The sequence below is a fragment of the Rhinoderma darwinii genome, chromosome 12, assembly GCF_050947455.1.
Source record: "Rhinoderma darwinii isolate aRhiDar2 chromosome 12, aRhiDar2.hap1, whole genome shotgun sequence".
Taxonomy (NCBI): domain Eukaryota; kingdom Metazoa; phylum Chordata; class Amphibia; order Anura; family Rhinodermatidae; genus Rhinoderma; species Rhinoderma darwinii.
Window position 1 is genome coordinate 61,139,838 of NC_134698.1, and position 144,179 is coordinate 61,284,016.

At 42.0% G+C, this 144,179-nt stretch overlaps 3 protein-coding genes across 3 annotated transcripts in view; all 3 read left to right on the forward strand.

Moving 5' to 3' along the window:
• Positions 1-16,003: 16,003 nt before the first annotated feature.
• Positions 16,004-49,322, forward strand: LOC142664439 (cytosolic phospholipase A2 delta-like). The gene is made up of 20 exons (XM_075843504.1): positions 16,004-16,036; positions 16,104-16,173; positions 20,835-20,971; positions 23,674-23,805; positions 24,965-25,005; positions 26,644-26,686; positions 27,497-27,557; positions 30,942-31,126; positions 31,766-31,867; positions 32,337-32,374; positions 34,977-35,112; positions 38,200-38,336; positions 38,685-38,907; positions 40,465-40,582; positions 41,523-41,660; positions 43,009-43,116; positions 43,248-43,442; positions 43,545-43,711; positions 46,425-46,611; positions 48,624-49,322. Exons 1-20 carry the CDS (start codon positions 16,004-16,006, stop codon positions 48,869-48,871), a joined length of 2,499 nt encoding a protein of 832 aa, XP_075699619.1. The 3' UTR covers positions 48,872-49,322.
• A 5,058-nt stretch (positions 49,323-54,380) lies between these two features.
• Positions 54,381-100,801, forward strand: EHD4 (EH domain containing 4). Its single transcript, XM_075844797.1, has 6 exons — positions 54,381-54,862; positions 64,940-65,116; positions 79,859-79,956; positions 85,074-85,486; positions 95,160-95,324; positions 95,843-100,801. Exons 1-6 carry the CDS (start codon positions 54,633-54,635, stop codon positions 96,377-96,379), a joined length of 1,620 nt encoding a protein of 539 aa, XP_075700912.1. The 5' UTR covers positions 54,381-54,632; the 3' UTR covers positions 96,380-100,801.
• A 27,696-nt stretch (positions 100,802-128,497) lies between these two features.
• Positions 128,498-144,179, forward strand: part of SPTBN5 (spectrin beta, non-erythrocytic 5) — a 191,191-nt gene continuing 175,509 nt past the window's right edge. Inside the window, exon 1 of the mRNA XM_075843505.1 lies at positions 128,498-129,339. Within this exon, the coding sequence (XP_075699620.1) occupies positions 128,498-129,339 (842 nt within the window). The remainder of the gene's footprint in view (positions 129,340-144,179) is intronic.

A 144,179-nucleotide genomic window follows, 5' to 3' on the forward strand; every position in this document is an offset into this window, starting at 1 on the left:
GTAGCGCTGGTCCTTCTGCCTGCAGACAGTTAATCTACGTGTGCTCCTAACAGAGCTTACAAGCATTCCCTGCAGCCCGGCATCTCCCAGTATAGGCTGCTACTAGCAGCCTTAGTACTGGGGGAAAACATTGGGTCGGATCACAGCGGTGATCCCCGCCGAATAAGCCCTTAAATGTGGCGGTCAATAGCGATAACCACATTTAAGTTGTTATAACAACATCGGCACCACGCAGCGCGATTGCAGGGGCTGATAGTTGCTATGGCAACCAGAAGCCTAACAAAGGCGTCCAGTCTGCCATCTATGGAGGGTGATTAGGTCCTGCATAGGGCAGGACCTAATATGCCCCCTGTCAGTGTGAAACTGACAGGTATAATACCCTGCAATACATAAGTATTGCAGGGTATTATAACAACGATTCAATAATTGGATCTTCAAGTCTCTAGAGGGACTAAAAAAAAAAAAAGAAGCTACAAAAAGTTACAAAAGATTGTTCAAAGGTGAAAAAGTCACATTTCAAAATAATAAAATAAAAAATCGCCCCTTTTCCCTTATAAAGTCCTTTATTATTAGAAAAAAAAAAAAAATATACATAAACTATGCATAATTGGTATTGCCATGTGTATAGTGGCCTGAACTATAAAAAATATCATGTCCTTTATCCCGCATGGTGTCGGCCATGAAAAAAATAATAAAAAAACGATACCAGAATCGCTATTTTTAGTCACTTCAGCTCCCAAAAATTTTATAAAGAGGGATCAAAAAGTCGCATGTACTCAAAACTGGTACCAATAAAAACTAGTTTGTTCCGCAAAAAACAAGCCCTCACACAACTTTCTTGATGGAAAAATAAAAAAGTTGTGGCTCTTAGAATATGGCGACACAGAAACAAAATCATTTTTTTAAAACCGTGATTTTATCGTGCAAACACAATAAAGCATAACAAACCTATATACGTATGGTATCGCTGTAATCGCATCCACCCACAGAATAAATTAATTATGTAATTTATAATGCACGGCGAATGTCGTAAAAAAAAAAAAAGAATAAAATCAATAGAAGAAGTTTTCACGGCCTAATTACACTAAATTCAGCAAAACACCTATGGGATCAAAATGCTCAGTATACCTCTAGATAAATTCTTTTTAGGGCTGTAGTTTCCTAAATGGGGTCACTTCTGGGGGGTATCCACTGTTTTGGTCCCTCAGGGGCTTTGCAAATGCGACATGACACCCGAAAACCATTCCAGCAAACTTGAGCTCCAAAAGCCAAATAGTGCTCCTTCTCTTCTGAGCCCTGCCGTGTGTCTATTACAACACATGGGGTATTGCCGTAATCAGGAGAAACTGCTTTACAAATCTTGGGGTGCTTTTTCTTCTTTATTCCTTCTAAAAATTTATAATTTTCATTTTTACAGACTAATTCCACAAAATTCAGCAAAAAACCTGTGGTGTTAAAATGCTCACTATACCCCTTGATAAATTCCTTGTGGGTGGAGTTTGCCAAATGGTGTCTTTTTTGGGGGTGTTTCCACTGCTTTGGCCCCACATGACCGCTTCAAACCTGACATGGTGCCTAAAATATATTCTAATAAAAAGGAGGCCCCAAAATCCACTGGGTGCTGCTTTGCTTCTGAGGCCGGTGCTTCACTCCTTTGCCACACTAGGGCCACATGTGGGATGTTTCTAAAAACTGCAGAACCTGGGCAATAAATATTGAGTTGCGTTTCTCTGTTAAAACCTTCTGTTTTTTTGGATTTTTTTTTGAAAATGTGAGAAATTGCTGCTAAAGTTCTAAGCCTAGTAAAGTCCTAGAAAAAAAAAGGATGCTCAAAAAACTATGCCAACATAAAGTAGACATATGGGAAATGTTAACTAGTAACTATTTTGTGTGGTATTGCTATCTGTTTTACAAGCAGATACATTTAAATTTAGAAAATGCTAATTTTGGTGTTTTTCACAAACCAATTTATTGATCAAATTTTTTCACTAACATAAAGTACAATATGTCACGAAAAAACAATCTCAGAATCGCTTGGATAGGTAAAATCATTCCCAAGTTATTACCACATAAAGTGGCAATTGTCAGATTTGAAAAAATCGGCTGCGTCCACAAGGCCAAAACAGGCTCAGTCCTGAAGGGGTTAAAGGGGCTTCCATTTTTGCATGTCAATCTGATATAAATATCCAATCTGTAGAGGCCACACTGCTGGGTAACATTTTCTCTTATACAGGTATAAATGACAAAATTCTGACCTCCTGCAGCCACCACCAGGGGGAGCTTACTTCATACGGTTTATATATTGAACTCAATAATACCACTGTCTGCAATCATCAGTGAAGTTCCACCTAGTGGTGGCTGCAAGTTCATGGATTCCGGAGGTATGTGATTTTCAAACTATCTATCTATCTATCTATCTATCTATCTATCTATCTATCTATCTATCTATCTATCTATCTATCTATCTATCTATCTATCTATCTATCTATCTATCTATCTAATCATTACTGCACATTTTATGTATCTTATGCCTATAGTGTTAATTTCTTCTTGATGAATAAAATCGGTTGGGGGGGGGGGGGGGGTGAATAGTGAATTAGCTTGTCTGTATCTTTCTTTCTCTGCTCTTTCACCGGCTGGCCAGCAAACCCTTCGTCTCTGTCCACTATTTCTACAGACAGACTGATTCAGCATTCCCCACTAACACACAGCATTACCTGCATGTGACTAAGGCCTCATTTACACGAGCGTGTGCGTTTTGCGCGCGCAAAAAACGCAGCGTTTTGCGGGCGCAAAAGGCACTTGACAGCTCCGTGTGTCATCCGTGTATGATGCGCGGCTGCGTGATTTTCGCGCAGCCGCCATCATAGAGATGAGGCTAGCCGACGTCAGTCACTGTCCATGGTGCTGAAAGAGTTAACTGATCGGCAGTAACTCTTTCAGCACCCTCGACAGTGCATTCCGATCACCATATCGAGTAACCTGTTTAAAAAAAAAGAGGTTCATACTTACCGAGAACTTCCCGGCCGTTGCCTTGGTGACGCGTCCTTGGTGACGCGACCTTGATGACGCGCCTCTCTTGACATCTGGCCCCACCTCCCTGGATGACGCGGCAGTCCATGTGACCGCTGCAGCCTGTGCTTGGCTTGTGATTGCAGCTGTCACTTGGACTGAATTGTCATCCCGGGAGGTCAGACTGGAGGAAGAAGCCGGGAGTAATCGGTAAGTCAGAACTTTTTTTTTTCTTACACGTTCACGTATATTGAAATCGGAAGTCACTGTCCAGGGTGCTGAACCAGTTTAACTCTTTCAGCACCCTGCACAGTGACTGTCTCCTGCCGGGTTCGGCCAAAACGAGTTCGGCCGAACCCGGTAAAGTTCGGTTCGGTCATCTGTAAGACACTCCGTTCGGATGTTTGTAAACAGAAAAGCACGTGGTGCTTTTCTGTTTACATTCAGTTTGACAGCTCTTGCGCGAATCACGCAGTTCGCACAGAAGTGCTTCCGTGCGACCTTCGTGGTTTTCACGCACCCATTGACTTCAATGGGTGCGTGATGCGCGGAAAACGCAGATTTATAGAACATGTCGTGAGTTTTTTTCAGCGCACTCACGCTGAGCAAAACTCACGGACTGTCTGCATGCCCCCATAGAGTAATATAGGTGCGTACGACACGCGTGAAAAGCACGCGCGTCGCACGCGCGTATATTACGCTCGTGTAAATGAGGCCTAAACCTGAATAGAGGGTGTGCTGGGTTTATATAGGATGCACTTGATTGATGCCAGGTGAGGCAGAGCTGCAGCCACACAAAGTATATGTAAGTTTCTTTTGTATGATTTGGTTATGTGTATAGAGATTGTAAGCTCCTTTTCATTTTAAAAGGAGACAGGCAGTATGGAATATGTATAATATATGGTTTATGTATAATATTTATGTTTCTGAAATGTAAACACAAATGTGAGTGTCCCTTTAAGACTGGAATTCTGGGAAATAGAATATTGTGTATTTAAAGAGGCTCTGTCACCAGTTTAATATGGCTGTGCCAGGACTGCTGCTGAGGAGGATAATCGTCCTGGCACGGCTGGAGGCGATGTCTGGTTATTCTCCCGTCGCTCCGGTGAAGAAACTGCGGGAGTAAGTGACATCACAGCGTGATCTCGCAAGATTATGCTGTACTGTGAATAAAGCTGGGCATGAATAAAGAGAAGTGCATGATGCTGATTGGTCAGCGTCATACACTTTTCTTTACAACGCCCACTTGGTTAAACGAAGAAAAAAAAAGCCCAGTTGGGCATTTAGAAAGAATTGGCATAAATCTATGATCCCTAATAAAGTTTTTTTTTAAAGAACAACAACACAGGAGTTATCAGCATCAAAGCGTTTATTAGATTAGGTAGGAGATGGAGACGTATTAAACTGGTGGCAGAGCGTCTTTAAGTGCACCCAGAGGAGGGTGGGACAGGTTCAGTTCAGAGCACAAGAGCTGAGGATTGGGGTGCTGTTTGATATGAAGGTAGCTGCAATTTAACCCCTAATGTACCTGATTTTTGTTATTTTACTTTTGTTTTGTATTTGCTCAAAATAAATATGAGCATTTATTGCCAAATCCTGAGTGAGGACTATTTATGACGGCAAGAATACCCACACCCCAACAAAATTGATTATTTTATTTTAAATTTTTATATTTCCAAATTGCCTTCGTACTTCTTGAGGAAGAGATGGAACTTTGCAATGGCTCAATGCCACTTTTACTCCCATAAGGCATCTCCACCCTTACACAGGTTATATATACATAATATAAGCTCTAGTGTTCCTTCCTTGTGTGGCCTCACAGGTTTGGAATGACTTGGGTGTCATCGCTGACACAAGGAAGATGGGACTAACTGAAACAATTATGATGGGAGGGAACACTGTGTATTTGTGTAAATTGACATTCAGTTAAGAGACAAGAAGACAGTCGGAGACACAGATTCCTGACGTGTATGGGACGTGAGCTACCTCAGGATGAATACGATATCTCCGTCAACATTCTACAAGGTAATCAACATTTCTACATAGTTCTTATCATCCATGACAGAATAGAAACATATGGGTAAAACTGGAATTTCACCTCCGTACATCTTCAAATATGCCACATGGACATGTTGGAAGATGGCATCAGTGGGAGTCCATGAGCCCAGATTTTCAAATGAAAGGGCCAGTGAAAATTTACTGAGCCCCTGGACCCAATTGGAGTTTGTCTGAGATTTCCCTTTAAATCTCAGAATCTATTTCCCTTTATATAACTTTTCCATGTGTTTGCTATTTCTTGAAACTTCAACTCATTAGGTTTCTATTTAACCTATTAACGCCGAAGGACGGATATATCCGTCCTCAGCAGCTGCTAGTTCGCGCAGGAGGACGGATATATCCGTCCTGTGATCGCGCGGGTACTGACAGTGTACACACGCGATCAGCGGCAGGAGCACGGCTGTTATACACAGCCTGGCTCCTGCTGCAACTGCCGGAATCTAAGTGCGCTCCGATTCCGGCAGTTTAACCCATTAAATGCCGCTGTCAATAGCGACAGCGACATCTAATGTGTTTGAGGAAGGGAGCTCCCTCTGTCACCCCATCGGCGCCCCCGCAAGGAAATCGCGGGTTGCCGTCGGCTTTCCATGGCAGCCGGGGGCCTAACAAAGACCCCCAGGTCTGTCTTCAGCAAATGCCTGTTAGGCCACGCAATAATGCTTTGGTATACTAAGTATACTAAAGCATTATATATGCGATCAGCAGATCGCATAGTGAAGTCCCCTGGTGGGACTAAAAAAATGTAAAGCAGTTAATTAAAGTTTGTGAATTTTTTTTTTTATAATTTACAGTCAAAATCAAATAAAACTACGTTTTTTTGCCCAAAAAGTGGTTTTATTTAGTAAAAGTGCCAAAACAAATAACACATACACATATATGGTATCACCGCGATCGTAACAACTTGAACAATAAAATGAACACATTAATTAAACCGCCGGATGAACGGCGTCCAAAAAAAACGCAAAAAACCATGGCAAAATTCTCTCTTTTCTCCCATTCCCCCCATAAAAAAATTAAATAAAAGTTAATCTATAAGTCCTATGTACCCCAAAATAGTACTAATGAAAACTACACATTGTCCTGCAAACATAAAGCCCACATACGGCCACATTGACGGAAAAATAAAATAATTACGTCTCTTGGAATGCGGCGATGCAAACACAAGTAATTTTTTTCTAAAAGGGTTTTTATTGTGCAAACGTAGGAAAACATATAAAACCTTTACATATTTGATATCCCCGTAATCATGCTGACCCATAGAATAAAGTTAACATATTATTTACGCTGCATAGTAAACGGCGTAAATTTATAACGTGAGAATCAATGCTGGAATAGCTGCTTATTTTCAATTCTCTCCTAAAATAAAGTTAATAAAAGTTAATCAATATATTATAAGCATCTAAAAATGGTACAATTACAAAATACAACTCGTCCCGCAAAAAACAAGCCCTTATACGGCGATGTCGACGGAATAAAAAAAAGTTACGACTCTTGGAATGCGACCGTGAAAAAACCAAAAATAATCCTTGGTCATTAACGAGCAAAATGGCCCGGTCATTAAGGGGTTAAATAAGATATAAAATATAACTATTTCCGGGCACATCTATTATTTGGTCTCTGTAGTAACAGACACAGGCCGTTGTATTTGGGAAATGCAGTTTATTTTGTATATAGAAACCTTCGCTTTACATAATACGGCTGACTGCTTACATTTTGGGGTCACACATGGATAAAATTGAAAGAATATGTGAATAATAGAATACATTTCTAAATAAAAATGGGGTACATAGCTGACAATGGAGATGAAAGTTGATCATGTAAGTAGTACAGTAGGATGAAGTAGCTTATTGTAAATGCCTCACCTATAGTTTGCACATTTAATATAATACTGTACCTATTATAGTGTGAGTCACATAGTATGGAGCAAGATGATACGATGTAAGGACAGTTTGTATAATAATATTGGAACCTGCATTACTATACTCCATGTCCTATAGCTCTTTATAGCTATCCTCATATTCTTCTGGGGTTTTCCCATGTGGGCAGCCCCTTTTCATATGTCTCAGTTGGGCATATGGATATCATACAGGAGGAACCCCGTTCTATGAGCCAGAGCTGCTAGAAAAGCGGCCCCATCACTAGGGAACTCAAGGCCATACAATAATACAAGGGGGCCATATAATAATACATTTGAGTGGCCGCACAGAGTTTCACAGAGTAATAACACCTGATCAACAGATGTTAGAATAGCTAGACCTGTGGCGACCAGGGGAATTTGCGAGATTTCTCCACGTGCTTATTTCAACAATCCAGTTTTCCTGTTTAAGTGTCGCTAAATGCAGTCCGGCGGCTTAGTTGGCAGCGTTTGGCAGACACACGAATGTCAAGTTTGGGCAGCCCCTTTTTAGATAGTGCCACAGAGCCCTCTGTAGATAATGCCACTGTGCCCTCTGTAGATAATGCCACAGTGCCCTCTGTAGATAATGCTACAGTGCCCTCTGTAGATAATGCCACACACCCCTAAATAATGCCACAGTGTCCTCTGTAGATACTGCCACACACCCACCCGTAGATAATGCCACAGTGCCCTCTGTAGATAATTCCACAGTACCCTCTGTAGATACTGCCACAGTGCCCTCTGTAGATACTGCCACAGTGCCCTCTGTAGTTGCTGCCACAGTGCCCTCTGTAGATAATGCCACACACACCCCTTGTAGATAGTGCCACACACACCCCCAGTAGATAGCTCAATTGGGGCTCCCTCTAGGAGTGGAATCCCCAGCCAGAGCATTGCCGACGCTTTGGCCGGAGATTCCTCTGCTGGAGGAGCCCCTGACATCACTGTCCATACACAGTGACGTCAGAGGATCCTCCTGGACCGGAATGTGATGTCAGGAGCACCCCAGAACTGGTGTCCCAGAGCAGAGCACTAGTATAGGCTCTGCTCTGGAACTTGGGGGAAGCCACTGACATCAGTGTCCATATATGGACAGTGATGTCAGGGGCTTGCCCAGAGCTGGAGTCCCGGAACAGGGCCGCTTCTAGCTTTCTGCCTGGGATTCCAGCTCTGCTCCTGACATCACTGTCCATATACTGTCCATCACTGTCCAGAGGCTTCCCCAGAGTCTCGGAGCAGAGCCTATACTAGCACGCTGCCCGGGACTCCAGCTCTGGGGAAGCCCTAGACATCACTGTCCTTATATGGACAGCGGTGTCAGGGGATTCCACAAAGTCCTGGAGAAGAGCCTATACTAGCGCTCTGTCTGGGACTCCGGCTCTGGGGAAGCCCCAGACATCACTGTCCATATATGGATAGCGATGTCAGGGGATTCCACAGAGTCCCGGAGCAGAGCCTTTACTAGCGCTCTGCCCGGGACTCTGGCTCTAGGGAAGCCCCAGACACTGCGTGTCCATATTAGGACAGCGATGTCAGGGGATTCCACAGAGTCCCGGAGCAGAGCCTATACTAGTGGCTCTGTGTCCTGCGGGCCATATGATTAAGACCCCTGCACTAGAGGGCTTTACAATGCAATCTTCTGATCGCAGATATAATGCTTTGGTATACTTAGTTTTACACTGACAGGCAATAATGCTTTGGTATACGGACAGGCAATCTATTAAGCCATGCCTCTGGCACGGCCTAATAGTCATATAGCCAGGGCAGGCCTGGGGGCCTTTGTTCACTTAACTACTTTGTCAAACCACTTTTATGCTGCGGTCGCTATTGACTGCGGCATTTAAGGGGTTAAATGGTCAGGATCCTAGCCATCGCAGCAGGAACCCACGGTGATCGTGCGGGCACATTTTCTGTGCCTGCATGATCACAATCATGTACACCGTGGAATGTGTGAATGATTGCCTTTCCATTCTGTGCATGTACGTAATAATGTGGCAAGAGGTTAACATATGTATATTTTTACTTACGTACTTTCTGTTGACTTTTCACATCATTTGCAATTTAATGTGTCATATGATCCTGTTTCTGTTGCCAGTGCTATCTATATTTAAGTGTGAGTATCTCTTTGGCCAAAAGTATGTCACCCCTTGTAATTAGGGGGCTTTCCCATTTTAGTCACACCCATTGCTAACAGGTGTGTAAATTCTTGCATATTGTCATACAATCCCCATGTACAAACTTTATCATATGGATTGTCCTGAAAGCTCAGTGGCTTTCAATGTGGCACTGTCACAGGAGTTTAGCCGATGTAGCGATGTAAGGGCTCATAGACTTTCAATTGAGTCCATTCACCGCTACATCGATTTCCGGAAAAAGCCAAGCAGAAATTAAGCGGCTCAGCGCTAAACACAAGTCCTTCTGCCGCCTCGTTTTAGCGATTGGTGGGGGTCTCACTGCTTTGACCCCCACCAATCAAAACTTCTGACATGTTACTATGACATGTCAGAAGTTTCTTTAAGGTTTAGTTAGGCCTCATTCACACGGCAGGGTTTACCGGCCGGGTGCCGGCCGTTCATAAATCGGCCGGCACCCGGCTGCATTAGGAATAATAGACCCCTAATGAGGCTATTCACACGACCGATTTTTTGACGGCCGGGAAAACCGCCCGTCAAAAAATAGGACATGCTCTATTTTCGCCCGGGTACCCGGCTGCCCGGCTCCCATAGAAGTCTATGGGGCCGGGTAATACCCGGCCATCACCGGGATGTGTCCCGAATGACGGCCGGGTTTTCCGGCTCTTGCGCTCTATCTCCTCCTCCTCACAGCGCAGAGTGCATGTGAGGAGGAGGAGTTGATGCCATTCTGACGAATGGCATCGCAGTACACGGTGTGGCAGGGCCGGGGTGTACAGCAGGTGGAAGGGAGCGCTGCGCTGGCTCCCTTCTCCTGCTTATTTTAAAAGCGCCCTGGCCCGGCGACACCTTTGATGGCGCCGCTAGCAGCTGCAGCAGCTGCTGCTGCTGCTACTACTGTAGCGACGCCACTATAGCAGAGCGGGGAGGTATCTCCCCGCTCTGCTATGTGCTAGCCGCACTTTAGCTCCTTGAAGGAGCGGAATCCCCGTGTGTTCGGGGATTCCGCTCCTGGACAGAGCGCTTGATGTCTCTGTCCATATCTGGGCAGTGACATCAGAGGAAACTCCTGAAGCGGAATCCCTGAACACATGGGGATTCCCCTTCAGGAGTTGCCGCTGATGTCACTGTCCGGATCTGCCCGGCCCGGCACGGATGCATAACTTTATGCAAACCGGCCGGGCAGAATGGCCGATTTTACCGGCCGGCACTCGGGCTCGGACGCGACCCGGTCGTGTGAATCCCGCCTTACCCTTTAAAGAGATACGCAATAAGAAATGGTGATGACTTAGTATAAATAAAGAACAAACAACTTACAACAACATGATGATCAGTAACCTGCAGAGCTCTAACCTCAACCTCATCGGGCACCTTTGGGATAAATTGAAACATCAGTACTGATTTCACTAAAGGTCTTGTATCTAAACTGGGAGCAACTCTATATTAATTTCTCATGGATAGGGAATAAGATATGGACGGGATGTGTGCGAGTCCAAATGCTTTCTAGTTCTCAACTGTTTATGTATTTGTTGTCCCATCAGAACAACCCTTGTCCATATGCGCTAGTAGGCTAACAAGCAGCGGCTCTCGCAGACTCTGACCACTAAAGGGGGAATCTTTGGCCAGCTGCGGTTTCAGTGGCTCCCATATTAAATGGATTGTCTGTGAGGAGACAACCACTTTAAGACACAGCATGTGTGCGATGTTCATCACGCCCTGCAATGGCCTTTCCTTTTGTTACTGAACTTATAGGCACAATACAGACACCATATATTATTATTATATATTTTTTTTTAATCATTCGTTTTTTATTATTTATCAAATAAGTCCAACAATTTACAGAAATACTAAATTTGTACACTTATAAAAGTACAAAACATTACAATAAAGGACAACGAAGGTATACAAATGAGAATCACCGTGGGGGGGGGGGTAGGGAGGGAAGGGAGTGAAAAAAGGATAAACAACAAGGAAATATCTGTACATCCAATAGCATTTTACAAAGAAAATAACAATGACAATAATAACCGGACAGGGAGGAGGACTCCCTCCCTCCTCTCGTCAAAGGCTAAAATCCCAAGCGTGAGACCTCAACAAGGGAACATATGAGTCCACATGTGCCATTGGGCTTTAAAACTACCCATCCTTTTCTGTCGGAGTGCAAAAAGTCTCTCATACATACAATGTGATGAAACTCTATCAATAACCATAACCTCCCGCAGAGAAAAAGCCATGTCAGACTTCCATTTTTTAACCAACAAAAGTTTAACCGAAAGGCAAATATGACAAACTAGAGCTTGTGAGCCAGCAAAACAGCTACCATATTTAAGGACAGAAGAGCCATAGCTGCGTTCGGTACAAACGGAATACCCAATAATCTAGAGAAGAGATCAAAGACTGAAACCCATAATGGAGCAATAACCGGGCACCATATATTATTTTTAATACATGTCATGTCAAAAGGCAGTAATCCAGTGACATCAAATTCATACCTCCCAACCATTCCGGATTCAGCGGGTCAGTCCCGGATTCCGGGTGGTGTCCTGCTGTCCCGGGTGGCCGGGGGTATGTCCTGCTGTCATCAGTTCCATCAGTTCCCTGCTTCAGAATTAGTTCAGAACGGAGGAGCAGAGGGAGCTCTTCCGCTCGCCAAGGACTCGCCGGGCACAGTGCTACTTTAAGCGCTGTGCTAAGGGGAAGCCCTTGACATCACTGTCCATTTATGGACAGCGACATCAGTGGCTACTGATTGAGCGGAATCCACGTTGCCAATCTGGCCAGGGATTCCGCTCCTAGAGGAAACCCCTGAGGTCACTGTCCATATATGGACATTGACGTCAGGGGCTCCTCCTGGAGCGGAATCCCTGGCCAGAGTCGGCAAAGGGGATTCCGCTCAAGGAGTGTCCACTGACGTCACTATCTACAGGGCCGCCGTGGCACTGTATAGGCGCACTAGCTACAGGGGACACTGTGGTGCTATCTACATGGGCAATATCTACATGGACACTATGTCACTATCTACAAGGACACTGCCACTAGGGGCAGCTAAGGGGGCATTATACTGTATAAGAGCAGCTAGGGGGCATTATACTGTATGGAGGCAGCTATGACGACATTATGCTGTATGGGGGCAGCTTTGGGGGCATTAAGCTGTATGGGGCAGCTATGGGGCATTATACAGTATGGGACAGCTATGGGGCATTATACTGTGTGGGGGCATTATACTGCATGGGGCAGCTATGGGGCATTATGCTGCATGAGGCAGCTATTGGGCATTATCCTGTATGGGGGCATCTGTGTGGGCATTATTCTGTATGGGGGCATCTGTTTTGGCTTTATACTGTATGGGTGCATCTATGGGGCAGTATAGTGTATGGTGGCAGCTATTTGGTATTATACTGTGTGGGAGGCACTATGGGAGCATGATACCGTGTGGGCTGAACCGGTTGTGCATGGGAGGGGATTGGGTGGGATTAGAGACATGGCTTAAAATAAATAAAAAATTGCACATCTTTGTGATACTTGAAAGTTGGGAGGTATCCAAATTTTCCCACAGCCAAGACTTTGATACATATTTCCCAGTGTGGCAACAATATAAGATAATTCACTCAATGTCACAATGTGCATTTCCAGATTTTTTTTTAAATTCTGCCCCCTTTGTCAAATTTCTGTGATTGTACAGATGTGTATTTTTATTACAAGTATTATTCACAGTTTGGAAGTATATTACGTACATGCTCATTATTTAAATTTATGTTTGAGTATCATCTGCAACATAGACATGTGACAAAATGCGTTCCTCCCTTCTCATGTCATAGGCCATTAAAGGAATGTGAGGAACGGCCAATGTTATTATTTTCTGCTTATAATTATAGTATTCATTCATCATTAATGTTTTACAAGACCAGACCAACTGTATGAGTCACAAACCTGTTGCTCAGCTCACTGTCATATTGCTTAAAGGGTAGAATAATGAAATAAAGAATAGATGCTGCAGATAAAAATGCACACCTGGTTATAGTTTTGAACTTGCTAGTTTCTGTTAGGGATCTGCCAGGTACTACGTCTAGGTATACTCCTGGGATTAATCAATCCACACCTGAGGCCAGACCTGTTCGACTGACACCATCTCCCACCAACCAGGGTGGCAGGCTCAGGAGTGGGAGAGCCTATCGCGGCCTGGTCAGTCGGAGTTAGCTCCGCCCCCTGTCCTTTATTACCTGCCGTGTTCTCTTCCTCAGTGCTTGTAATTCTTCTGGATTCCTGGCCCCACTGCTGCTTGCTCCAGCCTGCTTCTGCCGTGCTTCTGCCTTGCTGCAGTTCCGCTTAACCTGCTTTGCTGTGCCCCTGGCTTGCTTCCTTCTCCGTGCTCACTTTGGTATACTCCACTTCATCCTGGTCCTGACTACTCATTCACCGCTCCGTTTCCTCGCGGCGTTCCGTGGCTACTGCCCCTTCCCTTGCGTGTTCCCTGTTTGTTCTCCCGTGCACTTAGACAGCGTAGGGACCGCCGCCCAGTTGTACCCCGTCGCCTAGGGCAGGTCGTTGCAAGTAGGCAGGGACAGGGCGGTGGGTAGATTAGGGCTCACTTTCCCTTCACCTCCTTCCTGCCATTACAGTTTCCCCCTTTGAATTGTGGGGGCTGCAGATAAAATCCAAGAGATAGAGCATGTTGCAGAAAGTGCTCAAAAACACATAGGTAACATCAGATGGGTGCAGTATTATAATGTAGAAGAAGTTACCAGGCAAACTGCTCAGATACACCCAGTCATTCGGATGATGTCAACATTCCCAGCATCCATTGTAAGACTAGTGAAATGTTGAATGATGTTCACACTGAAGAAACGCTGACAGATACAGCAGAAATAATCATGAGAATAACGTGAAGTTTTTGGTCACCAAAGCAAAATGTGTATCAGGGCTTTCCAAACATCACGTGACAGACACTTTTCGTATTGTTGACCCCTTATGTGACAGAGGGGTCATGAGAGGGGTCATCAGGCCTCAGACGTCAGGCCCCAGTTGCGACTGCAACATTTCTACTCCATACTGTAATTCCCTTGACCATAAGTATACACATTTATTATACTACTTACTAAGAACCAATAAGGGAGGGGTTGTATGTGTATAAATACAAATTTTGTTAAGCATATACATAAAGTTACCATCATTCTATTAAACAGGTTTTTATACTCCCTTTAAAGTCAGTTTTTAGTCATTTCTATTGTGCAGTTATCAAATATCAATATATCAATAGATGTTTTGATTTTGGTTGCCATTGTATAATTTCTCCTCTGTCTATATTAGATATAAACATAAATCAACAGACTGTACTGTATTACATATATGTATTTTTTCCTTATAACTTTAAAAAAACAATCACAATTATAGTAGAAATATATTGATTTCCCTGGACGTTGTCATGGCAACCAGAATGAACACATACATATGTACTCATTGCTGGCTGCTCTCAGAGAAGCCCATGAACATACGTAGAAGGCTGTGTTAATACTTCACGTTCAATTTGGATTTATTGACACAAACTTAGCAAAATGGTGAGGTTATTCCGTCTATCGAGAGAAGAAGAACAACAACAGTACCCCAGGCATGAAATATGCAATAATGCTGTGGTTACACTTAATTACCTCTCATGAATTACACTGAAATATTTAACATTGAGTACAGATGTTACTAACAATAGAATCTACCTTATTATTAGGTATTTAGTTAACAATAGGTATTTCCCAATGTTCTCACTTATTCATCATTGCCTCACTGGCTGCAATTATTACAAGTGTCATAGCACTATGAAACTGAATAAAACTTACTTGTTCTCTATCTCATGTGATGAAGTATAGAATAATAATAATATGGGTACTCCATAAGGTAACAATGTCAGAACCATTGAGTAGTACAGATGGATAATATCTACTAACCTTCTATAGCACAACTCTACAGTACACTTGTGATGATAAAATACTCCATAAGGCCCCATGCACACGACCATAGAATACATCCGTAATTACGGTCCGTAATTGCAAACCCATTTATTTCTATTGCCCACGGACACCTTCCCGTATATTTATGGGACGGTGTCTGTAAAAAATAGGACATGTCCTATTTTTTGCTTTTTACCAGACCGTGCTACTTTATATGGGAGCAGGGCCCGCAAATGCAGGTGGCTGTCAGCCGCCGGCCATGCCCGTAATCACGGACCGTGATTACGGGCACGGTCATGTGCATGGGGCCTAAGAGTTGCTGCTGCCTCGTCTTGAAGCTCCACGACCATCTCTTCAATAGACCGGGAGGTGGAAGTACGGGTAGTGTAAACCTCAAAAATGCTTCTTCTCAACCGGTTGCAGCTACAACTCCAGTTGGAAAGAAGTATTGTTCACTCTCAACCCCAGTGTAGAACAATTGCGTTGCATTATTATTTGTTAAATAAACATCGTTCTGCACTTGAGTTGAGAGTGGACAATACATCTTTCTAATTGGAATTCTAGCTGCAACCGGTAGACAAGGAGTTTTATCTGCTCTTTACACTTCCCCTATGTCGAATGATGAAATTCATTGTTCCCAAGAATAATTAAAGTGACAGTTTTGGAGCCAAGTGGCTTGTTTTTTGAGGGAAAAGAATCGAGCATGTTGAAATCCAACTTGCCTAAACCTTCTTACTATGACTATTGTGCTGCCCCCATAGTTGACTATTCCTGCCAAAATCGCTGGGTCCAGCCGACCCTTATAGGGGCTGTAATAATCTACAAATTAGTTTTCACCCACCCAGGTTTCCTATACAATAAAAGACTAGTTAATACAGTTAACAATCAGACAGAAGACTATTTATATTTTTATTGCTGTTTAAGGATACTCTTTTGCACTTTGCAGTATTTTTTTAAAATCAAAAATGGTATTTGCTCGTGACAGAAATAATATACAGGTAAATGTAGAGATCCTCAAACCTTTGTTATATATTCAATACATTAAATTGATTTCACCATTTGCAGGAGGGGGCATCAAACTATGAATTAACTGTGAGGATTATAAAAGCTCAAAACATCCACGGGACAGATATTGGTAAGATGTTTCCTATTACCAAGCAAGTCTAAAAGCATTTGCTTTAAGTTATATCTAGTGTCACTCTTTTGCATGTTAAAGTGATTTTAGGCAAACGGCGGCATATGCAGGATTGTGGGGGGGGGGGGGGCATACATACACAAAAAATAAATATATATATATATACATATATATATATATATATATATATATATATATATACACAGTATAACACACATTCATTCTGCAATAAGCAGTGAGAAGGCCGTCCGTCACTGCTTGTTTTTTTACTTCTTGTAAAGGCAGCATGTGAGTAGTGAGTAGTGTGTACTAATTGCTGTTTTGGAATGGGGATCCAGGGCCCGTGCAATTGCAGAAGGTATTAATTCAGAAGAGGTGTTCCTCCCTTCTTTTCATCAAAGGACACAAACTTTTGGCAATGGTCGCAAATCCTAATATTGGAACATTCGTATTTAAACACACACACACACAAAAATATAATAGTTTAGTGCAGGGGTCTCAAACTCGGCCGGGTAAATGGGCCGCACATATAAAAAATGTGAAGTTGACGGGTTGCATCACTTTCAAATTTGATACAATACAAAATTATTGTTAATCAATTAGTTATTTGGACTACTATAATAATACTACATTACTATAATACTACATTACTATAATACTACATTACTATAACAATACTACATTACTCCAATAATATTACATTACTATTACACTACACTACTATAACAATAATACATTACTATAATACTACACTACTATAACAATAATACATTACTATAATACTACACTACTATAACAATAATACATTACTATAATACTACACTACTATAACAATACTACATTACTATAATAATAATACTACAATACTATTACATTACTATAATAATACTACATTACTATAACAATACTACACTACTATAATAATACATTACTATAATACTACATTACTATAAGAATACTACATTACTATAAGAATACTACATTACTATAATACTACATTACTATAAGAATACTACATTACTATAAGAATACTACATTACTATAAGAATACTACATTACTATAACAATACTACATTACTATAATAATAATAATACATTACTATAACAATACTACATTACTCCAATAATATTACATTACTATTACACTACACTACTATAACAATAATACATTACTATAATACTACACTACTATAACAATAATACATTACTATAATACTACACTACTATAACAATAATACATTACTATAATACTACACTACTATAACAATACTACATTACTATAATAATAATACTACAATACTATTACATTACTATAATAATACTACATTACTATAACAATACTACACTACTATAATAATACATTACTATAATAATACATTACTATAATACTACATTACTATAAGAATACTACATTACTATAAGAATACTACATTACTATAACAATACAACATTACTATAATACTACTACATTACTATAACAATACTAAATTACTCCAATAATATTACATTACTATTACACTACACTACTATAACAATACTACATTACTATAATAATAATACTACAATACTATTACATTACTATAACAATACTACATTACTATAATAATACTACATTACTATAACAAAACTACATTACTATAACAGTACTAAATTGCTATAATAATACTACATTACTATAATAATCCTACATTAATATAATAATACTACATTACTACATTACTATAATACTACACTACTATAATACTACATTACTGTAATAATACTATACTACTACAATACTACATTACTATAATAATACTACATTACTATAATAATGCTACTACATTACTATAATAATACCATAAATTTGCGCGTTTAATCCACGTGGTTATTTTAACAATCCAGTTTTCCATTTTAAAGTGACGCTAAATGCAATCTAGATGCTCAGTTGGCAGCGTTTGGCAGACACAAGAATGTCAATATTGGGCAGCCCCTTTTTAGATAGTGCCACAGTTCCCTCTGTAGATAATGCCACAGTGCCCTTTGTATATAGTGCCACATGGCCCGTAGGTAATGCCACCGTGCCCTCTGTAGATTGTGCCATACCCCACATAGATAATGCCACAGTGCCCACATGCACCCACGTGTAGATAGTGCCGCACGCACCCACGTGTAGATAGTGCCACACGCACCCACATGTAGATAGTGCCACCCGCACCCACATGTAGATAGTGCCACCCGCTCCTATAGATAGCACCATTGGGGCTCCCACTAGGAGTGGAATTCCCAGGCAGAGCGTTGCTGATGCCCTAGCCAGGGATTCCTCTACTGGAGGAGCCCCAGAAGTCTCTGTACATATATGGACAGTGACTTCAGGGGCTCCTCCAGCAGAGGAACCCCCGGCCCGAGTGTCGGCAATGCTCTGGCTGGGGATTCCACTCCAATAGGGAGCCCCAATGGAGCTAACCACAGTGAGGGGGGTGTAGCGCTTTCAACAGGGCGGAGTATATGGTGTTATATCTACAGGGGGATTACACTATCTACAGGGGACTATGTGGCCATTGCTCACCACCAACGATCCAGCATCGCGGAAAAGGGACTGCACTCCTTCATGACATCATGAAGGTGCGCCAGAGTGCTCCTCCTTCAGGCCTGCTCTCTCCTCTCTCGTGGGAGCTTCGGTGCCCTGCGGGCCACAGATGACAGCCTCAGGGGCCGCCCGCGGGCCAAATGTTTGAGACCCCTGGTTTAGTATAATGAGTATTGCAAGTGTTCCAACCATGATTTTTCCAATGACTGTGGGTCACTTTGAGGCCTTATGTCTATATGTGTGTTTCTAAATGGAGCAGCATAATGTAAGTTTTGCTACAATTCGTTTTCTTACAAAATAGTCTGTGTTTGTAGGACATAAAGCGCGGTTATTGTTTTAAGTGGACTCGGTTTTGTAATTTCTGGAGATAGAAGTAAGGGGTCTCCATGGCTTGCTAGCATACTATACACCAAATAAAATAAGGCGTTACCTAAAATAGTTAAATATACACACAACATTTAGCAAATTCTCTTTTATTATAATGTCTTATTTAATAAGAATATCAATCAGCAAGTAGAGAACACAGTTATATTTAAAAGAAGCAGAGACATGAACATTAGAGTTAGTCATAGAATCGGAGCGGAAATATTTTATAATGTTTGACCCAATTACAAGTCATACATTGTTTACTAGAAATTATTTCATAGCTTTTTTTTACATTAATTATAATAGTTAAGTAAACAGAAGTGTGTATTGTGAAATGCAGAGACACCTTAATGTGTTTGTAACTTCTCTGTCTGTACATTTATATTCTCCTTGTACTGGTAATTAAACTTGGATAAGTTTGGAACATTCTTATTTTGGCTGAAAATTAAACGTTTTTACCCAAAGGAATCTGATTAGAGATGACATTCACCGCCTTCCCCTGGATAAATTATATCTGAGAACATCGTAAGATTGCTCTGCGCACCTTGCTCCATATCCCCCGTAGTTTCCTAATGTTTAAGACTATTCTAAGATTATCCGTACCTCCATCCATTCCAGACTTTCTTATTTTCCTTTTCTTTTTAAGGCATGTAAATTATGCATACTTTTTATCTCCGTTTTGATAATGGCATTACATTATAATACCTGCACTAAATGCACATAGAACATCTCAGGACACACAAATTACTTTGAAGGTCGTTTTTGTTTCCATTGACCACTTAATGATCTTAGGCTAACAAGATCATTGGGTGGTCACTAAAAACAAGAATGATGACCTTCATAGTAATTTGTGTCCTGAGATGGTCAGTCTAAATATCAATCGACAGATCTTTTTTTTTTTTTTTGAACATTTATTTTTATTTATTTATTTTCTAAAACATTAAAGTGTAAGAAAACTTTAAAATGTAACAAACAAATTTCAGAGACTTTTTTAGAATCTGTAGTCAATTACACTTTTGTATAGGTGTAGAATTATATTTTCAAATAATCCATACCTTCCATTTGGAGAAACAAAACTTTCACAGATGTTGACAGCACTTCCGGACATGTTTTCCTATCAACTGTTATCATTGATCCCTTGAATGATTTCAGTGAGAGAGGGACATTGTTTATTTCTCCAAAACTGTAACTTCCTTCAATCCAGTTACAAATAATGTATGAAGGACCCAGGTTTGGTGGAGCCTTGGGAAATGCTCAAAGTTAACCCATTGTTACGGTGAGATCACATTTTGGGAACTGCCATCCCTCTGCCAGGAGCAGAGGCGTAGAGGCCTCACAATCTCAGTGGGCCCGGGGTCACCGCCCCCCTGCCTCCCCGCTAGCTACGCTACTGGCAATGAGTGTTCTAGTCTTTTATCGGCCTCTTTAGAGTTGGCCATTTTTAAAGGGGGTACTGACGTCTTTTGTGAGACCAGAACAAATGTTTTATGGTTAGAACTTCTAAGATATACCTTGTGCTGGCCTTTACCTAGGTCTCAAGCGTTTCTCTGAAAAGTTTCAAAGTTACCATATGTTCTCTTGTCTAGCCTCAGATGAAAGTACAGAAGATTTCATGGTAGTGAGGCTTCAGAAATTCTGATACAAGGACCTGTGTGTTGTGTTGTGTTGTCTTTGTACTGTAATGTCCATGTTCACTTCTCTCAAAAAGTTTTCTTTTTGCACATAGTGAGCAAACCGGACTGCTATGTATGCTTGCAGCTTCCAACATCTCTGGCAGATAGAAAGAGAACCAGGACTGTTTGGGACAATGCAAACCCTGTCTGGGATGAAACATTTCATTTCAGAATCCACAGCCAGGTTAAGGTAAGAAGAACGACCTTCCTACATGACTGAAATAAGATCTATATGGTTATAGTTAACCAACATTTTAACATGTTGGGTATATGATCGGTGGGTTTCGGACTCCCACCGACCATATACTGATGACCTGTCCTGTGCATATGTCATCAGTATGAAAAATCGCCCCGTGCCAGAACAACGCCCTTAATAGCAACAATTTAGATAAATGTTTATACAGGAATATTGGAATACTTCAGTGCAATTGTACAATCCTGAAAAAATATGTAAGGACTTCTTTTTAAGATGTGGTACAATTCCTGAGGATTGGGGGAAAATTTAATTTGGTATAGACATATGCAATGTTGGACTGACATATCTTGGGCCTACTTTGCTGGTATTGTTGCTCAGACAGGTTATATTTTCAAGATTGACAAATAAGTGACACAACCCCAAAAGTGATTAACCCCAGCAACTTTCTGCTCCACTGTATAGCTACAGATGAGGTGGTTTACTTCAAATACCTGTGGGACCCATAACCATGTAAAGCGGTTGCTCACTGGAGGATCTTCTGGTGGGTCAGTCCTACTATGGAAATATGGGGAATAGAGGTTGCAATCACAACCAGTTCCCGACATATAGGGGAGGGGGGCTAAATGTTCCTCTGCAACACAATGCAGCAGTGATGTAATTGTATATCTTACAGGCTTAAAGAGGCTCTGTCACCAGTTTATAACTTGCCTATCTCCTACCTAATCTAGTTATGAACATTTTTCGATTTATGCAATTTTTTTCTAAATGCCCAACTGGGCGTTTTTTTTCTATTCACCAAGTGGGCGTTGTATAGAAAAGTGTATGACGCTGACCGATCAGTGTCATACACTTCTCTTCATTCCAGCCCAGCTTAATTCACAGCACAGCGTGATCTCACGAGATCACGCTTTGACGTGACTTCCTCCCGCAAGTCCTTCATCGGAGCGAAGGAAGATTGAACAGACATCGCCTCCAGCCGCTGCAGATTCAGATAAACCTCCTGGCTTGGCTGGAGGCGATGTCTGTTCAGTCTTCAGTCGCTCCAGTGAAGGACCTGCAGGAGGAAGTCATGTCACAGCGTGATCTCGCGAGATCACGCTGTGCTGTGAATCAAGCTGGGCTGGAATGAAGAGAAGTGTATGACGCTGATTGGTCAACGTCATACACTTTTCTATACAATGCCCACTTGGTGAATAGAAAAAAAACGCCCAGTCGGGCATTTAGAAAATATTTGCATAGATCGAAAAAAAATTATAACTTGCTCAATAATAAACGTTTAAAAAAAACCAACAATAAAACAGTAGTTATATACATCAAAGCGCCTATTGGAATAGGTAGGAGATAGGCATGTTATAAACTGGTGACAGAGCCTCTTTAATGTCATATTATAATGCATACTACTATTACAATGCATTAAAAAAAAGCAATTTCGATATAAAATAAAACTTTTTATTGTTTCTGTATATATCCTACGCAGCATGATATCATATTATGTAGTGGTATGTGAGATAGTATAACTATTGCACTAGCAGCAGGGCTATATTTACTTTTTTCACACAGTAGGCACGTGCCTATAGATGGTCAACTGCTAAATGGAAATTGTATATATATATTGAACAGTGGTTATCCATATGTAGATTATGTGTATTTATATGTTAAGGAGGATGTTCTGCTATATTTTGTAAGAGCAGACCAAAATCTTACGAGACAAGGTACAGCCTAGTTGACCGGCAGAGTCTAAGGTACTAGGCAAAATGTGCCTACAGGCTCCTTAGATATAAATCTATTATTGACATCTACCCATTTTATCAAAGAATCAGTAAGACACACAGAAAAAGGCACATAAAATCAAATAAATAGTGCTGAATAATTGATTATTTTATTTCGACTTAAAGACGAGAACTCAGATACCATAATCTCTAAATTTCAATCCTGATCCAAATCTTTATCAAGTGTATTTATTAATAGATAAGTGACTGTGAGTACATAGTAGCGTATAAACAAAATGACATGAAGAAACATAAATTGAAAGCAAGTATGCATATACGTAGATCATTAAGTATGCATAGAAGATTATTATATTCAAAATGGCTACATACAGTATAACAATGTAGTACTGTTATAAAAATACAGATCGTGTAGATACAACATAATTGGTATTGTATAATGCTGTTAACCTGGCATACACCAAGATACATAGCATAAGAAAATATGAAAATAATACCATTCACAGTAATTTGGTAATACTTTGATGTTAAAATTAACGTAAGAACACAAGTTGTGATGCTATAAGTGATCTCCATGAATAAAATATTTTATTTGAATCTCTAATGTGTTTATGATAAGAAAAACCTTTGGAGACCAAGAGACCTCCCTCTTCTTTTCCTGTGGCCGCCTCTTCAATGAGACCAATTTAACAAGAGAGAAGGTTGAGACCACTCGTTCTGGAAATCAGTAAATGTCTCAGCTGTTGGACCATCACCCATTTAAATTTTATTGAATGTCAGAAAAATATAATAAGGTGCAACTTTTATAAGGATCTATTTATCCACAATACTTTCAAATACAGACATTACTCTGTAAAAAAGGATTTTTATGGACTACTCACTGTCACTTGAGTTTGATATGACTACACTTAGTCAACAACCATTCTTTATATGATTATGAAAGTTATGAATATTTTCTCGTATCCACAGAACGTCCTGGAATTGTCTGTGTATGATGAGGACGTAGGGACAGGGGATGATTATCTTTTCACAGTGAGCTATGACCTTGGAAATGTTCCACTCGATGAGAACGTGGTAGAAAACTTCACTCTTAATAAAGAGGTAATTGCAATGGCCTTTTACTTTCGCATGCTGAGATACAAAATTAACAACCAGAATGTCTCACAGGTATGGTAAATTGGCTAGGTATCACCCACACGGCGATGTATAGTACCTCCAAAAATGTCACTATAAACTAGTGAAAACTCCACAATTACATTGGAAACCATGAGGAAAAGGAGTCAAAAACTATAAGTACACAAAGAAATATAATTTTATTGTTACATACGAAATACAAAATATAAAAACACAGATACACAACGAGGTATTTAAAACTGAAAGTAAATAGGTGAATCAGGTATCAAAAACCCCCTCAACACGGGGATGCCATAAGTACAAAAACGTAAGAGGTTTTGTTGACATATAAGTACATGGGGGAGAGAAAGCACATCGCCGTCCTATACAGACTGTGCTGATTCACTGCGACGATGCCTGTGCCATCTCACCACCGAACACATGCATATCAACAATAGACGAAATAATGTCTATGCAATAGTAACAAGAGAGTTACGTCTAACTCCTCATTTGCATGGTCCCAGAGATAGAACAAGGGAAAAAGAGTCGGCCCAATATAGCCTGGTATGGAGAGAAGCCGAGGTCCACTAAACAGAACCTATAAGATAACAAAACTAAAACTGAAGGCTTACCCATGGAGGTGTTCCTAGAAGTGAAGTGATCCACCGAGTGTTGAGGCCCCTTGATTCTCAGGATCGGCAATCAGACTCCCACCAACCCATTTAGTGTATGTAATATAAACAATCCTAATGATACTTATACATTGTAACTGAATTTAGTACTTTCCAAATAATACTGCCCCTGCAATTAAAGAGATTATCCCATCAGGTCAACCCTTTTCCATAGGGCATATGGACATCAAAGAGTGGGATCCTCCGCTCAAGACCCTTCTCCATTAGCTAGAGATGCCAGGCTCTAAAAAGATCAGCACTATGCATGGCCATCCATTAATTTGAATGGATTGCGTGTAATATTACATTTGTGGCCACCATCTGCATTTTCCACCAGGCCACATCAGCTGATCACCAGAGAGGAGCTTTCTTATGAGGAGATGTTGTCCTTATGGGACATACCCTCTACATTAGTGAATTGATGTTAAAAATGTGAAATATTTGCCTTAAAAGATTGTAAAATAAATTTTTAATAGTTTCAGGAGGAGCTTCAAGTGGAGTTTAATCTGGTGATAATGTGAGTATTAAAATAACGTAAAATTGTGTTTACAAACCATAATGTGTTATTTAGTGATATTTTGGAAGAGGTCTACATAAAATTTGGTGTGAGGACACAAACACTATGGACATTTTAGAAAGTGTGCACTTAAACCTACTTTGCCATTTGCAGGATCAGATCGTTCAATAATCGGGAAAAAGATGGGGAACATCAGGGTCAGCAACTTATTGCACCGGTTCCACAGCCAGCACGTGGCACATGGTTTACTGGCACAATTCCCTCTTCTGGTGTCCAGAGCCATTGCGTGCTTGGCGGCACTGAACACGGAAAGAGATCGGAGCTTCATTTTGCGCTTGGCGTTGCTGAACACTAGAAGAGAGCACAGAGCTTCATTGTGTTTGTCGCTGATGAACACTTGGGCAATCACACCATGCAGCACCGCTCTCTCTCCTGGTGATCAGCATCTCCGAGCGCATAAGGAAGCGCTGCTGATTGACTGATTATTTTTTTTTATCGGCACCATGCACAAAAAAAAGATTGCCTACCCCTGATCTACATGAAAAATTTTACTGGCTGATTGCCGCTGTTACATTGGTCACTTGTCCAACGTTATGAATTGTTTATATAGTCTAATAAATACTTGGATTTAAAAAAAAAAAGAGTAATTGTTATTTTACTTGAGTTCAGCTCTAGGCAATGGAAAAATTTGTGAAGTAGTGCAGTAGCCAAAGTATTTTGTATTTTTTTTTTCTTACTGAGATATTTGCATTTTTCTATTTCTTTTTGGCGGCCTTTTTAAAAAAAAAAAAAAAGTGACAACAGCAAGTGCTGCCATTGTGTTTGTTACTCTGGGTTCACACAACCTATTTTCAGACGTAAACGAGGCGTATTATGCCTCGTTTTACATCTGAAAATAGGGCTACAATACGTCGGCAAACATCTGCCCATTCATCTGAATGGGTTTGCCGACGTACTGTGCTGACAACCTGTCATTTACGCGTCGTCGTTTGACAGCTGTCAAAACGACGACGCGTAAAAATACAGCCTCGTCAAAAGAAGTGCAGGAAACTTATATACATTATATGCGGGACACTTATATACATTATATGCAGGACACTTCTTTCAGACGTAATTTGAGCCGTTCTTCATTGAACTCAATGAAGCACAGCTCAAAATTTACGGCTGTCAGAGAAGCCTCGCAAAATACGAGGAGGAGGAATTACGGCTGAAACGAGGCAGCTGTTTTCTCCTGAAAACAGTCTGTCATTTCAGCCGTAAAAGCCTGCTATCGTGTGCACATACCCTTACCTTTTAATCCACTTTCCAGAGACTGGCAACCAAATTTTGTTTTGTTGCTGAAAAGCTAATTCAAAAGTGACAACCAATATGGATGCACTTTCTGTGGTCTTTTGTTAAAAAATGGCCAACACCACTAAACAGAACAATATCTTAAAACAAACATAATTGACAAGTTTTGGCTGTTGCTGTAATTTTTGATTTACTATTATATGACCATTTTTACATATTGGATAAAAATCTACTTTAAGAGGATTCTCTGGTGCCAAAAGCATCTGGACAGCATCACAGTCCTAATATATTAGTTATATTGGGAAAGACAGTTTCAAAGGGTGACTAATATATATCTTCTTTTCACAGTCCGGAATCACAAAAAAAAGTCACTACTAATGGAGTCCTGGTGGTAAGTTGAAAAAAAAAGTTATAATTGCCTTGTAGCAGATTACTGAACGATATGGAACTATATACAATTTGCAAAAGCGGCCAATCACCACTTGGCAAAACTATGCGCGTTTTACCACGAATTGGCACAGTTTTCCGATGCTATTTTTATCCTAAGGGCTTCTACAGGTGAAACAACTTGTTTCACCCGCAGACGTCGTGCTGGCAAAAACTGCATCTAAAAACCATACCAATTTGCAGTAATTGACCAGATGGCAAAAAGATGGTGAAAATTGACGCCAACACTGTAAGTATTAACACAGCCTTACAGACAAATAGATGGACAATTACCCATTAAAGGTTTTGACATTGATGTAAAATCTGAATCTATGATAAAAATAAACACATGATGTATCCGGTTTCTCTTAGGCCTCATTCACATCAGCTTCGGGTTTCATTCATGAGTTCCATTAGAACTTTTCGTTCAGGAACCCATAGACTGAAAGCCATAGTACCGTTTGCATAACCATTGATTTCAATAGTAATGCTTCTGTTGCAAATGGTTTCCACTAGTAGTCGACTATGCTATTGTTTCCGATAAAAAAAACATGGAAGCCTTACGGAACGGAAACAAACAGAAACCATATGCAACAGAACCGTTACCATTGAAATCAATGGTAATGCAAATGGAAACTATGGTTTCCATTTGGCTTTCCGTTCATTTGTTCCTCCGACGGAAAGGTCTAACGGAACCCATGAACGGAACCCGATGCTGATGTAAACGAGGCCTTAACATTTCTAAGATGAGAATGATGGTGACTATTTCTTTCAGTGTCCTGAGATGGTGGCTTTACAAGTTGAAGTACATAAAGAAAGGAAAGGAGCCTTTAAAAGTACGTAGGATGAAATAGCATACATTTTGCATAACTTTTTACTACAAAGTTTTAAGAAATGTCACAGTAAAATACCTGCTTGTATAAAATCCATAAACTTATATTCATGTTAAAGACACTAAAGATGGGTTTCATCTCCCAGTACTGGTTCATGACCCAATACTCCAACCCCTCCCCCCATCCTAAGGGCCCATTCACACGAGCGTGAATCTCATCCGTGTGCTGCGCATGGAAATCACGCACAGTACACGGACCTATTGATTTCAATGGGGCCGTTCACACATGCGTGAGTTTCACGCAGCGAAAGTCCACTGAATGTCCTATATTGGTGCGTTTGAAGACAATGGGTGCGTGAAAACCACGCACTGCACGCGGATGCACATTAATTCCGTTAAAAAAAAAAAAGTGCAAGTGCCTGAAAAACGCATGCCACTCGCAAAGCACACTGATGCATAACGCAACACACGTGCGTTTTTCACGAGTGTGAATCTGACATGCGCGTGTGAATGTAGCCTAAGGCAGGTGGGCTGGCCCATCATCATCATGAAAGATGGAACTGGTAGATAAGGGACATGTTTGAAAAAAACAACACCGAATAGCATTACATAAAGAGGCAAATTTTTATCTTTAGTTGGCTAATCGCACCATACACTCATCAGACCTAACAGTACAACCACTGACACGGAAAGTATATAATATTGATCACTCGTGAGAATAGAACCTGTCTAGGGGTGGGATATATTAGGCAGCAAGTGAACAGCCAGTTCTTGAAGTTGATGTGTTGGAAGCTGGAAAAATGGGAAAACTTAAGGATCTGAGCGACAATCACAAGGGCAAATTTGTGATGGCTAGACTACCGGCTCAAAGCATCACCAAAGTGGAGGGTCCTGTGTGTGTTCCCAGTATGCAGTGGTTTATATCTACCGAAAGTGGTCCAATGTAGGACAATTGGTGAACCGCTGACAGGGTCATGGGCACTCAAGAATCATTGATGTGCATTTGGAGCGAAGGCTAGCTTGCCTAGTCCAATGGCCAAAAAAAAGAGTTACTGTAGCACACATTGCTGAAAAAGTAAATGCTGCCAATAATAGAAAGGTATCAGAACACACAGTGCATTGCAGCTTACTCCGTTTGGGACTGCGTAGCCTCAGAGTGGTCAGAGTGCCCATGGTAAACCCTTGTCTACTGCCGAAAGTGCATGCAATGGGCACGTGAGCATCAGAACTGGACAATGGAGCCATGGAAGAAGGTGGCCTGCTCTGATAAATCATATTTTCTTTTACATCATGTGGACAGCCGGGTGTATGTGTGTTGTTAACCTGGGGAAGAGATGGCACCAGGATGCACTATGGGAAGAAGACAAGCAGGCAGTGTGATGCTCTGGGCAATGTTCTGCTCAGAAACCTTGGGTCCTGGTATTCATTTGGATGTTACCTTAACACGTACCACCTACCTAAACATTGTTGCAGACCAAGTTCATCCCTTAATGGCAACAGTATTTTCTAATGGCAGTGCCTTCTTTCAGCAGGATAATGTGCCCTCCCACACTCCAAAAATAGTTCACGAATGGTTTGAGGAACATGATTTAGAGTTTAAGGTGTTGACTCAGGATCTCAATCCATCCGAGCATATGTGGGATGTGCTGGAAAATTACGTTTGATCCATGGGCACCCCACCTCACCTCTCACAGGACTTAAAGGATCTGCTGTTAACATCTTGGTGCTAAATACCGCAGGACACCTTTAGAAGTCTTGTGAAGTCCATGCCTCAATGGGTCAGAACTGTTTTGTTGGCATGAATGTGGCCTACACAATATTAGGCAGGTAGTTTTTATTTTATGGCGGATGGGTGTAGTTTCAGCCAAAAAATGAACAAACAAAATTTCATTCAAGAATTGCCTAAAACCTGGCCGGTATGTGGACAGAAACGTCGCACTTTTAAATGAATAAATAAAGTATAACTTATTCACTGGAATTATATGGTTTTGGGATTTAGATAGCTAGATGCATTGAAATATACTGTAGATTGATAGGTACAGTATGAGCCCATAATAGACTATGCAGAGTCGTAGCTAGGTTCTCCAGCACCCGGGGCAAAGATTCAGTTTGGCATCCCCCCCAACCTTTTTCCCAACATCTCCTTCGCTCTCGCCATGTTTGTTTTCTCTACCAAGCAATGAGGTGTAATTTTTTTCTCCACACTTTTTTTATGTAACTCGAGCATAAAGCCATTTGTACATTTTACAAGCAATATAGTTCTATATACAACACCAGAACCAAGCTCATTACATATGTACAACACCAAAACCAAGCTCAGTACATATATACAACACCATAACCAAGCTCATTACATATATACAGCACCAGAACAAAGCTCATTACATATATACAGCACCAGAATAAAGCTCAGTGCACATACAGAATCAAAGCCAATCTCAGTACATATATACAGTACCAGAACCAAGCTCAGTACATATATACAACACCAGAACCAAGATCATAACATATATAGAGCACCAGAACCAAGATAAGTACATATATACAGCACCAGAACAAAGCTCAGTGCATATATGCAACACCAGAACAAAGCTCATTATATATATATATATATACAGCACCAGAACAAAGTTCATTACATATATACAGCACCAGAACAAAGCTCATTACATATATACAGCACCAGAACAAAGCTCATTACATATATACAGCACCAGAACAAAGCTCAGTGCACATACAGAATCAGAGCCAAGCTCAGTACATATATACAGTGCCAGAACCAAGATCAGTACATATATACACCACCAGAACAAAGCTCAGTACATATATACACCAGAACCAAGATCATAACATATATAGAGCACCAGAACCAAGCTCAGTGCATATATACAGCACCAGAACCAAGCTCAGTGCATATATACAGCATCAGAACCAAGATCAGTACATATATACAGTGCAAGAACAAAGAAAGGCTCCTGTGTTGAGCTGAAACGTCGTATGTATATGGACCAATAAAGCACCTTTTTCTACTTTGCTTATACCTTGGAGTGCTGCCTGATTTTTGGATTCTAGATAGATAGATAGATAGATAGATAGATAGATAGATAGATAGATAGATAGATAGATGTGAAGGAGATAGATAGATAGATATGAAGGAGATAGATAGATAGATATTAGATAGATAGATATTAGATAGATAGATATTAGATAGATAGATAGATTGATAGATAGATATGAAGGAGATAGATAGATAGATAGATATTAGATAGATAGATAGATAGATATGAGATAGATAGATAGATATGAGATAGATAGAAAGATTTGTTGTAAATACTATGATAACACTCTAATACGGTGACATATTTTATACTCTCTCATATGTCCACAGAGAAAACAGAGCTGGCTCTCTCTGTACGGGGATCCTTTGAAGATTCACACAGGATTTTACTACAATCAGACTCCGATCATGAACTCAATTTACATGAAACTGCTGTTTTCCATTTTCCAAGAGACTTTGGGACAGAAATGACAGCAACCCTGTGCCGAGTTTACTCCTCCTTCGATGTAACTTTTGTAAGTTTCCTAGCAATATCTCTCATTGTATAGTAGGCCAGAGAAAAGTGTGTTGTGTTGTCAGGTCTTTTTTAAAAGTCAGGCACAGTGGGATATCTACCATAGCGTAATGGGGCCTGACACTGATACTGTCATAGCAGCTACCCACTAAGAGGAGCTCACGTAATACAGATTTATACAGCTCCTACTGAGTTGAATACTAGCTGTATAAAGCCGTATGCAGTCAGCTCCCCCTAGTAGTACTGTCATTCATGCATTATTATTAGGGGACCTGTTACAGATTCTGCATTGGAGCCTTTGAACTTTGTGCGTTGTGTTATAGAGTAACTGCACTTTCTGCAAACTTTTGATATGTCATAAAGATATCAGGGTGCTGAGACCCCCACTGTCGCTGAAATGAAGGTGCAGAAGCGCTCAGCTGGGCGCTCTGCACCTTCGGCTGTGATCAGCCTTCCCTGTCAGACTGAAGACGGCTCACATAGATGTTCCATCACCGATCCAAACTTTTAATACGACTATGTGACATATCAAAAGTTTGCAGAAATTGAATTATGTATTTGGTTTGGTTATTTTCTATTGAACCCTGCATTTTTATGCATTTGCTACATGACTACTTATTCTCCTTTGCTTTGCTTTCAGACCAATGAAACAGAAAATGATAGTTCAAATCAAACCACCGTACCACTCAGTTTAATATCTCCTATGGAGAATTACATTAATGTCCAAATACCTGCAATAGAAGTAAGTAACGGTTTGGTTGATATCTGTAGATTTTTATTGTGTATAATAACCAAACTGGCTGACATAACAATAGAATTATCTCATGAACTATAGTAATCACAAATTACCCAACCTATGCCTAATTCATCCACACGGGCCTAACTATAGGGGGTGCAGACATAGCAGTCGCACCCGGCCTTGGTACCAGATGGAGCCCAGTGGACCCCCAATCTACCACATAGGAGGACACCTGTAATATAAATGAAATGTTATAGTTGTGGGGCTCGGTTACAGATTTTACATATGGGCCCAGCCTGCTATTGCCAGGGCATGCTGGGAGTTGTAGTTTTGAAGCAACTGGACAGCCACAAGTTAAAGACCACTTCTCTATAAGTTAGGATAAAAATAATATCCTATTATTCATGTTTTATTAATGTTGAGTACTAACAGTGACAAAACTGATCAGCATATTCTTTTGTTCTCCTTTCAGGTTAAGCCATTGGACATGCAAATCAGATTAAATGAATGGTATAGTATTTTTGCACAAGGTATCCTACATTGACAGTTTCTGTGCATGCTAGACTAGACCTAAACATTTGCTGTTCATTCAGGAACCAGATAGGGGACAGAAGACATCCTAAGGGTCTATTGCCATGGTGCAGTCAAATCACGGTTTGACCTCACCGTGTGAATAGACTGTAAAAATAATATCACGGTTCTCATCTGGTTCGTTTGTGGATCCTCTGTGTCATCCGAAAGATGGTGCTAGTAACCCAGGGCAACGCTTGGCACAACAGGTTTAGAGGCAGTCGGATGTATAGGCCAGAAGTCAGGATAGGCAGCAGACGTCGTTACGGGTATCGATAGCAATAGGTCAAGGCAGGCGGCTGGCGGATAGTCAAGTTCAGGCAGACGTCAAAAACGGGAAATTCAGACAAAGGCAGAAGGCAAGAAAACAGGGAAACTCACGGGGAACTTGGTTGAACAAGCAAGGATTGAGAGGAAGTAGGATTCTTAAATAGAAAGTACATGAATTTTGGCACGCGCTGGCCCTTTAAGAAGGAACATCATGGATGACGGCCATGGAGGGAGGTGAGAGATGCAGTTACCTGACGACGCCCAGAGCCTGCAGAGCGTCTGGATCGGATAAGTGGAGCTCGGGACGAGCACGAGGAAATGGAGGGTGCAGGAACCAGAGCAGAGACCGTGGAAGAGGCGGGGAACGGCGCGGCAGCCGTTACAAATAACACTTGTATGTGCACCATGATCTGGTTTTAAGTCCTGGTTTTAAGTCCTCTTAGGGCCCTTTTACACCGGGCAATTATTGGGCAAACTAGCGTTCACAGAATGCTTGTTCCCGATCACTGGCTCATTTTGGCCGGTACAACGATCGCCGATCAACAAGACAGCTCGTAGATCGGCGCTCATTTTCACAAAGAGCTATGTATGGGAACGTGCGCTCATTACTATGATCACTCGTCCCCATACATTTCTATCATATCGGCAGCACGTCTCAGATGTGCTGCCGATAATGATAATATTTTAGGCATTTAAAACTATACAATCAGTCGATGAACGAGCGTTTACACAGGACAATTGTTGGGAACGAGCGTTCTGTGCGTTCTGTGAAAGGGCCTTACACAGTGACAGTGATTTTTGAGCCACACCACCATCATTTATTCGTCTCATGCCTATAATTGTGTGAAGTTTAAGTCGTACAACTACCCCACTCATCTTCTGGAAGCAAGAAAATGCTTACAGGAAATAAAATTGTAACTTTCATCCATACCACTACATTATATTTTATACCTATATTGAACGCCTGATGCTGGACGACAAAATTAACCCTTGTGTGTTACACCACATCAACATTGGTTTGCACTTCCTGAATTGCCTCAGTGCTTTCAAATTTGATGTCAGACTTCATATGGCGCTTGTTGGGAAGGCAGAACTCTTTTTCAATGCACTTATTTTAGATTTAATAAATTTGATCAAAATGTCACATCAGTGGACAATTAGATTTGTAACATTTTGGGATAATAAATGCCATTCATCAGGCTGTATCACGTCGGGCACCCTGTTAGGGGACAGCGTCGGGAAAACCGGTTAATGTTTCAGCTTGCTACATATCCAGCCTACTGTCAGGACTTTAGTATAGGCTACAATGTAAAAAACGACTGTAGCATTTGCAGTATTTTAGAACATGTAGTAGGTTTTGTGTGTATGTCAGTAAAGACCTAAACCTTACAGGGTAAACTGATTCATGCTACTAAAATAACAATTAATCAGTCGCTTACATTGGTACATAATTTTGGCTATGGGACTCACTAAATTAGGGTTGTAGCATAAATGAGCAATTTTTTAGGTCTATGTAGCATTTTTTTCCAGGGAGAACTGGTGAATTATGGCACTGACAAACAGAATAAGTGATTAATCTTAGTTATAAAAATCATCTATAGAGAATAGAATAAATAGTTTTATACTTTAAATCTCCTATTTATGTTGACATTTAAATTAGCATATGAAATATAACAGATCACCACGGTAAACACAGTTGATGATCGCTAGTAGTTATTAGAGCACCATCTACTGGCAATACCATAGGAGTATCCTAAAGAATTTTATTACAAAATATAAACCTTACAGAATAGCGCCCCCTTTGGAGAATATGCTAGGAAGCTGCTTAAATAACGACTGCTTAAGAATGCTATGTCAAATATTCCATAAAATGAAAAAAGTAGCACAGTATTTACCAATATTTCGCAACTTCACTTTATTGTGAAAAAAGCCTCACGTGCAATTAGAGGCTTAGTTAGTGTTGCTGACCTTGGCCGACGGACCGTTTCACGCTACCCAAGTATCTTCAAGGTATAATATACACCAGAGGATGAAAGCGCCATTACAATCAGAGAATCAGTTGCTATTGATTAACCAATGTAAAAGTACCTGAGAAATTCTCTTATAGCACACAGACACTCTCTTATTGCACCAAACAGGGGTCTCATGATCACAGATTTACTCCACTGAAAAGGACACTGAACAGTATTATGGCGGTGTATGATCTTAAATTCTAATACTGTAAAGAGGGATGGCGTTTACACTTAATGTTTGCTTATTCATGTATTTTCAGCCCAGAAAAGCTTGATGTGAGACTGGGGTTTGACTTGTGTGATAAAGAGAAAATATTCCTGCAAAAACGCCAAAGAGTGGTAGCTCATACATTGAAAAAAGTCCTGCAATTGGAAGAGGACTTAGTGGGTGAAGAGGTAAGATGATGACGTTATTTCTCTCACATGTGGTTTACTTGCTTGTAGACTATAATCATTCTGCTCTTGCTGTGATGAAGAGCAGCCTTCTATGTGCTGACTTTACTTTTGGCTTTTGCATACACACAGCAGCAAATCTGCTGAAACAGAACTACAATGTAAATTATATTACATGTTAATAGGAAATGATAAATCAGCAGCCTGAAGGGATGAATGTCAGACTTTGTCAAACTTCTATTAGATAATGCAACTAAACTGTCTTTGATCGTCTACATTGCTATTGTGCTTGAGCAATGGTCCACGGAGTTGAGCCAACCTTCTTAACGAAAGCCACCACTGTATAAATGGTGGCCTGACTTTGTGATCGAATGGACACCATTCTTTCACTAGTAGATTGCCATTGACTGTTTGGCCAACACCGTCTTAGATCCTGGTACACCGCAAACAGCAGTTGTCTGAAACTCGTGACTCTTGACAGACTAATTAATTATACGTTCTATAATTATTAGACCTCTAGCCTAAGACACCAGAAGAGTGAATTTTCCATTAAAATAAATGTCACTAGTGACTTACTGCAGACATACCATGCAACTGCTTAGCTCACTCTCCTCCTACATCCTTCAAGTCAGGCTTCGTTCACATCTGCGTCGGGACTCCTTTCATGAATTCCTAACTCACCATAGGTTTTCGTTTGCATCACCATTGATTTCAATGGTGACGGATCCGTTTCAATGGGTTCTGTTTGTCACCGTTGCTTAAGGGTTCCAATGTTTTGACAGAATCAATGCCGTAGTTGACTGCGCTATTCATTCCGTCAAAACGACGGAACCCTTAAACAACGGTGATAAACGGAAACCATTTGCACCGGATCCGTCACCATTGAAATCAATGGTGATGCAAACAGAAACCTATGGTTTCCATTTGTTTCAGTTGGGATTCCGTACATGGATTCCCGTGACAGAAAGCTCAGACAGAATCCATTAACTGGGTTCCGACGCAGTTGCAGTCTAGAAAGGAAGACCAGAGGGATTGTCATGGGCTAGATATGAAACATGTTCTGCACCACTTTCACCTACCCGCGCTAGACCTGCCACTGCCTCCGCTGGAACATGTAGTTCAACAAGCAGTATACAATCCTACCTGACTTTATAAAGACTATAAGTAGGGGTCCATCTAGCATACCACCACATGGACCTGAACACTCGACTATTAGACTCTAGTTATGAGTTCCACTTTTTAGTTGCCCAATTTGCCCCAACCCTATTAGCGTAATCCTTTGGAAAACACAGTGATATTACAGCTTTGGAATAATAAAGCCAGAGATCTCATAGTACATGGAAATAATGCATACAATCATGTTACAGTACAGGCGTAATAAACAAAATCATGTGACAATACAAGGACAATGCATACTGAGATATCAATGAACACACAATGTTACAGTACAGGGATAATAAACACAGTGATGTCACATCACGGAAATATGCATATAGTGATGTCACACTAAAGGGATAATACAGTGATGTCTCTGTAAATACAGAATGAACAGAGTGAGGTCGCAGCAGAGGAATGATACACAGTGATGTCATTGCACAAGACTAATGTACACAGTGACATCACAGTAGAGGGCATACACAGCAAAAAGCTAATGCACAGTATTGTCACAAAACCGGGATAGTGGATACAGTAATGTCACAACACAGTGGTATTGTCCGCAGTTGTACCCCCTGCACAGGCATAATGAATGCAGTGATGAAACAGCACAGAGATAAAGCACATAATGATGTCACAGGGCAGATATAATGAACAAAATGATGGTACTAGCCAAGAAAATGCACACAGTGATGTTACTGCACATCGATAATAAATCCATTAATGGGCATAGAAGAGGAATAATTCACATAGTAAATTCACAGTAGTGGCAATATAAATATAGGGATGTGAAAGCACAGGGATGATAACCACAACAACGTCACCGGTAAGGCCTCACGCTCACGACCGTAATTTTTATCCGCAATTACATATCCGTAATTGCGGATAAAAATACTGATCCATTCATTTCTATGAGTCACAAACACCTTCCCGTATATTTACGGGTGTGTGTCTCGGCCATAGAAATGACCCGCAAGAAATAGGACATGTCCTATTTTTTGTATTTACGGACCTTGCTCCTATACTTTATAATATGAGCACGGCCCGCAAATGAGGGTGACAGTCCATGGCCCGTTCGTGCAGTATTTACTGACCATAAATACTGCATGGACGTGTGCATGAGGCCTAAAGGATAAGAAATACAGAAATCCTGCAGTGCATGGATAAGAAACACAGTGATTATCTTGATAATTATGTTCTTACGTCCTTTTTCCTATGAATTCCAACCATTATTCCTTAACTGTGAAGGGAGAAAAAAGGTACACGGCGCACATGGTGCATCACCCAAAATACTCGAACTAGAACATAGAAATGAGAGCAGTTCTAACCTGGTGGCGTTGTGCTAGGAGCACAACGTCCTTGTAGACTATGTAATGGAGAAAATCTGCAGCCTGGGATTGTTACGGTGACCCGTAGGGTTCCGTTGTTTAAATTGTAGATATATGATGGAAGTAAAGAAATCCCACTGTACGGTGCTGATCCTCCTAAGTGCAGAGTCAGAGAAAGGGCAGGCTCCTTGGATCTAGAGCCGCTGGTGGAACATCGATAAAATCCACAACTTTTGCAGGATTAGTCTTTGCTGTTTATTGCGTTTTTTGGGATAAATGATACATTTAAAAGTAACTGCTACGCGTTTTGAAACCGGACCAGTCTTTTCATCATGCTAGGAAAAAAATACAATATTGGGATTTCTTTACCTCCATCATATATCTACAACCATTATTCCTTGACGCTTGGTAGTCCTACCCTAGCTGATGTGACAATGGTCTCCTTACCTTGTTAGCCTCTGTGCAGAGGCCCAGTCGGTAAGTCTGCCCTAAGGAGGCTTGTATGATAGAAAATAGCTTTATATACTTTTTCTAGCAAAAACAGTCATCGGTGAGAACAAGTTAGCCAAAGGGAAATTGTTGAATGGTGTTGTCTTCTGTTTTGTAGATTCCAGTTGTGGCAGTCATGGCAACAGGTGGAGGAGCCCGAGCTATGGCCTGTTTGTACAGTCATTTGTGTGGCCTTCAGAACATGGGTCTGTTGGACTGTGTGACATACATAGCAAGTGCCTCTGGTTCCACATGGTAAGAAATGTTCTTTAGAGATTAAACAGGGTGATTTGCTGCCGACATGATGGAAATGCATGGGGAGGAGCAATGCATGGGGACGAATTGTAGTAACAATCGCTCGTCTCCATACATAGTTCCTTGTAAAAGAAGTAAACAAGTGCCAATCAACGAGCTGTCTCGTTGATTGGCACTCATTTTTACGGCCCTTATTGGCGAGTGTAAAAGGACACTTAGGCCGATCCGGACTTAAATTGTTGGGTTCAGACGAGGTCACTCTGATGTGTATTGGCACCTTTACCTATCACCTAAATCCTCCTGTAGCTACTTGGTCAATAGATTAATATTAACTTATGTTTTAATTAGGACCACCTGCAAACTGTTTGAGGATCCTAACTGGTCACAAAACAAACTTTCTGAGGCCATCAACAATGCAAAGAAACATGTGACGAAAAATAAGATAAGTACTTTTTCAGTGGATCGTCTAAAGTACTATCGCAAGGAGCTCCAGCAGACTGCCAAGGATGGCCAGAAACCCTCATTCACCGACCTTTGGGGACTAATGCTTGAGTCTATGTTTAATAATGGGGTAAGAAATGTGAATTCTATCAGCCAGTCAGACTTTTCTTGGACTTTTTATTCCCATACAAAATAATCACAATCTGACATACTTGATATACTTTTGATAGTCAAATAGGAAGTGAGGTTTGGACATGCTGAAATACTCCCCAGGTAAACACAACAATATGTGATTCATATATATGGACCGCCACTCCATTCAAACTCCCCCTCACCGGAGTCATGCAGTGAAGAAGATCCAGGGATTCAGAAGTAGGGCCTTCAGCGATCATACATTTATTATAGGGGATAAATGTATTTAGTGGGAAAACCCCTTTAATTTTCTGTAATTTCCAGGTTACAATTATTCATATGATTTGACCAGTGTTTGGGAAACAGGCACTTGAAATAGTTTAGGTCACACTAGCGATAAACCCAGAAGTATGCAGCTATTTATATATACCTTTTAATCAGGGATGAGTTCATGAGTTTAGCATTTAAAGGCCGGTGACAAGAAGCTTAAGCAAAAAAGCCTGGCGGTATTAAGAATTATGTTACATGTTGACTTACAGACTATAGAACATTTGTAATATTATTGTAAGTAATGTGTTAGTTACGTATCCGTTGCATATTTGCAGTGGATGTGACCCTTTATATTGCAAATCTGCAGCATAATAGTCATGCTATTGTACTGTACATCTAAACGTCATTGTGTGAGCAAGACTGAATTCAGAAACAAAGGGGGAGTTATCTATGGCTGTACATCAGGTTTATGGTGTAAAAAAAGATGCAAATCATGGTGCATGCCATATTTGCGCAACAATTTGCGGATCCTTGCGGTATTATGCCACCTTTGCCACTTTTTTAAATAGGTGGGGGTTAATAAATTCGGCACATTTTACTCTTGCACTTCTAATATTAAGATTGGCGTATGAAAGGCCAGTCTTAATAAATTTCAACTAAAGTTCTTGCAATGTTTATTAAGGCAGAGTAGTTGGAACAAGGTTGGTTGGTTGGTTGGTTGGTTGGTTGGTTGGTTGGTTGGTTAGTTGGTTGGTTGGTTAGTTGGTTGTATGGTGGACAGAACATTTGTTCTCAAAAACAGAATGCCTTGAACATGTTGTGCAATGAGTATCCTCTTTAGGGCATGTTCACACGCAGAGTTTTCAGGCGTATTTCGGGGTCTAAATGCCTAAAAATACACCTGTAAAAACGGTAGCTGCACGCCTACAATCATCCGCCCATTGAAATCAATGGGAAAAACGTTGTTATGTTTGGACGGGACATTGCTTTTTACGCCGCTGTTTTAAAAAACGGCGCACAAAGAAAAGTCCTGTTAAAAGGAGATTGTCACTTCTTGGGACGTTTTTGGAGCTGTTTTTGATTGCAACAATGGAAAAACAGCTCGAAAAACGTCTAGAAAAAACGCCTCAAAAAACGTTTTCCGCTTCATAACGGCTGAAAATAAGAGTCTGTTTTCTCTGAAAACAGCTCCGTAATTTTCAGCCGTTTTTACTTGTGCGTGCGTACATAGCCTTAAAACTATTTTTCAACAAGTTAAATACATTTCCCTATTTTGTTCTGGCAGAAAAATGAGACCCGGCTTTCTGATCAACAAGCAGCCTTGGACAATGGTCAAAACCCACTACCAATCTATCTTGCTATTAATGTGAAACAAAACACTATCAGCACCCTGGATTTTAAAGGTATCTACATTGCAGGACATCTGTCATACATCAAACATGTTGAATAACTAAAATCTACTCTGTTTGTTAGTAGTGTAAGGTAATATTCACACTTGCACTGTGGGGTTACATATCGTTACATGGTATGGTTGGGAAAAAAAATGTCCACAAAGTTCAACTACGTTTTGGCGTAAAAATACTGCAAGCTTGACAGACCCGTTATTACAGACAATCTGTCACAGTGGTCATGACTCTGTTCTAAACAGAATCCATAACATGCAAACGTCATAAAAAAAGGTATTAAATCAAATATTCAAATTATTATTAAGCAGCAATATTACAGGTCTCTGATCTTTGACTTAAAAGGGTTTTCCCATCAGAAACATTTATGTCATACCTACAGGATATGTCATAAATGTCAGATAGATGCGGGTCCCACCTCTGCGACCCACACCTATCTCTAGAACGAGGCCCCCTAAACCCCATTCTACCTCTCTGTGTTGTGGCTGAATAGTGTGAATCTCTGAGCTACGCTGTTTTCGTAACTACCATTCAGTTCTATGGGACTTACTGAAACAGCGTAGTTTAGCGAGCTGTTACAGATTTTGAATTGAGGCCCAGAAGCTTCAAGTTATCCCTCTAAGTATGCTCATACCTGTGGGAACTACAGTGCTCCTATAATATAACTTGTCACTGAACCCCATAATGGAACCATCCAGTCACACTGTCAATTTGCAGTGCTAACCATAGTGTCCCTATAAAAGTTCTAGCCAGCAACCTGTATCTATTGAAGTGCCAGACATAGATTCCCATATGTGCCATACTGCCTCAGGTCCCATATATCGGTCTTCTGTTCAGTATACTATAACAGCTCCAACTAACGGAGGCATTTATTGCTGTAAAATTAGTAATATTTATGTATGTTGAATATCCATCTATTTAATTTTGTATGTAATTTCAGAGTGGTGTGAATTTACCCCTTATGAAGTAGGACTCCTCAAATATGGTGCCTCCATCCGAACAGAGGATTTTGGAAGCGAATTCTACATGGGTCGACTGATGAAGAAACACCCAGAACCACGCACTTGCTTTCTACAGGGTAAAGCCTCATGTATAAGGCCATATTACGGCTCCATACAACCTGTGCTTTAATAGGACAAACATAAACTTCTATGGGGCCCTACAGTAACTCATGAAATTCTACATAAGTAGTTGTGGTAGTATTAAATTATTAGAACTATTATACCTGGTGTACACCATCATAGAATTATACAAATAATGTGGGAGGCATGGGGAAGAAGGAAAGCTGGAATAACACTAAACTAAAATATAACTTTTAATAAATATAAATAAAATGTGAAAGAGTAAACCGGGATAGAGTATAGCCCTAAGAATATAGGTCGGGTGTCCCCTTTATTAGCCAACCTAAAGAGAATCTTGAGATCAAGCACTTCTATTATTGTACGTGGCCCTGATGTGGATCACATAAGTGAAAAATATATTATGGGGGAGAAAACCACACAGCCGACAGAGATGTTTGCATCAGCTCAGTTCAGGCGATATATAGTGCTGCCGCGTCACTGAACTAAAGCCCCTAGAAGAAGCCGATAGACTCGGCGAAACGCGCGTTGGGACGAGCCCGGCTGTTTAGGTAGGGACAGTTTCTATTGAGGGATACCTTAGATACAGCTTTCCTCTATCCGGTCTACTGAATGCAGTGACCGTACTGACAGTGCAGCCCAGCATGGCGGCATCAATACATGCCCCTCACGCTGGACTACTAATTATTTCTGTCAGCGTCTTCCCCATTCGGTCCACTGAATCAGGGACCGGACCTAAGTTTTAGTTCAGTGAACTCTGTTTGTCAGGTGGGATATGTTTAAATACATAGGGTGTTCTTAAGGGACCGCTCATCCTATCCCTTAATGGTACATTATACCTTCTACAGTCGGGCCATCTTTTTTCTATTGATCCTACACTTCCTGCGCTTATGTGTGTGGTTTTCTCCACCCATAATACATTTTTCACTTATGTGATCCACATCTGGGCCAAGTCAAATAATAGAAGTGCTTGATCTCAAGATTCTCTTTAGGTTGGCTAATAAAGGGGACACCCAACCTATATTCTTAGGGCTATACTGTATCCCTGTTTACTCTTTCACATTTTATTTATATTTATTAAAAGTTATATTTTAGTTTAGTGTTATACCAGCTTTCCTTCTTCCCCCTGCCTCCCACATTATTTGTGAAATTCTACATACCACTAAAGTGAGCTTTTACTGTCCATATTAATGTGGAAAAGAAAGGCAAGATAAAGTTCTTGTATATAATTTGGAGATTATTTAGTAGGTCTTCTTGTCTTGTACCATCCAATCCATAATGATTCTTTGAGAATTTGGCGATAGGACCTAAAACTTACTAACGTATTTTGCGGCTTCTCTCATTTAGGTTTATGGGGAAATGTCTTCTCCTTGAATTTAGTGGACACCTGGTATTTAACAACACAACTGGATACCTTCTGGGACACTTGGGTTAAAGACAGAATAAAAGATATTGGTATATTCCTTTCTTTATTTACATCTATCTTCCACATATGTTCATAGCCTAAATTTAAGGCAACCCGTGATGCTGAAGAACGTAAGCTGTAATAGGTTTTGTGTAACTGTTGTCATTTCCTACTCCCAAAGACAAAGAAGATATCCGAGTGAGGAGAGAATCTGCACACACTAAAACGCGCCTGTTCACACCCGCTGGTGTTTTCAGTCGCATTTGGAAAGGGGTATTGACCAACAGGCCCATAGATGGGGAACAACATAATTTCTTGCGGGGACTTTACCTACACAAGGATTATCATCAGTTGCCACAGTTCACCACATGGAAAGGTAATTCACACATTCTGGTAATATAATAGGTTTGTAGATTTATAAAATGGAAATGGCTGCGAAGTGGTTGATTATTATTACTATTTTATTTTTGTCTTTCAGATTCCAATTTAGACAATTTCCCTAATAAGCTCACTCCGCTTGCTGATAATCTGTGTCTTGTGGACGCTGGCTATTTTATTAATGCCAGTTTCCCACCTTTACTCCGACAAGAGAGAAAAGTGGACGTCATTATATCTTTTGATTATACTCTAGACACCCCTCTTCTGGTAGGTAATTTTCTGTAACAGAAGAGATTGATTGCTCTCCTGACATATCTGTTTTAGTAAATACTGTATTCCCAACGAAATTATGTGAGGATCTTGTTTTTTTTTTTTACAACTCTGCGCTTCAATGTTACTCGGTTATTCCTCCTGGACATGTACTCTGTTATTCCTCCTGGAAATTGACAATTGGACATAACTATTCCCCATGTCAATGGGTTGTGTTCCTACACACTCTGACACTGTTAGCACTCATTGAGCAGTGTCAGACTGAGTAAGGACACGACCCTATTGACTTGTTGTCAATATACACTTTCAGGAGTAATAAGAATGGATTTTCCACATTTGTTATTTTATGAGACATACAAGTATTTACTAAAACAGACATGTCAGAAGAGCTCACAGGTCCTCTTTAAGTGATTCTACAGATTCTTTGTTGAACTATATTTTATTGGGAAATGTCTACATGGGTTTAGTATGAGTTCTATGGTATTTTTTTTTTATTGTTAAGTTATGTTTACCCGTTTCCAGGGTGGGGAGAGTATGGAGTGGGCTCACGGGACAAGCCCGCTCCATAAGTTAAGCGTCGGCTGTATGTTACAGCCGACACTTCAAGGCACTGTGGCATCTAAGCCAGGGGAAACAGGGGGGCGGTCTACTCTGAAGTCCCAAGTTAAAAAAACAACTTTTCCGATTTCCTCCCAAAAGCAATGTCATTTTTTTATATTCAATTAACAAAACTGGTATCGCCGCGTCTGTAAATTGCCAAATTATTACAATATAATAATATTATTTAACCCGCACGGTGAGAGCAGTAAAAAAAAAAAAAAAATGTAAACACCAGAATCGCTGTTTTTTTAGTCACCTTATCTCCCACAAAAATTTAATAAAGTGATCAAAAGCCTTCAATCAGCGAAAAACTAAAAAAGTTATGGCTCTCAGAATATGCCGACACAAAACAAATTTTATTTTTAACAGTTTTTACTTTGCAGAAGTAGTAAAACATAAAAAAAAGATATAAATTTGGCATCGTATTGACAGAATAAAGTTAACATGTCACTTTTATCACACGGTAAAAGCCGTAAAATTTAACTAAAAAAATACTGGAGAAATTACAGGTTTTTTCTCAATGCACCCCACAAAGAATTTTTTTCCAGTACATTATATGGTACGATAAATAGTGCCATAAAAAACTTAAACTCGTGCCGCAAAAAACAAGCCCTCACGCGGCTATATTGACGGTAAAATAAAAAAGTTATGGCTTTTGGAAGGTGGGAAGTAAAAAAGCAAAAATGAAAATCCGAAAAATGGCTGCGGAGGGAAGGGGTTAATATTCATCCTCCTAACATAATACTCTTGTTGCTTTCCCTAAAGTCAAATAATACAACTCCAATACCTGATAGGCGCAGTTATTACTCACAGTGGTCAAGGTCCTTACATTGGAGATATGGGAGTCACTCCAATTTTTTTTTTCCTTACTAAATTTTCTCTGTAGAGCCAGTATTTTGAACTGAGAAAAAGACATGTAATAACTGAAATGTCACTTGCCATTGCCCACATATGGTAGAAAATAAAGAGGAGAAAGTACCCACCCACAAAAAAGTGCAAAGAATTCTGAAATATATTTACTATTATAAGGCAAGGTGGCAGTGGTGTTTAACGGGGGTAGTCCATGAGTAAAAAGAAAAACTTGCAACAGGAAAAGTAAAAAACATTACTCACCTGTTAAATTTCCCGCTACTCCTTTGGCGATGCTCCGGTGGTCCCCCCTAGTGCTTGTTTACATTCCAGCAGCGATGATATGCTGTACCGGCATGTGATCGCAGCAGGAGTGATGCCAGTAAGTACGTCACATCATCACTGGTGGAATGTAAACAAAGACCAGCGCTGGGCATTGGCGCTGGAGCGGAGGGGTATTTAACAGGTGAGTTTTAATTTTTTAATTATTTTATTACTTTTTCTCCTGCCAGTTTTTATTAATTGGTAATAAGGCCCCATGCACACGAACGTAATCACGGGCCGTAATTACGGGCCCATAGACTTCTATTGGGCACGGGTACCTCCCCATATGCTTACGGGAAGGTGCCCGTGCCGTTGAAAAATATAGAACATGTCCTATTTCAGGCCGTAATTACGGCACGGGCAGGCCCATAGAAGCCTATGGGGCTCCCGTAATTACGGGTGACTACGTGTGTGCACCCGTAATTACGGGAGCGTTGCTAGGCGACGTCAGTAAATAGTCACTGTCCAGGGTGCTGAAAGAGTTAAACGATCGGCAGTAACTGTTTCAGCACCAGGGACAGTAGCTACCGATCACAATATAGATAAAGCTGTAAAAAAAAAAAAGACGTTCATACTTACCCAGAACTCCTTGCTTCTTCCTCCAGTTCGGCGTCCTGGGATGACGTTACAGCCCATGTGACCGCTGCAGCCAATCACAGGCCAATCACTGGCTGCAGCGGTCACATGGACTGCGCGTCATCCAGGGAGGTCGGACTGGATGTCAAGAGAGGGACGCGTCACCAAGACAACGGCCGGGTAAGTATGAATTTCTTTTACTTTTATTACGGAAAGGGCTGTCCCTTCTCTCTATCCTGCACTGATAGAGAGAAGGGGCTGCCGATTACTGCAAAAATACGGTCGTGTGCATGGGGCCTAAGTAAAATTGCAAATAATTGTATAGCAAGTTAATTATTCACATGCTCCTATCTGTTTGCAGTCCCTGGAACAGACTTGTAATTATTGCACTACACAAGGTATCGGATTCCCTAAGATATCGCTGAGTGAGGAGGAGAGGAAGACACACAAAGAGTGCTATGTTTTTAATGATGAAGATAATCATAATTGTCCTACAGTGCTTCATTTCCCCCTTGTGAACGACACTTTCAAAAAATTTAAGGAACCAGGTATGATCACAGTGTGATATTAGATATTCTGCTTTTACTTTGGAGCATTATTAGGGTATGTTCACACGCTTAACAAAATACGGCTGAAAATATGGAGCTGTTTTCAAAGGAAAACAGCTCCTGATTTTCAGCCGTTTTTTAATCAAACTAGCGTTTTTTACGTCCGTTTTTGGAGCTGTTTTCTATTGAGTCAATGAGAAATGCTCGTGAAATGCACGTCTTTTTACGTGCCGTTTTTTAAAAATGAGTTGTAAAAAAACGCAGGTCGGAACAGAACGCCGTATTTCCCATTGAAATCAATGGGCAGATGTTTGTAGGCGTTCTGCTTCCGATTTTTCAACCGTTTTTATGGCCCGAAAAACGGCTGAAAATAGCCCGTGTGCACGTACCCTTAACAATTTCCTAATACACTTCTATTAGCCAATTACACCCATTAGTAGCTGGAGACAGTGATTTGTGTAAGGGTATGTTCACACGGCAGCGTCCGTTACGGCTGAAATTACGGTGCTGTTTTTAGGAGAAAACAGCACCGTAATTTCAGCCGTAATGGCATGTGCAGGCGTCATTCGCTGCGTCCATTACGGACGTAATTGGAGCTGTTTTTCCATGGAGTCCATGGAAAACGGCTCCAATTACGTCTGAAGAAGTGACAGGCACTTCTTTGACGCGGGCGACTTTTTTACGCGCCACCTTTTGACAGTGGCGCGTTAAAAAAATGACCGTCGGCGCAGAACATCGTAAGACCCATTCAAATGAATGGGCAGATGTTTGCAGACACTTTTGAGCCGCATTTTCGGACGTAATTCGGGGCTAACACGCCCGAATTACGTCCGTAAATAGTGTGTGTGAACCCAGCCTTATAGAGTTTAAGGCTGTGTTCACATCTGCGTTGGAGGCTCCAGAATTGAAGAACGCAGATGTGAACAGAGCCTAAGAGAGAGCGAGCACAGGCCATCAACAGGAGATTCTTGAATTCTTCAGATGGGACTTGAGAGTCATGTTGTGCGGATCGATAATGCTTTACCTATAACATTCTTTATGCCTTTACTGCAGCGGTCTCCAACCTTTTTTGCACCAAGGACCAATTTCATGCAAGAAAATATTTCCAGGGACCGGCATTGGGGGTGTTGCAGTTGGGGGGAGTTAGGGTAGATTCACACGTTGCGAAAAATACTGCGAATTTTCCGCAATTAAATTAGTTGCGGAAAATCCGCAGCATAATACAGTAGCAGCAAAGGGAATGAGATAAAACAAAACTCATCTACACGCTGCGTAAATGATAAGCAGAAGAACCACTCAGAAATTGACATGCAGTTTTTTATTTCGCAGCAAGTCAATTATATTTGCGTAAATGCTGCTTATTTATTGCAGGTTTTCCCCACTGAATTCAATGGGGAAGTAAAACCCACAACAAATAGCAGTTGTTGCGCTTATTGCAATTCCGCCGTAAAAATTTAACTCCGGAAAAAAGAAAAACGTACCCAGAAGTCTTCCTCCTGGGACGACATTTCATCCCATGCGACTGCTGCAGCGGTGGTCACATGGGATGAAACATCAGCCCAGGAGGCCAGCCTGGATGATGTCAGAGGGCCGGCCTCCTGGGATGACGTTTTCATCCCATGTGATTGGCTGCAGCGGTCTCCTGGGATGAAACCTCATCCCAGGAGGCTGGCCTGCTAGCAGGCCGGCTAAATGTTTAGAAGTTTTCCGCAGCGGACATTCCGGGAAAAAACTGCACCACAGTTTGGTGCGGTTTTTCACCCGGAATTCCCTGCGGCCACCGGGGCGGATACCAGATACCGCGGCCCGGTACCAAATGATCCGCGGCCCGGTATTGGTACGCGGCCCGGTGGATGGGGATCACTGCTTTACTGTAGGCTTGATTTTAAGTTGAGGCACACAGTTTTTCTTTTTAAAAAGTTATGGACACGATTCATTTCTCTAAAGACCCTTTACTGACTTCACGTTCTATACCATTCCACAATAAAATAAATTTTCAATTGCCCTTTCAGGTGTGTTAAGATCTCCAGAAGAAATGTCAGATGGGAATGTGGATGTTACGGGAGCCTTTTCCCCCTATTTTCTGACGAACTTTACTTACAGTGAGCGGGACTTTGACAGGCTGATGAAATTAACACAGTATAATCTCTCGAACAACACAGAATTGATCTTAGATGCTCTGCACACTGCTGTAGAGAGGAGAAAAGCAAGGAATATTTCACATAAAATGCACCAAACTCAAGCTCAAAAGAAGACTTAACACCTGTAAAGTCAACAATAAGAAACTTGTAGCAGCATTTTCCAGTCAAAAATGTAGCATAGCCATAGAAGCCCATGCAGGAACTAAGCAAGAGTACGGGATTACTATGTATCTTACTAGAGTCCCCTTTAAGACTAGATGCATAGTAATTTTTGCACATACCATGGCTAGAAAGACATGCTTGTACCAGAATTTAAAGTGAAGGTTCAGTGTTACACTTAATATTTTTTCTTTTTTATTAGATTTTAGATTTCCAGGGCCTATAAGAGCATTAGTCTTTTTCATATTGCTCTGACTTCTACCTTTTGAAGATGGCTCATTAAAAAATTCTAAACTGGATCCCAGTGAGCGCTCCCATTTAGTGGTACGTGTCACAAATACCCGCCTCAACCCTGCTGTATGATCACGGTTTCATCACATCAGACGGCATTGTAGCATACACTACACTCTCCATCCCCCTCGCTGTGCGAGATTCTTCTCTCCCACTACTGATGTAGCCCACTCCTTCCTACTTTTAATGTCTTCTAAGACATGCCATTATTCTGAGATGGTTGTTCTCAACCACTGCAGCTTGATGTGTGACATCTGAGAGAGGAGGCCGTCGCAGGATCAATCACTTGTACTCTGTAGGACCTAAGGATAGTTTCTGCTGAACCTGACTACAGAGTAGATGGTTTGTAGTCAGAATCGACTAGTTACCCAGAAAATTCTGTACACCAGTAGTAAGTACACCCAGGATTGCAACAGGACAAAGCGGGAAATAGGTAATTAAAATATATTACAGAGTGGTGTATCTTTTATATTTTACAGCCACTAAGGACGCCCAACTTTTCTAAAGCTGAACTTTTTTACAGGTTGACATTCGGTTTAGGATGCAGCCAATCATGGAGAAACAGTTTTTAAAAGGTTTAATGGACAAACTTTGTTAAAAAAAGAGTGATTCAGATGAAAGCTACGTATATATGCACCACTATCTCCACTCTAATTAATATATTCATTCACACGTCACAACCAGGAGAAAGAGTTCAGGAAGCTGAGATATGAACAGTTTTTTTAACACGGTAAACATGATTCAGCTTTTTGTGATTTTTTTTTCCTAACAAAATAGTTGCCCTACAAGGTCAAAGAAATGCCATTTTTAGTCCTTAACCCTGCAGAGCCTTTATTTTGTTAGTCAGGAAATCGAAACCACCAGCAACCACCACAAGCCTCATATCTCAATTATTTTATCTCACTTTGTTCGTTGGTAAATGTTGATGATCGTTGTAAACATTTTCATTAAAGTAAAAATAAAATCAGAGCATAATTATACTAGAATAGTGAGAGGGATGTTCTAAAGGCACTGCCAGTTTTTGTAAATGACCTCCAAATTATTTCTAACCTTTGCCAAACTTGGCATAAGACAAGCATCAGATTTTCTGTTGCAAATTATGTTTTTGTAACCGTCACATTATGGTCCTTCTTTTCAACAAAGCTTCGCATAACACTAAAGAAAATGAAAAAAGTTCAATACAACCTAATTTATAGTACAATAACCAGGAAAAAATAAAAATTTTTCAATAACCCTGGAGGGACTGGTGAACTTCCCAGATGTCTGTATTCATAGCAGGATAGAAGCTGCGGATAGTCAATTTTCAACCACATTTCCCCACATGACCACATTCACAAACCTGGAGATCAATACTATGAGGATCTATGCAGGAACCGCATATTTAGGGTCAATGACAAGATCGGATCCCATCCTTGGCTCTAAATATATGGCTCCTGCTGTAATATGGCTGTGTGAATGAGCTCTAAAGTTTCCCATAAACACTGCGATGTTTCACCTACACCAGACGTAATCCAGATCATTGAGATGGAACATATTGGAAAATCTCTTGGAGCAATGATCATTTTAAAGCTGGCTATCCATAATCGGGCTATCAGCACAGTGGTCCCACTAGCCTGAAATATCGCACCCTGTATCTCCAACTTTGTTGAACAGGGTTTTTAGTCCAAACCTACTTTAAAAGAATGCAAAGTTGAAATCCGGTGTATTGGGGGCTGAATTGTGGTACTATTATTCATCCTGAACATAGGTTGAGAAATTATGTACAAATATAAATATGCAAAAGCAGTTATTAATGTGTTTTTTTGTGGCTTTACAAAAATTATAATAAATAATGAAACATACTGATTGTGTTTGTGGTGCTGTTGAGTGAGAAATCACTATAGTGGCAATTTCTATCTGGATAATGTAAAATTACGTTTTTTTGAAGCAGCTGCCAGCAGGTTGGTCAATGGTCTCAGGTATACTGTGAACCCTTTACAGATCCCTGTTTGTTCCCAACTTACCAGTACCTGTCTCCGCATGATTAAAGATGTTGCTTGCAGAATCAGGGTAGAATGGAAATGAAATAAAAATTCTGTCAATGACGGCTAGTAATATATCAGCCTCTATTGATCGCATTTAAAAAATATCACTTTATGAAAATGGTCGACTACGGTATTGCTACCGTCAAAACGACAGAACCCTTGCACAACGGAGACAAACGGAAACAATTTGCATCGGATCCGTCACCATTGAAATCAATAGTGATTCAAATCGAAACCTATGTTTTCCGTTTGTTTCAGTCAGGGTTCCGTTCATGGGTTCCCCTGACGGAAAGCTCAGACGTAACCCCTGAACGGAGCCCTGGCGCAGATGTGAACGAAGCCTTAAATTGGTGCAGTATTGACTAATTTGGTATAGTTGTAAGATATAGCCCAGTGGCCCTTCAGCTGATTGCAAACTACAGCTCCCAAAATAAAGGGAGTTGTAGTTTTCTCTCAGCTGGAGGGTCATGGGGCTCACACTTTCCTTGGCCTTAATCAGGGGCTTAACTAGAGGTGCAGAGGTTACATTCCAACCTGGACCATAGGGCCAGAGGGGGCTCAGTTGTCACTACCAGATAAGGAAGTGCCAGTCTTTATAACCTCTGTACTGTGATATCACTTTGTTTACTGTCCTTGTATTATGATGGTGTGTTTATTATCTCTGTGTTGTGACATAAATGTGGACCTTAGCCGTTAGCTGTGACATCACTGTCTGCAATAATATGACTTCACAGTATTTTATTATCCTTGTACTGGGACATGTGTTTCTCATTTCAGTTTTGTGACATCACTGTGTATTCCTGCACTATATCACTGTAAGGGTATGTGCACACACACTAATTACGTCCGTAATTAACGGACGTATTTCGGCCGCAAGTACCGGACCGAACACAGTGCAGGGAGCCGGGCTCCTAGCATCATAGTTATGTACGATGCTAGGAGTCCCTGCCTCTCTGCAGGACAACTGTCCCGTACTGTAATCATGTTTTCAGTACGGGACAGTAGTTCCATGGAGAGGCAGGGACTCCTAGCATCATACATAAATATGATGCTAGGAGCCCCGCTCCCTGCACTGTGTTCGGTTCGGTACTTGCGGCCAAAATACGTCCGTCAATTACGGACGTAATTAGTGTGTGTGCACATACCCTAACTATTATTCTTGTGATGTTACTTCTCTATCATCATCATCTCTGTATTGTGACATCACTGTCTTTATTATACCTGTACACAGATATCACTGTTTCTTATCTCTGCATTGTGACTTCACTGTATTCATTATATCTGTACTGTGACATCAATGTTTATTATCCCTGTACTGTGACATCACTCTGTTTATTATCTCTGTTTTGTGACATAATTGTAATGGTATTCCTGTGCAATGACATCACTGTGTGCATTTTCAGAGTCATAAGTATATGAGATGCAAATAGGGTTGACACTTTTTTCACTCAAAGATACTGGCCGGGTAAAGTTTGTGTTTACACCTGCCAGTTGTTTTTTTTTTTGCAGGGATTTTGTGCAAATCACGGAAAAAAAAAACACCACAAAACTGGCATGTGTAAATACACACCAATATGGGTAAATAGTGGGTATAATTTGGGGGACATGGCTTCATAATTAGTGTGATTTTTTTTTTTGGGAGCAGGCAGAGTATATCCGGCTTCTAAATATGTTTCTGCTGCCTTACCCACTGAAATCTTCTGCCATCGCCAATCAAAAACTTGATCTAGTCCTGATGCTGCTGACGTTCCTAGGGCTGGGCAGCCTGGCAAAGGAGTAGTATCTAATCCAAATAGGAAGTAACGTGACTGTGTACACACTGTTTTATTATGCAAAAATACCAGGACTTGCTTTTGCCTATAAATATATATTACTGTGACCAATTTCCCAGTGTAAATACTGGCTGGGCCAGTGTTATGCTGGCCTAATGGCAACCCTAGGTGCAGAGGTTGCAGTCACAGTCACTGGGAACTGGTGCCTGAGGTGGCCCAAGGGTTCTTCAGCTATATAAGAGAAAACCATATAAATTGCTTGTAAAGTTGGAGGGCCATGTCAGGGTATATTCACACCTGGCAGATTTTTTTGCAGAAATTGCTGTGATTGTCCCATTTATCTGAATAGGAGTTGCAAAAATCCACGTGCTTGCCACCAAAAAAAAACAAACATTCAGATATATGGAACAGATTTTCAGTTGCAGAAATTTCTGCAACAAATCTGCTGCATGTGAACATACTCTTGCAGATTTTGCATATGGGTGTAGGAACTTCAAGTTACGCCTCTGGCATTAATTACAATGGCGTAGCTTTACTGGTCACAGCAAACACAATTGTAACCAGGCCCCAAAGCCAGGCAGACCCATGACCCCTGTCACCACGTCCTAGTAATTTGGGTAAAACTACACGTGCCCCTGTTACTACAGTAACTCCTCCATATACTTACCCTGCTCATTCCTGTCGAATCCTTTTCAGCTTCAGGCGCAGCGCTGGGTCATGAAGCCATTCAGTGTCAGGATGATGTTTACACCAGGGCTATGAGCCACCGTGCCTATTTAGCTACCCCTGTTTAATATACACATTAGTTATTCATTACAGTGTAACTAAACCTTCAACAAACTTCTGACATGTCATAATGACATGTCAGAAGTTTTGATCGGTTGGGGATTGAGCACTGAGATCCCCACTGATCGCTAAAACGAAGCGACAGAAGCACTCGAGTGAGCGCTGAGCCGCTTCGTTTCTGATTGGCTTTTTTCGGAAAGCCAATGTCATGTTTACGGGCCCATAGACTTTCTATTGAGTCCGTACACTGCTACATCGGCTAAGCCGATCAGAAACTAAGCATGTCAGTGCTCACCCGAGCACTTCTGCCGCTTCATTTTAGCGATCGGTCGGGGCTCAGTGTGGATCCGAAACAATCAAAACTTCTGACATGTCATAAGTTTGTTGAAAGTTTAGTTACCCTTTAAGTTCACACATTTTAGGGATGAGTATTTATTAGCAATGTTTTTTTTTTCTAGGAAATCACATATAATTATTAGGGAATTAATTAAACATTTGGACAACTTCCCTGGAAGTTTTGCAATTTCACATCACGTTGCAGTGACTCACAATGGCCGCAGGAAGCGCTGGAGAGTCACTGTGGTGCTGAAAGCGCTGCACATGACGTCATGGGCTGGGGAGATGGAGGAGACTGGCGGCTGGAAGTTATCGGGGCGGTGTCGGAGCGCTGCTTAGGTGACGTGTCGCTGTCAGGCGGGCAGTAACCTCCCTGCTCGTGATAACAAGGAAGTCGCAGCTCCTCAGCCCATGCCGACAGCAGCGTTCATTGCCTGACACCTGCAGCACATAGCGCTCCCCGGCAGCCGCAGTCACAGCTTATCTGCTGGTGTAGAGGAGAAGCCGCGGACATGTTCAGCTGGCTGGGGAAGGAAAGCGGCTCTGGCCGTTCACCTCAGGATGTTCTGCAGACGGTTACCGGCGGCCTGCAGTCCCTGTACACCGGGAAGCTGCTGCCTCTGGAGGAACATTATCGCTTCCATGAGTTCCATTCCCCCGCGCTGGAGGAGGCGGACTTCAAGAACCTGCCCATGGTCCTGCTGGTGGGGCAGTACAGCACTGGCAAGACCACCTTCATCAGGTAACGACTTCTTGTGTTGTAATGTGTGCCACCTTCATGAGGTACGCAGACCACCGGTGTTATGGGGTGCCACCTTCATGAGGTACGAAGACCACCGGTGTTATGGGGTGCCACCTTCATGAGGTACGAGGACCACCGGTGTTATGGGGTGCCACCTTCATGAGGTACGAGGACCACTTGTGTTATGGGGTGCCACCTTCATGAGGTACGAGGACCACCGGTGTTATGGGGTGCCACCTTCATGAGGTACGAGGACCACCGGTGTTATGGGGTGCCACCTTCATGAGGTATGAGGACCACCGGTGTTATGGGGTGCCACATTCATGAGGTACGAGGACCACCGGTGTTATGGGGTGCCACCTTTATGAGGTACGAGGACCACCGGTGTTATGGGGTGCCACATTCATGAGGTACGAGGACCACCGGTGTTATGGGGTGCCACCTTCATGAGGTACGAGGACCACCGGTGTTATGGGGTGCCACCTTTATGAGGTACGAGGACCACCGGTGTTATGGGGTGCCACCTTCATGAGGTACGAGGACCACCGGTGTTATGGGGTGCCACCTTCATGAGGTACGAGGACCACCGGTGTTATGGGGTGCCACCTTCATGAGGTAGGAGGACCACCGGTGTTATGGGGTGCCACCTTCATGAGGTAGGAGGACCGCTTGTGTTATGGGGTGCCACCTTCATGAGAGAGAAGTGTCCTTTCCTAGGACCTGCTTTGTTAAATACTGTAAATGGACCCATATTTCTCCATCTCTGTGACCCATAGACGAAGATTAATTGTAATGAAGCCAGGAACTGAGGTACACACTTGTCTACAATATGTAACTATGTTCTAAAAACTAGACTGGTACCAACGTGTTGTCATGTACATGAGGTAAACCTTCAGTCCTTGAGCGGAGATTCCTGGGCCGGCAGTGGTATGGACGCTCAGTCTCTGAGCATTGAATTCTATGTACCCAATACCGGCACCTATATGTGTAACACGACTGCTCCAAACCACCTCCATACTGGAGATCTTAGGCCCCATGCACACGACCGTATTTTTCATCAGTAATTACAGACCCATTCATTTCTGTTGGCCACGGACACTTTTCAGTATTTTTATTTATGGGTGTCCGTTCTTAAAAAAATGATAGAACCTGTCCTGTTCTTGTCAGTAATTACGGCATAGACTCTTCCACAGAATGTGCATCCGTATACCGTCCGTATTAACGGAAGCGTTGCTATGCAACATGCTGATATCGTTTGCATCCCCCTTTTTTTTTATGGATCCGTATATACTGCTGCAATACAGACCGTATTTACGGATGCAATACGGACCCCCTTCCATATATACGGATGCCTACGGATCCGTATTTACGAGCAGTATTTCGGGATAGATGAAAATACGGTCGTGTGCATGGGGCCTAAGGCCCCATGCACACGACCGTATTTTTTTTCCCTCAGGTAAATACTGGCCGTAAATACAGGCCCGTTGTCCCACGTTTTTAACCCGTATTTACAGACCCGTGCCCGTAAATACGGGTCCGTTGTCATCTGTATTCCACCTGTATTTACGGACCCGTAAAAAAAGGGGGCTGGAAATGTCACATGATCGCTCAGACGCCATTTTCTCTGCTTCTCTTTTATTCAAAAATTGAAATCCCTCGATGTTGCCTAGCTACGCTCCCGTGATTACGGGAGCCCCATAGACTTCTATGGGCTTCCCGTGCCATAATTACGGCCTGAAATAGGACATGTTCTATATTTTTCAACGGCCCGGGCACCTTCCCGTACGCAAACTGGAAGTTACCCGTGGCCAACAGAAGTCTATGGGCCTGTAATTACGGTCGTGTGCATGGGGCCTAAGCAAGTATTTACCACATGTATTATGTGCCACTACTGGGGCTAATCTACTGAAACTGGAGAAGTGAATTATTGCAGTTCCAAATACACCATACAGTTCGGTGCCCACGATTGCTGCCCATAGCCTTGGTCACTTTTACCTCCTGGTTTTGGGAATTGGGAACCTATTTTGTAGTTGTACAATTTATTTATTTTTATATATAAGCCTTCTTGAAAATATGGCATTTAATAGTGGGTGAGGTTTATACCACATCATTTGCACTTACCCTTGGTGAACACTACACCCTGGAATTAGTCTCTTTATAGAGTTAGGCCTTGTTCACACAGTGCAGATTTTCCATGCATTTTTCAAGCCAAAACCAGAATTGGATCCAGGAGATCAGACCTATAAGGATGTCCTTTTTTTTAGATTTCTAAAGTTCAGGTTCCGTTCCTGGTTTTAACTTTAAAAAAACCCAAAAAAGAAACCATGCAAAATCTGCACTGTGTGAACAACGCAAAGGCTGAAGTCACATGTGTTCTGTGCGGATTTTCTTTTAAAGCGCTGCGGACATGCTGTGGAAGTCACCCACTGCGGATTATGTGGCAGATTTGCTGTGTTTGGGTATAAAGAACACCGTCCAGTCATACTTCTGATGCTCATGAAGCGTTGGGGTATGTTCACACAGCAACGCCAAATACGTCTGAAATAATGGAGCTGTTTTCAGGCAAAAACAGCTCCTGAATTTCAGACGTTTTACAAGTGCACGCGTTTTTCGCGGCGTCTGTTACGGACGTAATTGGAGCTTGTTTTCAGTGGAGTCAATGAAAAACTGCTCCAGTTACGTCCCAAGAAGTAACATGCACTTCTTTGAGGCGGGCGTCTTTTTACGCTCCGTTTTTTGACAGCAACGCGTAAAATGACAGCTCGTCTGCACAGAACACCGTAAGACCCATTGAATTCAATGGGCAGATGTTTGGAGCCATTTTTCGGGCGTAATTCTAGGCGTAAAACGCCTGAATTACGTCCGTAAATAGGGCGTGTGAACATACCCTAACAAGGATTAGATGGGAAGACTGGTTGGTCTGCTTCATCGTGTCGGCTCTTTCGGGTGGTGTCGCACAATAATGTCCCTTGTGTGATAGACTGTTTTGAATGAGAAAGCCATATCCAAGATGTTGTCTTTTGGTTTGCAAATTTTGCCTATGTGTAGGTGGAGGCTTTCAGATCATGCTGGGATTGCTATTTCATTTATTATACCTGCATTAGGTTTTGATGCAGGTTTTGTATGTGTTTTTTTTTTTTTGATCAAGGACAGGACACACTTTTTATGGCGCATATATTTATTGCTTAAGTTCTGTTCCTGGCTTTAAAAAAACACATGCAAAATCTGCACTGTGTGAACAAGGTCTAGCTGGGGCATATTTTGTTGCTTCGTATGCTACTTCTTCTTTTTATTGAAGGAACGTCATTGAGGCGTATAAAAAAACAAAAAAAACCCTGCATCTTATTTTGTTAAAGGTGCTGGTGTTTTTTTTTGTTTGTGTTTTAGATTTCAGTAATTTTGTGCAGTTGCTCTGTGGATTACATTTCTGACTGTTACCAAGGCAAGTTTAACGCATGGCATCTGCTACCTGCAAAATAATAAACAACCGTTCGTTCACCTGAGAAATCAATCACAGATGGTTTCACAGAAAACATTGTGTGAATATACCCTAAACATACCCTAAGGTCTCTTTCAGACCCACTGCACACAGCCGTAGCTGCGTGTACGGTCCGTGATTACGGCACAGACGGGCTGCGGACTGTCACGCGCATTTGCGGTCCGTGTTCACATTAAAAAGTATAGGAGCACGGTCCGTAATTCAAAAAATAGGACGTCCTATTTTTTGCGGGTCATTTCTACAGCCTGAACACTTACCCGTAAATATATGGGAAGGTGTCCGTGGTCCATAGAAATGAATGGATTAGTATTTTTATCTGCAGTTACGGATCCGTCGGGCCCCATGCACACGACTGTAAAATCGCTCGTAATTATGGGCTCATTCATTTCTATGGCTGACGGACACCTTCCCATATGTCTACGGACGTCCTATTTTTTTCATTTTACAGACGGTGCTCCCATACTGTCACGGTGCGGGGTGTGGACCCACTGGGCCGTAGCGGGATAGCAGCTGGCCAAACAGGTATAATGCAATGTCTATAGTTCAGAAAGGCTACTTGAGTCAATGTAGACGGTAGCGGTGGATTCAGGCTAAGATGAGGTTCCAACAGTAGACGAACACCCGGCGGGGTGCGACACAATAGATGCAGCGGCGGGTACAACACGACTTCAACTCTTGACTACACAGAGGCACGGTAGCATGGGATACAGGGTACAGGCAGCAGGAACGAGTAAGGGTATGTTCAGACGACAGCGCAAAAAACGTCTGAAAATACGGAGCTGTTTTCAAGGGAAAACAGCCCCTGATTTTCAGACGTTTTTTGAGCAACTCACGTTTTTCGCGGCCGTTTTTGGAGCTGTTTTCGTTGGAGTCTGAGAAAACGGCTCCAAAAACGTCCCAAGAAGTGTCCTGCACTTCTTTTGACGAGGTTGTAATTTTACGCGCCGTCTTTTGACAGCGACGCGTAAAATGACAGATCGTCGGCACAGTACATCGTAAAGCCCATTGAAAGTAATGGGCAAATGTTTGCCGACGTATTGGAGCCGTTTTTTCAGATGTAATTCGAGGCGTAAAACGCCTCCAATACGTCTGAAAATAGGCTGGGTTCACACGACCTAACACTGGAAACTGGAAAACACTAGGAGACCATTTGCAATGACAAACTAAAGGTAACACAATCACGCTCAGGCAAGGATCGAGAGGGCAGAGCCCATTTTATAGTCCAGCAGCATTCTGGGCTAATTGCAGTATTCTGCAACTGTGCGTGTACTGGCCCTTTAAGGCCGTGGGCGCGCGCGCCCTGTGGGAGACGGAGTCCAGACCAGGAAGTGAGTGCCGGCGTCTCCCAGGAGGGAGATGCCACCAGGAACTCGCTCGTCAATGGACGTGGCCGTCAGAGGGTAAGTCAGGACGACGGTCCGCGGCCATAGAAGTTGAACATACTTTAATTGAAGCACGGCTCGTAAAAACGGATGGCTGTCTGCGGCCGGCCGCGCCTGGAATTACAAGTCGTAATTACAAGTCGTAATTACCGGCACGATCGTGTGCATGCAGCCTAATTGTGGCTAAAAATTACAGTCTTGTGCGTGGCAGGCTTTTTTAAATCGCAGTCTGTCGATTTAGGCTGCTAAATCGTTGCGGTTTCGCCCCCCCCCCCCCATTGAATTCATTGGGGAGTTAAAAGCCGCAACAGATCGCAAATGTTTGGTTTTTTTGTGGTGGAAATGCTACGATTCCTCAAAAAATCTGATCTTAAGGCTATGTTGACACGGGGTATTTTGCCGGAGGAATATCTGCCTCAATATTCCGTTTGTAAGTTTGAGGCAGATATTCCTCTCCCTGCACGCCGTTTTTCGCCCGCGGCCATTGATCGCCGCGGGCATAAAACAGCGCGAAATACGCTTTCTCTGCCTCCCATTGAAGTCAATGGGAGGTCAGAGGCGGAAGCGCCCGAAGATAGGGCATGGCGCTTCTTTTTCCCGCGAGGCAGTTTTACTGCTCGCGGGAAAAAAACGCCGACACCTCCCATTGAAATCAATGGGAGGCGTTTTCGGGCCGTTTTTGCCGAGTTTTGCGACTCTGTTTCCGCGTCAAAAAACTCGGCAAAATACCCCGTGTGAACATAGCCTAAGGGAGAAAAAAAACTACTTTTTCAAGTTTAAATTGAAAACCAAAGTCTATATTTACCCCCCTGGCGTTGTAATATCAATGTCTCCTTGTTCCCCCAGCTGTTCTCTGTTCATCCCGGGATCACGTTTCAGCCAAACGCTTTTTAAAATACAGGCGCTTTTTACGTATTTTCGTCTTGCTTTTTTGACGCATATAACGTACAACTATGTGTGTGTTTTTTGACGCGTAACTAGGACTCCCATTGATTATGGGAATTAGGTGCTTCTTCCTTTTTTTTTTTTTTTTTTTTATGTAAAAAAAAATGTTGTATGCTCTGAGACCCGAGTTCACACAAAGCGTAAAATACTGCGTATTTTCTGCAACAAAATTTGTTGCAGAACATCGGCATTGTAATACAGTAGCAGCAATTTAGATGCGTTGTGAACAAATGTCATCCATACGCTGCTTAAGAGCAGAAAAGAACGCTCATAAATTGACCTGCGGTGCAGAGTTTTTATTCTGCAGCATGTCGATTTATTTTTGCGTAAACGCTGCTTATTTGTTGCGGGTTTTTTCCCCATTTGAATTCAATGGGGAGCTAAATCCCACAACAAATAGCAGTTGCTTTTTGTGCAGCGGGTTCGCAATGATCACTCTGCAAAAAAACAGGCTTCAGCGGTCTCCTGGGATGAAACGCCATCCCAGGAGGCCGTTCTGCTAGCAGGCCCGCTAAGCGCTGCAGTTTTCCGCAGTGGACATCCCGGGCGAAAAACTGGCTTTTCGCACGAAATTCTCTGCAGTTAACAGGATACGCTGCTTGCTTTTATACAGCGTATCTGTCTCGTGTGAACTCATCCTAAAGGTGCTTTTCCATTGATGTCAATGGGAAGCTTAAATCATGTGTTTTTTTTTTGTTTGTTTTTTTACGCATTAAATACATGCCATGTGTCGGATTTGCTGCAGAAAACTATCCCAGGTACTGCAGGGAATTTTTGGACAAAATTGCTGACGCAGACACCAGATGAGGTGAGAAAAAAAAGAAAATTTTTAGCGCCTCTGGTCTTCTATAGCGACACTTCAGTGCTGACGACCTCCTGGGATGACTTTTTTTCTTCCATGTGACAGTTGCAGCATGTGATACCAGGTGGAGGAAGAGGGACACGCCGCTATGGAAATACCAGGAGAGGTCAGTATCGTAATGTGTGGGTACATTCACAAGAGGGTCCTTGCAGCGATTTTCATAATTGGCATAAAACCGTTCCATTTTAGTAAAAGCCGCAGTGATTTTTGATGCAATTACAAAAATTGCGTAAAAAAACAGACCCAAAACGGTAAAAAAAAAAACAACCTATCTCACATAAATTATTTGCTATAAATGCAGTGTGCACACAGCCTTATAAGCTTGTGATATTTATATCCGCAGTGAATGATGATGATGTGGCTGCTATTGCGCCATTGTCGTGAGGAGGGAATGAAAAAAAACCCTGCCCCCGCCATCATGTTTTCTGTTTTCCTCCTAGAAATTAAACTGGGAAAGTCCATCTATAAGCCTCCTGCACACGACTGTAGCTATGTGCACGGCAGCAGGGTGTCATCCGTGGGCTGTCCGCAATCACGGACCGTGCACACACAAGATGTGCAGTCATTTCAATGAGCCACAATTGCGGACTGTATGACATGTCCGTTTTTTTTGCGGCTCGTACTGTGGAAACCACGGTCGTGTGCACTGGCCCATAGGATAGCATGTGTTCTATACTTTCCTCGAATACGGCTCTGCAATTGCGGATAGTATGCGGCAGCAAAACTACAGTCGTGTGCATGAAGCTTTAGTTTTATTATTGAGTGGTTTTTCGCCCTCTTGATCCAAACTCGCTGCTGCCACCAAATTGTATTCTCTGCACTATAATTAGTCATATCCTTTAGACCAGGACATTTGACTTCAGATAATGCACAAAGCTGAAGATTGACACTTCCTCGGGTATATAAAGCCAGCGTTCTCAGGACTTGTTTTTTGCTGGTGAACTTCCATGCTCCTCTAGACAGGAATAGGCATTGTTAGTGCTTGACAGAAGTGAGGGGCTTGTTTAGATTAATGGAATAAGTATTTATTATAGGAAGACTGATCTCGTGTGCTGGAGTTCAGGATCAGGACATTTTAGTTCACAGGATTCTTAACGTTTGGTGGAGGAAGGTGAACTGCTAGATATGCAGTATAAACCGTTCCCTCCCTAAAGTGCAACGTCTGCGTTTGTGGTTCTTTATTTTTTACAGTCAAAGGTTACTGGGAGTTCATTGTTGTAGAGCTTTAGCTTGGGAGTTGCTACCCTCAATCATTACTCATTTATTCCTTCATCTGTTTCTGGGTGACACCGTTATGGCCACCGATTGCTTTGTGGAACAAAATCCAGGCTCTTGAGTTACCCCAAGCGATGGCTCGAATCATGTCAGTAGATTATGGTGTACACCACAAAGAACTTGAGAGTAAGGCTATGTTCACACGGAGTATTTTTCAGGCAGAATTTCTGCCTCAAAATTCAGTTTGGAAGTTTGAGGCAGATTTTCCTCTCCCTGCACGCCGATTTTCGCTGCGTTTTTCGCCCGCGGCCATCGGGCGCTGCGGGCATAAAACGCCGCGAAATACGCTTTCTCTGCCTCTCATTGAAGTCAATGGGAGGTCAGAGGCGGAAACGCCCGAACATAGGGCATGTCGCTTCTTTCTCCCGCGAGCCGGTTGTACTGCTCACGGGAGAAAACCGCCCCCGCCTCAAATTGAAATCGACAGGAGGCATTTTCGGGCCGTTTTTGACGAGCTTTTTGGCGCGGTTTCCACGTAAAAAAAACTCTGTGTGAACTTAGCCTAATGCTGGGTTCACACTGAGTTTTTTGCAGGAGGAAAATCTGCCTCAAAATTCCGTTTTGAATTTTGAGGCAGATTTTCCCTTGCCTGCACACCGATTTTTTTTTATTTTATTTTTTATTTTATAAGAAAGCGTATTTCGCAGCGTTTTATGCCCGTGATGCTCAATGGCCACGGGCGAAAAACGCTGCGAAATACGCTTTCTCTGCCTCCCATTGATGTCAATGGGAGGTCAGAGGCGTAAACGCCCGAAGATAGGGCATGTCCCTTCTTTTTCCCGCGAGCCGATTTTTCCGCTCGCAGGAAAAAAAACGCCTCCCATTAAAATGAATGGGAGGTATTTTCACCCATTTTTTGGCGGTGTTCGCATAAAAAAAACTCAGTGTGAACTCCTCCTAAGGCTGGGTTTACATGGAATGGAAATGCTGCAGATTTTTCTTCAGACATTCAGCAACAAAATACGCATATTGAAAAGGCTGATATCCGCAGTGAACATCCAGAACAGAATGAACATGCTGCAGTTTTGAAAATCTGCAGCACGATCTGTTTTCCGTGCAGAAAATGTTCAGCAGCATGTGGATGAGATGTATTCAAATCTCTTCCAAATGGCTAGGACTGTAATACGCTGCGGATTTTCCCGTGTGAAAAATCTGCAGCATTTTCATCCTGTGTGAATCCAGTATAAGGGTATAGTCACATGTAGTTGTGCAGTTAAAAAAAACGCATCTGAAAAAACCGCAACCACAAAAAATGCACTAAATCACAGTAAAAACGTATGCCGTTTTAACCGCACCTAAATAAATGTGTGAATAATACCCTACATGTAAATGTCTATCGATCACTCGTTTTCGGGGTTCAAAACTGGGAACGGGGAATGAATCGCTGCATGCATGAGACAGACTTGTCCTTCAGCCTTCCCAAACCGCTAAATGGCGACTCCTATAAGAATTTTCACTCCTTCCCATCCCATGACGTAATATTATATCGCAACTAGCAGGTTATTCATGCGACTTCCCGCTGTAACGGCCAGAATAAGTCCGGTCCGGACAATTTAACTTTTTAGATGCCACGGTCAATAGCGACAACAACACCTAAGGACTTTAACAGAGGGAAGGGGCTCTGTCTGTTACTGCGCTGCAATCACCATCTAGAGCGGTATTTGACAAAAAATTAGAACCACAATCATAGGAAAACTGCATGTATTATCATGCAGTCTCTGCTGAGGTTGTGGTATGGCTCCCAGTGGAACCCCAATTACATTGCAGTATTTACGTGAGATGACTTCTAGCTGCGTATATATATATATATATATATATATACACCTTGCCATGGTATGTATCTGAAGACTTTTTAGATTGTCATTTGGTGAGCTGCTGGGATGGCCTGTACGTTATACTGATGCTGCGCTCTCTGGTCACAGTTGCACTGACATGATTATTTTTATGTCTTCTAATTGTGAATTTAGCACCACAATTCTATACCCGCTATTCAAGTCTTTCCACTTCCCTCGCTGGTTGCTGCACAATACCATATATGAATAGTTCTGTTATCAGGATTCCTGAGTTGTAATCATTGCATATTAATAGTTTATTGTTCTCCCCTTGTTTCCCAGATACCTGCTAGAACAAGACTTTCCAGGAATGCGGATAGGACCAGAGCCCACCACTGATTCATTCATTGCTGTGATGTACGGCGAGCAAGAAGGGAGTATACCAGGAAACGCATTGGTTGTTGACCCTAAAAAACCATTTAGAAAATTAAACAGCTTTGGAAATGCTTTCTTGAACAGGTGAGGTCTATGAATAATACATTTTATTCTTTTTCAAAGTACAGTTTCGGAAGAATTTACAAGTAGGAGCAATTTGGCTTAGGCTTTGTTCACGTTTTTGTTTCGGAAACTGTTGCAAAAAAAAAAGCGCCTGGCATGTGGAAATGAGGGCTAATAGGATAGAGCAGGTAAGGTCAATACTGTTCCCCACAGATTCTCTCCCTCTTATCAGCAGAATGCAAGTGCCACTTATTGTTAAAGGGTTATTCCCATCTCCGACATTAATGGCATATCCACAGGATTTTCTAGACTGCTGCCATAACTTACATAGAAAAGAATGGAGAGAGCCTTGACAATGAGCGCTCCCCTATCCATTTATTCTGCACCTGGATCCAGCAGCTGCCTTACCATGGTGGTCAGGGGATTTACATTCTCCACATAGGTACGGGTACCTCCTGGAACCCACACCTATTTCACATTTATGGTACATCCTGAGGATATGCCATAAATGTGTAAGATGGGAATACCCCAATAATAAACAAATGTGACAAGTGCTTCCCCCCCCCCTTCTTTGTCACATGGGTCGGAACTCCCCTCCCACTAATTAGACATTGATGTCACATGTTAGCAAATAATGAGGAAGTCCCTTAAAGAGAACATTTCACCTCCCCAAACATGTGCAGCATGTTATAGGAAAGGCTTCACAAACCCTGTCTCACATAAAATTATTTTTCTAACTCCCTCCGTTATTTACATATCAGTGCAGTTATATTTGGCGCCCGATATGTAAATAAGCCCCTGAACAGTCAATGAGGCGTTTCTAACTAACTAAAAGGCAAGGGGGCGTGATGTCTTCACTCTGACACTGTCCAATCGGCTGCGGACAGTGTCAGGGCGGCTAGAGCTGTGTTCTCTCCTGCAGCCTGGCACTGTTCGCAGCTCATTGGACAGTGTCAGAGCGAAGACATCACGCCCCCTTGCTTTTTAGTTAGTTAGAAACGCCCCATTGACTGTTCATGGGCTTATTTACATATTGGGCGCCAAATATAACGGCACCAATATGTAAATAACGGAGGGAGTTATTACGTGAGACAGGGTTTGTGAAGCCTGTGAAGTTCTCTTTAAAGGACGGGTATTCCCGACATAGACATTTATGACCATGGGATAGGCCATAAATGTCTGATCTCCAGTATGGAGGTCCTCTGGCCCGCCTGATTAGGAGGCCCCCGCATCTAGACTGAGAATGAATGGAGAAGTGTGTGCGGCCCTCTCCAGTCCTCCTCATCCTCATCATCTGAGGTGGGATGGGGGCCAGCCGCCCATCTCTGTCCACGCCACTGTAAATGCTGCAGGAACATCTGAGAGAAGACGACACCCCAACTGAGTGCACGACTCCCACCAACACCTCCATCACTCCAGAACCCCGTACACCCTCACACTGGTGTGTTTCCTAGAAGTATCTGTTCCTGAAACCAGATAGTGTACTGAAAGCAGTTCCTAATATCCGTCCTAACTCTCTGTGGAAGTAGGGAGATGAAGGTTTCCCATGTGGCAAAGAACTGTTCCACTTGGAGTTCTTTTATGGAGAGACGACTCCATTCAATCCATCTTGAATAAGTACGAGAGTTTGTTCAGAAAAAGCTTAACCCCCTTACCTCACCAGGACGCACCGGTACATCCTGTATTGCAGTGCTCTAAGGTACCGTTGCGTCCTGGCTAAAAACTCACACTGTCAAAGGACAGGGTGACAGAACTGTGCCGTCAACTGTTTATGACCATTGATCGGCACAGTAAGACGGCAGGGGACCAATCGCAGCGGTCCCCGGCCGTCGATTGCTGTGATTGGTCAGTCACAGCAGACTGACAAATCACAGCTCCCTGAGACGGTGTATGTGATGGCGCTGGCTCAGCTGAGCCAGCGCTATCACCACCGGGTATCACCTGTCTGACACCCTGCTGTAACGGCCAGGACCGGAGCTAGGCTCCGATCTGGCCGATTAACTCCTGAGATGCAGCGATCAAAAGCGATCGTATCCAAAATGGATAACATCTGGCACCATTTATCAGTGCGACACTGGCCACATATCTATGAAATCTTATTTATTTACCGCATTATTATACCCTCTTATTATGCCCTGATGTACCCTCACAGATTACATATGCCCTCACATTATAAACTGAAATACCAGCAAAACCCCAAACAAAACTACCACTAAGCAAAATCTGCGCTTCAAATGCCGCTCCCTCCCTTCTGAGCCCTGCAGCGTGCCCAAACTGTAGTTTACGTCCACATATAAAAACTCTAAGGAAGACGCAGCAATTTTGGTTTGGGGGTTTGGTGGGGAGAGATCCATAAAGACATTTTGGACTAAATTGGAGTCCCTGCTAATGATTAAGTCAACGTGCTGGAGACCCAAAATTACCTGAAGAACCTCCTTGTAAAAGACGTGTTGTTCCTGGTTAGGGGCGTATACGTTAACCAATAAATAGGAAGTGCCCTCCACCGTGATGCGCAAGATAATGTATCTGCCTTGGGGGTCACTAATGGATTATTCTAGCTTGTTTTTCTAAAAAGGATCGCCTCTCTCCTCGAAGAAGAGTGCGAGTCGGAATGACATTCGCCCAACCAGGGGATCATCAATTTCCCATGGGTGCCCAGTCTCCAGTGAGTGTCCTGCAGAAATAGGGAGAGTCTCTTGAGGTGGTTAAGCACTTTCCGTCTCCTCAGAGACGTGTTTAGGCCTGCAATGTTTCATGATAGGAATTTTGAATGTAGTGATGTGTGATAAGTGTCAGGTGTCAATGTATGTGTGGTACTACTCCTGTGTCTAGTAGGAAGTTCTGGATCAGCAGAGATGCAATCCAGACGCCACTCCACGCGGTCCCAGCGAGCCGCATGTGTAGCCTAGATAGAGGTGTCAGCAATTGCTGGAGTCGTGCACCCAGGAGTCTGCAAGAGGAGAGAATACATCAAAGACCAGCAGTAAAACCAAAACAGGTGAATTAGATGAACAACAGTAACAGCAATCCAGGCTAAGAACAGCAAGGTTACTGTCAATCAAGCAAACTGAACGTTGTCTGCAACAATTCGCAACCGTGGGCTAACGTGCACATGTCCAATGAAAGTCGGGCATATTCCCTGGCAACACAGGTGCATATCACTCAGCATCGCGGTCCTCCAGGTGAAGCGGTCTCCGAGCCAGAACCGGATCTTCAAAAATGCGGATGCGGTCGCCACCTTTAACTCTCAGCCATGCCGGGAATAAAAGTTGAAAGTGAGTGTTCCTCTCATGAAGCAAGCGGCAAACAGGAGCCAAGAATGGGAGGCTCCTCCGTCTCCCCTACACACCGTGATCCCAGGGACGACCAGCCAGCGGTGCCTGGGACCTGGATGGCACCGATGTGCCGCAGATAAGAGAGGCCGTTAGTAGCCGATGCTAAAAGCGGCCATAGGCCATGCCCCGCCCTGGAAGTCTCCTCCATTCATTTCTATGCGAGTCAAGGAAAAAGCTGAGCACACCTGCTGGGTTGTTTCCATAAATCCGATAGAAATAAATAGTGTCATGCAAATGCATGGTCATCTCTTCATTCATCCTCCACTCACCAGGTGGGATGGGGGTCAGGGAATCCCCATTCTCCACGTAGGTGCTGGTTCCACCGCTGAGACCCGCACCTATCAGACCACTATGACTTAAATGTCTTTTAATTGGGATAATCCCTTAAGGGTAGGGAAGACATGGGCGGATATGCTGCGTAAAAGTACACTATCCGTCCTGGAAAGCCCAGGGAATTCCGCCTGAAAAACTTGAACCAAATTGTGGTAGTCTTTTGGGCGGAAGGTTCGCTGCAGAAATACTGCAGGGAAAAAAAAAGTTTATACTTGCCATCCAGGCGCTATCATGGCGACGCGTCCCTCTACTCAGAGTACAGCCCGGCCTCCTGGGATGACTCTTTAGTCCATGTGACAGCTGAAGCCTATGAATGACATGGGATGAAACCTCATCCCAGGAGGCTGGGCTGCACTCAGAAAAGAGGATCATGTCGCTATGACAAAGGCCGGGTAAGTATAAGCTTTTTTTTAAATTAATTTTTAAATAAAAAAAAAAGTGTGTGTGGCGGAATCGCAGCATTTCCGCTGCAAAAATCACAGCACATAACTTTGTTGTGGGTTTTACCTCTATATTGAATTCAATAGGGAATTTCAGCAGCAGAACAGTGATTCAGCCCCATAAACTGACGTGCTGCAGATTAAAAACCCACACCACAGGTCAATTTATGAACGGTTTCTTGGCTGATTATTTTCCACTGTGTGTAAGTGAGATTTGTTCAAGCCTCATCAACTCTGCTGCTACTGTAATACGCTGCGGATTTTCTGCAATGAAATCAGTTGTTGAAAATCTGCGGTGAATTGTGTGTTTGCATGTTTGCGTGTGCATCATGGTAAATGTAAAAATGATTTTTACACCGTTCGAAAATAAGCTGACATTTAGGAAATCACCCGATGAGGAGAACTTTAGATTTGCTGATGCAAGATATAAGAAGTGAAAGTGGGTGTAATGTGTGGGTGTCGGCAAACCATATACTTAGTTGAATGTAAACTACCAAACTTTGCCAGCATGTTTTCTCCATAGAAAAGGCTGTAAATAGAAACCATAGCGTCGCTTGCATAGGAGTAGAGGTTATCCAGCTACAGATTATGGTACAGGCAAATTAATATGCCTATCCTATTATAACAATCGTTGGTTCCCACCATGGATTTCTGAAACATATAGTTCATGCTATGGATTTCAAAATTGACAACATGCCTTAAAATCCATTCAGATTTTCTCTGCCATGTGTGAATGGGATTTTGCTAAATGTGGTTAAAGGGGTTGTCCCATATTTATCATGGATTACGTGGGTGGGTCGGATTTGCCAAAGCAAGAGCCGCTCTCTCTGCTTTGGCTAATAGAGGGTGGTTTCAATTGAAGTCCCCCAGTCTGACATAACTATTCTATAATATCTTGTTTTGAGACAACCCCTTTAATGGTGTATATATTGCTAGTTATGTGGTATTACAAGTGTGGGGTATGTATTGCCGGGTATGCCAGTGATGTCTAATTAGTTCCCAGAAGTCTCATGCACCACAATCCACATCTCGGTCCGAGTTACAGGTCTGCTGAAGATGAGTCATGAAATGAGAATTAGCAGCCATTATTTACGGTGGCTTCAGTATATGTCAGTCAGGTGATAGCTGGAGTGCAACAAACGTCACCACACTGAAACCTTACTCTCTGTACATGTATACAGTAACTAGAAACTGCCCCACTTCTGTGTTTGCTGTCAGTTTGCTTTGTGTTAACCTTCTAAGTCACTGCATATGTGTATTGTGTAATGAATGGTATCATAAAGGCCCTGTTAAAAGGAAAAAAAGTGTGAAAATTCAGCATCCGAACGAGAGAACTGTATTAAAAACAAAACAAAAACATGTCTACTTCATTTAATCCTTGTGTGAATATTTCGCAACAAACCTAGCAACTTTCACAAAAGCTTCCACTAGGGAAGAGTTGTTTCACCATGTAGTCCTAGCCTGAAAGTCTATAATTGGACATCTGTCACAGGTAGTCCCAATAATTTATGATGTTCACAGGATAAGTCATAAATGGCAGATATGTGCGGGTCACACCTCCTGTGCCCCTGACCTAAATTCGCAGATTTATTCTCTCCACTGAATTTTATGAAAATTACACGAGCGGCTCTCGCCATTTGGATTCTAGGGATTATGGAAAGGGCCTAGCAAGCAGAGGAGAAACCTGTACCTGTCAAGCATTTATTTCATATCCCGAGAATACGCCATAAACGCGTAAGTTGAAAACTCCCCTTCAAACTAAATTGCGCCTGGGAGTTTGAGGATCACCTATAAGGCCTCATGCACACAACCGTAGCCATATGCATGGCCGTGATTTTCGGGTCGGCCGGCCGCTGAGTGTCATCCGCGAGCCGCTCGCAAATCGTGGTCCATTATTTTTTATGAGCCTGGACCGCAGAACACGGCCGTAATAAGACATGTCCGTTCTTTCTGCGGACAAGGCTCCTGGGCCATGCACGGACCGTGGAAACCACGGTCGTGTGCATGGGCCCATAGGAATGAATAGGGCTGCAATTCTCCCGTGGATTTTCTGGGGAATTGTGGCCACAAAAGCACGTTCGTGTGCATGGGGCCTAAGGCCTCATGCACACAACCGTAGCAGTGTGCACGGCCATGATTTTTGGCTCGGACGGCCGCACAGTGCCACTCGCAGGCCGTGCACATGGTCGCGTGCATTCCTTTCTATGAGCCTGGACCGCAAAACACGGCCGTAATAAGACATGTCCTATCCAGTCTCCTGGGCAAATCACGGACCGTGGAAACCACGGTCTTGTGCATGGGCCAATAGAAATGAACAGGACCGCAATTCACCTGCAGATTTGCGGGTGAACTGCGGCCGCAAAAACACGTTCGTGTGCATGGTGCCTAAGACATTTTGTTTCCAAGCTGAACAAACACAAATTTTCCAGTCTGACATTGTGAAAGTCTTACATTTCCTTTTTAATTTGGTGTCCTTTTTTAATTTTTTACAATGTGGTGTCCAACTCCTTACTAAGGTCATGATACCAGAATTTGGACTTTGATACCGATACTTTGTGTAGTATTGCGATACTCGATACCAAAACGATACTTTGCCAACAATAAGAATAAAAAACAGTTCTTCAGTTTTCTGACGTGTGGCATGTGGTGTGATGAATTTTGAACCTCCATGTGCCTCACAGAAATAGTAATTAACCCCATCATGTTCCTCAGTCATAATGGACAACATTGGGTTAATGTCTGAGGTACATGATGGAGTTAATTACTATTAATGTGAGGCACATGGAGCTACAAAAGTGAAAGAAAGCAGTTTTTATTTTTTCTATAACTGCATAAACATCATAAATTACGCATACATTTTTTTTATTCGCATCGCGACATTACCGAATGTGTGTATTTTATGTATTGAGGCTTATTTTAATGTTTATGATCAAGAATGTGTGTATTTTTTTTTTTTTATTCATTTAACATTACTTTTTTTATTTCTTTTTACTTTTTTTTATTTTGAAACTTTAATGTCCTGGCATAGATCTATAGACTGATAGTACACAGGCAGTTAGGACATACCTAAGTATACCCTAACAGGAAATATAGTCAGACAGCCCTTGGGTCCTTCAATTTACCCTGGGCTGTCTGCCCATATATGGTATGTCCCTTGATCGCGTCACTGGGTTTTCCTGTGATGCGATTCAAAGGTCACCCCCCCTTCTCGTTTTCCCCTTGAATGCTGCGATCAGCTTTGATCGCAGCATTCAGGGGAATGGCGGCGGAGATGAGAGGTTTCCATGATCTTTCTCCACCGTTAGAGCGCAGCTGTGTAATACAGGCATTTCCCCACTCCTCACAACTGCGCGGTCAGCATGAGTAGATGCAGCCGGCGCTGCACTAATGAGCTGCAGCGCAGGCACTGAAGACAGGGAAAATGTTTTGTTTTTTTTTGCAGTGCGCCCGCCATGTTCGATCTTCAGTGCCGGCGCTCATTAGTGCAGCACTGGTCGCATCACATCATTCTGACCGCGCGCACACTTGTCAGGACTCTGGAGCCGGGCAATGGTTGTATGCCACAGCCCCGCTCTAACAACATTCATGTGTTACTGTACTTAGCTGTGCGGTAGCACAGATGTGTATCGAAATACATGAATTAACGGTATTGAACCGTTTGAGCGTGCACGGTATAGAAATTTCGATGCATTGTGCAACCCTACTCCTTACAAGAGATTTGTAGTTTAACATTTTTTTTTGCCCTGTGAAAGATTATATATTATTTTGCAGCTGCTGCTTGGTATTGAGTGCTCACAGTTCCAATATCCCAAAGTACTCTCTACATGTGTTTTCCTAAGTAGTGTTACATTTATTATATAGCCGATTATATTACTATTCCTGTCGCCTAGATGTAGAATTTGCCTTTTATAAACATTAAATCGTTTTTTTTTTTTGTTTTTTGTTTTTTTTGGGTAAAAGCTGAACATCGATTTGGAAGACACTCGCCTATCCACCAAAGTTTCAATTTTCTGTTTTCCTGTTGATTTGGAGATCTGTGGGTTTCTTCTTTCAAACGGCTCCTAGTTCTTGGAAATGTTTGCATGAATTGCCTGGGAACCTTTACAGAAAATTATAGTCCGTTCTATTCTATCTTCAAAACGTACACTCAACTTACCATTACATCCAGACATTCACTAGGTACTAATGTATAATGGGGTGCGCTCTTCTACTGCTAGTGGGAACCTGGCTTAATATTTTGTATATAATTTTAAGTTTTAATATATTTATATATTTTATTTTTTCCTGGATCCACCTAATTCCTTGTTTACATCTGTGTCAGTGTTTCCATTGTTCTGCTCCGCTAGAGCAGCAGAACAACGAAAATACCGGAAGAGTCTGTTCCATTGGATGACTGTCCTCATTGTCGCCCGATGGAATCCATTGACTTTATCGGATTCTAAGGGAGGTTTCCGTCATGATGTTTGTCTAAACGGAAACAATAGCGCAGCATGCTGTGCGCCCCTAACGGAACTGAACTAGGCCTTATATGCTTGTTGGCATATGTAGAGCACTATTTGTCTAACAATTTGCATATTTCAAGAGATTTCCTTGTACTCACTAACTAAAGTGCCAATCTAAAAAACTTTTCCTAGTGACTGTTCACTTTAAAGAGGATCGGTCACTAGTTTAGTAATATCCAATCTCCTACCTAATCTAATAGGCGCTTTCACCCTGATAATGTTAGTAAAAATTGTGTCCCAAAACTTTTATTATTTTAAAAGTTATGTGCTTTTTTTTCTAAATATGCAAATGAGGCCATACTAGCCAAGTAGATGTGAAGACCATTGATTCTCCTGAGGTGGAGCTAAACGTTTTGGGACACCATTTTCACTAGCATTATCTGTGTAACAGCACCTATTAGATCAGCTAGGCGGTGGGACACTACTAAATTAGTGACAGCTAATGTTTTTGCTCACTAAAGTGTGAAGAGTTCCTTATATATAGATGGCCACTCCGGCAGTCAGATGCACCGTTCCACTCTGTTCTCCGTTATCTGCAACAGTCACGGGATTAGATCCGCCCCTTCACTGGCAGTCAGTGGTCCCGACCACCCGTCTCTGTGCTAAACACCACCCCAGTGGTCAGCGCATCAGACCATACCAAATACATCTTCCTGCTTGCGAGCGGCAAGATGTAGGGGTTTCGTGCTGCACGTGATTTAATTGACCTGCTCATTGGAATGCCCCCTGAAAGAAGAACGGAGTAGCATGATCACACGACTGGCACTGATAACGGTGGAATGGGGCGGAAAGGTGCATCTGACCACCGGATCAGCGATCTATATGTTAATTTCTCTTTACGTTTAAATGAGCAAAAACCTGTTCTTAGCTGGAAAACCCCTTATAAGTATAGACAGTGCAACTGTAAAAACAATCTATTTTAAAGGGGTTCTGGATTGGATAATCTCATTGGTGTACCTCTGCTCAAAGCGATTTTACAGGGGTCTTTCTACTGGGATTTGTTTAAGGTGAGAAACTGCGATAAACTAGCATTAAGGGGGGGATCTATTTACTCAATGGATGTCCCTCCTATCACTTTCTTAAATTTCTAAGAGCTGATATGAACGTGATTTATTTCTAGTTGATTTAAGGGTTGCAAGTTGTGGACCCCAGTAGCGTACCTCCAATGAAGGCAGACCACACTTCTGCTAAGGGGGCCCAGTGGCGAGGGGGCACCCACATTACAAAATGTAGGTAGTGACATGGTGCTGGAAGTTGACAAGGTGCTACATTCTTCGACTATCAGACAGAGAACAAGTATTTGCACATTCCAGTACCAAGGCTTTTAAATGGTTTTACCTTCTGCTGACCTTGGAAAGGAACAGTCTTTAGTCACTTTTGTCCTTCGTTTTTTATAAGTTCTGTGATACATTCTTTTAATTCTAGGAAATATTAGTCCTACCAGCGGGTGATTCTAAGAATCTACTTGGCTTGTAACTTATAGGTCGTAACTTCCTCATTCGCGGCAACAATTTTCAAAATGAGGTTGTCAAAAAACCATGGAAATGGTTAATAAGTCAGTTGGATGGCTTAATGTTTTTAGCAGAAAACCTGTTTTGAATTGGTCTAAAGCAGGGGTCTCAAACTCGGCCGGGTAAGTGGGCCGCATATAGAAAAAATGGGAAGTTGATGGGTCGCGTTACTTTCAAATTTGATACAATACAAAATTATTGTTAATCAATTAGTTATTTGAACTACTATAACACTATATTACTAGAATAATAATACTACATTACTAGAATAATAGCGCTAGGTTTAAAATTTGAGATATTTCTCCACGTGCTTATTTCAACAATCCAGCGTTCCAGTTTAAGTGTTGCTAAATGCAGTCCGGCGGCTCAGCACACATGTCAAGATTGGGCAGCCTCTTTTTAGATAGTGCCCTCTGTGGATGCTGCCGCAGTGCCCTCTGTGGATGCTGCCGCAGTGCCCTCTGTGGATGATGCAACACACCCCTAGATGAGGCCACAGTGCCCTCTGTAGATAAGGCCACAGTGCCCTCTGTAGATAAGGCCACAGTGCCCTCTGTAGATAAGGCCACAGTGCCCTCTGTAGATAAGGCCACAGTGCCCTCTGTAGATAAGGCCACAGTGCCCTCTGTAGATAAGGCCACAGTGCCCTCTGTAGATAAGGCCACAGTGCCCTCTGTAGATAAGGCCACAGTGCCCTCTGTAGATAATGCAACACACCCCTAGATAATGCCAGTGTCCTCTTCAGATACTGCCACACACCCACTTGTAGATAATGCCACAGTGCCCTCTGTAGAGGCTGCCACAGTGCCCTCTGCAGATGCTGCCACAGTGATGTCAGGGGCTTGCTCAGAGCTGGAGTCCCGGAGCAGAGCCACTTCTGGCACTCTGCCTGGGATTCCAGCTCTGCTCTTGACATCACTGTCCATATATGGACAGAGATGTCAGGGGCAACCCCAGAGCTGGAGTCCCAGGCAGAGCGCTAGTAGGCTCTTCCTGGGACTCCAGCTGTGCTCCTGACATCACTGGGACTCCTGCTCTGGGGAAGCCCCTGACATCATTGTCGATGTATGGACAGCGATGTCAGAGGCTTCCCCAGAGTCCCGGAGCAGAGCCGATAATAGCGCTCTGTCCGGGACTCCGCTCTGGGGAAGACCCTGACACACTGACCATATATGGGCAGATATGTCAGGAAATTCCACAGAGTCCCGGAGCAGAGCCGATAATAGTGCTCTGCTCGGGACTCCGGCTCTGGGGAAGCCCCAGACATCGCTGTTCATATGTGGACAGCGATGTCAGGGAATTCCAGAGTCTCGGAGCAGAGCCGATACTAGCGGCTCTGTGTCTTGCGGGCTGCAGATGACAGCCCCAGGGGCCGCATGCGGCCCGCGTGCTTGAGACCCCTGGTCTAAAGCTATAATAAATTATATTTAGATTCTATAAACTTTTGGTAAAGTTAGAGGACCATTAATTTGGCTGCCAGTGCAGCGCCCCAAAAGGTTGTTACCCAGTTTTCTAGAAACCGATGTAACCGTGAAATGCTGAGTAGTTCTTTGAGTTGCCCCCTTCTTCTGTAGGAGCGGCAGAACTGCTGAAGTTCAGTGCCGTCAAACCTACTGTATCTCACTGCGTTCTGCTCCAGACACATGCACTCCATTCATACAGATATTCGCACTGCATCCAAGGGCAGACCGCTCTAGACACTACCTTCAGTGTGTACCTCCAGATAAATGCTGTGACATACTGCTCCAGTCACGTGTACTGTACCTGCATACATTTCTCCCTAAACACATGCGCTCGCCGTGCACCCGCATACATACATATTCTCCAGAAACATGCAGCATCGCCCCCACCAAACCCGCAACATTTTGGTGCCATCTGCTTTAAAACTTGACCATGCAAATATAAACATTCTGTTCACTTTACATCTATTCTTAGGGCTTATTCACATGAACGAGTGAAAAAAGGCTATTTTTCACTGCCTATTTGCACCCGTGTGGGACCTGAGTTCACAGGTCCCTCAAAGACGAGTCTATTGAGGGATCCGTGAAAACAGGCAAAAATGGGACATGTCCTGTTTTTTCACAGCCCGTTCACACGGTCCGTTAAAACAAAATGACCGTATGAATATCCCCATAGAAGTGCATTGATATTAATGCAGCCGTGTGATGGCCGTAAAAAAAAAAAAAAAAAAAGGAAGAGTATCCCGTTAGTGTAAGTAAGCCCTTACATTGTCTTCATTTTTATGTATGTGGTGATGGAGGGCATCAATGAACATGTTCACTCACTTTAGTAAACCGTGATATAAAGTTTAAATTCCAGGCCATCATGATACTTTCAATAGCTTTCTAAATGTACTGAATGTTTCTATAGATCAATGGTCAGAGAATGCTGGGAGTTGTAGTTTTGCAACAGGTTGTAGATTACTGATGTAGAAAATATTGAATCTTTGCTTTGAAAACCGGTGCGGTGTCACATTTTGGTTATTTTTATTTTGTGTTTGAGCTTATCTCCTGGTTGGCTGTAATGTCCTTTTCCTGCATCCATCAATAACTGGTAGCACATGTACAGAGGAGAAATCTATATTACTCAATGATACTGTAATTGATGTCTAAAAATAGAAGTGGTTCAGCAGGGCGTGAAAATGGTGTTCCTCAAAAATATCTCCTTCCAGTAAATGACCCTGTATGAGGCCATGATTACAGCCGATTCAAGACAACTCCACAAAATCAAACATAACCCAGACCTGCGCTGTTACAATCCCTTACTGGCTTTAAAATAAATTCTGGACATACGAGCCTGTTGTGCTAATGTTATTATGTACGGTTCAGATTACGTCGTGATTTGCTGCAGGGCTGTTACTTGTACTTGTGTAGATACCCTCGTAGGATCCAATTAATTTGTTAGTGATCTTACTTCCATTTCTGCATACCTAGAGTCCACAGCTTGTAAAAATGCAACCTATAAGTAAAATGTATGTAAATGTTTCCGGAGGTTATCAGAACTAGACATGAGATAAATAATCATGGGACATACAATATTCTGGGCTTCCCGTCAGCAGTCCAACTGACAAACACTAAAGTCATCCTCTGAAATTCCTGGAAACCTTCATTCCACTTCAAACAATGATGAGCGATATACTTCAGGTTTTTTCTATGGTTCTAATGGTCAGCTCCTATTCTCCGCTGAAGAAAAAAATGTTTCCTAATATGATCCCCATAATAACTAGATCATGATGTCTTAACCATATGATTAAAAAACATATATTTGGAATATCCTAGATTAATTTTAAAGGGATTGAAACAACTGGAAAGACTGCAAAACGCGTGCAAAAGAAAAGCGGAATAGTTGTCGGTAACAACAAATCGGATTCCACCTTTTCATTTTTCAGAGGTTGTCTGGATAACTACTCTTTTTTCCTTTGCAGCAGTGTTGGTAAATCTCTCCTATGGTGGGATGAGAGCGGTGAATGTCCAAGTCCAAATAAGGCCAAGTGGGGACTTTAGTCCAAATAAGGCCAGGTGAAAAGTAGAGCCTCTTTCCATAGCAATATTGGTACATTTGAAGCCATGCCCTCTTTTTTTGATTTATTTATGTTTGATAATTAAGAAATACTTGTTTAAAGAGATTATTTAAGAATGTATCCACATATCAATTTAGAAAAACTGGATATGTAAATTGAGTGATTATTTCTTTGGATGTCCATCTGACTGAAAGCTTTGGCTCTCCAGCTGCTGTCCATATAATTGTGTGTTATTAGAATGGGCTGTGACCAAAGTCAATTTCCTCCATATTCTTCAGATCTAGGAGTGTTAAATTTGTCTCCAGTTGTGGATGATTAAATGCTATGATCTAGTGTGCAATAAGCTGTTGCATGAGAAAATGCACGTGTAGCAGCAATTAATGATATTTCCTGTGGAAAATTGTTCTGAAGTCCTTGTATGCACCTTTAGGGGATTGTCTGTTTTATTAAGAGTTAGAGATTTCCGGGTTTATATAAATGGAAAGTTTTACAACTTTGTAACAATACTTTTACTCATGACCCTGTTCAGGATGTAAACGTTAAGTACCATCATAGTCTATGGGTGACGGATATCGCTGTTAAACATATACCGCTTATTAAACGGATGCCTTTGTGCGGGGTCCGGCATAATGGAAAAATAAAAGTCTACTACGTTATTCCACCCTTCAAAATAAAAAGTATACGGTGGAGGCCAGATGGAAAACTCTTTTGGTCTTTGACGGGCCAATGGAGCCCTATACACATGTTTAGGGTTTACGCCGGGAGCTTTCCCGACGTACATGCTAGACGTATAGAAAAAAACGTGATGTGAAAAGGCTTTACAACGTTGAAAAAAATTGTAAGATCTAAAATTGATCATGATTTAGTCACAGTCCGTGATAATTTCCACCAACTTTGAGGTCCTAAGCTGACATGGTGTATCGCAATAGATGTATGTTTCCAACCAGTATTAAAAGTAATTAAACATTTATGCTTCATGCTCATTATTTATACGTTGATACGAGAGTTGCAGAAAAAATATATCTTAACCACAATAATATTCAAATATCTGTGTGTATTAGCTGGATCTATGTATTAGCAGGATCTTTAGCTGACTAAAAAGTATATATGTTTATGTTTCAGGTTTATGTGCTCACAACTGCCCAACCAAGTCCTCAAGAGCATCAGCATCATAGACTCCCCTGGTATCCTGTCCGGAGAGAAGCAGCGTATTAGTAGAGGTTGGTGACGTAGATGTATGGAGGATAGATATATAGAGGAGGGCACGGCTGTGTTTTCACATTCTCACTTGTTACCATTTTGGGGCTGCTGTCATTAATGAGCGCATTGACGTTTTCATTTGACCCTCTTTTCAGTGTTTTATGTAACAACCCCACTGTCTTGTAGAATATGCATGAACTACTTGATAAAGGAATAGAGAAAAGTGCATTTATTCAGAACTTTTTATTATTGAAGAAAATAATTTTGAGGGCAGTTTTTTTTGTTTTTTTTATTTTTATTATTATTGGCACTCTGTTCACATCTGTGTTTCGGTTTAGAACTGAAACCATGATGCTTTGCTGGATACCAATGGCACCTGACAGACCCCGTTGACTTACATTGGGGTTCGTCAGGGTTGATGCTGCACTACTGTATCTTTGCCATTAAATCTGATGGAATTGTTTCTCATCAGCATTTTCCTCTGCAATTGTTTCAGTCATGAGCCTCTGCAGCAGACGTTTAGCATTTGTATTTCATGAATAATTAATTCTCCCATTCTGTGTTTCACGTGTGCAGCCCCAGTGTATAAAAAAGAACTTCTCAATCAATGGGGACCAAAAAAAGAGAGATTTTTAACCCATCTCTAGGGTTCCCTCGGAAGATGAGCCAATCCCAAAGGTGATCTACAGTGGCTTATTCCCCTCTCCCTGTTGAAATAAACAACTTGTGGTGGAGTCGGGAGAAATAGCGGTCGTCAGAATGAGCGGTTGGCCGACAGTTAGGGTGTGTTCACACGCTAAACAAAAAATGGCTGTAAAATATGGAGCTGTTTTCAAGGGAAAACCACCTCTGATTTTCAGCCGTTTGTTTTTTAAGTGTTTTCTGATGCGTTTTTTTTGTGACCTTTATTGGAGCCGTTTTTCTTTTGACCCAATGAAAAACGGCTAAAGAAGTGGCATGGATTTATTTTTACGGGGCGTTTTTTTTTTTTTTTTTACGCGCTGTTCTTACAAGTGGCCGGGTAAAAAAACGCCCAGTCAGAACGAAACGCAGTTTTTCCTCATTGGGCAGATGTTTGGAGGCGTTGAGCTTCTGTTTTTCGGGGTGTTTATGGCCCGAAAAAGGGCTGGAAAAAAAGAAGTGTGAACATACCCTGAAGGTTCTTTTGCGCGGCCCGAAGTGAGTCGTGTAAACGAGCGCCGATCAACGAAACAGCGAGCTAGTATGGGGATCAGCGGTCGTTACTCCGATCACTCGTCCCCATACATTTCTATCATGTCGGCAGCACGTCACCCGGTTTACACAGGGAGATGTGCTGCTGACAACCATGATCATTTCTGCTGCATACACAATACGATCAGCCGATGAACTTGGGTTTTCTGGTTCATCGATCACTGCCCTGTTTACACAGGGCAATAACCGGGACGAGCGTTCTGTGAACACTAGTTTGCTCGATAATTGGCCCGTGTAAAAGGGCCTTCACTTCATATGTATGGCCACCTTTAAATGGCTACTATAATATTGTCTTTTAGCAGATTCAATTTGAGGTGGCACGATCACAGGCCTCTTGTCATGCAATTTATGACTGTTGCACTGCAAAACTATGGCGGAGGCTTGGTGGCTCTACTGCTCCACATAGGGCCTCATGCGCACGACTTTGCTTTTGCGTCCCCAATTTCTCCACATTTTTGCGGCTAAATTGCAGACCCATTCATTTTTATGGCTCTATGCACACCGCCACGGGTTTCACAGATCCGGGCTGAGGCCGTGAATCCGGACTGCAAAAACTCAGGACAAGTCATTTTATGGTTAACTAAAATCGATAATTTTTTAATGTATTTTTCGGATCTGTGAATTCTGATAAGGCACAAAAGTTTTTGAGGTCGAATTCACCGTGTTTTTTTTCATCCCTTCAGTTTTTCCCATCCCTTGGTTGTACTTGATGGACATGGGTCTTATTTCAACTATGCTAACTATGTAACAAATCTGTGGGTTTTGCCGCCCGCAAAACCACCACGGTCGTGTGCAGGGGGCCTAAGAGTTTATTGACATGGGCCGGTAATGTGCTTCACGGGAAAGCTTTTTGCGTGTTTTTGCCACGCTTTTTACCACGCTTTTGTAAAGTGTTTTTTTGTATGTTTTTATTTATTTTTGGCTGCACCTTTTTTACAGGTGAAACATCTTAAAATCACTTTTTATCACCTGTACAAGCCACGCAGACAAAATGTACATTTAGTAACCGGGATAAGAATGTTTGTTTTCTTGCAGCACACTAATGGCCTGAGTAAATACAACAGAGAGATGATAATGTGCTAGGAAATTGGTCCTAATGCAATACCCTAGATGTGTGGGTTTTTAATTTTACTTAAGGTTATTTCTGCGGCAATTTCCTTTTTTGGGGGGTTTTTGATGCATATTCGTTCTAGAAATATTTGTTATAAATCTAATGTACTCCTGTCTTTGAATCTCTTGGTTTTCTAAATAAATCTCTGCAGTTTTCATATATAAGCATTTTCTCTTTGAAGTTTATGGGCTATATAGATGTGACCGAGGTCAAACCTACTATGATTATTTCAATGCAATGGCCCAGCCCCTTTTGACGCTGGTATTTGGGCACCAGTGTTCTGTACGCCTCAGGATTTCCCTCTTTAATGTTTAATTTCCTGCGTCTGAATAAGGTTGGTGGAAAAATCAGGAAATCGTTTTAATACAGCTGTAATACATTTTATTTTCCACCTACTGGCAGGAACAAAGATTGTAAGGCTGGGTTCACACGACCTATTTTCATACGTAAACGAGGCGTATTATGCCTCGTTTTACGTCTGAAAATAGGGCTACAATACGTCGGCAAACATCTGCCCATTCATTTGAATGGGTTTGCCGACGTACTGTGCAGACAACCTGTCATTTACGCGTCATCTTTTGACAGCTGTGAAACGACGACGCGTAAATATACAGCCTCGTCAAAAGAAGTGCAGGACACTTCTTTGGACGTTTTTGGAGCCGTTTTCTCATAGACTCCAATGAAAACCGCTCCAAAAACGGACGTAAAAAACGCAGCGAAAAACGCGAGTTACTCAAAAAACGTCTGAAAATCAGGGGCTGTTTTCCCTTGAAAACAGCTCCGTATTTTCAGACATTTTTGGTCACTACGTGTGCACATACCCTTAGTATAATAAGTCTGGTTTTCCTTTTTTACTTTTTTTTATTTTTTTCTCCACCTGAAATTTATCATTGTGGTCAACTCTGCAGGTGCAAAGGTGGATTTAAGGCTACATGCACATGTTGCACATGTTGCCTCAAAACCGCAGGTAATTTTGCTGGTTAAATCCGTGCCGAAGGGCTAGATCTCACTGAGTTTTTTATTTATTTTTTTCCGTTTTTTTTCCAAATCTAGTCCGATACAGTTTGCAAGCAGAAGCGCAAGATAAATTGACACGCCTCGGATTTTTAAAATGCATGTCGCAGGTCAATTTACATACAGAAAAAAATCTGCGATCTGTAGATGAGATTACTTGAAATCTCATTTATTTTGCTGGTACTGTATTACGCTGCGGATTTGCAGCGCAAAAATATGCGCTGCAAATCCACACGTAATACGCATCTTGTGCATTTGGCCTTCGGGTTTATTCAGACAGCCATTTATAATTTCAGGTGTCGCTGCTTTAACGTGCAAGATCTGATCCCATTTGTGACACAAAATATACGGTTCCCATATAGTGCCACATCACAGCAACCTTGTGCTGCCCAGAGTGGTTGTCAAATACTTTTATCTTCCCTTCACACAGATGTAAGGGCACTCTCCTAGAAGAAAAGGGGAAAAAAATAAAATGTCTCCTGAATCTGAATAGTGACAGATGTTTCAGGTGGAGTTGGCCTTTAAAGTCAACCAGCGGAGAGTTTCAAGGGACTTTTTTGGGGGTTGTTCCTAGTGTAAAGTACTGTATTTTTCCTGACAAGCATGTTCTGCAGAGATAAGGGAGTTTTTACTTCGTGAGTCAAGAGGAAAAAGGAAGTTTATGCAATGCCCAGAGACATGTTTATTTCTTCAGAAACCTTCCCAACTTCTTTTCTCTTTCTTATTTTAACTAGAGTTATTAAAAGCTGCTTGTAAATATTTTTTTCACAGATGATCATGTAAGTGCTGTGACCAGGTTAATGTTTTGTAAAAAAAAGTTTTCCATTCTTAGACACTTCTTCATGCAATGTCATTTCTCTACGTACTGTATTTATGCTACTGTCAGTCATGGGTCCCCCTCATACCAGGGTATTGAATGTCAGCCTTGTAAATGCTGGTAATGGCGATGATTATTATATGGTTTGATTATAGAGTTAGGTCATATTCACAAGTTGCGGATTCTCCACATAGCCCCATTCATATATACCCCACAAAAGTTCTGCGCGGAATAATTATCGCACACCAGATTTTATATTCCCCAGCATGTTCATTATTGGCGCGGTTACGTGCTTTAAAGCCACTGATTAGCTCCGTTGAAGTTCAATACTTTCGGATCCACTTGCCAATACTCGGCAGAAATATTAGTTTCAGCTGCTGATTTTTGCTGTGGATTATTTTAAAAATCCGTGGCAGATTCGCCTTGTTCAAATTCTATCTGTGTTAACATACCCTTAAAATACTGATGTGATTATGTCTGGATTCACACACAGAGGAAAAAATTTACGCTAAAGAACCAGGTTAAACTTCCACAATGAAATTCGCATGTGTTAAATGCAGATTTCGTTGCGGATTTCCTTGTTTGCATAACAATGAATGAAATTCGTGGTGACAATTTGCGATGTTACGCAACAGATTTGAAAATACGCAGCATACCTACAATCGGTTACAGATTTTGTACATTGTAAGTGAATGGGGTTACAACCCTATTTACTTCCATTGTACTGTACTTTTTTGCGGAACTTTGGGTCGAATTCCGCAGCAGATTGCAATGTTTGAACATAGGCTGATTCTTTTGCTTGATCATGCAAGAATTGGACCATGTTCGGAAAGATATCAAGCTCTGAGATGTTACTAACCACACTTGAATATTTCTCTATATGTTGAAAATCTTAGTGTTTTTTTTTTGTTCTTCTATATACTATTGTATTAGTAATTTTATTTAAATTTTCCTCTTTATAGGCTATGATTTTTGCCAGGTCTTGCAGTGGTTTGCTGAACGTGTTGACCGGATTATCCTACTTTTTGATGCTCACAAACTGGACATTTCTGATGAGTTTTCGGAGGCAATCAAAGCTTTTCGAGGTCAGGATGACAAAATCCGAGTGGTACTTAATAAAGCCGATCAGGTGGATACCCAACAGCTGATGAGAGTCTATGGTGCCCTCATGTGGTCTTTAGGAAAGGTGATTAACACTCCTGAGGTGGTACGAGTCTACATAGGCTCTTTTTGGGCTAAGCCTTTGCAGAATACTGAGAACCGAAAACTTTTTGAAATGGAAGCTCAAGATCTATTCCGAGACATCCAAAGTCTTCCAAAAAACGCTGCGCTACGCAAACTGAATGACCTCATAAAAAGAGCTCGTCTGGCAAAGGTAAGAAACATATATATGCTATGTATATATTCTAGCTATGTCTTTGCAGAGGAACCTTATACAGAACTGTACGCAACTACTAGGAAGTGCAAGACCATGTGGTTAAGACCTTATCGCTGTGGTTGGAGAATTTTATAAATCTTTAAAATGTTAATGCTCGTTTTTTATTTTAACGTCTTACCAACATTTGTTGTCTCTAATGGCTGGGATCGGAGATGTCTCTGTGGCATCTAAGCTGCGCCATAAAAATGAAACCCAAAAAGCAATGGAGGAATCGCTTTTTTTTTTTTTTTTTTTTTCTGTTCCACCACCAATTTTTTTTTTCCAATACTATAAATGGTGCTGTTTAAACTATAACTCATCCTGCAAAAAATAAGCCCTCATACGGCTATGTCTACGGATAAATTCAAAAGATATGGGTTTTGGAGGGCGTGGCGGAAAAAACGAAAATGAAACAAAATTACTGCGGCGGCAAGGGGTTAATGTGTCATTTATTGTTTTATACCGTTGCACCTTGATCTATTCATTACTTCAGTCCTGCCATTTCTAACCAGTTTTTCTAGTTTTTATTGCCCTTCATCTTGTACAGTAGCTGACTGATCTTTCTGTACCTACCAACATGGTCTGTGCTTGAAACAGAACTTTAAGGCTGGAATCACACTTGGGGTATGTTCACACGATGAGAGGCATTTACGTGTGAAAAGACAGACTGTTTACAGCTGCCTCGTTTCACACGTAAATGCTCCTCCTCGTAATATACGAGGCGTCTGCGACGCTCGTATATCTTGAGCTGCTCTTCATTGAGTTCAATGAAGAACAGCTCAAATTACGCAGCAAAGAAGTGCACTGCACTTCTTTGCCGAGGCAGTCAAATTACGCGTCGTCGTTTGACAGCTGTCAAACGACGACGCGTAAATTACAGGTCGTCTGCACAGTACGTCGGCAAACCCATTCAAATGAATGGGCAGATGTTTGCCGACGTATTGTAGCCCTATTTTCAGGCGTAAAACGAGGCATAATACGCCTCGTTTACGCATGAAAATAGGTCGTGTGAACCCAGCCTTACAGTTTTTGATAGTTTTTTTTGAGCCAAACACATTAGCAGATGCAAAAGAGACAAGTCATGTCAGCCGTTCCTTCTATTGGATCCAATGTGTTTTGGCTCTAAAACTGCCACAACAACTGTATGCGTGATTCCAGCCTATTTACCAGGATCATACAGTTTTTGTCTCAGGTTTTTGTTTTTTTAAGACCAATCCAGAAGTAGATCCTTATGGAAGGAAAGGTATAAAGAAAACACTGATGCTTCCACTTTCTTTTGTGTCCACTTGGCTCAAAGAACTGCAACAAAACTGTGTGTGTGATCCTGGCCTTAAAGAGGTCTAGAGTTTCTTACTGATTACGGAGATGCTGTTCTGTGTGAATCTAGATTAGTAAGGCTCTGTTCACATCTGCGTTGGGGTCCCGTTCTGACGTTCCGTCTGAGCTTTCCGTCAGAATGGGACCCTGAACAGAATCAAACTGACTACGCTATTACTTCCGGCAAAACGACTGATTAAGGTGCACTACAGAGACAAACGGAAACCATGGGCACCAGATTCGTCACCATTGAAATCAATAGTGATGGAAATGTAAACCTCTGGTTTCCGTTTGTGTCTGTTCAGGGTCCCGTTCTGACGTAAAGCTCAGATGGAACGTCAGAACGGGACCCCAACGCAGATGTGAACAGAGCCTAATGTTATCATTTTCCTGTATTTGTTTTAAATTCATGTTCGTATTTTGCAAATAAGGCCTCGTTCTCATCTGCGTGGGAGGCTATGTTAGGCTATGTTCACACACAGTTTTTTGAAGGGAGAAAATTCTGCCTCCAAATTCCGTCTGGAAATTTTGAGGCAGATTTTGATCTGCCTGCACGCCGTTTGCCGCGTCTTTTGCAGTGTTTTTCGCCCGCGACCATTGAGTGCCGCGGGCAAAAAACAGCAAAATACGCTTTCTAGGCCTTCCATTGATGTAAACGCCCGAAGATAGGGCATGTCGCTTCTTTTTCCCGCGAGACGTTTTTTCCACTCATGGGGAAAAAAAACTCCTCCCATTGAAATCGGCCGTTTTTTAACGCGTTTTCCAACGCGGTTTCCTTTTAAAAAAAAAACGTGTAAAAAAACTCTGTGTGAACTGACCCTTAGGGGCCTCCATTGAAGATCCGGCCGAGAGTACCGGAGACCATAGCGCAGCATGCTGCGCTATTGTCTCTGGTAAAATCACGGACACCACGATGGAATACCGATGGAATCTTAGTCAATGGGTTCCATCGGTTGCCGGAGGGGTCCGTTGTGTAACGGAACCGTTGCTTCTGTAATTCCCTTGTTCTGCTCCTCTGACGGAACACACCAACACAGGTGTGAACCCAGCCTTAGGGCTTATTCAGACGAACGTATAATACGTCCGTGCAACGCACATGATTTTCACGCGTGTCGCACGGACCTATGTTAGTCAATGGGGCCGTTCAGACTGTCAGTGAATTTCACGCAGCGTATGTGCGCTACGTAAAACTCACGACACGTCCTATATTTGCCCGGTTTTCGCGTATCACGCACCCATTGATGTCAATGGGTGCGTGAAAACCGCGCACGGCACACGGACGCACTTCCGTGTGTTGTGCGTGATGTGCGCTACAGTAATCAAAACTATGAATGAAAACAGAAAAGCACCACGTGCTTTTCGGTTTACAAACCTAAAAACAGTGTGTCATAATGATGGCGGCTGCATGAAAATCACTGCCTTCACGTATTTTTTAATTTTAATTTTTAATTTTTTTAAGTTCCGCTTGTGGCCATTAAAGCTAATGTAAAGACCACGGGCAAAAAAAGGCGCAAAAAAAACCTCAAACTAGCACTGCAGATTTTTTCTGCCTCACATTAATATCAATGGGAGGTCAGAGGTGGAAACCGCGGCAGTAAAGGACACGCCGCTTTTTTTCCCCCGCGAGCAGCTAAAAGCCGTCTGGGAAAGAAAAACAGCCACTGCCTCCCTTTTGAAATCAATGAGGGATGATTTCGGCCGTTTTTTGGGACTGATTGCGACGCGGTTTTCACGTCACAATCTGCTCCAAAAAACGGTCAACACACTGTGCGTTTGTTTCAATTTTTAACGTGGGCGTTAATCAACCTAAACAAAAACGCATTTATAAAATACAACAAAAACGCATGGTGTGAACGCAGCCTTAGATGTTTGGCAATAACACCTATTGATGCGAAGAACAAAATTTGTGTTATTTTGACTTGTAACAATGGTAATGGGCGTCATTCGTATAAGATCAGGATGTATGATATTGATCAGTTCCCAGGACTGTAATGAGGGCCAGGGGAGTGGTGACTTAACTCTACAACTAGATCTTGGTTTGTGCTATTCTTAATACCCTTGTCTGTACACCGAGTCGGGCAATGTGGTGTGTCTTGGTGTCTGTATATGAGGAAGGCAACAATTTCCTGATGCAAAGCTTGTCATTTAAATGTTCTTAACCTGGATAACCTGTCTGACTTCTGTACTTCATAAATCTCTAAGGCCTCCTGCACAGGATCGTAGCTGTATGCACGGTCCGTGATTACGGCACGGACAGTCCACGGCGTGTCCTCCGTGAGCCGACTGCAATCACACCAGATGTGCATTCTGCATTCATTTAATCTTCAGATCTCCAATGCGGACCGTATAATGATATGTCCTATTATTTTTGCGCTCCGGGCAATGAATGGACCGTGGAAACCGCGGTTATGTGCATTGGCCTATAGGAAAGCCTGTGTTTGTTTTTATACTATCCGCAATTGCAGCTAGTATACTGCCACAAAGCTACGGTCGTGTACATGACGCCTTAGAAGTAAAAAAGAAAACAAAACAACTCCCTATAACTTCCAGTATACAGCTGGAAATAATCTGGCATGTGATGGAGTTGTATAATTCACAAGGGAAGTGCGATGGTATCTATACTGGTTGTGAAAACATATTGTTATCTAGAAAAAATATTAACGTTGCAGATGTCACAAAGGTAAATCTAGAACCCTGATAAAGCGCCACACAAGATTCCAGAGTATTAGATTTTACAGAATAATTTAACATCAATATTTTTTCACGAATGTACAGATCTGTTCGTGTGCGTGTTTATTTTGCGACACTTGTGCTGCATATTAGCCTATGCTTTTTCTTCAGCTGTCGAAAATATCGTTTTAAACGTCTAACTTTGTGATCTTAGGGTTTTGTAATTCTGGTAACCCGCACTACGATCGCAACGTGTGAATAGCCATTAAGTCCTAATTCACATCTGCTCCGTTAGGGGCATCCGTCACAAATTAAGCCGAAAATACCGGAATCAAGAGCGCAGCATGCTGCACTATTGTTTTCGGTAAATCCACAGACGCCCCGATGGAAAACGTACAAAACCAATTAAAGTCAATGGGTTACGTCGTGCGCTGGTTGACTCCGTTATTCAGTGGACCCTGCGCGTTCGTCATTTTCGTGCTGCTCCTTTAACAGAGACTAATAGAATGCCGAACGCAGATGTGAACAGGGCCTAAGGGAGGCTCTCCAGTCTGAGGGAATTAAATGTATACTCACATTAACTGAGTAATGCACTTTCTTTTATATGTAGCAGCCTCCTTTAGACTGTCTGTGCTCGTTCTCTCGCCAGCAATCTTGTTGCATGGCAGCTGAAGCAATGCCTATGATAAAAATTCAGTCACTTATAGATTCTTTCCTTATTGACTGTATACAAACAACTCGTATTTTAAAAAGGATATGACTGGACGTCTGTGATTCTTCATCAAATGCTTAAAATGGAAATTTACTTGTGTAATGAATTTACTGAGTCATCTTGAACTCTTTCCTGTATTCTGGGCAGACGCCTCACAATTCACATTATTCTGACCAACCACTTTATTTCCTCATTTAGGCCGGGTTCCCACAGGACGGACATGCTGTGTAAAAATCCTGCAGCGTATCCGACCTAGATCCCGCAGTACATTTCGTCTGAAAAATCGCATCACAATGTGGTGCGTTTTTTCGGACAGAATTTCTGCTGCGGAAATGCGGTTGTAAAAACCACTCATACTTAAGTAGGCCGTTGTAATGGCGACGCATCCCTCCTATCTGGTCCGGCCTCCCTGAACGATGCAGCCCATGTGACCGCTGCAGCCTGTGATTGGCTGCAGCGTCGGTCACATGGGGTGTAACGTCACCCCAGGAGGCTGGACTGGACGAAGAAACAGACTTCTGGGTAAGTATTTTATTTTTTTTATTTTTCCGTAGTTGCGACTTTTGCGGCGTAAACACTGCAAATACACCGCAGCAATTGGCTTTCTTTTGAGGGTTTTTCATACCCATTGATTTCAATGGGGAAAACCCGCAACGGAAAAGCAATGAAAAAGCAGCATAAATGGACAAGCTGCAGAATTTAATTCCGTACCGCAGGTCCATTTATTAATGTTGCAGTTTTTTTGTGTGTCCACACAGAATATTCGGAAAGTTTCAGGCTAATTGCTCCTATATGGAATAGGAAGAAATGAATCTAAAGTGACATCAATTTTCTGTTACTACGGCACGTAATAAAGCTGCTGACCAGATTAGTGTGCAAATAAAAATGCCGAGCTGCCTACTGTATACCCTGATATTATTAACATTTTTACTTCACACCATTATTGTATTGTAGTTCTGTCTAGAAGTCTCTTATCTCTGTTTAGGATCCAATACTGGTTGTGCTTGAACAAGGACGTGTAAAATATGGACACTGTTTTTTTTTATTAGGATAGGATATGAATGTGTGATTGGGGTCCAATTTCTGGTACCCACACCGATAAGCGAGAAGAATAACCCAACATGGCGCCGTCCTTGTTCGGTCCTGGAGCGAAGTCACATTTAAATATTCGTTAAAAAAATAAGAGGAATTCTAATATAATAAATTTTCCTTCCAATTAACTCTAGGAAGTAGGACTATTACCTCTACTACAGTTGTTACTCGTCTTCTAACACCACAATTTCGTAAATATTCGTATATTCCTTTGCAGAAATAGGTAATGAAGAGCACGCTGTATTGGATACTACAGTGAAGGGACCACGGCTCCATTCTGCTGATTGATTGGGGGTCCTGGCGATTGAACCCCATGATAACACATTGATGGCTTCTCCTGAAAAAATGCTTTAACCAGAAACTGCTAAAATACAACTGTTTTAGGCGTCATTCTTTACCATACCAGCCACTGAGCAGAGTTTGGCCGGTTTGTATCGTGTAGTTTACAAGAACATGATTTACCTTGAAGGGTATCGTGAATGAGTGTGACATGTGTACAAATTTCTGCAGAGCAATGTGTCAGCTAGAAGACGTGTGAATTACTCCTTGTGACCGCCACATAACTTAGCAGAACAATGATCGCATTCCCAAATTCATGAGGTTGGATGTGAGATTGTTTTCTGACCATTGACTTTTAGGTAGTTTATGACAGGGAGATAGGGCAAGTCTTGCAGATTATTGCAGCAGTTGTTTCCATGTATCCATGGTATTTGAGAAACACTATGTGAAGAACGCGGGTAAATATGTATTCCTATCAAGGATTCCTTTCACACTCTCTCTTGTTATTTGATAAGCACATGTTACAGTAGCAAAAAGAAAAAAAGGTTTAACTATGTGTAGCCCACTGACTATGTTGAGTTTGGGTTATATAATTTCCTTCTGAGGTTTACCTTACCCTCCAAAAGTTTTGACCTACAACCCTGCACTGAACTGGATTGCTGCAGGTTCGCTTGGTTATTTGACATCATAACTATAACAATTTTTTTAAGAAACTTTTTTTTTTTTAACTTAAAATGAAGCATGGAAATTTATAAGGCTCTATTAGATTTGGCCTATGTCATGTATGTTCCGTAACCCATTCATAGGATTCCATTGTGCAGATATATATAGTGGTTTTTTTTTGACTCACAAACAAAAACACAGTTGTATCTAGTGCACTTTACATTTCACTATAGGTTTTGATGTAACATCTGGCCACTTCCAAAATGCCATGCAAAACGCTCTTTGGAAATCCAGCATTATTTAGTAAGACACATCCATTGTTCATCTGTAGGCATGGGCACCGTACAGTTTCTGGCAACTGGGGTGCTTCAAGCAATGGCATCTCCTTATAGTATATTCAGGCAACTGTGTGGCCTGTGTGAAGATTTCCAGAATTAATTTTAGGGCCTGTTCACATCAGCGTTGGTTTTCAATTTATGGGTTCCGTTGCAGCTTTCAGTCAGAGGAACCCATAAACAGAAAGCCAAACGGAAATTAAAGCCTCCGTTTGCACTACCATTGATTTAAACGGTAATGTTTCCATTTGCCTTGGTTTCGGTTTGTTTCCGTTTCATAAGGTTTCCGTTCTTTCAGCGGAAACAATATCGCAGTCGACTATGCTATTGTTTCCGCTAAACCCCCCCCCCCCCTGGACACTTTAAAGGAACAGATGCAAACTGAAACATTACCAGTGAAATCAATGTTAATGCAAATGGAGGCTTTAGTTTGTCTGGTTTCCTCTTATGGGTTCCCCTGAAGGAAAGCTGCAACGGAACCCATAAACTGAAAACCACTGCTGACGGGAACCCTGCCTAAGGCTATATTCACACAACCGTGAAAAAAAATGGCCATTAAAAACTGATCAACTGTGTGTTTCATCAGTGTCTCTCCAAATTTTTGTCCGTTTCCAGTCCGTCTGTCAGGTTTTTAATGGCCGTTTGACATCTGTTTTGCATCCGTTTTTCATGGCCGTTCAGAAAACGTAGAATTTAATTTGTCAGACTTCTTTTTTTTTTTTTTTTTTTTTTTTTTTTGCCCCAACCCCCTGAAAACACCCAAAGGAAAGTAGATGATGGCACACAGCCTCCCTGTAGATGATGGCACACAGCCTCCCTGTAGATGATGGCACACATACTCACTGACGCAGCGCCGTCTCTCGTCGTCTTCACGTGTGGTCTCGTCTGCACGGGATCTGGCAAGGCGGCGTGATGACGTCGTCGCCTTCGCGGAACCCGTGAAGATGAGAGATGACACCTGAAGAGGACAGCGCTACATCAGTGAGTATGCCGCCGATAGCCAGCAAGGGAACTAGTAGTTCCCTTGCCAATCCCCATGTCACAGATCCGTTTTTAATGGCTATTACATGTATCGACATCCGTTAAAAACGGATGCATTGACTTCTATGGGGGCCGTCTGGCGGTGAAAACGGCCAAAAATAGGAAATGTCTTATTTTTTGACGGCCATTATTCACAGGCCATTAAAAAAACGGCCGTGTGAATACACCCATAGAACAGCATTGTTCTGAAAATGACCGTGCGACATTGTGTGAGTAAGGAAACAAACCACCAACCCACAGTGAGCTATTATTATTATAATAATAATTATTAAGTATTCAGTATGTTCCAGTCAAAATTATAATATTTAAGAGATTTGAATGTAATTTCAATCGCACACTAGTGCGAGATGTAAGACACTAGTGGTAATAACAAAATAATCCTGATTTATTACCTTGTGATGTTAACTATGCACTCTCCACTGTGTGTGAAATGTTATAGGTTTTAGTATATATATATATATATATATCTATCCTTTCAAAAATAGGATGTTCTTAGTATTGCCACCTCCTGCTATGGGTCTGTAACTGTATAGTACTAGTAATCTTCATTTTTATTTTATTTTTCCTATCTGCTGTTCCTAAAATTATTTGATAGCCAAGTATAAAATGTGCTTTGAAAATATAAAAGAAGGGATGTGAGTATAGAAAATGTAATTCGAACATGATGGCGCTCTAAAGCTGGCCATACACGTTAGATGTATGTCGGGCAAACCTGCTGAATTTGTCAGGACTGGCCCACCATCTAATATGTATGACATCGTCCCGACTTTCCCACAGCAGATGTAGGGGTAGAGAAGGGTCAGGCTGTTGAATTTTAAAATGCCTGACCCATTTGTTTGATAGTAGATAAGCCGCTGCTAGAGGAGGCTGGCGGCGGCGGCTTTCTCCCAACACACTCATTCCCAGCCTAGTGCACATGTGTATGTAGGAGTAGGGACGAATATCTGTCGGCCGAATGATCAGCTATCTAAAGTGTATGGTCAGCTTTATTAGTGCTGCTTAATGCTGCCATACTCTCTTACCCTCTGTCAGGACAGGGTTTATCAAATCTGTGATTGGTCAACGTCATACACTTCTTTGTAACACGCCCACTTGGGTAAAAGTTAAAACTTGGGCATTAAGAAACTAATTTGCATAAATGGAATAAAGGTCATAACTTGCTGAAAAAAGAGTTTCTCAAAATAAAAAACACTGCTGTTAACTACATTCCAGCGCCCATAAAATGATGTAGGAGATGGGGCATTTTTAATCTGGTGACAGAGTCTCTTTAAGTGAAAGTATAACCTTATTAGTGTATATAGACACACAGCAGATTTGTGGTAGAAATTTCTGGGACTGAAGAACATAACTTCTATGTACAAAAGCCATAGACACAAGTTTAAGTTTCTTGGTGATAGTGCTACATCTAGCGGTTACTTGAACAGGCTGCAAGAAAGTCAGATGGTAACTTGTAGATAGCATGTTTTTAGTTTTTTTCTTAATATTATTACATAGATTAACTCTACATTTTTCCATCCCACAGGTACATGCATATATCATAAGTCACCTGAAGAGAGAGATGCCTGCAATGTTTGGAAAGGATGCCAAGAAGAAGGAGCTAATAAGCAAGTTGCCAGAAATCTTCTTGCAGATCCAGAGAGAATATCAGATTTCACCTGGGGATTTTCCTGAGGTTAAGAAAATGCAGGTATTGACTTCTCTATGACCCTGTAAATACTTCATACGCCGGTGCCTGCCACCGATCCTAGTCCAGGGATTCAGACCTTTTTTTTAGTCCGTCTTGTATTCTATTGGTCATTAGCTTCAGTGCTTCTCCTTACTAGTCTTTATAGCAGGGATGATTTCAGATTTGCCAACCTCCGTTTTGTTTTTTCCCTGGCCAAGCATTGCAGAATGTCCTCAATTATTTACGAACTGTTTTGAAAACCTATTGCTTGAATCCTAGTCTGTTTATTGAAAAAATAAATTGTATTGTGCACTTTCATCAGCCCATAATAATTAGTCTGACACCTTGAGTCTATGGAATTTTGAAACATAGAATGTTCTCAGAGCGTTCAAAAATGTTAAATAAAAAAAGATATATAAATTTGAATACATAACATTTGTTACAATACATATTTATGCAGCTACATTACAGAAGATTTTCCGTATTTCATGATGTCGAATATTTTTATATTTTTTTTTATTTTTTTTTTTTATCCTCAGCAACAACTGGAGATGTACGACTTTTCAAAATTCCATGCTCTGAAGCCTAAGCTAATTGAGGGTGTAGACAACATGTTGGCCAATAAGATTGCCCCTCTAATGGGTATGATTCGAGAAGAAGAGAGCAGCATGCCAATACAGATGGTCCATGGTGGAGCATTTGAAGGCACCATGGAAGGTCCCTTTGGCCAAGGTTACGGAGAAGGAGCAGGTGAAGGCGCTGGTGAAGACGAATGGGTAGTAGCCAAGGATAAACCAGTTTATGATGAGCTGTTTTATACATTGTCTCCAATCAACGGCAAGATTTCTGGAGTCAACGCTAAGAGAGAAATGGTGAACTCCAAGCTGCCGAACAGTGTTTTAGGAAAAATCTGGAAACTAGCAGATAATGACCGGGATGGCATGCTAGATGAGGAAGAATTTGCTTTGGCAAAACATCTCATTAAGATTAAGCTGGAAGGCTTTGAGTTACCTAATGAGCTACCCCACCACCTTGTGCCACCATCTCAAAGGAAGCCTATGCAGAACTCTGAGTGAAGAGCGTCACCTTTTGGATAGAAGTTCGGCATAGTCCTTTAGCTGTTGACCGTCAGAGAACCCATGCAAAAGGCTGCAGGGTATTGTGGGTAACACACTTTTTTTTGAAACATAGTCTCAACCTTTTAAGATGCACAGATGGATTTTTCTATTTCTACTCAAATATTTGTCTGTATAAGTAAATACACTATACTGTATTAATGCTTCAAGTTTACTTTCTGAAAACGACTTCCGCTTTCTGTTATCGCTAAATGAGATCATGATCTATGTTGTGAATACAGTTTGCTCTACAGCGTCACCAGGTTTGTAACCGAATCGTCTTTCGTTAACATAATATGTAGATTCTTGTTCATCAGAATTGCCTTCAGGTTTTTATATGTCTTCAGACATGGCAGAGTTTTTCTTGCAGTGAATTTGTGACACAATTCACGTGTTACATGCAGATTTTGCTGTGGATTTCTCCCTTTGCATATCTGCTTAGTCTGAACATGTCCTGAATGGGAAAGATGTATAAGTAAACTGACAATGTAAATGACTAACATAGAGGTTATCTAAAGAGTTCTGATGGCTCATTTAGACGAACGTGAATAACGTCCGTGTGCTGCGCAGGGAAATCACGTGCAGCACACGGACCCGTTGATTTCAATGGGGCCATTCACACAATCGGGAGTTTTGTAAAACTCATTGCATGTCCTATATTGTTGCGTTTTTCACACACCTATCGCCCATTGAAGTCAATAGGTGCGTGAAACTCACGCACAAGCACATGGATGCACATCCGCGTGCTGTGCGTAATTTACGCATCAATTCAATTGAAAATAATAATAATAAAAAATGTGCTTTGCGAGTGCGTGAATAACGCATGCCCCTCGCTAACCACACTCATGCATAACGGACCAGATTCACATGTGTTTTTTCACGCGCGTGAATCTGATACGCTCATGTGAATGTAGCCTAAGCCTCTCTTTACATGAACATACTGAATCAAATCATAGAAAACTATATATCCCCCGAGCTCATTGTCTTTCCCTTTATCATCTGCTGCTGTCAGGTAGGGGAACGTAGGAAACCTGACAGATCTGCTGGAGGTCCAGGGTGCTGCGTCCATTAGACGATGCAAAAGGAACCCGTATTATGCTCATGTGACAGCGGCCTAAGACAGTAGAGGGATTTCCAGGCGATTTCATAGATCCACAAATTAGATTATTATTTTATATAATAATTGATCCCTTTTTTTTTTTTCTTTATATTGAGACTACGTTTTAAATGGTAAATGTTTTAAGAATGAAGGCTGATGGAGAAACTAAAGTTTAACTGGAAATTCCTCACTTGAACTAGCTTTTTGCATTTTACTTGTATAAGTGAAGTTAATGCACTCGCAGTAGACACAGCCCGGCCCGGTGTTTTTAACAAATGTGTGTTATTTTACTAATGCTAAATCTATAGAGATGTTTGTGCCATTTGCATTCCTGAAAATGCCTTATTGGGTTACACACATATAAGGTTTATTTTTTTTATATTTTGTTTCAGTAAATGTTCCTTTTATAGGAAAGCCACATCTCAACGCTTGCCTTTTGCACTGTTCTTTGGGCTTGTCCACACGTAATGGAATTACTGCGTATTTTCCGTCTAGAATTATTGACGGAAAATACGCAGCGGAATACAGCAGCAGAAATGGTGCGGTTTTTCCGCAGCGGATTGTCTGCTAGTTTAAGCGAAAATGCTGCATATATTTTCTACAGCAAACCCGTTACGTGTGGAAAAGCCCTTAGGCTGGGTTCACACACACTATTTACGGACGTAATTCGGGCGTTTTAGCCCCGAATTACGTCCTTAAATGCGGCTCAAAAGCGTCGGCACACATCTGCCCATTCATTTGAATGGGTCTTACGATGTTCTGTGCCGACGGTTATTTCTTTTACGTGCCGCTGTCAAAAGGCGGCGCGTAAAAAAGACGCCCGCGTCAAAGAAGTGCCTGTCACTTCTTCAGACGTAAATGGAGCCGTTTTCCCTTGACTCCATGGAAAAACGGCTCCAATTACGCCCGTAATTGACGCAGCAAAAGACGCCTGCACATGCCGTTACGGCTGAAATTACGGTGCTGTTTTCTCCTGATGGACGCTGCCGTGTGAACATACCCTTACAATGCCGCAGGACAGTGTCGTGGGCTTTCTACAGCATCGTGGCAATGTTGCCTGTGGCATTGGTCCTGCAGACGGTTGAAGATGGAGCGATGAGGTTTTGCATCCTCACCCTGAAATTCTTTGTAATAGTACAATGGTCTATAAGTGTGAACTATACTAGAGGGGATATCTAAATTATATGAAATGACTTATTTTTTTTAGCAGAGAATATTTTGCAGTTTGGTAATGTTATGTGGACTTCCTGACACTCCATAGGCTCAACCAACCAATCCTTTCAGGCTTGCACAGCTCATCCAGGTTGTCAAGTAATTGGTGCTTCTTCCATTGTGGACTTACATGTCATCTACTATAGAAATGTAGCTTTCTAGTATGCAATCGCTTGCTTGGAGAATAAGAGATGTGAATGATAATGTGTGCAGGTTATGGATAGAGGTATCCTCCTAGTGAACGATGAGTGGAATATATATATATATATATATATATTTTTTTTTTTTTTTTTTTAGACCATACCCTATCAAGCGCTATTCGTATTCCTTTAATACATACCTTTTTGTGAAGCTTACACACTAGTATATAGATTTTTTTTTTCTTTATCTTGTTAGGTTTGCATTGCTTTTTAATTATTTATTTTTTTAGTCAATAGTCCAGTAAGAAGAAAAGATACCTAACGGAAACGTGACTTACACAATATAAGGCTCTGTTCACACTAGCAATAATGGGGTTTGCAGTTTTTCTGACGCCAAGATGAATACATAAAAACAAATCTTGACAGATCACTCAACTGATCATAACGGATACATTGTAGATTTTGGGAAAAAAAACAAAGCCATGACGCCAGTGTGAACAGAGCCTCATATAAATAATCCAGCATGTCACTGTATTTTATTTTCACAGAACACCGTAGCAGAATTTTAATTTTGTTTTCCTATTATGCAATTGTAGTTTAAGCAACTTAAAGTATCTGCGCACTTTATTATGTGTGTCGTGAATTAGTTCAGAACTTGTGGGCAATGTGCGTTCCTCATGAAGTCTCGTTATCAACGAACAACCATTCCACTCACATACCGGCTCCATCCAGTACTGATATGTTAGAAAAAAAAACAAACTCAAATTTATGTATATGCAAATAATTTTATATATATTTAGTTTAATACGTTGAAAAAAGTAACCTTTAATATATAAAGTTGTGGATATGCTTTAACTTACTGATGACTGGGAGACGATACCGCTGGAACCCTCACCAACCTCTAGAATGAAGAAGTCGCAACAATGCTAAGGGTAAGTTCACACATAGCGTCAATACTGAAGATTTTCTAACACAGTAGCAGCAAAGCAGGTAAGAATTTAACAAATCTCATCCACGCGCTGCGTAAATGATGAGCAGAAACAATGCTCAGAAATTGACCTGTGGTGCGGTTTTTTAATTTGCAGCATGTCAAATGTATTTGCGTAATCGCTGCTTTTGTGTTATGGGTTTTCCCCATTCAATTCAAATCTGCGATTCCGCCGCTAAAATTACGCAAGTCAGGAAAAAAAAATAATCTTTCTTACCCAGAATTCTGTGCTTCTTCGTACAGGCCAGCCTCCTGGGTAACGTTTCATCCCATGTTACCGCTCCAGCCAATCACAGGCTGCAATGGTCAAATAGGATGAAACCTCATCCCAGGAGTCCAGTCTGCAGGATGTCAGAGGGTGTGTTTGTTTGTTTTTTTCTACGTGCAGTTTTCCGTAGTAGATATTCCGGCTGAAAACTGCACCATGATTTGGTGCGGTTTTTCAGCCGGAGTTCCCTGTGGCTGCCAGGGCGGATAAACTGTACCTTTTATGCTGCATATCCGCCTTGTGCAAAAGGCCAGCACCCTCACCTGATTAAAGACAACTTCTATTAGTGTCTGTGCAAGTCCACCTAGGGACATTCAATATCTATTGGTTACTATTAATGACCAAATATTGGCTTACAGTAGGTGGTCCATGTGACGTAAGTTATATTCTGTCTTGGCCACTAGGGGTCACTGTTAACTTAAGTGCAGCTTATTTTACACGCTCAAATAATAAAATATAACTGTGTAACTAAACCTCAAACAATATATTGAGTGTATTCCTTGTGATATGAGATTTTAGACCAGCCTTGTATCTAAAGTATTGTATTTTTATGAATGTCCTAAAGAACAACTATATTATTTGCTTTTGTACACTTTTAAATTTCACATAGTAATATAAAGTTGATTTAATTGCTAACTTGTTCTTTTTTTGGTTTGTCCTGCAATATTGTTTAAATAAATAAATGTTTTCTTAAAATGTATGTTCACACTTATTTGTTTTGCCATATACTTTCCATTGTGGCAGGGATTCTAAAGTTTCTAAATAAATCCACTACAGGTCTAATAATCTGTCATATGGTGAGATTTTATGTCCGATTGCTAGATTTGCTTAACCGAAGAATGTCTTGTACAATGTTTGCCATGGATTCCTGAGAACCTGGTTGGGGTTCCCCAGAAGAAAAGAGCAGCAAGAGCTATATAATAGAGATGGCAAACTGAGCTGGCGTTCAGCTGGCACATAAGGCAGGCAACATGGTCAACAACAAATTGTGGGAAGAATATACAATGCTTTACCTCCCCCGCCCCCTACACCCAGCTTCTTTGAGGTAGAAATGGGAAATATGGGTTCCCCAGGAGTGGACATTTTTGAGGGGTACCCCTATGGTAATTAGGTAGAGTCTTTGGTATAGTATATAATAATGACTAATCTATGTGTCTGTAGTAGATCTCCAGTGTCCTCGATTCCTGGAACATCTCTAAAGATTACTGTGAAACTTCCGGCCTCTGTTCCGTGCATTTTTATTTATTTTTATTAGTCCAAAATCCCAGCGGAATGTCTTTTATGTCAAAGAAATTCAACTGAAAGTGTGTGAATATAATATATATACGTACGTACGTGTGTGTGTTATTCAACGAATTCTAACTTATATAAGCCATTTTTACTGCCTCCTGTCTGTGTGCAACCTGCTTGATCTTAATGGTTATTCTCATTTGTAGTCATGAATATATACATTATATGGCCAAAATTATGTGGACATCTTTCGTAGTTGAGTTCAGTTGTTTCAGCCAGGTGCATTATAATCCAGAACAAAGACATGCAATCTCCATAGACAAACATTGGCGGTGATCGTAGTATGTGTCGCACTGAAGAGCTCAGTGACTTTAAACGTCGCACTAGGATGCCACCCTTGCCACAAGTCAGTTTGTGAAACTTCTAATCTGCCACTAATTGGTAGACTAGCAAAGAAGGGCAGGTGAAACGTATAAAAAAAAAAAAAACTACAACGTATCCTCTGTTGTAGCGTTGACTACAGAGTTCCTGCCTCTTTAAGTTTCATCAGCACAAGAACTGTGCGGCCGGAGCTGCATGAAATGGGTTTCAATGTTCAAATTACTTCACACGAGCCTAAGATTAGTCCTCAATCCCAAGTGCCGGCTGAAGTGGAGTAAAGCATGCCGCCTCTGGAGCATCAGTGGAAATGTGTTCTGTGAAGGAGGGATAATGCTATGGGGTAGGTGTCCAGTGTTTGGCCTACGCCCCTTATCAGTGAAGGGTAATGTTAATGCTTCAGCATACTAAGACATTGTGGACAATTGTGGGAACGGTTTGGGGAAGACCCTTTCCTGTTTCAGCATGACTCCAGCAAGGTGCATGAAGACATGGTTGGGTGTGTCTCGTGTGGAGGGACTTTAGTCCCGAACCTCAACCCCATTCAGCACCTTTTGGGATAAATGGGAAAGCTGATTGCGTGCAGGACTTTCTCGTTCTAACATCTGTGTCTGACCTCATAAATGGCTGAATAAGCACAAATTCCCACAGGTCCTCCCCAAAATCTTGTGAAATGCCTTCCCAGAAAAGTGGAAATGCTTATAGCCACAAAAGGGGGCCCAACTTGGTTTAGATAAAGGGCCCCTGGACTATTAGTATTTGCCAAATATGAGTGCAAATTATTATAAATAAATACACTACCGTTCAAAAGTTTAGGGTCACTTAGAAATTTCCTTATTTTTGCAAGAAAAGCAGTTTTTTTCAATGAAGATAACATTAAATTAATCAGAAATACACAATACATTGTTAATGTGCTAAATGACTATTCTAGCTGCAAACGTCTGGTTTTTAATGCAATATCTACATAGGTGTATAGAGGCCCATTTCCAGCAACCATCACTCCAGTGTTCTAATGGTACATTGTGTTTGCTAACTGTGTTAGAAGGCTAATGGATGATTAGAAAACACTTGAAAACTCTTGTGCAATTATGTTGGCACCGCTGTAAACAGTTTTGCTGTTTAGAGGAGCTATAAAACTGACCTTCCTTTGAGCTAGTTGAGAATCTGGAGCATTACATTTGTGGGTTGGATTAAACTCTCAAAATGGCTAGAAAAAGAACATTCATGTGAAACTCGACAGTCTATTCTTGTTCTTAGAAATGAAGGCTATTCCATGCGAGAAATTGCCAAGAAACTGAAGATTTCCTACAACGGTGTGTACTACTCCCTTCAGAGGACAGCACACACAGGCTCTAACCAGAGTAGAAAGAGAAGTGGGATTCCCCGCTGCACAGCTGAGCAACAAGACAAGTACATTAGAGTCTCTAGTTTGAGAAATAGACTCCTTACGGGTCCTCAACTGGCAGCTTCATTAAATAGTACCCGCAAAACGCCAGTGTCAACGTCTACAGTGAAGAGGCGACTCCGGGATGCTGGCCTTCAGGGCAGAGTGGCAAAGAAAAAGCCATATCTGAGACTGGCTAATAAAAGGAAAAGATTAATATGGGCAAAAGCACACAGACATTGGACAGAGGAAGATTGGAAAAAAGTGTTCTGGACAGACGAATCGAAGTTTGAGGTGTTTGGATCACACAGAAGAACATTTGTGAGACGCAGAACAACTGAAAAGATGCTGGAAGAGTGCCTGACGCCAACTGTCAAGCATGGTGGAGGTAATGTGATGGTCTGGGGTTGCTTTGGTGCTGGTAAAGTGGGAGATTTGTACAAGGTAAAAGGGATTTTGAATAAGGAAGGCTATCACTCCATTATGCAACGCCATGCCATACCCTGTGGACAGCGCTTGATTGGAGCCAATTTCATCCTACAACAGGACAATGACACAAAGCACACCTCCAAATTATGCAAGAACTATTTAGGGAAGAAGCCGGCAGCTGGTATTCTATCTGTAATGGAGTGGCCAGCGCAGTCACCAGATCTCAACCCCATAGAGCTGTTATGGGAGCAGCTTGACCGTATGGTACGCAAGAAGTGCCCATCAAGCCAATCCAACTTGTGGGAGGGCCTTCTGGAAGCATGGGGTGAAATTTCTCCCGATTTACCTCAGCAATTTAACAGCTAGAATGCCAAAGGTCTGCAATGCTGTAATTGCTGCAAATGGAGCATTCTTTGACGAAAGCAAAGTTTGAAGGAGAAAATTATTATTTCAAATAAAAATCATTATTTCTAACCTTGTCAATGTCTTGACTATATTTTCTAGTCATTTTGCAACTCATTTGATAAATATAAGTGTGATTTTTCACGGAAAACAAAAAATTGTCTGGGTGACCCCAAACTTTTGAACGGTAGTGTATGTTGACCACTAAATCTTGAAAGACTTATTTTATACTTTACCCTTCACATAAAATATCTGTACATGATCAGCAGCATTTGTCATTAGACACGTTTTCTAACCGTATGTAGAACAATTATGTTGAAAGTTCAAGTTTTACGTTGGGTCTGCAAAGAGTGGTTACTTGAAGCCTAAAGTGCTGCATCACGATTCCTAAAATTCACTTATTACAAATTGGATTTAATTATTACCAGGACGGTGGTTTCAGGAGACTAGAAGACAATTGTCATAATTTGTTATATAACCTGAAGAGCAATGCTGTACATATGAGACGACTGAATATCACCGATGTGCCGTTGAAGCCATGAATAGGCTAGAAGAATGACAGGTCTTGAATTGAAAATACCAAGTGATGGGAATGCAGGAAGCGTCGCACTGGGGTTGGATCCAAATTTACAAAGTTAACCGTAATGGCAGAAGAGAAATTTGCTGTCCTAATGGCCAAAGATGCCATCCATGACTACTGATGGTGAAATGCGGAGATTGCTGTGTGTGATACTTTATGGCTGCTTCATTTAGTTCAGCTTTGGTCCTCTGAAGCACATCGGCATAAACATGGGTACAGAGATGTTCAAAACTGTTCTAGCAGAGACCTGTAAAACAATAGGTCAGGGATGACTTTATGCAATGAATTATTATGAATTGAAGCTTCTAATATGGAGATGAGAACAATAGCCAAGTGCAAGTTCTTCAGTGTTGCATTGGGCACTATGAATTTACCGACTGTCTAATAATAAAGGAAAAGTGTCAGAAAATGTCAGATCTGTGTGCCAGTGTCAATAATTCTTCCCCCAGAGTTTCAACATAGCCCTTCAATGAGAGTTCTGATGCACTGAGACGAGCAATTCACCTGTTTCAGCTGAACATGATCAGGACAGGAATTAATAATGTTTCTATTCGCTGAGTAGTAGCAAGTGAAGATCTGGAAAATCAAGAAGATCAAAACACAAACTATATTATAAATTATATTATTCAGCAATCCATCGTTTTAACATACCCATGCTTTACAATCGTTAAACCATGCAATGATATTCGCTATGTGCTTTTACGCAGCATATCTGCCCTGTGTGAACATTTGCTTGTTGTGCCATTATTCATCATGTGCCTGGTCTATCGGCTGATGCACCGTAGTGTATTTATTACTTTTCTCATGTATGAATGGGGCTGCGTTTAAATACTAATTCTTCCCATAGAGAACCAGTAAGAAAGTAGAGAAGAAATCAAAGTGTATATATAAAGTAAGTTTTCTTTTTTTTAGGGTTACACGGCAATGATGCACGCTCAATGTATATTTAATGTAGCATATCTTATGCATATTTTTTTATTAAAGTTAGTATCCACTTTGCTTTTATTTAGCTTGCTAACTAGTGCTTGTCTCTCTTTCAGCATGACTTCGTCATGAGGTTTACAGACACTAGGTTTACAGACACTAGGTTCACATATAACCATCTCGTAAGAAGTGTGTATTGTGTGATTTTATTTTTTTTTCATTTTTTTTTAAAGAGCTCATGCACACTGGTATAGTGGCTCTGCGCACTGTCTTCCGTGTATGAAGATATTTTAAGAATACATCCATACGTACAAGTCCAATTGAGCATGCCCATTTTTTTCTTGTCTGATTCATGACGAATCCAACAGAAAAAAAACTCCCTATGAAATCAGAAGCAAATGGAGGTACAGTACTGGGCTCAAGCACCTCTATGGAAGCCCTATTACATTTCCATACAAAGCAGAGTTGTAATACGCCTGGGTGCGCGAGCCCTTAGCCTGTATTAATGAGAAAATTAAAATAATTCTGAGCAATACTAAGGCCCCATGCACACGACCGTGCCCGCAATCACGGCCCCCGATTGTGGGCGCGGCCGGCCGCCGACTGACAGCCGCATTTTCGGGCCGTGCTCCCATACTTTCCCGCAAAATGCAAAAGAACGGACATGTTCCATAATTTCCGGAGGCACGGACACCCTTCCATAGTGCTACGGAAAGGTGTCAGCATTTAATGAAAGTGAATGGGTCAATTTTTGCGGAAAGAAGAGATTAAATGTGTCTGTCTACCATCGAGTAAGAACGGCCGTACCAAGCCGCAGGCTAGGGGGAGGCCCCATGATGAGGTGAAGGGGAGGAGCCGAGGGACACGAGGGTGGGTTAGATGGTTCTCCTTACTGAGCGCCAGTCTAACCCGGAAGTAACCATGAGTAGGTTGTGTCCCTTAGCTCTCCCCACACGCGCACGTAGGAAAAGGAACGGCCACCCCCTTAGAATTGAGCAGTGATGGCGGACGCAGATCACTTAATGGAGCAGCACGGGAGAAAGGCGGCTGAGTGGGGCACGGACTGGCTGAGGTCCCTGCTGGCCGGCCAGGCGGGAGAACCGCCGGTGATGGGCACAGGTGCGCCCATAACAGCCAGCACAGTATTGCTAGGAGAGGCGGAGGCAGCTGGGGGATCGCAGGACCGCGATCCCCAGAAGGGGAATCCACAGCGGTCCCGGAGGGCCAGGCCGCCAGCACGGGTGAGCCCAGATGGAACACCCAGGGCCTGGCGCAGGGTTGGGAGCCCCACTAGGGACCCTGGAGGCCGGGGCCTTCAGCCCTCTCATTCTGGGTGTAGGCCCCGCGCTGGCGGGAATCCCGTCTCCCGGCCGGAGCCAGCGGGGCCCGGGGCTCTGTTCCCCAGAAGGCGGGGGACACCCTCAGGCCACAGGACAATGGTACCAGGATCTGCGGCAGGCCGACCTGGCGATGCTGCAGTCGGGTGGCCTGCATGTCTCCGTGACAACATCGCTGACGGGGACATCGCTCGGCGCCCACAGTCGGTGGTCGTGCGGGGCAACGGCAGTGGAGAACAAAAGGGCATGGACATCGCCGACGGAGTTGTTGCCAGCATGGGCGGAGGGCGGCAGGAGCGGCCCTCCAGGGACGGCTGAGATGGGTTACGAGACCTACGAGGAGGACCATGCGGGAGAACAGGAAGCATTTGAAGCAGGACGATGGGATGATCCGGTTTCCCCGGCTGGTGAGCCCACAGCTCCTACGCAGCCCGGTGAGTACACAAGTCCGTATTTTACTCATGCTAGCCTTAGTTTCCCAGAGCGGGGCAAGGCGTCACAAGGGTGGTTAGGAAAGAAATCATGTGCGGGTGGGGTACGGCGGTGGCAGGACAATAGTTTGCATGATTTGTTGGGGGATGTACGGGAATTATTATCGCGGTGCGAGAATGTCGGTTTATGGGGGAGTCCGTCGCCGGTTGATGCATGGGCTGCAGGAGCAGCTCAGAGGTCGCAGGGGACAGGCACTTGGGGGCAGGGGGTTACAGTCCGGGAGTCGGGCGTGGCAGTGTCGGTTCAGACTGATAAGGATGGGGAGGTTGATTGGGTGCAGTTAGATGATAAGGCAAAGGGGGAGGTTTATGTTTGCTTTGAGGGCCCTCTGGGAGCACATTTAAAACCAGAGGTTAAGGAGAAGATATGGAAGGACGAGTATGTGGAGATTTTTTCACTTTTACCACTGGGGAAATTTAATTTGGATAAGCCAAAGCGGGTGGAGAGTAAGAAAGAGGAGGAGGAGAAGTGTAGGTATAGATTAATACCCCAAACTTTTCCCAACTGGTTACAGGGGTTTGCTATATTAGCAAGTGTCATAGGGAGAAGGCGCCGGATAACTGCTCCGGCCTCTTCTTCTATTTAGATGCCATAGGTGAGGCGTACAGGGTTTACGGGGGTTTGACCTGGCTCATATATGACGAGCAGTTCAGACAGCGTAAGGCGGTCCGCCCCAGTATACGGTGGGATCAGAATGACGTGGTGCGTCGTATAGGGAGGTGGGAATCTCGGCATTATAAAACATACGTGCGTCAGCACTTGCTTGCATAAGGGCAGGGAAAGGTGGGGGGAGCGGTTTCCAGGGGAGGGTGAGGCGTTTCTGAGGCTCTGGTTGTTGCTCATGCCTAACTGTTGTGTTCATTCTTTTTCAGACCACTCCCCGTGCCTGATATGGATGATTGGGCACTCGTATGTCCATTGGGGGGTGGTTTGGGCGGACTTTCGGCCGGACGGGCGCCAGCTGGGATTCAACATATCGGTAGCCACGTTGCGGTGGCTCGGATTCCGGGGCATGTCGTTAGCGAGGGTTTTGACGGAGATTAATCACTCGGCGGGACAGGACGCCGGATGAATTGGTGCTGCATGTAGGGGGAAATGACCTATGCGTCCGTCTTTTTAGGGAGCTGATTCGGGACATCCGATTCGATCTCCTGCGACTATGGGCTGTTTTTCCCAGGGTGGTGTGGGTTTGATCGAAATCGTACTGCGAAAATCATGGAGGCAATCAATAGGGCACGGGTGAAGGTGTATCGGCCGGTGTCTGCATTTGTGGCAAGGAATGGCGGAGTGTTTGTGCGTCATGTTGATTTTGAGGATGGTGTGGGAAAATTTTGGTTGGCGGATGGTGTGCATTTGAATGCAGTGGGTGTGGAGCTGTGGGCACTGAGGATTCAGAAAGGAATCGAGCGGGCCTTGGTGTTGTGGGGGAACTCGCATACTTGAGGGGGTCAAGATATGCTTGCTGTGGCGGGGTTGGGGATGCTTGGAGTTGGTCAAATTTGGTGGGGGAGGGACTAATAGTAGGGATGTTCCCTCCCAAGATTATGTTCTGGGGGATCTGGTGGATTTGGGTTCCTGCTGGGTGGTGTCCCGAGGAGTAGGTACATGTGACGTTTTAGCCGTCTGCAATTAGTCACGGTGCCCCTGAGCCTGTGTTTTGGACGGCTGGGGATAAAATTACATTGTATGGGCAGATTGGCGCCAGATCCTCCTTCCTGAGCTTCAAGGACCTCCCTCCCCAATGTTATGTAGATTGTGGTTTATTCCCTGTGTATTGATGTGTGGAATTGTTTTGTTTTTGTTAATAAATTGCTGCTGTGGCCAAATTCATTCCTAGCAAAGTCTGTGTCTTATTGGGCTAGGTAGCAGTATGGTGAGAACTGGTGAGTGCATCACGGACAACACACGGATGTGCGTTCGTGTGCTATGTGATTTTCACGCACCCATTAACTTCAATGGGTGCGTGATCCGCAAAAAATGCACAAGAATAAGACATAAAGTGAGTTTCTGAAACGCTGCATGAAAAAAACCATGTCGGCTTGGCCCCATTGAATTGCATAGGTCCATGTGACGGTCGTTGTTTTAACGGCCGTCACATGGACGAATTCAACGATCGTGTGAATAAGGCCTAACGAAGAGACAAGAATAGGTGACTTATTAGAACTATAAACTTCTCTTTTCATTTGTGTTCACATCTGAGTCTGCTACTTTTTCACTTGTGGTATGCTATTTATGTATTGCTTTTTTTCCCCCTTGCCTAGGGAGTTGACTGTTTTAAACATTTGGAGAAACATTTGGTTGTTTTTTTTCTCTTGTATTCCCCCAGCAGGTAAGGCTCTTTTACCTTGTGATAGAGAGAAATTGTCATCTCTTTTACTTTGATTCACCACTCCTGTAGCAATGTTAATTATACCTTGTGCATCACATTGTTTAAGATCTGTGCTTGCAGTCATTGGATTTCACGTTTCATCGTTTTTTTCAGAGATCTTCAAAACGGGCAAAAATGAATACACAAAAGGGGAATTTCATTAGTTTGCTTTAAAAGTTGCAATTTGCGCAAACACACTTCTCTTGAAAGGGATGGGGCTAATCGAATGATAGTAGAAATCTACGCCAGTTACGAGCTGTCCATTTCAGGTGGACAAATAGCCAGAGATGCGCCTTATTAAATAAGAGGCGTGCACGTCTTAATAAACTAGGCGTATCTTACTCCAGCTATCGTTCTAGTATGAAACGCCAGTCTTAACCCTTTAACGACATGCCACGTACATGTACGTTGTAGCCATTAAGGAGAAGTATGGAGCGGGCTCACGGGCTGAGCAAACTCCATACTTAGGGGTTGTCAGCTGTGTAATACAGCCAACACATCACTTCAACAGACAGAATCAAAGATCACTTTTATTCCGCCCGTTTAACTTCTTAGATGCCGCGGTTGATCACGACAGCGGCATCTTAAGCGTTAGAATCAGGAGGGAAGCCCCCTCTGACGTGCCATCGCCCCATCGGGTGCTGATGGTTGTCATGGCAGCCTCGGGTCCCAATTAAGGCCCTCAGGTCTACCATCTTTGTACACCCATTAAGGAGCTTGTCAAAATTGCCATATACTGCAATACATTAGTATTGCAGTATATAGTGCAAGCGATCCAACTATCGCGGGTTCCAGTCCCCTAGGAGCGAAAAAAAAAAGAAGTTCTAAAAACCCCCATTTCCCATTCCTTCCCCTAAAGTAATGTTAAAAAATAACATAATGTAATGACTGCGGCCGCGGACTGCCGCCGCTCCCCATCATCGACGGCCGCGACTGCAGTCTCCTGGTCGCCTGCCAGCGTCTCCCTCATTGGAGACGCCAGCTCGTGCGGCCTTACCGTCCTGGGCTCTATATTAGGGTGTACTAAAGTTTCCCCAACCTATCCCCAGATCACTCTGGACTATAAAAATGGCTCTGCCCTTCCCCTCCATGGCTGAGCGTTGCTGTCTACCCATGTTTATATTGCAAATGGTCCCTTAGTTGTATCCTGTTGCTGTATTGTCTCCTGTACCTAAGCCTTGGAGTCGTGTGTATCATCTGCAGCGCCTGCTGTCATCGTCCATGCCTGCTGTCATCTGCCACATCAAGTTCTACCGTGCCTAAGCCTCTGCTACTGTTTGGACTTGTACAGGTACTCTCGTGCTAAGGACTTATGTATAGACTGTTGTTTGGCCAGCTGCCGCTCCACTATGGCGGAGCGGCCTAGTGGGTCCACATACCCCTAGATCGTGACACATAACTGATATCGCTGCGTCCGTATAAGTCCAAACTATTACAATATAACGTTCCTTAACCCACTCAGTAAACGCCATTTAAAAAAACAACAACTCACAAATTGCAAAGTTTTTTTGGTCACTTTTCACTCTGATTTCATATTATAGGGTTAAAGAAACGGTCATCCGCTCAGCATCAGTGCTATTAGGGTCCTAAAGGCTATGTACATCTTTGAAAACTTAATTTATTTTTAATTTCAATGATTTTTTTGATTTGACGTTTTACAGACTTAAAAACAAAGCAACAGCAGGAGCGACCTTGTCTCATAATAGTAACAACATTTAGGAAATTTACGAGTCAAGAAATACTCAGGATATGAGTGTATAAAAATACTGCATATGAAATTTCCAATCCAATGAGTTCAATATAGGGTTATTTATGAATAAAATAACGTGTCATTTCACATAAGCATTTTCATGACGTCAATTTATATTAACTCCTTCCCGACATTTGACGTATCCATACGCCAAAGTTGGGTAGGGGAAGTATGGAGAGGGCTCACGGAGTGAACCCGCTTCATACGATGCCGGTGTCGGCTGTTTGTTACAGCCAACACCTCAGAGTAACTAGCGGCATCGTGCTCGAGTGCGATCCCGCTAGTTTAACTCGTTAAATGCCACGGTCAACAGAGACTGCAGCATTTAAATCATTAGAAATAGGGGGGCGACCCCCTCGAACAGCTCATCGCGCCCACCCCGCAGCGCGATCGCGGGGGGGGGGCGATGGTTGCTACGGCTGCCTGGGGGCCTAATGAAGGCCCCCAGGTCCGCCATCTTTGTACGCCTCCGGCAGGGCTTAATAGTTGCCTGTCAGAATCACGATATACTGCAATACATTTGTATTGCAGTATATCGGGCAAGCGATCGCTGGTTGAAGTCCCCTAGGGGGACTAATAAAAAAAGTAAAAATAAGTTAAGGTTTTGGGGTTTTTTTTGTGTAAAAAAAATAAAATTATATTAAAAGTTAAAAAAAAAAACATTTTCCCCCTAGAGCTTAGTAAAATAAATAAATAAATAAAACATAATTGTAAATCAACTATTACAATATATCGTTATGTAACCCGCACGGTGAACGCCGTAAAAAAAAAAAATTGTAAACGCCAGAATCTCTATTTTTTTGGTCACCTAATCTCCCACAAAAAATGAAATAAAAAGTGATCAAACCGTCGCATGTACACCAAAATGGTATTAAAAACTACAGCTTATCCTGCAAAAAATAAGCCCTGATACCACTTAATCGACGGAAAAATAAAGTTGTGGCTCTCAGAATTTGGTGACACAAAATAAATTTTCTTTTTTACACTTAGGTTTTTACTTGTAAAATATAGAAAAAACTATATATATTTGGTATCACCGTAGTCGTATTGACCCAGAGAATAAAGTTAACATGTTGTTTTAATTGCACAGTGAATTCCGTAAAAACAGCGTGCAAAAAACCATGGAGGAATCGCTGTTTTTTTAATTTTCTACCCCCCAAATTATTTTTTCCCCGTTTCCTAGTACATTATATGGCAAAATAAATGGTGCTACGAAAAACTACAACTCGTCCCGCAAAAATCAAGCCATCATAGTACTATATCGACGGAAAAATAAAGACTTTCTGGCTTTTGGAAGGTGGGGAGGAAAAAACTAAAATTAAAATCTGAAAAAGGGCTGCGGCGGGAAGAGGTTAAATACGTATATACAGAGTATACATACAAACAGCAACAGTAATAGAAACCGTTGAATTACTGAGCGCAAGCCCAACATTGCTTCAGTTATTGATTCCCTCGGCAGAAAGTGGAACTTGTCCAAGCTAACCAATCTTTATTAAAAGACGCAATCGAGAAATTCCTGAAAGCAATTGCTTTTTCATATACATAAGTAGTGTGAACTAACAAAAGGAATTTGGATACTGATGGAATTTCGGGTTTTCTGCAATACCGTGTTACCACAAGTTTAGCCATAATTAGAATTTTACATAACAGTCGTCTATGGACCCCTGGGACAATGTCCAATTCTAAAAACCGTAAAAATAGTTTTGGGGTACGAGGATCTTGCATAGAAAATATAACATCCATAAGATTAAACAATTCCATCCAATACTACTGGATAAGGGGACAATCCCATAAAATATGGATAAGGGAGCCTATATGCCTCGAATTCCGCCAGCACATTGCGGTCGTATTTGGATACATTTTATGCAAACGCTCTGGCGTATAATACCATCTGAAAAGAGATTTATTAGCGGCTTCTAAATGCCATACACATTTAAGGGAGGCATGTATCCGTTTTTAAAGCTAAACACCATTGTTTATCTGTAAAAGATTTCCTCAACTCCTTTTCCCAATGAACAATTGGAGTAGTTTTCTCAAAAAGTGAGAGGATATAGAGCTGTAAATGTGTTTGAGGCCTTTCGTTCCTTTGGTAAAACTATTCAGTAGTGTTGGATTCCCTTGGAATTTAAGATCCATATAACTATGAATAAAATGTTTGACTCTAATGTACCTAAACATTTCATTTTGGGGGGATAGAAAATGATGCCATCAAGTTTGCAAAACTCAACCATGTATTATTACTAAAAAGTTGGTCACACGACATTATGCCTCGCGATTTCCAATTCCCAAGATCCATGTCGGTAATGGACAATTCCGAAAAATCTAATGGAATATACGACCTAGGTATTTGTAAACGTTCTGAGGAGTTCACATGCATATGTGTCCAACAAGTCAAGGTAGCTTTAGTGAGTGGAGATATCTCCTTTGGAAGTGATAACCTCTCAAGTGGTAAGAACAGCAGGGCCTTTAGGTGACGTCATCCCAAGTAAGATGCTTCAATATGTACCCAATGTTTTGAAATGTCCTCCCTCCACCAATACACCGCTTGAGCAGCCACATAATAGCTATATAAATTAGGAACACTCAGTCCCCCTGATTTCTGATCCTTAAAAAGTACATGAGAGGCAATTCTCGGTCCTTTCTTTGCCCAAATGAAGGTCATTAATATACAATGAATTTGTTTGAAATATGATTTGCGGAGTGAAATAGTGAGAGATCTAAACAAGCATAATAGCTTTGGTAGTAAGAGCATTTTAAACGCTGAGATTCTGCCCAGCCAGGAGACCTCCACTTTCAGCATTCTGTCAATTTCAGATTGAATCGCCTTAGTAAGTGGAACGTTGTGCTCCAAATAGATCTCTATGTTGTTTATTTATTCGAATCCCCAAATATGTGAGATCCGTCATGTTCCAAACAAAACTATATTTTGATTGAAGAAAATGTAGAGACAATATTGATAAATGCAAGGGAAGGATCTGCGATTTTTGTGTATTGAGTTTATAAAGAGATACTTTACTAAAATGTAGTATGCATTCCATAGCTGCTTCCAAAGAGGTCTCCAGAATGGACAAAGATAATGACATCATCTGCATATAACGATATAGTATGTGTCTTTGAACCTATTTTAATTCCATGGACTGCCTTATGTAGTCTGAAAAGTTGAGCTAACGGTTCCATAGAAAGCACAAATATAAGGGGTGGCAAAGTGCAACCCTGCCTAGTTCCATTCATAATTCTAAGATCTTTAGATAATACCCCATTCGTATATATTTTTGCCGAAGGATCTGAGTATAAGGCTTGTATAGCCAACATTATGACGCCCGAAAACCCCATTCTCCGCAAAGTCGAGAGAGCATACAACCACCAAATACGGTCAAACGCTTTCTCCGCGTCTAATGCAAGCAAAACTGAAGGAATTTGTTTTTGTTCAATGTGATGTAGCAGACCAATTATTCTTCTGGTGTTTGAAGGCCTTGTCGTCCTTTTTATAAAACTGGTCTGATCATCTAGTATTAGGTGGTGCAAGAGAGGGGACAATCTATTCGCAATTATTTTAACGTATAATTTCAAATCAATGTTAAGTAAGGAAATTGGTTTAAAATTTTGAGGTTGGTCAGTGGCCTTTCCTGGTTTTGGTAAAGTAATTATTAATGCCTCTTGGTTTTCTTTAGGGAAAGAACCAGAGGTTTGTGTTGTTTGGAAAAATCTGCATAAATATGGGGAGAGGATTTCTCTAAGAGATTTGTAGTACGCGTTCGTGAGGCCGTCTGGACCAGGCGCCTTGTTCGGGGGCAGCGTAAGTATTATATTATTTCAGATTTGGAAATCCGGGCGTTTAGAGTTTGTAATTGGTCTGCTGTTCGTTTTGGATAGGGGAATATCATCCAGAAAGGTTTGAATGTCTTCTATAGTTGGATGTGAGACGAATGGATCTTTATTTAAATTATACAAAGTTTCATGAAAATCCTTGAAACGTTTAGCAATGTTTACCGGATGGGAAATATGTTCTTGTGTGGTAGGGTCAAGTAAAATGGGTATTCTTGTTTTTGGACGCTGTTGTTTAAGTCGGGAAGTTAGTAACTTTCCCGCTTTGCGAATAATAACGTGTTTTCGTTTTGCGCAAGGTTTTCTCATAATCTGAGAACATCGGCAATCGTAGGTCTTGACACAAATTATGTAAACTCGCGGCTTGTTATGCTGATGGAGCGGCCTTATTCAAGGTTTCTAGTGTGTAAATTCGTTCCATAAGGTTAGTAATTATAGCCACCCGTTGTTTCTTTTCTATATGTCCCATACGGATCAAGGACCTTCTTATGTATGCTTTATGAGAATTCCAGAGTGAATTAATATGTATCCCCCAGTATCATTAGTTGTAAAGTATTCTTTAACCCCTTAATGACCAGCCTATTTTAGACCTTAATGACCAGGCCACTTTTTTAGTTTTTCCATCGTCGCATTCCAAGAGCTATAACCTTTTTTATTTTTGCGTCGACATAGCTGTATAAGGTCTTGTTTTTGCGGGACAAGTTGTATTTTTTAATGGCACCATTTTGGGGGACATATTATTTATTGATTAACTTTTATTAACTTTTATTTGGGGGGAAATGGAAAAAAACCTGAAATTACGCCACTCTTTTGCGCGTCCTAAATCTATGCCATTTACCGTGTGATATAAATAACACAATAACTTTATTCAGCGGGTTGTTACGATTGCAACGATACCAAATTTGTATAGTTTTTGTATGTTTTACTACTTTTACACAGTAAAAACGCTTTTTTTTCAAAATGATTTGTTTTTGTGTCTCCATGTTTGAAGAGCCGTAACGTTTTTATTTTTTCGCCGATGCAGTTGTGTGAGGGCTTTTTTTTTGCGGGAAGACTTGTAGTTTTTATTGGTACCATTTCGGAGTAGATGCGACTTTTTGATCACTTTTTATCACAGAAAACAGCAATTTTTCCATAGTTTTTTATTACATTTTTTTACGGCGTTCACCGTGCGGGTTAAATAATGTAATAGCTTTATAGTTGGGGTCGTTACGGACGCGGCGATACCAAATATGTGTAACTTTTTAACTTTATTTTGTTTTTTTAATAGTAAAGCATTTTGTAAGGGGAAAAGCTGGGTTTTTCATTTTTTTTTCACTTTTTTTTAAATTAACTTTATTAAACTTTTTTTTCACTTTTTTACTAGTCCCACTAGGGGACTATAATATGCGATTCTGCGATCACATTTATAATACACTGCAATACTTTTGTATTGCAGTGTATTACTGCCTGTCCGTTTAACACGGACAGGCATCTGCTAGGTCATGCCTGCGGCATGATCTAGCAGGCATTCACTCCAGGCAGACCTGGGGGCCTTTATTAGACCCCCGGCTGCCATTGGAGACACAGACACTCCCTCCCTCTCTCCAAAACCACTCAGATGCGGTGCTCGCTATTGAGCACCGCATCTGAGGGGTTAAACGGGTGAGATCGATACTAATATCGATCTCACCCGGCAGAGCAGGAACGCTCCCAGCCCTCAGCTGCCTCTAGCAGCTGAGAGCAGGGAGATTTGACAGCTCCCTGCTCTGTTAACTTATCCCGATGCCGCGACGTAAAAAGTCTATGGCATCAGAATAAGGCCCGTTAGTTACCGACGTAGAAACACGATGGGCCGGTCACTAACGGGTTAAGATCTCCCAATATGACTTGTTTATATTTAGAATGGGTGAGGAGGAAGGGGTTACATCTCCAGACGTAGGTTCCTTTAATGTTAGAGTTATAGCCGCATGATCAGACCATTTAATGCATTCAATACACCGTGTTGCAAATTATTATGCAAATGTTATTTTTCGTTGATTTTCCTAAATAGTCGATGCAAATGACAGTAAGTATAATCTTGAAGCCATCAACCGTTGGAGTATAATGCAAATTTTATTGAACAAATCTCCTAATGATAACAGATTTTTTTTTTTAGAAGTAAAAAACTCAAAATGCACTGTTTCACATTATTATGCACAACAGAGATCAAAACATTTTAAAGGTTGTAAAGAGAACTAAAATGGTAATTTGTTGAATTTGCAGCATCAGGAGGTCATATTTACAGAAATCAAAAGCTCTTTCAATCAAAAAAAACTTAGCAGGCCAAGTTACATGTTAACATAGGACCCCTTCTTTGATATCACCTTCACAATTCTTGCATCCATTGAATTTGTGAGTATTTGTACAGTTTCTGCTTGAATATCTTTGCAGGATGTCAGAATAGCCTCCCAGAGCTTCTGTTTTGATGTGAACTGCCTCCTACCCTCAGATATTTTGCTTGAGGATGCTCCAAAGGTTCTCAATAGGGTTGAGGTCAGGGGAACATGGGGGCCACACCATGAGTTTCTCTCATTTTATGCCCATAGCAGCCAATGACACAGAGGTATTCTTTGCAGCATGAGATGGTGCATTGTCATGCATGAAGATAATTTTGCTACGGAAGGCACGGTTCTTCTTTTTGTACCACGGAAGAAAGTGGTCAGTCATAAACTCTACGTACTTTGCAAAGGTCATTTTCACACCGTCAGGGACCCTAAAGGGGCCTACCAGCTCTCTCCCCATGATTCCAGCCCAAAACATGACTCCGCCACCTCCTTGCTGACGTCGCAGCCTTGTTGGGACATCATGGCCATTCACCAACCATCCACTACTCCATCCATCTGGACCATCCAGGGTTGCACGGCACTCATCAGTAAACAACACGGTTTGAAAATTAGTCTTCATGTATTTCTGAGCCCACTGCAACCGTTTCTGCTTGTGAGCATTGCTTAGGGGTGGCCGAATAATAGCTTTATGCACACTTGCAAACCTCTGGAGGATCCTACACCTTGAGGTTCGCGGGACTCCAGAGGCACCAGCGGCTTCAAATACCTGTTTGCTGCTTTGCAATGGCATTTTAGCAGCTGCTCTCCTAATTCTATTAATTTGTCTGGCAGAAACCTTCCTCATTATGCCTTTATCTGAACAAACCCGTCTGTGCTCTGAATCAGCCACAAATCTTTTCACAGTACGATGATCACGCTTAGGTTTTCTTGAAATATCCAATGTTTTCATACCTTGTCCAAGGTATTGCACTATTTCATGCTTTTCGGCAGCAGAGAGATCCTTTTTCTTTCCCATATTGCTTGAAACCTGTGGCCTGCTTAAAGAGGCTCTGTCAACAGATTTTGCAACCCCTATCTGCTATTGCAGCAGATCGGCGCTGCAATGTAGATTACAGTAACGTTTTTATTTTTAAAAAACGAGCATTTTTGGCCAAGTTATGACCATTTTTGTATTTATGCAAATGAGGCTTGCAAAAGTACAACTGGGCGTGTTTACAGTAAAAGTACAACTGGGCGTGTATTATGTGTGTACATCGGGGCGTTTTTACTTCTTTTACTAGCTGGGCGTTAGGAATGGGAGTGTATGATGCTGACGAATCAGCATCATCCACTTCTGTTCGTTAACACCCAGCTTCTGGCAGTGCAGACACACAGTGTGTTCTTGAGAGATCACGCTGTGACGTCACTCACTTCCTGCCCCAGGTCCTGCATCGTGTCGGCCACATCGGCGTTTGCAGGTAAGTAGCTACATCGACTTACCTGCAAACGCCGATGCTGCTGCAGAATCAACTGTAGCCTCTGGTGCCGATGTGTCCTCGCTCGTGCGACACGATGCAGGACATGGGGCAGGAAGTGAGTGACGACACAGCGGGATCTCTCGAGAACACGCTGTGTGTCTGTGCACTGCCAGAAGCTGAAGAGAAGTGGATGATACTTCTCGTCAGAAAGCCCAGCTAGTAAAAGAAGTAAACACGCCCAGATGTAACACACAATACACGCCCAGTTGGACTTTAGCAAGCCTCATTTGCGTAAATACAAAAATGGTCATAACTTGGCCAAAAATGCTCGTTTTTTAAAAATAAAAACGTTACAGTAATCTACATTGCAGCGCCTATCTGCTGCAATAGCAGATAGGGGTTGCAAAATCTGGTGACAGAGCCTCTTTAATAATGTGGAACGTCCTTCTTAAGTAGTTTTCCTTTGATTAGGCACACCTGGCAAACTAATTATCACAGGTGTCTGAGATTGATTACAATGATCCAAAGAGCCCTAAGACACAATACCATCCATGAGTTTAATTGAAAAACTAATAATTAAATGTTTGACACTTAAATCCAATGTGCATAATAATTTGGAACACGGTGTAATTGAATTATCCTTAAGGAGTAGCAAGTCTTTATCAATGAGAAACATATTGATTCTAGAATAGCAGTTGCGTGGGCTAGAATAGAAGGAGAAATCCTTCTCCGTACCATGATGTAACCACCAACTATCATACAACTCTTTATTCCAGATCAACGTCCGTAGCAATGGTTGATCAGATCTGTTACTAGAGGTGGAGTCCAATGTTGTATCCATTACCATGTTAAAATCCCCACATATGATCAGTTTGCCTTCCGTATACTTATCAATGGCTCTAAACACTTTATGCAGGAATTGTATTTGATGTGTATTCGGGGCATATAAGTTTACTAACTTATATTTTACATTGTTAATGAGACATACCAACAATATATACCGGCCGTTGGGGTCAACATGCAAATCTACTAATTGAAACGCTACTGTGTTTTTAATGGCGATCAACACCCCTTTGGATTTTGTCCTATAGTGAGAGTGAAATATGTGCAGGAAGGCGTGGCAATTGACACGGTGTACGTCCTTAGGCTGGGTTCACACTTTAGTTTTTTGCAGGTGGAAATTCCGCCTGTAAAATCCGCTCCGTTTTTTTGTAAACGTTTTTTTGCGATAGATGCATTTTTTTACATGGTTTTTTAAGACATCCCTCTGGAAGGCTGTACTTCCCAAGAGGGCTATGAAAACTCCACCCATCCTCCTCCTAGGCGCCATTTTATGCATAGTAGTGCTAGAGGAAGGAGAATCTGCTACTATTAAAAATAAAGATGGACCAAAATCCAGAACAGCGCAGCAGTGGGGCCTTACCACAGCCAAGAATAAAGGTGAGGAGGCGTGAGATGCGCCTCCTCATGAAGGTGACTTCTTGAGAAAGGCCCATGCTGGGGCTGAAACGTTGCACTGCCAATGGGTGAATAAACATGCAATTTTTTATTTGAAAACCATCTGCTGTGGACTGCTGCCTTCCTTTTGTTTTTCTATATATGGAAGCGGTGATCGGGGTCCCGGTGATTGGCTTGCACCCAAAGAATTACAAATAAGGCTATGAGCCTATAAGGGCTGCTCTCCTTGTGTTTTCTTTCTTTTCCTCATGAACGTGGTGATCAACGTTGTGCGTCGGCGTAGTTTGCGTCAGGTAAGTTTTGACCAACACATTTCTACCCTCTATTAGCAAAATTTAGACACAGCATTCATTTCTGTTCAACACTTTATTTTCACAGGAGGAAGAACAACGGAGAGAACAGCACCGTCATTATTGGGTACACCCCATTAAAGAACTGCGGTCACAGAGGGGACACATTGGACAGCCGTATGCAGAACTACGATGGTGAGTTGTTTTCTTTTTTGTAGTTGCAACTGTACAAAAATGTGAACACCGAGAACTATGGTCTTGTCCATTTAACCATTAGATGCCATGATTTATAGCATCTACGACATCCAGGCCATTAGCGGGGTTGTAACTAGCACTATAGCAACCATATCAGCTGCTACGGGGGTACACGACATGGGGTGCCTGTGTCGCCCACCAGCACAGGCCCTCCCCCATGCCCGGATCCGCCGCTAGCAGCTGATATGGCCTCGCTACATTGAATAGTAACTGCCTCCTTGGACGCAGATACTATTGAACAGTATGGCATAGCAGGGAGGAATCTCCGTGCTCTGCCATTGGCTAGAGGCCATGTTTGTAATGCATTCTTTATCATGGGAAGAGACAGGATCCCTGCGCCGGCCAGCATGATGCCATCGCTGCATCACGCCGGTCTATGCAAGGATCCCGTTGGCGTTGATGAGGATCAGCTCAGTTTATCGCCTAGGTGAGTATAATGTTTTTTTGTTTTATTTGGGTGGTGTGGCTGTACGGCGCTATCTACAAGGGGTAGGTGGGGGGTGCTATCCACAAGTGGGCTGTGACACTGTCTACAGGGGGGGCTGTTTGATAGTGGTGAATGGAAAAACTGAATTGTAACTTAATAAACCAAAAATGCTTAATCCATTGTGATTTTTCTTTACAGCTATCCTGAGAAGTTTTTGGATTTCTGTCGATTGTCTATCAGTGCATTTGATAGGCTGGATGGGATCCTGCAGTGCCATCTGATGCGCCAGGACACCACCATGAGGAGGGCCATCAGTACTACGGAGAGGCTGCTTATCACGTTGCGGTGAGTTGTTTTTTTTTTTTAAATATCGTTTTGGTGTGTTTTGCCTTCTTGACCATCTGCTAAATTTCTATGATATTAGTGGGTATGGTCAACATAGGCATGTATATACGTGATTGCTCCTTGTACTAATTTTATTCTCTTTCTCTCTCTCTTTCAGATTTTTGCCTACTGGGGAGAGTTATGCATTTCTGCACCTCCAATTCTGGGTTGGTACATCTACCATCTCCGGAACTGTACATGCCACGTGATCTGGCAGCACTTACAGCCCATTTCGATGCCCAGTCCGACCCAGGAGACTTGGTTGCTGGCAGCAGCAGGCTTTCAGTCTGTGGCCAATTTCCCAAACTGCATTGGTGCCGTCGATGGGAAGCTCACACGTGTACAGCAGCCACCGCACTCCGGATCACATTACTTTAATTACAAGAACTACTATTCTGTGGTCCTGATGGCGGTGGCTGATGCCTCGTATAAGTTTGTTGCTATTGAAGTCGGCACCTATGGCAGTACTTGGGGACTGCCGGGCACTACTGACATCAACATTTGGCCAGCAAGTGCTGGTAGATCAGGTGACTCTGCCCCCTCCAAGACCTCTTCCGGGTACCACACATACATTCCCTTTTGTCATGGTAGGGGATGAAGCTTTTCCGCTGATGACTAACCTGCTGCGCCCATACCCACCGAGGGGACTGGATGCCCGAAAGAGAGTCTTCAACATGAGGCTGAGCCGGGGATGACGCTTCGTGGCGTGCACCTTCGGGATCATGAGTAGTAAGTGGAGGGTCTTCACCTGTGCAATGCAGTTGGATCCAGGCACAGTTGACATGGTCATTAAAGCTGCTTATGTGCTCCATAACTATGCTCGGGACTTTAACAGTTTGGACATGGGCGTGGAGCAACAGGCAGTATTTAGTGACCTACCCGGCAATTGTTTTTTTGGCCGTGCATGCAACCGTGCTGTACAGGTGAGAGATGCCTTTGCGGACTACTTTGAGTCCCGAAGGTGCCGTGCCCCGGCAATTTGCATGTCTCAGTGAAGAGCAGCGAAGAGCAGCCTGTCCAGGACTGATGGTTCTTCTCATGGGTCCCTTCCAACCTCTTTCATCAACCAGCCTGCTAGCAACTTTCCTCTGCTGGCTTTGTGTTATGTACATTGTTATTTTGGGTTTAATTTAAAGGCCTTGTATACTTTAATAAAATTTAATTTCTGTTGCAATATATGTGTTGTGTTTTTTTTTCCTATAAGTTTGAATGAAGGGCATGTCCACACGTAACGGAATTTGTCCAGCAATTGTAGCGGACTTTCTGCTGCTCAAAGAATGCTCAAATTCAGTCCACTTTCCGCAGCAGGAATTGAAGTGCTGCGGTCCAAAAAATAGACACTGCAGGTCAAGTTCTGCTTTGAATTTTTGTGCAGTGTGTGGATGAGATTTGTTAAATCTCATCCATTTTGCTGCTACTGTATTCAGCTGCGTAGTTTCCATCCACAATTCTGGACGGAAAATATGCAGCAATTACACTACGTGTGGACAAACTATCAAATATTTGTAACCGATCCTGTGGCTATGTGTGAATTTCATGTGGTTGGATAATCCATATTTAAAGGGAATGTGTCGCTAGAGTTTTTTTTTTTAGTTTTTTTTTTAGTTAAACTGTTAGTATATAAATGATTAAACATTGTTCTAATTTTTTCACAAGTCAGGAAATATTATAAATTAGATTCAAATTTATAACCTTTCCATGTGCTGGTCACTAGAGGGAGCAATTCCAAAAATTGCAGCATTGGCATGTGGTAAAGCAACCTCATTGCTTTATGCTGCAAAATTGGAGACCACACACTCGCTCTAGCGTCCTCAAACAATCCCCCCTCCTTTATCCTGGCTAGTGCCAGGAGAAAGGAGGGGATTGAATGTTCAAACCTCTTACACTGTGTGTCGCCATTTTTTGAGCGAATGCGCAGTGTAGGAGGATTAGATACAGTGGTAAATACACAGTATAACACGAACATACACAAACATAACTTGCCGCTGCTACGTCCGCTTCCTCCGCTCCTAATCCTTGCTTCTGAACATATGGATGGAAGCCGCGACCGGAAGTAGTCATCTTACTGTCCGGCCGCGACTTCCGGTCCACATGAAAATGGCGCCGGATGTCGCTCAGCCGAAGACCTTCCTTTTGGACTGTGTGGGAGCGAAGCATGCGCCGTTCCCACACAGTCGGCATACGCTATAGTGAATGGAACGGCTCCCGTTCGCATTCACTATGGTGATGTGTGTGCCGTATTCCATCTCTGTGTGTGTCGACACATATAGAGATGAAAAAAAAATGGCAGCCCCCATAGAGAAGTAAAAGAAATAAAAAATAAAAATGTAAAACACAAATAAATAAAATTAATTTTAATAACATATTGAAAGCAAAAACATATTAAAAAAAACATTTTTGTGACACCTTCCCTTTAAGTGTAGCTAGACATTTAACAAACTTCTGACGTGTCATAGTGACATCGCCGAAGTTTTGATTGGTGGGGGTCAGAGCACTCAGACCCCACCAGTCAGTAAAACGAAGCAGCTGAAGTGCTTCTGTCAGCGCTCAGCCTCCTTCGTGTGTATTTTGGCTTTTTACGGAAATCAATGTATCGGAGGACGAGCTCAATAAAAAGTCTATGAGTCAGTACTCCAATAATTTGGATTTCCATAAAAAGCCAAACAGACAAGAAGCGGATGAGTACTTCATCTGCTTTGTTTAAGCGATTGGAGGGGTTCTCAGTGCTCGGACCTCCACCAATCAAAACTTTAGACATGACACTACGACATGTCAGAAGCTTGTTAAAGTTTAGCTACACTTTTATTTTTAATTTGTAATCTGAAATGTCATGAACAAATAGTCACTTAGCTGTTCACTACAGATTACAAATTAAACTAGGGATTAGGCCTTCATAAAACGTGTCCATTAATGCAGCCATATAAGGTATAGTGTCATGGTCCAGCCAAGTCTTTTCTTTTCAAGTCTGACCAGGACACTCTACAGTTCTGTGGTTGCGGAAATGTACCTAAGGCTTCGTTCACATCTGAGCAGACACAAACTGACACCAACAGAAACCAGAGGTTTACGTCTCAATCACCATTGCTTTCAATGGTTACGGAGTCGGTGCCCGTGGTTTCAGTTTGCCTCTTTTGTGCACCAGATCAGTCGTTTTGCCGGAAGCAAAAGCGTAGTCGACTACGCTATTGCTTCCGGCCAAACGACGCGTTCAGTGCACTCTGGTTTCCGTCGGTCTCAGTTTGTGTCTGCTCAGGGTCCCGTTCTGATGGAAACCTCCGACGGAACGTCAGAACGGGACCCCAACGCAGATGTGAACGAAGCCTAAATAGAGTGGATTTACGCTAATGGGATATGTATCCCTTAAAGGGGATTTCCCATGAGGGACATTTATGACATATCCACTGGATATGTCAGATAGATGCGGGCCTCACCTCTGGGACCCGCACCTATCTCAAGAACGGGGCCCTTAAACCCCGTTTAGCGGCTGAATGAGGTGTTTTCCAACCATGAAAAAGGTTTTATGGTCGTGAGTTACGTAAACAGTGTAACTCGCTGAGCTACGCAGTTTCCGTAACGCCAATAGTAGTGAATGGCAGTTACAGAAGCAGCGTAGCATGTGAGTTACGCTGTTTCCGTAACTACCATTAACTTCTATCGGTCAGGAGTGGTAATTGGTTGGCTCTGGGTGGCGGTGGAGACTGCGCCAAAAAGTTGGGCCTGATGGTGGCCTGAAGCCTGCCGGAACTGGGTGATCAGTCCACCCAGTTCTGGCAGGGTGGGGGCGCTAGAGAAGTCTGCCGCCACGGCGTGACAGTATGATATAAAGTTGTCTTGCCTTTCCGTTGGCATCTGGCGGCAGGAAGATGCCAACGCGTACCCAAAAAAATCTAATTTGTCATCGCCGTCCACCCGCCGGATAAGGGACATGGCCTCACTCTCGACATCCAATTACCTGTCCGTTACCCGGGGGGTCCTTCTACGCCCCCGCGTGGAAATGGTGCAGGATCACTGACCTGGGTGGCCACAGGGGGGCCATCAGGATGTGAGGCCGACACAGGTGAGGAGACAGGTGTCTCCTCCACAAGTGGCATGTCTGTGGCCACCAAGCGTCCCGCCAGTTGCTCTTCCCCCTCCGCTTCATGATGGGTGGATGTTGAAGGAGTGGGTTCCCTCTCCATCTGCTGCTGTTCATCTTGGGTGGCAGGGGCCTCTGGCTCTTGAAAGTTGCCTTCAGCTCTGTGAAAAAAAAATGAAACATTAAGTACATAGTAAAATTATTTTGGAAAATTCAAACATAGGCATCAATACTTACGGCCGTTGTCCCCCTGCTAGGCAAGATGAACAGCAGCTCATCATGGTAAGGGACCTTTGGTCTTTTAGATGGAGAGCCCCCACACCTCTCGGCCTTCGGCACCTCCTTCATGAAGCAGTCCCACACGCTCTTCCACCTTTTTTTCACATCTTCCTCTGCAAAGACAAAATTTAAGTTTGTTTTTAAAATACTTTAAAAAAATAAATTAAAAAAAAACCTGTGGAAAAAAGTTCAAATTAAAAAAAAAGACTCACCATTACGCCTTTTTTCAGCTGGTGAATGGCTAGTCCAGGCCGGGTACAGTGCCTTACATATTTCAATCCATGCTGCTTCCCATAGGCAGGGATGTGACTGGACCTGTAATAAAATACATTTGAAAGGTCAGTTTATTAACTCAACTAACATTGTCCTGCACACACAATTTATGATCCGCCACTGGGTATGTTCAGTTGAAACGTATTTCATAGTGGAAAATCTGCAGCGTACAGTAGAAGCAGAGTGGATGAGATTTAAAATGTCATCCACACGCTGCATAAAATCCACTAAAAACGTATGTTCACACAGGACGCATACACTGCCGATAAGAGCCAGATTAGGTGATGGAAGCCTAGTTCAAAATGGCCTAGTGATTCCGTGAAAAAATCACAATGTCACAATGACGACAGCCAGAAACCATACAGCTAGGTTTCCGAAACAATTGAGTTAAATGGTGTGGAAAGCTGCAGCGTAAGTTTCAGCTTGCCTTTTCGTTGAGGGGATACAGAAATACGGAAATCTCCATTGGGATGCTTCAACGGAAGGGCAAAGCTAGTGTGAACACAGTGTATCCACCCTGTCCGCACAGGTAAGGGCCTGTTCACATCAGCGTTGGCTTTCCATTGAGCGGTTCTGTCGGAGGTTTCTGTCGGGTGAACCCCTCAACGGAAAATCAAATGGAAACCTTAGCTTCTGTTTGCATCACCATTGATATCAATGGTGACAGAAGCATTGCTAATGGATTCCGTTTGTCACCGTTCCGGCAGAAACCTCCGCCGGTACCCCTCAACTGAAAGCCAACGCTGATGTGAACAGGCCCTAATTTCGAAGAATGACATTTCTGCTGGCATTCCCTGGGGCTGCCAAGGCAGATATTCTGTGTACATTATACTAGGCGTATCCGCCCTGTGTGAACATAGACTAAACAAATTCACAAAAAAATGTAAACGCAATCCTTACAGAAAAGCATACATTAGGCTTCGTTCACATCTCACTCTGGGCTCCATTCATGAATGGAGCACCCATGAACGGAGTCCAAACTGAAACAAACGTAAGCTATAGGTTTGTGTTTGCATCACCATTGATTTCAATGTTGATGGATCGGGTGCAAATGGTTTCCGTTTGTCTCCGTTGTGCAGGGGTTCCGTCGACTACGATATTAGGGCCTGTACACATCAGCATTGGCTTTCCGTTGACGGATTCCATCGGAGGTTTGCAACGGAAAGTCAAACGGAAACCACAGCTTCCGTTTGCATCACCATTGATACCAATGGTGACAGAAACATTGCTAATGGTTTCCGCTTGTCAGCGCTCCGGCAGGTTTCCGTATTCTAGACTGAATCAATAGCGCAGTCGAAAAACGTGTCAAAAAAACTCAGTGTGAACTGGCCCTTAGAGAGCGGGAGAGTCTCTTGTATGCAAAATATATCACAAGCTAAGGATTTAGCCTCTTTCCACATAAATTACAAATTGATAGACTCCAAACGCATAATCGTTATAGGCTAGGTGAAGTTTGAGACACCAACTTCCCCCCATATTTTACCATGTAGACTGCTCCATGATTATTAAACCATACCGAAGAAAGATAGAGCTCGTAGTCATAATATATAAGAATATATCAGCTTTATTATACAAAATAACATACATTTAAAAACAAGTAAATTTAAGACTCTAGTACTAACACTGTGGTGATACAAAATTCAGCACGGATATAACTGTATATAACATATGTAGAAACAAAGAATGCAAGCTGCATTTACTACCCACAAAGACTATATGTAATATCTCATCCCCAATGGGTTACAAACTGCTAACCCCCAATGTCCTCTCAATTTCATCTGTACATGGGGGTTATCAGTTTGTAACCCATTGGGGATGAGATATTACATATAGTCTTTGTGGGTAGTAAATGCAGCTTGCATTCTTTGTTTCTACATATGTTATATACAGTTATATCCGTGCTGAATTTTGTATCACCACAGTGTTAGTACTAGAGTCTTATATTTACTTGTTTTTAAATGTATGTTATTTTGTATAATAAAGCTGATATATTCTTATATATTATGACTACGAGCTCTATCTTTCTTAGGTATGGTTTAATAATCATGGAGCAGTCTATATGGTAAAATATGGGGGGAAGTTGGTGTCTCAAACTTCACCTAGCCTATAACGATTATGCGTTTGGAGTCTATCTATTTGTAATTGTTGTTTCTGTGTTTTTCACAGCCGCTGGCTCTCAGCATCCAATGGATTTCAGAGTCCGTGATCAGTCATGGCTCATACAACTAGATGAGATTTTTAAAGAAGACTCTAGTCTGTTTTTAAATACTAGTGGTAGGGATTGTAGGGAACTCAGTAGTAGGTTGAGGAATTTGTTCAACCAGAGAACCAAAATCTGGTGGAACAAGGCCTTCCTAGAGAAATATCTAACTAGGAAACTCATTCCCCGGGGCCTGAGAGTTGAGGTATTCCCATCATTCGATACAGATAATGATGATTTTAGGAAAAAATGGGAGAAATTATCTGATAATTGCTCAAAAGGTTATATGGAGCTATTGGTGTTGTCCAATCAGTCTACTTTGATTGAAATTGAGAAAAATATTGAGGAAATTCAAGCCATACTTAAAGCAGAACTCTCTAGTGTAGCTTTAGATAAAGTATCTGAGGACCTGAATAAAGATCTTGAGAAATGGGAAAAAGATATCTGTACAGTTAAAGCTGGCAAATTCCAGTGGGACGTTCAGGATTACCAACAACATAGGGTATACAAATGGTGCATGGGTAGGGATTGGTCTAGATCCAAAATACAATCTAGATCATCCTCCATGTCGTCTTATACATCGGCGGATGAACCCTCTAGACTAAGAGAGATTGGTAATGCCCTGGAACCTACTAATGCTCCAAAACCTCAAGGCTCACGAAGATGTTTTGACAGACAAGTGAAAGGGAAGAAACCATCTAACGATCATTGGTATAAGAAACCCAGGCGTAACCTTGAGGTAACAAATCTCTCTTCACATGTCCTCTCTGATGCCCAATGTGAGGTTCTGGGCAGAGGTCTAAATTTTTCACCCTGTAAGACTGCTTTTTTCGATTGCTCACTATAGATACTGATTTCTCCCTATTTGACTCTCCTTATTGGTATTAGCCCATGTACAGATGAAATTGAGAGGACATTGGGGGTTAGCAGTTTGTAACCCATTGGGGATGAGATATTACATATAGTCTTTGTGGGTAGTAAATGCAGCTTGCATTCTTTGTTTCTACATATGTTATATACAGTTATATCCGTGCTGAATTTTGTATCACCACAGTGTTAGTACTAGAGTCTTCTATTTACTTGTTTTTAATTGTATGTTATTTTGTATAATAAAGCTGATATATTCTTATATATTATGACTACGAGCTCTATCTTTCTTCGGTATGGTTTAATAATCATGGAGCAGTCTATATGGTAAAATATGGGGGGAAGTTGGTGTCTCAAACTTCACCTAGCCTATAACGATTATGCGTTTGGAGTCTATTTGTAATCGGGAATCAGGAATTCCTCGAAATTTAATGTTATTGCGCCTTGATCTGTCTTCTATGTCCGCTAATTTAGCTTTGACCTGGGCGTGTTCATCGGACATGTCATAGTGCGCATCTATTAAGTCATTATGAGACTAAGTAACCTCTCCCATTTTGTTTTCTAAATGATGAACTCTGTATTCAACTTCTTGCACAGATGTAGATAATGGGTTAATAGGGCTTGCCAAGCCTGTATGTAGAGATTGATGCAAAGCTTGTAACATATTATTTATCAGTTTAGTAACTGTGTTTGAAAAGGAAGGTAAATGTCCCAGAAAATCACGTGTCTCCCATAGGAGTTTGTAAGTTAGATGTAACAGATATTGAGGGGTGTCTTACCCAGTGGCGTAACTACCGCGGAGGGGGCCCCCGGTGCTAGCGACAGCCAAATACATGCATTAGCGCTACGTGGCCGGGCATGTTCTGTGCCCGACCATTCAGTGCCTTACAATGATGCTGATTGGCTAGCGGGACGATGTCATCGCGCCACTTCCATACTTGAAAGGCGCTGATTGATGGGGCAAGTCACTCTGCCCCGCCAATCAGCATCATTGGACGACACTCGTTCAGCTCCAGCAGACCTGCCACAGCGTGGGAACGGGATCATGTGAGTATGTAAAGTTTTTGGGTTTTTTCTCATAAAATATATATATTGTGGGGGCTCAATCGACAGTGGGGTTGTCTATATGTGGGCCATGTGGGGCACTAGCTACAGGGGTGGTTTGTATGTGGGGATGTGGGCCACTATATACAGAGGGGTCTAGATGTGGGCCACTATCTACAGGGGGATCTATATGTGGGGCACCATATACAGGGAGAGCTATATGTGAGACACTATACAGGGGTGGGCTATATGTAGAGCACTACCTATAAGGGAGTTATTTTTAGGCCACTTTCTAAAGGGGTGGGCTATATGTGGGACACTATATACAGGGGTGGGTTACCTGTGGGGCACTAGCAACAGGGTGGCTATATGTAGGGCACGGTCTACAGGGGTGGGCTATATGTGGGACACTATATACAGGGGGAGCTATATGTGAGACTAGGCTATACGTGGAGCACTGTCTATAGGGGAAGCTATATGTAGGGCAGCACGGTGGCTCAGTGTTTAGCACTATTGCCTTGCAGCACTGGAGTCCATATGTGGGCACGATCCACAGAGTGTTGTATGTGGGACACTATCTACAGGGGCTTCTATGTAGGTCACTATCTACAGGGGGCTATGGGATCACTATCTACAGGGGGAACGGTGTGTGTGTGTGGGACACAGAGTATGGTACTATTATAATCGGGGACACCGTGTATGGCGCTATTATAGTTAGAGGTGCAGCGTATGGTGCTTTATTATATTTAGAGGTGTTGAGAATTTTAACTTCGTTTATAGGTGCAGAAATGTTTTAAAAGTGAGAAGCTGAAGCCATCTGAGCTGAAAACTGCAGAAATGGGTCATGGCCGGTAGAAATCCATCATAGATGTCTGGAACGGAGGGAGAAGAAAAGAACTAGAATCTGAGATGTCGCCGGTGAGTCACTTAATGTAAATGTTTATTCTGCCTCTAATCAGCACTGTAGTCACTATATGATCTGCAGCGAGATGATGAGTGGTAGGATTTTTTTTGTGAAACCGCATCTCCCAGCATATCCTCACCATTGTTCGGGCCATGATGGGAGCTGTAGTTTTACACCGTACAAACCTATATGGCAGGGGTTGCACTAAATTGAGCTGTATTTGTTCTGTTGTATATACTGTATGTACTGATCTTGATACTGTATGTAAGTACTGAGCTTGGTTCTGGTGCTGTATATACGTATGAGATTGGTTTTGGTGCTGTGTATATATGTAATGACTTTTGTTCTGGTGATGTAAATATATTTGTACTGAGCTTGGTTCTATTGCTGTATTTATGTACTGAGCTTTGTTCTGGTGCTGTATATATGTCAATGCTTGGTTCTAGTTCTGTATTTATGTACTGAGGTTGGTTCTAGTGCTGTATTTATGTACTGAGCTTGGTTCTGGTGCTGTATATATGTACTGATCTTGGTTCTGATTCTGTATGTAAGTACTGGGCTTCGTTTTGGTGCTGTATATACGTATGAGATTGGTTTTGGTGCTGTGTATATATGTACTGAGCTTGGTTCTAGTGCTGTGTATATATGTACTGAGCTTGGTTCTAGTGCTGTATTTATGTACTGAGCTTGGTTCTAGTGCTGTATTTATAGTTATATAGTTATATAGTTATGACCCTGGTCTTACCCTTTCTGGAGTCTTTTCAGAACGGAGAAGTCTTCCTTTCTGCTTCTCATGGATTTTGGCCGAGGGAGAAGATGGCGCCGATATGGCCGACCCACGTGGTGTGGAGCGTTGATGGTGGGTGTCGGCTGCCTCGTGGTGAGACCCGGAGTCTTTCTTCTGGCGATTCCTATGCTCCTGTGGTAAGTAAGGAGGCACCAGCGGATCAGAGTTGCGCCGTTTGTGAGCACTAAGCTCCGATAGTTGAGCCGGTGTGAGATCCAGCGGCGGCTCTGAGACCAAGGAGCCAGCGTGTGAGCCGGTGTCTGCGTCGTCTCCATCTCCACTTGCCTGGAGGGGGTAGAAATCGGTGAGTTTCTACCTGAAGTTACCAGGAGTGATTTTATAAATTTTGAGCAAGTTGTAAGGCTTTTAGCCGCTATGTGAGTCGTAATGGTGCAGGAGCTCACCGGTAAGATGTCCATCTCTCTCCACAGCCAAGCCAAGCCCCTTTTGTTTTTTGTTTTTTTAATAGTTTATCAGTGTTATTGGTGCAACTTTGTAATTACTTTTTCAGATAGAGCTGCTTTGTATCCTGTATACAGAGCAGCTGTATCCAGGGCTGAGACCTGAATCAGTCAGATCAGCGGGGCTAATGGGTTCAGTGTCAGCGGGTCCTGCATGTCTCTGACATGCAGGATCCAGCTGTTATTGATCACGTCTAAGTTATGAACGTAGATGTAATAAATAACCGCTTGTTCCTGTGTGTCAGAAACACGCAGGGCCCACTTACACTGAACCACTGACCTGACGGATTCAGGTCTCCGTGCTAGATACAGCTGTTCTCTATACAGGATACAAAGCGGCTGTATTTCAAAAAGTAAAAGTAATTTAAAAAAAAAAAAGGAACTAGAAAGTTACACCGATCACACTGAGACAGTTTTATTATTTAAAAAAAATATATATGGTTTTCAAAGGTGTATATAGCCTTTAAGACCGTAATAGCACTGATGCTTCAACTCTATTATAGGAAATCGGAGAGTAAATGGTAAACGCATATTCATAGTCTACCTTGGTTTTTGAACCTTATAGTTTGACTGATAAGTAGCTACACTTATCTCCAACTTTATAGATATGTAGGGTGTCAGATTTATCCCAATCCTCTTCTTATTGGTGCACAACGGTACCTGACGCTGTTCGCCTTAAGCTGTTTATGGATTATGAGTCGCTGGTCGGGGAACTCCAATTTGAATCCACCTAATATTTAACTTAAAGTCAAGTGTTCATTCAGGCATGACGGTCAACTGATAATAAATTCTTTGCATACCCACAAATCATAAAATCACATGGACCGTGATTTCTGATTCAATTTTTATTGGCCTCCTGCCTTTTATGGTTGCCTTTTCTTTGTGACAGGTAAGCCAGGAGAGTTTAGCCTAGTTTCCTACGGGGCTTCTCCACAGAAAACAAAAAAGTAGCATCATGGGATTTAGTTATTTGATGCCACTGACTGTTTTCAATAAGCGTCGCTGAGATCCTTTGGGCCCAAAAGCTATGCTGAATGTGACTCTAAACTATAGGTAATATTGGGAAATCCTATTGTTAGGAGCCAGACTTCATTAAGGGGGTTATGCGGGGACAAAAATGACTAGCAGTGTACTCGCTGCAGGATGTGAATACTCTCGCTGATATACATGCCTGTCCCCCGTTGCTGATTCTGAGATTTTCATTGATTTTTGTAGCGCTGCCGGGGGTCAAGTAGTAGCAGTAGTACAGCGAATACAGCGGGATCGTTCCAAAGACGAAGAGTCATATCGTCATCAAAGAAGACTGTGCAACTAGACTTCCGTTTCCCTGGCAGCGCTATAAAAATCCATGGAAATCTCACAACCAGCACGACGGGGAGCCGGAATGTAGATTAGCGAGTGTACTCACATACTGCAAAGAGTACGCTGCTAATCATTTTTTGTCCCCACATAACCCCTTTAAAATAATATGCATTAACCCCTATCCACACTACAACGTACCACTGCGTCGTGGTGGGCGGGTGATGTTTGGAGCGGCTCACCAGCTGAGCCTGCTTCGTACGAAACGGGTATCAGCTGTGTATTACAGCTGACACCCGGGACTAACTGCCAAGAACAGCGATCACTCTGTTCCTGGCCATTTAACCCCTTAGATGCTGTGATCAATCACGATCGCAGCATCTAAGACTTTAAGAAGAGGGGGACGCCTCCTCTAGCAGCTCATCACCCCCCCCCCCCAAAACGCAATCGGGGGGTGTTATAAAAAAATATTTTACCATTTTTCCTCTAAAGTAATGTAAGATATAAAGAAAATAAACAAATTTGGTATCGCTGCATCCGTAAAACATCTACCCAATGGGAAAAACGGCGTTCTGTTCCGACGGGAGGTTTTGTTACGCGGCCGTTTTGAAAAACGGCCACGTAAAAAAAAAAACAACCGCAAAAATGAAGTGCATGTCAAACGGCTGAAAATCAGGAGCTGTTTTCCCTTGAAAACAGCTCCGTATTTTCAGACGGTTTTTGCTATTCGTGTGAACATAGCCTAAGATTCTTCCTTGTAAAAGTAGTAATTCATAAAAAAAAAAACTATATAAACTTGGTATCGCTGTAATCATGTTGACCAGTAGAATAAAGTTAACATGTAATTTTTACTGCACAGTGAAAGCCGTAAAAACTAAACCCCTCAAAAGATTGAGGAATTGCTGTTTTTTTTCCTATTCTACCCACACACAAAAAATTTCCAGGTTACCAATACATTATATGGTACAATAAATGATGCCATGAAAAACTACAACTCGTCCCGCAAAAAACAAGCCTTCATATTGCTTTATCGACGGAAAAATAACACAGTTATGGCTTTTGGATTGCGGGGAGGAAAAAATGAAAATCCAGAAAATGGCTGTGACGGGAAGGGGTTAAGACCAGGGCTACACAACGACTTTGGCCGTGGCACAAGCCGCACGGACAAAGATTGCTGTGTTATCACAGTGTCTCACTGGCTGTATCACAGTAATTCAAGTGAATGTGGCCGTGTCGCAAGGTGGCCACATTTGATTGCATTACTGTGAAGCAGCCGGCGCAGCACTGCGAGATCACAGCGATCTTTGGCCGTGCTAAGTGTGTCACTGCCAAAGTCGCTGTGTAGCCCTAGCCTAAAACAGACCTCCCCTTCAAGTTCATTCGCAACCTGAATGTCTTGATAACATCACTGAAGCGCTAGTAGGAGACATGACTTTTAACCCTTAAGGATGTGGCCTATTTTGGCTTCCAGAGTGCAGTGATTATTTTTTTTTTATCTTCTTTCAACAAGAGCTATTTTTTGTCAACATATTTTTTGCCAGACGCATTGTATTTTTTTAAGAATTGTAATTTTTTTTTAAATCACTGTCTTGGGGTATGTAGAATTTTGTTTTTTTTAGGGGGGTAGAAAAACGGCAATCCTGCGTTTTTTTTTAACATTTCTTTTTTATTTCATGTGGTATAAATGACATGTCAACTTTTATTTTGCGTGTTAATATTATTACCGCCATACCAAATTTATATAGTTTTCTTTGTATTACACAGCCGAAACTCACACGTGAGGCACAGGCATCACTGATGTATAGTTACGTAATTTTATGGGAACTGTCATTTACGGGAACTTCCCACATATGTCAGGAAGGGAGAAATGGGAGAAGGCTGTAATACTGTGAGCCGCTGCTACAAGTGTGTCGGCGATTCACGGTATGAGCAGTGGCAGTAAGGAAGGGGAGGCACCACACGTATGAGTGCCGGGGTCTCTTCAAAACTGCTGATCAGTGGGGGTGCCGGAAGTCAGACCTACACTGATCAGGTGTTGATGGCATATCCTGATTATAGGCTATTCATTTCCTATGACTAAACAACCCCTTTAATGCTCTCTCTTTTAAAGACACATGGGAAACTGTTTGTTTGTCCAGATCAAGGAAAACAGGAGCTCAACCAAGCCGATTGCCCAGGACTGGAAAGTTTTGTCTTTAAAGGGGTCGGACCCCCCCAGATCATGTACTGATGACCTATCCGGTGGATAGGTCATCAGTTGTCAGAAGCTGGAAAACCCCTTTAATGGGCCCCTAATACAGTTACTTTCAATTCTCTTTGGTATGTTTCTTATGATATGTCATCATAGCTACTTATAAGATGTCTAGATTCTGTCCCTTCCCCTTTGTTGCTTCGGCACGTTGATCTATTTGAAACGTATGATGTATGATATTTTACGTTTATTAATTTTTTTATTGCCTAAAACTAATGCAATATAAAGCTGTTACTGTGAACTTTATACCAATATGTAGATGAATAATTCTTGATCTGAGAAATGAAACCTTTGTATTTAGGTTGTAAATGCCTTTCCTTCATAACTCCACTCAAAGGTCATTCCACCTTCACTGTTTAATAGTGAAAAACACCCATTCAATCTCACCCTGCTCCAGTGTCTGGGAGAGTCTGAACTGACGAGAACACCTTACACGACCGCTTGCTGATCTCTACACCTGTAAGTTCTTCACCGGTTTCTTCTTTTCTTAGCCATTTTTAATATATACAACATAAGGATTTGAGTCCCATATAGACAGAGCTGCCCACCAGAGGACCTCCTCAATTAACTTAAATATTAAATAGTGCATTTAAAGATGGGTTTTCTAAACCAGACAAACCCTTTACATAGTTACTTATGTAGTTGATGGGACTCAACCCACCAATTTCAACCTTTTTATTCTTAAAAGTCCCTGTTGATCCAGAGGAAGGCAAAAACAAGTAACAGTAACCCTGTATATTGTGGGTTTCAAGGAAGGTGTCCAACCCTTTTAAAGGGAATGTCATATATTTAATTTTAGTTTCATTAATTAGATGTAAGTAGATAGATGATAAATAAATAATGTCAGGTCTTTTTATATATATATATATATATATATATGTATGTTGAAGCTTCTTTTTTTTCTTATTCCTTCCTTTTGGGGCCGTCATATTGGAGACACACACATACCTTTCTCCTGTACTTCTTGTGTAGTCAGTACAGCAGGGTGTGTGTGCTTTATGGCAGCTGAAATGACTGGGAGTCTATTGACCGAGAAATCTCATCGATTTTTACAGTCTTCACAAAGTGATGTACAGCCCCTCCCGCGGAGACTAAGGGGGTGCATGCAGAGCATTATCTGTATGTATAGTGTTGATAGAGCAATTATTAACATGTCACCTATGCATCAAATGATAAGATTATCTTTAGCATGTGCCTGAATGGATCGTCACATAAGAAAAATTTAATTCTAAAATGTGTGTAATAAAAACCTGATCTGAATAATGTCGTTTTCTGACAATACATTCTCTTTAAAGAACTCTCTAGGAGTGTATTGAAATTATAGAGCAAAGAAATACTTGATGTGCTTTAATTTCCTACTATAGCCTATGGCATATAATTTAGTCCTCAGGGGCAGAACTCCAGGACCACAGCTGTGGTGGAGAATGTTTTGTTTACGGCAGTGGTAGGGACTGTTTTATAACAGACTATATAAGGGAATAAAGCATGTAGAGTGCTCATCTTAGTTTAGATGGATGATTATAATATAAATATTACTGTTCCAGCTTTCGTCTTGTTCTGACAAATCCTAAGACCTTCCATTCGAAAACACTTCTCTGCTGTTCAATTTTGAAGTGTCATTTACGACACATTGATTGCTACAGGTCGAATCTTTAAATATATAACTGTTCAGTAATGTTTGTAATAGGAAGGGCGGGGCTGTGACATCCTACTATTCATATCTATGAAAAATAGGAGTGCAATTACCTTTAAAGACTGGAAAAACTGTTACTGCGTTATAAGGTTTTTGGATCTCAAGAATGCCCTAAAGTCTTAATCCCTTAATGACCGCCCATACGCCTTTTTAACGGCGGTCATTAAGTGTAGCTATGCCACAGCGCTGCCTTTTCACGGTGCTGTGTCACAAGCCCGGCCCGACTGTCCCTTGCCAGCTATAGTGGGTGCCTGGCTGTCTAAAGACAGCTGGGCTCCTGCTGTAGCTCAGTTCTCAGAATTACCTCCGATGCTAGCTGTTCAACTTCTTAGATACCAGTCAATAGCGACTGTGACATTTATGTGGTTTCAGAGGGAGCGGTCTCGCTCTGTCACCCTATTGGCTCCCCTGCGACACGATCGCAGGGTACCGATGGAGTGGTGAAAATAAACAATGCCAGAATTGCTGTTTTCTGTTCATCCTTCCTTCCTTTTCAAAAAAATTAAATAAAAAGCAATCAAAAAGTCACATGTACCCCAAAATAGTACCAATACAAAACTACAAGTTGTCCTGCAAAAAATAAGCCCTCATACAGCTTTGTCGGTGGAAAAATAAAAATGTGGCTCTTAGAATATGACTACATAAAAACAAATACTTTTTTGAACCTCTTAGATGCCGTTGTCAATTGCGACCGCGGCATCTAAGGTGTTAGAATGAGGGGGTGGCCCCCATAAACGTTCCATTGGCCCGCCTGCAACGCGATAATGGGGTGTCGATGGTCATCATGGCAGCCTGGGGGCCTAATGAAGGCCCTCAGGTCTGCCATCTTTGTAAACCTATTAACATCTCTGGCAGGGCTTAATAGAAGCTTGTCAAAATTGCCATAAACTGCAATATATTAGTATTTTAGTATATAGTGCAAGCAATCCAACGATTGCTGGTTCAAGTCCCCTAGGGAGACTTCTAGAAAAAAAAAAAACAGTTTATTTTAATGTACCAAAATAAAAAATATTAAAAGTTTAAAAAAAACAAACATTTTTTTCCCTAAAGCAATGTCAAAAAATAAATAAAAGTTAACATAACGGGTATCGCTGCGTCAGGAAAATTCAGAACTATTACAATATAATGTTATTTAATCCCCTCGGTTAAAAAAAACAAACCCAAATTTCTGTTTTTTGGTCACCTTGACTCCTCAAAAAAATTGAATAAAAAGTGATCAAAAAGCATGTACCCCAAAAAAGCTACAGCTCGCCCTGCAAAAAATAAGCCATCACACTACTAAATCGACAAAGTTATGGCTTTCATAATGTGGCGACACAAAACAAACTGTTTTAACAAATCTTTTTTTTGTTTTTTTTAATAAAAGTTGTAAAACGTGCTGGTTATCAATTATCATTACATGTAAGTTGTCCAATTAATGCTAATATTTTACGGTTTATCCTTGGACATTGAAATATTAGTACTGAAGTAACTGGCCCTCCATCTATTGTGTATGTGGAGATAATTGTTATGACTTGTCATTTATAAAGCGGAACTATAGAAAAAGGAAGAGCTTGATTTACAGCTTGGTGCACAGTTCCTGTATTCCAGCATATAAAGGTCACACGTTCTTTGCCACTTTTTTCAATCTAGTTCTGTTGTTTTCTTATTGTTACCTATCATGATGCAAGGGACATGGGTTCTGTAAAAGAAGTGTGCTAGGAAAAGGAATAGTTTATATTAAACCAAAAGAGTTTTATTTTATTCTCAAGTTCAGTGACTGGGGATATTAGATTGACATATGGGATATTATAGTCCTTTGTAGATGATGAGCAGAGACTTTGGCTTCTATTTCTTTCCCTCAGACTTGTGAGTGTGGAAAAATTTTTGGATTAGTCAAAGTCCATTTATTTTTGATATATGCACCATAAGTAATGCTTTTACAAATTGAAGGGGTTGCCCTGGCCCCTGTCATAAGAAATTGATGGCCTATCCTCAGGATAGGTCATCAATATCTGATCGGTGGGGGTCCGACTATCGGCTCCCATGCCAATCGGCTGTTTTGAAGTGACAGTGACGCTCGTACGAACGCTGCTTCCCCATCTCTTACCTGCTTGCACAGTTTTACAGTCTTCTCCCATGCACTTGAATGGGAGAAGGCTTTAATACTGTGAACCGCCGCTACGAGTGTGTCAGTGATTCACAGTATTAACAGTGACCGTAATGAAGGGGAAGCAGTGTGCGTACGTGCGCCATGGCCCCTTCAAAACAGATGATCTGCGGGGGTGCTGGGAGTCGGACACCCACCCATCAGATATTAATGGCCTATCCAGAGAATAGGCCATCAATTTCTTATGACTGGACAACCCCTTTTAAGAGCACAGATCCTAAATGTGTAAATAAGTGCACTTTAAAGGGAACCTATCACCGTATTTTCTGCACCTAAACAGTCCTGGCTTGATTGAACTCACACAGGCCAGGATACGTCATTACAAGTCCACTCTGGCGACAACTAGCGCATGCAGTGCACAGATTAAGCCGAAGCCAGTACACCTCTCTTCACTTCGCGTGCTCTAGATGCCACCAGAGATGGATTGTAATGCCGTAAGCTGACCTGTGGGGCCAGGGCTTCCCATATGACTATAATTTAGTAATTTACCTACAGAGGGTGATACTTTATAACTTCATTTAATACTTTATGCTGCAAAGGACAGTTTAGACAGGGGCATCTTTAGAAACCACTGTTGGGTATAATGCCATGGTGGTGGTTTAGAGGTGGTTACTGGTTGCCTTGAAATATGGCTTCTGTGTGATGCCCTCAAAGCTGTTTTTCCTATTAATAAATGTTATTTTTTGTATAATTGAAAATTATTAAATTTTCCAATATACTTTCTGTATGAATTCTGCAGTTTCCCGCTTGCTGTCATTCAATAGGATTGCTTTCTTGCAGAGGATAAAAATCTGTCCTGTTAATATGGTGGACGCGCCAGTGCACGACTCATTAGATAAGTTATCAGAGCTGTCTTGTAACAAACCTAGAACCTTTGTGTCCATCACATGACCATTGACAGATATTTATACACTAGAAGTAAACAAGGAAGGTTCCTATTAAAATTTACAGCAACCAGAGATCTTGAAAATCGTGAGGATTTGATATAGAAATTATATTGGAAAGTTATTTAACTTTCAATTATACAAAGAATAGCATTTATTTGCTGAAACTGGAACTAGCAAGCACTTATAAGGCCTGGTTTACAGTTCCCATCTCAGATTTTAGTGGTGCTTTAGGCTGCTTCCACGATCGACTGATCGTGAGCAGTGTGGGGAGAACCCTCTCCTCTCTTCCAATCACCATATAATAACAGGAATATGTAAATAAGTAAAAGGGAAACACTTGCCTGGTGCGCAAAATATGGGATCTGCTGGCAGGCAGCTGTTCTTGCTGGCTGCCTCATAGAAAGTCAATATAGCGGTGGCCAAGCATGCACAGTCCTGCTCCATTCACATAGGGCACTCTGAGACCCCCGTTCTCGGAATCGGTGGGGATTCCAATTTTCAAACCATAACCGATCTGACATCTATCACCAATCCTGTGGATAGGTGATAAATTATCATAATGAGAAAACCTCTTTAAGTACTCGAGCACACAACATGGTCTAAAGTCCTAATGTACTTAATTCAGTATGCTAGCACTTCTCTTTAAGGTCCTATTACATGGCCCGATATGGGCAGTGAAAATGAGTGCCGATCAGCAAGATCGCTCGTTGATCGGCACTCGCCTGCTCCTTTCACAAGATGCTATGATTGCTTATGTATGGGGATGAGCACTCATTTCTCCGATCGTTTGTCCCCATACACTTTCATCATGTCAGCAGCACTTCTCCCTGTTTACACAGGGAGATGTGCTACCAACAATGAGGACTTTTAATGCTGTATAAAAGAGCAGATCAGCCGATGGACGAGCTCGTTCATCAGCTGATCTTTGTCCTATTTACAGAGGGCAATGATCGGGAAAGAGCTTTTATATGAATGCTCGTTTGCCTGATCATTAACCCGTGTAATAGGACCTTTAAAATCACAGTCCCAGTGTGGTGATTAATTGTTAACATTAACTTGTCCATAGACAAGAAATAAGTCTATGGGGATATGTGTACATATATTTTCAAAGCATATCCCCTCCATATTCTCTGCTGCCATATTCATTTTCACAAATCTAGAGTTAATGTTTTTATTGAATACACAAAAACAATGAGAACTACATGATCTGTCTAGAATTATTGAATAAAGCCTACTGAACCAACTCTCACTGCATCATAATATGACCCTGAAGAAAGGCCCCGTTTACCGTAGGGTCATCCTTGGGCATTGATTGACTATGATGTATGAATAAATTGACAACTGGGTGTCACCATTCCCCTTGTCAAAGAGGTGTGTCCCAACACCCTGGCACTGATTGGACAGTGTCATATAGTGTATGGACACACCGTCAACTGGTAACACCCAGTTGTCAATTTATTCATGAATTTCTAGGAGGAATAACAGGAAAACCGCACAACACAGAGTACTAAGAAAGGTTCCCCCGGAATTGTTGTTTCATTGAGAATACAAGTATTAATACAGACATTTCAAGAGAGCTGACAGGTCCTCTTTGTAAAGTATCAACATGTACTGATCCAGTATTTTTCATCTGATTTGATTAAGTTTGGCTTCACGTATTTGTTAGTTTTTTCTTTTATTTTTTTAATCTGTTTTTTATTGACCCCTGGATTGGTTCTACAAATTATGTTGAAAACACAGACCTTAATCCCTCATATCTTTACTGTCTAGACAAGGTAATGCAGATATAAATGCTCAATATGGACTTCCATGTTCTACCAGTCTTGAATCGAATCAAAGGTATCCAAATCCTGCCATCTACTGCATAACCATGGGCAAATTGGTTTTGCTACATGCTGGCCTAGACCATGCATCATTAATCAGGGCATGGAACAGAAATAATGTGAGGCAAACTTGGCTATGAACTCATCCTCTATAGATGAACCATATTCTATACATCCTTTATTTTTTCATTTTAATGCATTTATATTTATTAGGGTCCAAAAAAAAATGTAGATAGTGCTTGAAATTCCTATTGCATATCAGTGTACCTTATTGCTGATCCTTAATTGTGAATTCAATACCATGGAGCATATAGCAGATGTGGCCATTTGGCAGGGAAGCTATACTCACTCCTTTTATGCTTTGGCTAGATTTTATTCAGGTTTAAGATTTTTTATCTAATCCCCAGAAATAGGAAATCCTTTTGCTTGTAACATAATATTGCAATCTTCAACTAGCTTTCCCCACTTTACATCCCAGGCACATTAACAGCTGAGGTCCCATGAGGGACTTATTAGAATAACATTCCAAGTGCTGAGGGAAAAATACATTGATGCCAGGAACTATGATACGCAGGAATTTTTATAAGGCAGGTTAAAAGATCCATTCTGATCATAAGGTTTTTTTACTTATTTACACTGGGTGGAGATATGAAATGTATATTGTTTCTACATAGGTTTGTGTATTTTCATATAATTTATACAGTTAGGTCCAGAATTATTTGGACAGTGACACAATCTTCATGATTTTGGCTCTGCTGCCACCACATTGGATTTGAAATAAAACAACTGAGATGCAATTGAAGTGTAGACTTTCAGGTTTAATTCAAGGGGTTGAACAAAAATATCCTGTGAAATGTGTAGGAATTGCAACCATTTTTCTACACAGCCTCCTCATTTCAGAGGCTCAAAAGTAATTGGACAAATTAACATTACCATAAATAACTTTTCAATACTTTGTAGAGAATCCTTTGCAGGTAATGATTGTGATGTCTGGAACCCATGGACATCACCAAACGCTGGGTTTCCTCCTTTGTGATGTTTTGCCTGGCCTTTACTGCAGCTGTCTGCAGTTGTTGCTTGTTTGTGGGTCTTTCTGCCTGAAGTTTTGTCTTAAGCAAGTGAAATGCAGCTCGATCGGGTTGAGATCTGGTGATTGACTTGGCCATTACAGAATATTCCACTTCTTTGCCTTTATTTCCTGGGTTGCTTTCGCAGTATGTTTTGGGTCATTGTCCATCTGTACTGTGAAGCGACGTCCAATCAACCGTGCTGTATTTGTTTGAATCTGAGCAGAAAGTAAATCCCTGAACTCTTCAGAATTCATCTGAAGTTCATCAGAATTCATCTGGCTGCTTCGGTCTTCAGTCACATCATCAATAAACACTA

What these genes read in the sequence shown, in the direction of transcription:
- EHD4 (XM_075844797.1), top strand. Translation starts at nt 54,633, where the DNA reads ATGTTCAGCTGGCTGGGGAAGGAAAGCGGCTCTGGCCGTTCACCTCAG. An exon ending in GGCAAGACCACCTTCATCAG is followed by an intron (nt 54,863 to 64,939) that starts GTAACGACTTCT and finishes CTTGTTTCCCAG; the next exon opens with ATACCTGCTAGAACAAGACT. An exon ending in GGAAATGCTTTCTTGAACAG is followed by an intron (nt 65,117 to 79,858) that starts GTGAGGTCTATG and finishes TTTATGTTTCAG; the next exon opens with GTTTATGTGCTCACAACTGC.
- LOC142664439 (XM_075843504.1), top strand. Translation starts at nt 16,004, where the DNA reads ATGGTATTTGCTCGTGACAGAAATAATATACAG. An exon ending in GAGTTTAATCTGGTGATAAT is followed by an intron (nt 25,006 to 26,643) that starts GTGAGTATTAAA and finishes TTCTTTTCACAG; the next exon opens with TCCGGAATCACAAAAAAAAG. An exon ending in TCCAAATACCTGCAATAGAA is followed by an intron (nt 31,868 to 32,336) that starts GTAAGTAACGGT and finishes TTCTCCTTTCAG; the next exon opens with GTTAAGCCATTGGACATGCA.